We start from the raw sequence: 141,685 nt of genomic DNA, 5'->3' as shown, positions 1-141,685 counted from the left end.
ACCCCAGGAGAGGAGAGGGAGCTCGGGGCTGAAAGATTATTTCACAAGTAACGGCTGAAAACTCCCCGGATTTGGCAAAAGATATAAACCTACAAATTTAAGAAGCTTAGCAAATTCCAAAAGGGGTAAACACAAGGAAATTCACACCCAGACGCACTGCAATCAAACTATTGGAAAAAGTCACAGAAGAAAATCTCGAGCAGCCGGGGGAACAGCCTGCTGCCTGAGGGGACGGTGGTCAGACTCGGAGGAGCCCAGACGGAAGTGGCACCGCTTTCTAAAGTGTCAAAAGGACCGCCCACCCAGAATTCTGCATCCGGGGAAAATATCCCCCAGACGTGAAGGCAAAAGGCAGGCGTCCTCAGATGGAGGGGAAGCAGGACCCTCTCCTGGGAGCAGATCTGCATTCACGATGTGCGGAGGGAAGTTCTTCAGACGGAGGAACGAGACAGCCCAGGAACGAAGGGAGAGCTGAGGAAATGGTAACTAAGGGCGCCCATAATAGAGGCCGATATAATAATATACGAAACAACTGTCCCATGACGGGGTGTGGTGAGGGGACCTAGATAGTCTTCTGAATTCTGGGCACATCACCCGCTCACCAAAATCACACAGTCAGCGCCTTTTACTGCAGGTGCACGGCGCCTGGTCCCAAGCCCCACGCCGGCAGAATGGGGGGCGTCTGTGAACCCACAGGCTGGGTTGCAAAGGCTCGGAAGTCCCTCTGTGACACCTGCCCAGATCCCACCTGACTGGGGGGCCCTGGGGCTGGGTGGGGAACAGGTTCTGCTTCTCAGCTGCTCCCGGGCATCTCCCCCTGAGAGCAGACTAGGGGAGCCCGGAAGGTCCAAGCCGAGGCAGGAGACATCATTTCATTTACTTTTGCCACCTGCGTTTTGGTTTTGCAGATTCTTGGTCAGAGAGCCTCCCCCTCTCTCACGCACAATCTCAGATGGATCGATGAGCAGCATACATGCAGACACAGCACACGCACACACATGCACGCATGACATTCGGGTCCTCAGCTCCTGCTCTTGTGAGATACTGTCCCCAGCACGGCCAGTCCGGTCCTCGGGAGCTCTGGGGAGTTTCCTCTTGCTGAGCCAGCAGCAGCAATACATGGCGTGATTTGCAATCTGTCCCTTTGCTCTTGGGACTGTGAGACGCAAGGGGCGGGGCCGTTCCTGGCCTGCCAAGCAAGCAGCTACCCGAGGCCGCAGTTCCACTTCATCTCTGTCCCATTAAAAGGCAATTGAGAGCGAACCGAGGACAACGGGGGCTGCCTGACACGTCGGGACCCTTGCACGGCGCCTGCTGAAGGGCAGCTGGTGGACCAAAGGCGCCGGTGCTGGAGGGACGGGAGGGAGGAAGGCACTTGCAGGAGACCAGACTTGCCGTGACAAGAGCAACAACACCGCTGCTTCGGGACCCTTGTCGACCGCACGTTCCGTGCCGCGAGCCACAGGTACACAGCTCCACTGGTCCTGTGAGACCATCTGCAGGGAAGGGTCCGGGCGAGGACAGCGAGGCCTCCGTGAAGGCAGGAGGCTGGGAGATGAGTGCGGCTCTCACGGAGCCTCCGGCCGCAGAGTGTACAGGGCTCAGAGAGGCCACCTGTGCGCTCCCTCCTCGACTGTGCACCGGGCCCCGTGCGCTCACGCCCTTCGTCGGCCAGCGTCCGGTCATCGGTCAGCAGCGGGACCAGGACCCAGACGCCACCGTCGGAACCTCTGCTCTGTCCAGTCCCCATGTCGGCCGGGACCCCAGGGCTCCCCGCCTACCCGCCCCCGGGATCTGCTGATGCTGTCCCGGGAATTCACACCCAGAGCGACCTCACAGCAGGGGGGACCAGACATTCGAAGGTGGGGCTCTAGAGGCCAGGGGGCATCTGTGGGTGCAGGTGTGGCAGGTACTGCCAGCCACACTGACATCCGAGATGAGGACGCAGGAAATGTTAGCAGAGTCGCCCGTCTGTGCTGGCTCAGAAAAGCCTCACAGGGCACCCAGAGGCAGAGGAGAGTGTTTTAAAGTCGGTGAAAATGCCCAGGAAAGCGCAGTGCGAGAGAGCACAGGCTCCAGTCTGCACGCCAGCCGGCCGCCCAGGCCCCCCCTCTGTCCCTGGGGAGCTCACCCCACGAGAACCTGGGCTCTGCCCTGGGAGTCGAAGGTGAGGAAGGTGCCCACGGGTCAGCAGGCGTGGTGAGGGGTCCGTGAAAAGTGGGCATAGAGAAGCCACACGGCGAACGGGAACCAGGGTGCGGTAACCACGGGAAGACGAGTTCATTCGTACCCACGCTGCCCCTGTAGCCGGCACCTCCTCTTTGTCTGGGGCCTGCTTATGTCTCCCCCTTCTTTGTCCAATCCAGTGGCTGTGTGTGGCGATTGGCCCTTCCTCGGACCCCAGGCTCGGAAGATGCAGGAGCCGTCTGGTCCCTGAGGAAAGCAGCCCCAAGTGAATGGCCATATTTCATTGTGTGTGATGCGTGCTTTTTTGCCCAATTTTTTTAAAGTTTTTTTAAGACTTTATTTATTTATCTTTAGAGGGGGAGGGAAGGAGAGAGGGAGAGAAACATCAATGTATGGTTGCCTTTCGTTCATCCCCTTCTGGGAATTGGCCTGCAGGGAACCAGCCTGCAACCTAGGCATATGCCCTGACTGGGAATCGAACTTCGATTGTCTGGTTCACAGGCCTGTGCTCAATCCACTGAGCTACACCAGCCAGGTTGCCCAAATTTTTGAGAGAAAAAAAAGGATGTGCATTATACACGGGAAGTACTAGTTCTGTATCTATATAAATGCTTTTAATTCTTTTATTTATGCTCAGGTGTTAAAAGTGTAACTCTAGAAAGCAATAATAATATCCATATGTTCGAAAACAAGTGCTAAAATTCCTTTATAATACCCAAAAAAGCATCTAAATACAAATTAATTAATTAAAAAATTAAAACAAAAGATTATTTTCCCTGGAAATTTGGGCCAAAAGCATGGGTGGACATTATACACAGCAAAACACGGTAGCTCACTATAAGGTGCGTACAGCCGCTGACATCTGGAACCTTCCACATAGTCCTCCCTTACAGGGCAGTGGACACGTGGGTTGGGAGGACAGCCCACCTCTCATTTCACAGGGGACACAGCTGAGGTCCCCAGGAGGAAGCGGCTTGCTCAAGGTCAGTTCACAAGCGAACAAAGATGGAGACACGGGACTGATCTTCCTTGACACCATCCGAAGTCCCCCCAGCTCGTCTGGTCACCTGGGTGACCCCGATGCTGGGACACAGCCCTGCAGCAGCTCCCGGCCCTCCCGACCAAACACCTAGGTGAGCAAGAGAGAGGCAGCTGCCCTCCACTGAGGAAAGGAATTAGGTCTCATGCCTCCGAGTGGCTTTGTTAAGTCAGGTGCCCTTCCCTGAACCAATCATTGCCAAGAGAGGGTGCGGCTCTCGGCCTGACAGGCTGGGATGGTCAGTCAGGGCTGATTCTAGGAGACACGGACAGCTTGGATTTGCACCCGGGCTTCTGGGCACCTTGGGCTACAGGCGGCGGTGGCATCCAGCTGCTGCTCTGAGCTCTGTCCACGCCCTGGTGGCCCCTCTGTCCCTTCACCACTGCCGCACTAACTCCAGGACTGAACAGAAGTGGGAGGAGCAGGCAGGGCGGGGACACTGGCCCAAGGCCACCCGCTGAGGCAGGGGTGCAGTGGGGGAGGGAAGGGGTTGGGACGAGGTAAGTGGCTGCCCAGTGGGTGCTGGGGGCCAGGCTCCACTCCCCGGTTCTTCCTTCCTCTCTTCTGTTCCCATGAGCCTTTGCTTGAGGCTGCCTGGCTGGGAAGTGGAGTCTCTGTGATACAGGTGAGAACAGGTGGGATCTAGAGCAGGCTGGAGGTGGTGTGTGGGTGAGTGGGCCCCCAAAGTAAACTAGGGCCCGGTAAGCAGAGCCAGGATGCCCTGGGCACGGGCACCCCATCACCCAGAGACCAGGAGAGAGTCAGGAGACCCTGGAGTGTTTCCCAGCCCGTGCGGAAAATGCAGTCACAGAAATCAGCTTCGCTCCCGGCACCAGTGCCACTGGGACGGGACACGCCCCCTGGAACAGAGCCACACCTGGGGAGACACGTTTCCAAACTGCCGCTGAGGGGAGAAGAAGCTGGATCTCCACCCACAGCTCACCCGCTGCCTTGGCGTCCCTCCCGTGACTTGGTGGCTGTCCCCACTAGGGTTCTGCGCCTCCTTCTCTTGCCTCTCGGCCGGAGACAGTAGAGAGAATGGCAGCACCGAGGTTGTCGGTTCAGCGACGCGTCTGGCTGATGAAACGGCCCAGCGCTCCACAACCCTCGTGGCCCCGGGCGGTTTACCCTCAGCCTCCGAGTCTGACCCTGGCGCCCCAGGACCCCTGAGCGCCCAGTCACAGTGGCGCCCACACCGGGGCGCACCCCTGGCCCTGTGGCTGCAGCCTCACCTCGCTCCTCCTCTGAGCAGCTACTGGCCGCCACACATACCCTGGTCACCCAAGTGGCCTCCAGGACGACAGAAACGCCAGCCCCACGTCTGCAGCCGGTCACGACCGATACGTTCCACAGCTCGAGACAGGCTTCCTTTTTTTTATTTTGGTTGGAGGTGTCATGGAGGTGCATCATTACTACCCGAAGGCATCCAATTACGTGTATGAGTCGCATGTTCTAATTAAATTTCCCTCCTGTCACATCTGCTTGGCCCAGTGCTATTAATTATTGAATTAAACTCGCCTGGGAAGCTCTCCGTGTAGCTGGCTGGTCCCCCTCCCTCCTCACCACCCCCAATCTCCAGCCACCGTTCCCCCACATCTGGCTCTCGCTGGGCAGGCCGGGCCCACGCGTCCTGGAAGATGGATCCCCTTTCAGAAAAGGCCCCCGCCATCGGGGCGTCCCCCTTGGACCGCGGGAGGGAAAGACTGTGTAACCAAACAAGTGCAGTCCCTGACAGGGTGACCCCACAAAGGGCCGGCACTGCCCCTGAGCCCTCCTGCTCTCTCTTCACCATCAAGGCCCTCAAAGGAGAATGGACATCAAAACCAATGCCGGAGCACTGTCCCCTCCACTGAGCGGAGAGCTGTGCCAGTCGCTGGCCTCCCCTGAGAGGGGGCCTCCCCGAGGGGACATTATCTGTCCTGCCCCGGTCGTTGGTCATGTGGAGCCCTAAGGGAGACACGGTATCGCTCCTTGGAAAGGGAGATGTGGAACTTGGAGGAGGACAGCACTCTGATGAGCTTGGACTTGGCCATCACCGTGCCAGCACCTGCCAGGCCCCAAGCCCCCCAGCAGGCACCAGGGTTCCAGAGTCAGGGGAACATGAGAGCTGAGTTTCAGCGGCCCCATGCTGTCCTCACCTGATGTCCTCGCCTGCCCTCCAGTGCAGGGCAGCTGAGTCCCCGATGGCTTTGCTCACCAGCCACGTGGCTCAAGCCCCAGGCGCCTCGACAGCTCCTCCAGCTCTCATCCCGACAGTGGAGCCCATGGAGGTGCCACGGCCTCAGCCCTGCAGCTCCGCCTCTCCCCTCTGCCACCCCCAGGAAGAGGGCGACTACTAAAAATTACAAGTGCTTGTCCTCCACACTCCGCCTCCCGACTTCATCTCACAACGGCTGCCGACATCCATGACGCCGGAGGGATGATCAAGTTTGCCTAATGGAGCGGCTCTCCCGGGACCTCTGTCCCGGCATCAGTGCTGGGAGACCGGCCCCAGGTTCCGGAGAAAAGGCCCGTGGATGGTGGGACACAAGTCCTTCCCCACGGTCCCTGTGGGTGCAGTCACTTCAGACAAGGCTGGCTTCCCATCAAGCCTGGCCTCTGATTACAGGGCGGGGGGGGGGGGGCACAGACATCCGTCAATCACCCCGTGCCTCCTCTTTCTCTGCGTTAAGACGGAGCTAACTCTGGCCTGACCAGTGGGGCTCAGTGGGCTGGGTGTCGTCCTGCAAACTGAAAGGTCACCGGTTTGATGCCCAGTCAGGGCACATGCCTGGGTGGTGGGCCAGGCCCCCAGCGGGGGACATGCAAGAGACAACAATGTTTTTCTCCCTCCCTTTCCCCTCTGTAAAAATAAATAAGTAAAATCTTTTAAAAAATAAAATAAAATGGAGGTAACTGGGAGATTCTAGAAGAATCTAGATGCTGGATTTCCTACCATGTTATTGTGGAAAAATAAACTTAATAAGATTAGTTAAATAAATTATTTCATCGATTTATCTAATAAAATAACTAAATTTTAGAAAACAGAGCAACCCAGAATTGGTGGGCTCTGGGATATCCTGACACTGAGTCTGGATAAAATATTAAAAATGCAAAAACCAATGACCTGTGTAGGGACGTTTGGTTTAAATGACAGGGAACTTAAACACTACCGGTTGTCGCCGTTTTGGCAAATCGTACTTACACTTTGTCGTTCGCAGACAGGTTGGACCCTGTGCCATGGACTGCAGGTGGCACGGAGACGCGGCAGGGAAACGGCGGGAACGAAGAGGACGCCCAGCGAGCAGGCTTCCCAGACTCTGCTCCCCACAGGGGCCCCGACACCCTGGTGCTCCCCACCTCCCCAACTTGCCTCCGCACCTGCCGGCTGCTCCTGTACGAGCCCCGGCTCCCGTGTCCGGGGTCTCCCTCCGTCCTCACTGCTTCCTGCAGGCTGACGCTCCGCGGGGCCGCGCGCACAGGCGCATCGGAGTCGGGCCCAAGGCGAATGTCTCTGCGCATTCCTCCAGGGAATGAGTAAGTGACCCCACCGAGGCGAGGACAAACCGACCATTCAGTGCACGCGCTGAGGACAGTAGGGGCCCTGGAGCCCTCCTCAACGGCGACAGGGAAGGCACCCCCCCTAAGGTCCCGCCCACAAAGAAGCGTGCGCCCCGCCTTTTCCACGTGCCCAGGCGAGATGCGCAGGTGCGAACGCGTGCAAAAGCGTCAGGCGAGCGGTGAAGGGGTACTTTCCCCGAGTCCCTAGTTCTCAGCCCCATCTCTGGAGTCGCAGGGAGGGGAGAATTGGGGCGAGAGAGAGCAAGGGCTCTTCCTCACGCACGCGGAGGGCCTGGCCAGGCGGGGTCGGAGAGTGCTCAGCCCTGCTCCGCGTCCTGCCTCATCCCCAGTCCTGCTCCATTTCACAGGGGCTCTTCTCGACCTGCAGCGCCCGCTCCCACCCAGGGCCCCGGAGGACAGCCCCCCTCCCCTGCTCTGGAAGCCGCGGCCACTTGCAGACTCCCCGTCACAGCTCACCACAGTCACACTGCCAGGGTGGGAGCGGGGTCCGCCTCCACCTGGTGAGGTCCCGTCCTGGAGGCCTTCATTTTAGTTTATTTGCGTAGCCTCCCACGTTTCCCTGCGTTCTCAAAGACTTCCCCACTTCCCCACGCTAGAGAAGGAAAACGAGCAGGGTACTTTCTCCCAGGACCTGGGCACCAGCACCATTTAATGAGCTCGGCCCACACAGCCAGGCAGAGGTGCATTCAGAAGCTGCTCCTTCTCTTGCACCTGGAGGGGCCAAGGGCAGCCTCCTGCCCTCCAGTGTTTTGGTCCCTCCTCAGTGGCACGGAAGGGAGCTGGTGAGAGGCCAAGGACAGCCCCCTGCCTGAGGCCCAACCGTGGAAGCGGCACCCGTGATCCTCTCGGGGTGGGGGGAGCGTGAATCAACAGTCTCTTCCTTGTGTGCATTGGCCCACTCACACCCCTCCTGCCCTGGGCACCCAGCTCGGAGCCCAGGCCCAGTGGCCAAACACGTCTGTCCTCAACGCCCCCCCCCCCAATTCCCATTGTGCTACAATCCCTCTGAAGTCTCAAGAAAGTCTCTTCTTTATACCAATCAAAGGGGAGAATTCTAACATCTTAAGTCTGGAGAGGTCACCTGTCTTGCCCCCTTTGGCTTCAGATAGGGCCACTTTCAACGGAGCCAGACCGAGGGGCTTTCTCTCCACATTTGCTTCAAAAGACGCTCCCCTCCCCTTCCGTGGTTTAGGGAGAGGCTAATTTTAACACATCAGAGGAAATATTTGAAGGGCTGAGCACACGCACATTCAAATGTGCCGATTACACCTGCGCTCGACGCTCAGCGAACGAGCCGCTTCCACAGGTGGCCGTCTGGGCTGAGCCTTCCCGACCCCAAGGGTCAGCCTTTCTTGTTCTTGATTCTGCGGCTCGGACGCTGCGATTCCACACACGCAGACAGAGCCCTGGAGGCGCAATGGGACAGACAGACAGGCCTGTCTGTAAAGGATCATTCTAGCAAAAGCTCTGGCCACGGTAGCTTCCAGGTCGGAAGCCCCCTCGCCCAAGTGTGAGCGCCCCTTCCAGCAGGACATCCTGGACCTTTGCGCAGGTTCATCTCACAATCTGAATACATTTTTAAAAACACCCAGTAAGGGGAAGGCAGAACTACTGGAGCCCTCAGCCAACGGGAGAGAGGAACATTTGCCGGGTCCTACTCCTGCTTTTATTAAGGGAGCCCTTTGACCCCGAGCTGAGGGGTCAGCCTCCCAGAAGAGCGCTGGCCATTGAGGCGGGCAGGCGGGGTGAAGGGCGCGTGAGCTGTGTTCACTGCCAGGACCTCCTGCCCGGGAGAGCCGTGCTCGGGCAGGAGGGAGGCGGGAGACCGATGCAGAGGCCCCGGGGCCTGTCCTGTGGGCTGGGCGCCCTGGGGAGCCGAGGGCTGCACGCACAGTGGGGCCTCCGCTGCCGGAGACCCTCGGGCCTCTCTCCGGCCACCGAGTCCGCCATCACACGCTGAACGGTCCAGCCCTGGCCTGCACGTCTCTCAACCGGGGGCAGTTTTGACTTCAAGGGGACACTTGGCTTACTGGGGGAGGGGGGGCATTTTGAGGTTGTTACCAGGGAAGAGGTACTACTAACATCCAGAGGGTAGAAGCCAGGGAGGCTGCCCATAAGCACACTATGATGCCCAGGCCCCCCCCCCCCAACAGAGCGATCCAGCCCCACAGTCACTAGGGCTGAGAAGCCCTGCCCTGGAGCCTGGGGGGACACAGCTGCCCGGCTCCCTGCAGGGACCGGCCCGTGGCTGGGACCTTGGCACCAGCTGTGAGTGGACAGAGCATCTAGCAGAGGAGGGGAGGCGGCCAGGCCCCCCGTTCCCACGGCCTGGCCCCGGAGTCCCACGGTGCAGCGCAGGGAGGAACGTGGCTGCCAAGCTGGGAAAAAGATTCGCCCCGGGGCCCCAGGTCGCAGGGAGCGCCCTCTCTCCCTGTCGTGTTCATCGGGAATGTGATGAACATGGATGAATGTGACCCCGGCGGGCAGGGGTGAGACAGGTGTGATCCAGGTCAGCGGGAGCACTCCCCGACATGGAGTTGTTTGATGAGACCAAGCCAGCGCCGGAGCCCTCGGAGCCGCTGGGCCTTGTTCTGGCACAAGAGGCCAGAGAGGTGAAGGCTGGAGCCTGCCGGCCGGAAACAATCAAATGTGTTTCTTCTTCTGAGGTTCAGTCACGGGGGCCACTAGGGTTTGAAACACAGCCTCGGGGCACAGGGGTTGCAGAAGCATTTGTGTGAGGAAAATGGAAGCAATGGAAGAGCGGCTTGGTTAACGCACCCGCCCCCCGGCCTGCCCGCAGCTCCTCGTGGGGGCCCGGGAGGGGCCAAGGCGGCCTGAAGGCCTTCCCTGAAAATCTTCAAGCGTTTCCCTCCCGCTGGGTAAGGCGATGGCGTCTTCCTTGCTGGGGAGGACCCTGGGGCTCCCGGTCAGCACACTCAGCTCTTTGGGGGGCCGCTGACTCCAGCCCTGCCCCCAGGGAGGGTGAGCCCAGCAGAGAGCACCAAGGAGCCCGTGTCAGCAGTCGGGTATTAGCCCCAGTGAACCTCGGCCGCGTGGTAATTACAGGGAGCATTTCAGTGCTTTTATCATGTCTGCGGGCCTTAAATCGGGGGAAGGGAACTGGGACCCAGGGAGGTCGAGTGGCCTAACCTGGGCCAAGCTGCCGAGCCACCAGGGGACCCTGGCAGTCTCAAGTTCAGAGCCACGGAAGCATACACTGCCGGGTGCTCCCGTGACCTCCTTGGAGGAGGACGTCTGTGTGGACTGAATTCCTGCGTTCGCTCGCCAGCTCCCCAGGGAGCCCTGCCCACAGGGCGAGTGTGCTGGGCCCCCAGGGAGCGAAGACCAGACCCCGTCCTCGGCTACGAGGCTCACACCCCGTGTGGCGCCACAGAGGGAAGAGTCCAGCAGTACTTGTCACAGAGGAGGAGAGAACGTGAGACCCCTGGGTCCCAGCCACCAGGAGGCCACGGGCACCCCTGAGCCTGGAGGGGGAGGCCAAGGGTGGAGCTGCGTTTCGGCAGCGGCGAGAGCATCCCCGGGACCGTGTTGGAAACAGGCTGTGAACCCGCAGCTCGAGCCCCCCAGGTGCTCTGACGCGCCTGCAGACTCGCGGTCCCCTGGCTCGGGAACAGTGAAACGCACTGAGAGAGGATGACACTGGGCAGGTCTGGGGAGCAGGGGACGGTGGCCAAACCGTCACCCACCCTCCTGGCGGCTTTTGAGCACAAAGTCCACACCCCAGATCTTCACGTGTATAGAGCCACAGCGGCGATGGTGGTGGTGATGTTGATGGTGGCGATGATGACTAGCAGTTACTGAACATCCACTGTGTGTCATCCGACCCAAAGTACCAGAGGAAGGACGGCTGTGACTGTCCAGCCTCCTCTCCAGGTCGGAGGGGAGGGTTGACGGGAGGAGGGGACAGGGACACACCAGGGGACTTGGGAAGAGCTCTCTGGCCTCAATTGAGAAACTGGGGGACAATGAATAAAGGCAGCAGGGGGTGTGATAAGGCCGAACAGGAAGTGTCATTAATGGAACCGATACCCATGTCACATCACTCAGCTTTACAAGATGATGTCACATTTTTCCTGTATTTGCAGCCGACCTTGCGGTTCAGCAAATAAAGTGCTGCCCGGGCGTTCGAAGCGGTTCTGTCTCCCTGCCCCACCCACCCCCAGCGGGCACCGGTTCTTCAAGGTGGGGAAACTCCCTCCCTCCCTTTCCTACTTTAGATAATATATGTGCATCCAGAAGTGAGAGTGTTGTTTTCTGTGTTGTTTTTCTTCAAATCGTATCAAAATGTTCCTTTTCCACTTTCGTCTTCCTCTCCTCCCCCAGCCCCCCCCCCGACATTTTGGTTTTGAGAACTTTCCAGGCCAACATGCAGAGACCTAATTCAATCACTTCAACCGCCACAGATTAGTGTGTTGCATAAATTACCTTTCCCAGTCCCTCACTGAAGCACATTTAGGTCGTTTCCAATTTGTTAAGCAAACAGCAGTGCGGTGGAAATTGGCTGGCGCGTGCCTCCCTGTGCGGGGAAGAGCAACTCTTCGGGCGTGGAGAGCAGAGGGGGCTGTGGGGTTACCGGGTGCAGACGTTCCGACTTAGCTAGATATTAACAAATGACTTTCCAAAGTGGCTGAAACCACTTGTACTCCCAGGAGCAGAGTGTGGATGGCTACTTGCCAGAGTCTTATTTTCTCAAATCTTCAAGGAACTGGTTGTTCCTACACTGTTTAAATGATTCTAGCACCAAAGAAGACACGCGTCCCTGGATGTGTTTACGAAGTCTTGGATGCCGGGGTGGCCTGAGCTGGAACACGGCGGGGAGAAGGGTCGGAAAGACTTTGTGCAGAAAGTTCGAGGTGTTACAAATCGAAGCAACTGACACCATGACAGCGAGTGACTGGTGTGCTCAGCCCAGGAGCTGTGCGGTTTGGGGAACTTCTCAAAATACTGTTATCGTATTAATAAACCAAAACAAAGAAACATGGAACCACGTCTCCTTACAAGCCCTGAAATATTTTATTAACTTAACATCCACCTCTGATGCAAGAGATGGCAAGGGTGGGTAGCTCCTAACAAAGATTTTTAACAATACGCATTTCAGTCCAAAACTTACCATCACCATTAATTGTAAAAATACTGGGAGAATTTCATTAGAGTCACAGACAATGTTATGAGTGTTCTTCCTCACTAGCGTTCTGTAACTTTGTTCTAGAAGGGCCGAACAAAGCAATTAGATAAGAATGTGGGTCATAATCGTTAAAAAGCAATCCTAATTTATAGATTTATAAGGTTGTACTCTGGAAAAGGACAAAATAACAGGAAAATTATTAAAACAATAAAAGTGCAGTAGTATAATCGGTTATGCTATACATCAATATAATTTACAATCTCATCTGTGAATTACAACAAATTAGAAAATCATGTGTAATAGAACCAAGCCTTAAATCACCTTAGAAATAAATTTAACAATGAATGTGTAAGACACGCATAAAGCAAAAAAAAAAATTTCCAATGAAGATCATTTTTAAAAATTTCACCATGTGGAGACTTATGTCTTTTTATTGGATAAGGAGACTCATTTCAATAAAGATATAATTTTCCTTAACTTGCCTTTAAGTCAAATATGATCCCGATGTGGCATTTATTTTAACTTGAAAAGTAATTCTGAAATTTATCTGGAAAAATTAAAGATGTTTTACAAGCTATTTACCATCTAACAACCTGAAAAATTCTTCCGCGGAATGGTAGTGAGGGACCTGTCCTTCCAGATCTGTGTTCTGGGGCAACAGGTAAGGAAAGCGATGCAGCTTGACAGAGTGGCGGGTGGCGCTCTGGGGCCAGGGACCGTGACAATAGCGACGAACACCCGTCGTAGCCAGAACATGGGCAGCAGGCATGCCCGGGCCAGCTAGGAGGAGGAACGACACATTCCTTCTGGAGGCATTTGCACTATTGCATAAAAATGTAAAATGCTTACACCTTTGGACCCAATTTCCAGGAATTTATCCGAAGGAGACTATTTCAGAAGTGAGGACGCCGTGTGCATGAGGAAACTCCCCGGCTGCTAGGGACTGAATGTTTGTGTACCTCCCCCCCAAATTCATCTGTTGAAACCAACACCCCCATTGTGAGGGGGTCAGGAAGGGGGGCCTTAGGGAGGAAATGGGGTCAGGAGGGTGGAGCCCCATGAGTGGGATTAGTGCCCCCGTGAAAGAGACCCCTCAGAGCACCCTTGTCCTTTCTGCCACGTGAGGACACAGTGAGAAGACAGCCACCTCTGAAACCAGAAGTGGCCCTCACGTGACACTGAAGTCCCCAGGCTCCAGGACAGTCAGAAATACACTCTGGTCCTCAGCACCCCCGGTCTGTGGGGCTTCCGTTAAAGCCACCCGGATGGACGGAGACCCCAGGATTCCACCGACGGCCGATTGGTGAAGAAAAACGGGCTGCGAGCCTTGAATACATGCTCTGTAGCCGTCGACGAGAAACGTTGCCTTTGACACTTTCACTGAGTGGAACAGGTGAGTGTCGGCTGTCATGTGATGATCACGCGTGTGGGGCTGTGCATGGACATCTCCACCTGTGGCTGTGGACACGAGAGGGTGTTTGCCCAGACTCCCTCCTGAAACCGTCTCGGATCGAGAGGCTGGCTCTGCGCCACCCCGAGAAGGCCCTCTCTGGAGGAGACACCCATGGGCCCCGAGTGTTCTCGGTGTGTCCCCAGCATCTGAGAGAGCCTGTGAGTTTCTTTGCTTGCTGTTCGGTGGGTGCTGCCCTGCCCGGGAGCAGGTGGGTGCCGTGGGAGCCCCCGGACCCAGCATGTCCCCTGCCCCCTGCCTCTGTGTGGGAAACACCTGCTGGACCGAGGCTGGTCCAACAAGGGAGGGAAAAAGGGAAGGGCCTGGCCTCTTAAAGCAAGGACGGAGGCCCAGGCTCTCACACGCGCTCGGAACCCTCCTCCACCGCGCCGCCTCCACGGCTACCCGAGACCCTCGATCCCCTCCCCTGCCGCGTGGGGACGAGACAGTGCCAACCTCCTCGAACCGTCTGGGGAGGTCCACAGAATAGCTCACGTCAAGGGCTCTGCTCCAAGGCGGACAGAGGACCCCCTCATCCTGTCACAGCACCTTTGATGATGATGGCGTGTGGCATCTCCCTGAATACACGACTCCACCACGGGCCACCCCCGGAGGGCTGGGCTGGTCCGGTCAGTCCGCTCACCTCGGGGCTACTCATCACACCGAGCCTTCGCCTACACTCTTCTCTGCGTGGAACGGTCCAAAAATTGGACAGCTTAGAAAATGTTTAAAGATCAGAGCCCAGAGTGACTCGGTCATATAGGAGCTGCAAGTCCGTGTGGCTGTGGAACCCATTTCTCCCGGTGTCATCGGTGTGGCCCGGGCTCCCACCACCAGCAGCAGCCACATGTCACAGGCTCCTCCTGTGTTTGGGATTCTCAACCCCCACGCAGGTCATTCGTTCTTCCTTCCCCATGTGCATGTACATGCATGTGGATGCACGCACATGCAGCATACACGATCATGTGCAACACGTGGATAAGCACCCACATGGGCACACACATATCATACATGTAGACATACACACAGAGACCATGTGCACGTGAGCGTGTGTCCGCACGTGGGCACATGGAGACACACATGCACACACAGCACATACACATGCTTGGCGCCACGAGAGCTCTGAAACAGCACCCCCAATTTCATTGCTGACATCGGGGCACAAGGTTGGCAGCAGAACGGCCTTCAGTGGTGAAATCCGCGGTGCCACCGTGTGCTGGAGTCCAAGTGCCAGCCCGGGCCCCGCCGTGTGGCCAGCCCCGCCCATGTGGTGGGGTGACTCTGGGTGTGACAAGGTAACGCAGGACTGCCAGGAAGGCTAAGGGGCTGGAACATGCTCCAAAGCCTCAGAAGAGGGCCTGGTGTGTGAGAGGGCCCAGCACCAGCTGCCGTCCCCACGGTGCTATGTGCACACGTCCGGTTCTGCTCCCTCATGGACAAAGTGCATCGGGCTCTCCCTGTCTTACCCTGTGGAACACACACACACGCTTGCTCGTAGCCAAGGGGAAGTCGTGCCGGGAAAAGCTTTTTTGCTCTGTGCTTAGAAGCCTAGCCATGGCCTACTCTTGGCTCTGCACCCAGAGCAAGTCTCCCGGCCTCAGATGGCACCTGTGGCCCCCCGTGGAGAGCCAGCCACTGGTCCTCTTGCCGGACCCCACCAGGTAACATGGCAGCTGAGAAGCTCCAAACACTCAGAGTGGATCCTCCCCACCTTCTCGATATAAGAAAGTTGGTGTTTTTTTTTTTGACAGAAGCTCATTAGTTGAAAATCCCTCCAGTTGGATTGTGCATGTCTCGCTGGCATTCTCTCTGAGATCAGGAAAAATATAACGTTCCTTCTTGAGGAAGGAAAGTCTAGTCCCCTGAGCACCAACTTCCTCCAGGGAAGACCAGCTCGGCCCTGTGATGAACAGCAGTACTATCTGCAGCTTCTGTGTCAGACATGAGGGGCTCAGGCCTGGGAAGAAGTCACACGGAGGCCTCTCTGAAGGGTGACGTGTAAGGCATGATGATGAATTTCAAGGACAAGCCGGGCCAAGCATGGGAAGGAGGCGGGCGTCACGGCAGCGGTGGAACAGCCCCATAGGAGAGGATAGCTGGGACTCCTGGGGACAGAACTCGGCCAGCGTGGCCAGGACGTGGCTCCTGAGTGGACCGAGTGAGCAGACGAGACAGGCGGGAACAGATCACAGGATTCTGGTGTCATTTCCACCGAGTGTGCGGTGGGAACCTGCTGGAGAATTCTAAATGAGAGAAAGACAGTCTGACTCCGGCTCTGCGCAGAGGGGACAGAAGCGCCATGAAGATGAGAAAGGAACTGTGGCTGTCACCCTGGCAGGAGACGACAGTGGCTCAGGGTGTCTCGGAGAAGGGACCGGGACAGACCTCCACCCCTCTCCTTCCTGCCCGCTGTGTGGACCAAGGCAGATGGCTCTCCTTTCAAGCAGACTTCCTCTGCCGGGCACCTGTGCTTGGCTGTACAAGAAAGATCCTCAGATACGATTCTGCCTCAGACCACCTGTGGGAGCTTTTTAATGAAGCCCCGCCTGTGTCCCACCTATTTGGACAGGCCCGGGAAGGGCTGGGCAGCTCTGGTTCCCGGCTGAGGGTACTCTGAGTGGCAGCCACTTGCACAGACGCCCTCCTCCTTTCCTGGGACGTTGCGTGGAGGGACTGTTGGGCCGCCTGGCCTGCGCTGTCTGAGCTGAGGCCTCACAGTGGTGGCCGTCCCCGGCCCAGTGCTGCTGCATCCCCAGGCCACCTGCCAGTCTGACCCACCAGCTATAAGTTTCGGTGTCCGGTGTCCCACAATGCTCTGGAGTGCCAGGGTTTGCTGGGAGGACTCACAGAACTCGGGGAGTGCTATTGAATGATCACAGCGCCCACGCAGAGGATACAGTGAGGATCGGCCACAGGCGGATGCGAAGCGCAGCCCCAGAGGGTCCTGGCTGCAGAGCCTCCTGGCTCCTCCGGAAGGAATCAGGGCGTGGCCCCTTCTAGCCCTTGCACCTGCGGCTCCAACCAGGAGGCTCACCTGCCCCTGGGCCCTGGGCTTTCAATGCACACACGAGGGCTTGGGTCACTGGCCACAGGCAGAAAGTCAGCCTCTGGCCTTCTTCCCTCCCTGGAGGTCACAGGGCTTCTCATTAGCATAAACACAAGTGTGCTCCTAGGGGCCACCCATAAATAATAAAGATACTCCTACCACCCCGGAAACTCCAAGGATCTGGAAGTGTCCTCTCAGAAACCAGGGACAGAGGCCAGTCAAAGCCCTTCATCACATGGCAGGGACACCTGTCCTGGACTGCCATGGGTCACCAAGGACACTCATGTGAGGTTCCAGAAGCTTTCCTACATGATTCGCCAACAGAATCAGGAGGGAGCAGCCCTGGGTGTCTGAGACCCTCCCCCTGCAGCCTCACCAGTGGCCCAAGGAGCCAGGAGCAGAGCAAAGACCATCGGGGTGTGGTCGTTTGCCACTGGGTGTGTGTCTTGCTGTGGGCATGAAGGGAGCTGAACTGGGAGAGGACTTGGAGAACATTCTGGAAGGAGCCTAGGAAGTCCACCCAAGTTTCCAGGACTGCCGGGGGGGTGTGAGGTGCTCCCTGAGTTCCCACAGGACAGGTGGCCCATGTCCTCGTGCTCCGGGCTGGACCGCAGGCCTCCAGGCAGCGGTTCCCATAGCAACTCCAGGCCCTGGCCCCACCCCAGCTCCTGGCTTCAGGCTTTAGACAGGCCAGCGCAGGAGAGAAGATGGAATTTGGTGTCTCCTAGGCCAGGACCAGGATCCGGGGGTTACACTGCTCCTGTCGAAGGCGCTCTCTCCCAGACCTGTGGGAAGAGGTGGTTCTCCAATCGGCCGCACGCCTCCCCTGCACCAAGCTCCCTGAACCTCTGAGGCCTGGGCTGCACCTTCCTGTGGCCCCCGTTCGAGCCTGCCCCTGACTCTGGGCCTTTTGTAATCACTCCAAGTTCTCTCCCCGGAGCAGCCAGCTCAGGCTGGCCTCGGAGGGGCCCTGATCCAAATAGCCATCAGGGGTCAGCGTTCAAAGCAGCACTTGGGCCCAGAAACACAGATGGGGACTTCTCTCCGTGTGACTCGTGGAGTCCAGAGCCAGCCCCTTCCCGGGCCCTGGCACCGCTCCCCAATGAATCTCCCGCTGATGGGGCTCTCGGACTGCGGGGGGCTGGAGGCAGAGACGGCCAATTGGCCGCATGCACACATGCGCGGTCAGCAAGTTCCGAAGCATCTGCTCAGCAGTTCCTGCTTCTTCCAAGGAAGTCCACTGTCTCCTGCCTTCTCCCAGTCCCAAGATGGACTGCGGGGGTCCAGGCTGTGCTGGCCGCCCGACCCACTGCCGCGGCCGGGCCTCCCTCCCCTCCTGCCTCCAGGCGCTGAGTGAGTGAAATGATCCTGTTCGGGTTTGTCTAGGCTGGCAGTTTGTCCCACCGGCCTGACCCCTGTGAGCACCATCCAGACAAGATTTCTATTAGAGAAAATGGCCGCAGCGCTTTTCACTAGCTCCCCACCCCCGGATGCCGCGGTTTAATTAACGAGATCACCGACCATCTCTCCCCCTGGCAGGCGGAGGTGGAGGAGCCCCGACGAGGCCGGAGAAGGAAGGAGCCAAGCGCCTTCTGTTGGCATGAGTCCTGCCAGCACCTCAGAAGAAATGGGCTTTCAGGCCACGAGCAGATTCCGGCGGAAACCGGTCCGCACCACGAAGGGCCGGCGGGGCGGAGGCGGGGCCCAGCTTGCTGCAGGAGAGGCTGCGGCGAATTTCTGGCCGCAGCAGCAAACGCAGAGGCCGGGCGGCACTTTGGCACGACCCGCTGTGCCTCTGGGTGCCCGGAGTGAGTGCCAGGCTTGAGAAAATCAATCAACTGTGGCTCAGATTAATTACAAGCTCCGCTCGCCCGGCGACAGACACCGCACAAGGCAGAGCTTTGCATGCGGGCTGGGTGAGGCCTGGGTCGTGCCCGGCGTCCTGCTGCAGCCAGGCCACAAAGTGCCCTCCCTCGGCCAGGGGGCTGCCGCCCAACAGCTGTCCGGGGGACCCTACGGGAGGGTCCCATCAGCCAGTCCCCAGGCAGCATTCTTGGGAACACTTGTAGTTTTCCTTTTTAACGACAAAAGGAGGCAGACTCACCCCGTCCTTTCCCTGGGCCTCAGTCTGTTGGCCTTGACCGAGGGTAGGAGAGAGCCCCCATCAGCCGTTCACATCACATGATACCCACTCTCATCAACTCAGGCAGAGGCTGCGGAGAGCAAGTTCTCGGGCCTCGGAAGCTCGGGGCCCGTTATGGGATGAAGAGACCGGTTAGAGACAGGGCCCGAGTCCAATCCAGGCTGGGAGGCAGGTGGGGGAAGACCTGTCGGGACAACCTGACAGTGCGGCCCGGATGGGGGGGAGTGGAGGTCTCCGCAGCATCCACCCAGCCTGGCAGCCCTGCCTGGGCCCACGCTCTGTCTCTTCGGGGACACCATGGGTGTGCACGTGTGTATGTGTGAATGCACACCTGTGTGTGCGTGCACACTCATGCATGCATGCCTCTGCCCATGTGTATAGATTGTATATGTGTGCACATGTGTGAATGCCCACATCTGTGTGCATAGATGAGCTAGAAGCATATGTGTGCATGTGTGTATGTCCGTGTAGCTGCATCTATATGTGTGCATATCTGCATGGGTGTGGTGTGTGCACATGTATGTAGATGTGTGCATGCATCACATCTACACACAGGTGTGTGTGCGGGCAGCTCTGTGCTGTAAGAGCTGCGCAAACAGGGAGGCGGCTCCGTGGCTGCAGCTCCAGGACGGATTCTCCAAGGACCCCCCTGAGGGCATCACTTCCAAGTCCCTGGGTTTTCTGTCTCCTCAGAGGCCACCTCAGGTGACCCTAGGAGGGCAGGACGGCCTGAAGGCCAGGCCCAGGATGAAGCTGCAGCAGCCGCTGCTCAGTGGCAGAAACAGGGGCCACTGGAAGGAAACGAGACCCCCTCATGTGACGGCCTAACATGGGTTTGAGCCTGAGTCTGAGAGTAGCTGCCGCTTGCCACTTTCTCAGACGTAAAGAACAGCGTGTCTGCCGTCCTGCGCCCGGGGAAGAGCGGCAGCTGCAAGAGATGGGACACGCCAGCCTCCTGCACCGGCTCTGCCTGGCCTAGGGGTGCCCAGGGGGCTCCAGGACCCACACCGGGCCTCCCTGGACCTGGGGTGGGTGGGCCTGTCGGGAGAGCCAGTGTGCAGGCCACAGCCGGGCAGCAGCCACAGGAGACGGAGCTTGCTGGGGACGTGATGTCAGTGGGGCGCAGCTAGGAGTCGGCCTGAAGATGCTCTCAGTGCCGTAAGCAACCTCATGCCCCCGGGGCAGGGGCGGGGTGGAGGGGCTGGAAGCAGAGGGTCTGAGAAACTCATAAACCACATCCACAGGGACTTGCGCATCAACGGTCAGGTGGAGCCAAGCGAATTCGCTGCCTTTGGCCATGTGGGCACTTTCCCTTTCTCTGCCAAGTGGGATCCCAACCCCCAGTACTGCTCACGGTGACCAGTGGCCCAGGCCCTCCGTGCGCATGTGTTCTGCTCAGCCACCTGCCCCTTCCCCAGCTCTCTGGTACAGACAGCGCCCCGCGCCCAGATGCCCCTCTCCCCTCCCTGTGCCGGGCAACTCGCTCCTCTGGTCACCTGGGTCCCAGCCTTCCCTGACCACCCACCACCAAGATACCCCTCCAGCCCCTGTGGTCACCCTTCCCATGGCCTCTCTGGTTTCCTTTCCTGCACCTGGCACCGCCCCCTTGACCTCAGTGGTGGTCAAGGGGTTTTCCTTCTCTCCCACCAGTACGAGAGCTCCCCAGTGGCTGTAGACCTAGTGTGCGCTGTTCATGCTGCTTCCCTGCATGTGGAAGAGGCCTGTGCAGAGGTCAAAGCCCCCAGAAGACTCACTGAATCATTAGATGATTAACCACGCCCACCAGAACTGGCCCTGTGAAGAGGGGTATCATCGAGAACGCCCTATTTAGTGGCAGGGACACACTGTCCCCAGTCCCAATCCCTGGGCCTTGGTGCACCGGCCAGAAACCGTCCCCAGCAGCCACAGAGCTGAGAGGAGCTGCAGTCCCTCTTTGAGGGGCCAACATGTAGGAACAAGTGGGCACCGGTACCCGCTGGGTGCAGGCGGGAGCCCCTGGGCCCTCCGAGCCAGGCACAGAGCCAGTGCTGAGTTTGTTTAGCATCTTGCCTGGAAGGAAGGATGTGGCTGTTACACTGCAGGTCTCCGGATACAGCCAGGAACACCTGGGATTTTCAAAACACGCTGCTGCCCAAGGTGGAGCCCTGGCTCCCATTCCTGGCCTACTTCTGCCACCTGCTGGCCATTTGTTAAAATGCATCGGAGAAGAGGGGTTTGTTTTCCAGTCTGGCACACGCTTTTGTTTCTCCTTCTGAGAAGGATTCATTGCCATCTTTATTTACCTCTTGGCAAGTGCTGTCGGGCTGGCCCAATCCTTGAGCGCAGGGCTAACTCTCATCCCCAAGGAGGCGGAGGAAACTCCTGGGCCCTGCATCTCCTGACTTGTCTGCATTTTACATTTAGTAACTCTATTAACACTGAATAGGCAACATGTGAGGAAGGGACAATTATCATCACTGGTTACAGATGAAGATGTTAAGGCACAGAGAGGTTAAGCAAGTTGTGCAAAGTTGCACAGCACAGGCAGTGGAGCAGAAATTTGAACCCACCTGAGGGCACGTTGTACCAACAACCATGCAAAATAACCCAGGGGCCCCCTCAGGTCTGCTTGGAGTGAATGCACACCCCTACTCCAAGGGGCCCCACCGGAGCAGAGAGCCATGTGGGGACAGTGGGCTCGATGCAAAGCTTTTAGCACTGCGGCAGCTCAGGGCAAGTGCTTAGTAACTGTTACGACATTGTATCTACAAAAAGGCTCTGAGAAGCCCTGCAGGAAAACACCCTTCTGCAGCCCTGCTGTCTCAGAGCCGTCACTCCACAGAGTCCATTCGCCCTTGTTAGTCCAACCCTCTCCCTAAGAAGGTAAGAGCCTCAGGCCCCACTGGGGGCAGAATCAGGGCGGGGACCCAGGCCTCCGGGCCCCCAACTCCCTGCTCCGGCTTCCACCACATCTCTCCACCCGAAACGCGGCTCTCACCCCCCATTAACAGAAGCCCTAGGACCCGTTCCCGGCTGGCCCCCGGCACTGAGCATTTCACATTCGAATTCTACGGTGCTAATTTGTCAGTTTTACAGACCAGAGGCAATTAAGAGTCCAAGACCGGGAAGCCTGTTTTTAATAATTCCGTCATTATTCTCAATTTTCAACACCACCACACATGTAAAACCCATTTCCAGTTTCTTTAAAGGTGCCAAGTGGCTCTACAACTGTGTGGGGAACGTTCGCCACCAGCCCAGCTGCAAAGCAGGCTTGTGCTTTCCAGGCCCTGGGCCTCAAGAGCAGCGGGGTCGGCCAGACCCGCTGGACGGTGCCCCTTCCTGGAGTGTTTCACGCCCGGCATAGGTGACTTGGGCCACGGAGCACTTCCGGGCACGGGGGTGCTGGGTTTCGCCATCCACGAGGGTTTCGCAAGGCCCAGGGCCCGGCTGCGGTCCCGCAGAAAGTGAGCAGGAAACTAGGCTTCCTTGCTGGGCCAACACCCCGGAAACTGATGGGGAAACGCGGTGACCAGCCTCAGTGATGGCAAGTGGCGTGGAGAGCAGGGAAGTGACTCCGCATCGTGTGGTGTCTGCGTGGACAGCCCCCGAGGAAGGCGAGGCCAAGGGGACTGTCGGGGGAGCCTGTCCTTCTTGGGGCAGAGCAGTTCTGGGGCCAGCAACCAGAGCTTTCATAAGGGGTCAGAATCTGGGAGAGAAAGACACCAAGGAGGTAGGAAGCCAAAGATCCACGTGAATGAATGAATGGATTGGTTGATTAAAAGAATGAATGAATGGACAAGGAAGAATGAATGAATGAGCTAACAGTAAATAAATTAACAAATGAAAGTGAAGGAATGAACCAGTGAACAAATGAACAGTGAGTAAATGAACGGACCAATGAAAGTGAACGAACAGTGAATGAATGAACCAATGAACAGTGAACGGATGGATGGATACTTTGACAAAGAAGGAGTAAGTGGGCTGGACCTGCGGGACCCGAGGCTGCCTGTTGCAGGGTTGTCTGTGCCTCACCAGCTTTCCTGTCACTCACCCAGGTATTGTAGACTCAGCGTGTGCGGAAAACAGGGGCTCATTTGTGCCGGCAGTGTGTGTTTGCACTTAGGATCCGTGAGTTTCCTCACGAAGAAATGGAGTGGAGAGCAGGCGGCGCCTCTGTTTGGCAACAAAACAAAGCGGAGAGGGGAGGAGGGTTCCGTCCTGTCCCCCTGCTACACAGGCTGTGGTCGGAGGTCCTTCGGAGCAGCAGGGAGCCTCCCGGCCATGGCCGCCTTTGCCCACGTGAGTCTGCGTGGACATGTTCGTGGGGCCTCGCACGAGTTTGTGTGACCCTCAGGACGAGCCTGGCGGGTGGGGCGCTATTACCGCCCTGTCACCCAGGAGACCCAGGGAGGAGAGGAACCTTGGTCAAGGTCAGCGGCAGTGCCTGGATTTAAACTTGGCAGCCTCCGCCCACAGCCCACACCCTCCTCGATCACCAGCTAGTCCTCAAAGCCAACATGCTGCCCTGACCAGTGTGGTTTCAGCGGTCGGACATCATCCTGCAAAGTGAAAGGTCACGGGTTCAATTCCCAGTCAGGGCACGTGCCCAGGTTGTGGGTTCGGTCCCAGATGGGGTGCCTACGAGAGGCAACAGGTCCATGTCTCTCTCATACCCATGTGTCTCTCCCAGTCTTTCTCCCTCCCTTCCCCCTCTCTAAAAATAAATATATAACGTTTTTAAAACAAACAACAAAAAAACCAGTGTGATGACTTCTGAAGAAATTCCAGCACTTTTCAGTCATATTTCCTGAGCCTGCTATTTCCAGGAATGGAAGTGCCTTTAACTCGGCACAGCCGATCGTTGGGGAAGATGGAGTAAGATGAGGGGAGTGAGGCTGCCCTAAGGGGTTGCGGGCGCCAGGGGTTAGCCCACCCGGCTGTGGGGGTGCCAGTGAGCGCAGGCCCCCAGAAGAGCAGGGGCAGGAGGAGGGCAGTTTGGGGCTATGGTGGGCCTGGGGTCAACGGGAGGTGCGCAGGGGTGCAGGCTGCGGGGGCTCCAGTCTCAGGGATCCTGTGCCTCCGGACTGGCACCTTCACCGTGCTTCTCCATCACTTCCTCCCCCTCAGCTGGGCCGGGGGGGCCAGGAGCGGGGCTAGAGTTCGGGTTTCCCTTCCCAGGTCCACACGGTGCGGGTGACCCAGCTGCTCAGCCCCCGCGTAACTAGTGTCCCTGAAGGACCCACCTCGTCCAGATGGGAGCACCCTGGGGTATTTCAGAAGGGCGCCTTTCTCTTCCCTCTGCCGGAAGCCGAGGGGGCTTTTGGGGTTGGGTTTTTTCGGTCCTCACTGGGGAAACCGGATCCAGCTCCTGCAGGTGACGCTCGCCAACAGACTGGGGGGCAGGGCCGGGTTTCTCTGAGCGGCACTGGCTCCCTCCGAGGTCACCACTGCAGTCAGGGTCTGTCGTGAGTCTCCGTGTGTCTGTGGGGCGCTCCCATGCGGGGTCACAGCGTGCCCTGTGACCCTCCTGCTCTCGCAGATCTGAGACAGAGTCACGTCCGCCGGGTCCTTCCATGCCCGACCGACACCCAGAATTCTGCAGTTACATTTCCTAGGTTTCCGCCCATTCGGAGCCAGTGTCGCAAGTTCACTGTTTGGAAGAGAGCTGGGAGGTCGACTTTTTAGACACATTTATTTTAAGGAAATAAACTGATTTTTTCAATGAAGTCGTTAAGAGGACCGGCGGGGGAGGCCAGAGGCAGTGGCTATAATGGGGCATAGAAAGGGCGTGGGGGCTCAGGGCCATGGTCATAGTTCTCAGGAGCCCCGGGCAGCGGCCCTGCATGAGCAAAGGGGGGGTTCACCTGACGTCCAGGCATCACCCGCCACCCGCCACCGCGGTTCCGGAGAGACCAGCTCCAACAGCCCCACAGCAGTGGGACCGCCACACCAGACCGTGCTGCTCTGCCTGGTGACTAACCGCCCGCTCTCCAGAAGCTTCCAAACAACCCCCACCGAGGGTTGTAATCAAACCCACCCCTCCCCTGGGGTCTCCCTGCAGCCTCAGGGAGTGCCCCTCACGTTCAGGTGATGCCCCTCGGGATTGGGACCGCGGGGAATTAATGGCTGAAATCACGCCATCCCTCCGAAGAACGCTATTTCAGCCCTGTCCGTGGCCACAGACTCCCCACTGGCAGACAAGCCCACCCATTGCTCCGAGACCCCAGGAGGTGAGTGACGTCCTTGGCCTGAGACGGTTCAGCGGGACCCTGGGATGGCCGACGCAGGACAGCAGGTGGCGCTCGCTCCCGGCCCCACCCCCAGGGCGTAAGTCTCACCTGGCCCGCTCAGCACCAGCCAGGTGGGCTCTGCTGAGCCTTAGCCAGGTCGGCTGCAAGCAGGAGCTGCAGCCGCCGTTCGAAACGCACCTGGACGGGGCTCAGCAAGATTGGTGCTCAGGACACGGGGAAACAAGATGGTTTGAATGAAGCAAAAACAGGCCAGGCAGAAGCCGCCGTGCAAAGCAGGCCTGGGACTGGGCAAGGGACACACGTCCCCTGACCCAGAGGTGCTCCCACGGGGGCTGTGCACCTGAGAGTCTCCCCAAAGTACGGTGTCCAGGAGCCCCCCACTGGAGGGCCAGAGGTGCGAACTGCGGAGGGGGCACTTCTATCCCGAGAGAGAAATTGTTTCACACTGGGACGGGGCCGGCTCATGTTTGCCGACTGCGCAGAATTATGCGGTTCTCTTTGCCAACTGTCCCCCTTCCGGGCAACATCCTGCACTTTGCTTCTGGGGACAAATAGGCCCAACAAAACGTTTTCTTAAAACAGCCCTCCTGCCAGGAGAGGAGCCTTTGGAAGAGAGCTGCCCGGGGCGGCCCCATGTCTGCGGTTGGTCGCTGGCCCGCCCCTGGGCCCCCGCCATCCCGCCTCCCATGGCGCATCGCTCGCCTTTCGCGTCGGAGCAGCTCCGGTGACCGTGGACTGGCCGCCTTCTGGGACGCTGCCCACGAAGCTGCTAATCCCCTGATCCTGGTCACAGATCCCGTCATCTCCCAGATTGTCCTCCTTGGCAGACACTCAAAATGGACTCAATTTAAAAGCCACGTTCCCTTTGGTGCCCAACACGCTGTGGGCATGCCGGCCGCTCCGGAAACCAGTGGGTGAGGTGACTTGTTTTCCTCTCTCTCCTGCCACACAAGAGGGACTTTAAAATCTGTCCCCAAGCGTGAGATAGAATTCTATGCGTTATGCTTTTGACCCAGCGAGGTGCGGCCGGGGGGCTGGGCGAGCTGCGGGTCCCTGTCCTCACACGGGTCAGAGCCTGGAAACGAACCCCCATCGCAGAGGACGAGGCTCCCAGACAACGCCACGTTAACACGATACACAGCAAGTCTGGCCGCCTTGACCGGGAGGGGCCCACGTTCCCCAGAGTGGGTGACAGTCCCTCTCTGCGTGGCCGCAGACACGGCCTCTCAGGGGCACGAAGCCAGGCCCTGCGTGGATCCTCTGCCCCTGACAGAGAGCCAGCCTGCCCAGGCCGTGCAAGGGGCCTGTGTCCACTCATCACCCACCTGTCCCTGGAACGCTCTGATGAAGTGTCAGCCTGGTGCCAGGTGCGGAGGCCTCCGGAAAGGATGAGGGGAGTAAGACACACCCCCCAGGGCTGGCCTACGGTGGGAGGGGAAGGCAGACGGCCAGGGGGAGGTTTACCTCCCTGGTGCCACACAACGGGGCGTGGGAGGAGCTCTGGGCGGTCGAGAGAGAATCCTGGCCCAGACTTGGCTGCTGCCCGGGGCCGCCCCGAGAAGGAGGGAACCCGGACATCTCAGTGTGACTGGGATGTGGGATTCCAGGCAGAGCGTGGAGGGCCCGCCCGGAGCCCCGTCATCCCGCCGAGAACATGCAGGTCTGGACCTCACTGCTGCCCCCCTAGGCAGGGGGCACAGACCGCCCCCACACTGCAGATGAGGGGTGAGCGCTGGAAATCTCCCGACACGTGCAACCCGGAGGGATGTCATCCACCCGGAGACACCACTGCGATAAAATAGTCTTTACGGTTCCTGGGAGTTTGCCCTGATCCTGCCAAGCCCACGCTTGATTTAAACTCCTTCCATCTGGAATTATCAGTTACGGGCGGTTTTTCAAAGTAAAGATGGATGGTGGCGACAGACTCCGCTGCCGGCTCTCAGAGAGACGTGGTGTCTCCCTGCCATCCGGCAAAAGTCCTTTAATCGTGGTTGATTGAAGATTAGCCGCCTTGAATTATGAGCTAATGGCATCTCTGCAAAGGAATGATTTATGGAGCCCGCAGCCCTGCAAACGAATGCAGATCCTGAACCGATGCGTGTTTCGTCCTGCGCCGAAACGCACATCATTTTGACTATCTGTCTTCGTGGTGGAAAATGAACCCAAAGCAGAGGCTAACGGGTCTCAGATCTCCATGCATTTGAGAAGTTAAGACAGAAGCTGGGACGTGGGACAGCGTCCCCTTCAGGTTTCCCTATGCTCTGCAGAGGCCCACGCAGCCATCTTGGGGCAGCCTCCCTGTTCTGGGTCCCCAAGGGGAGAGACATGTGCTGTCAGCTGCTGTCAGCCATAGTTGGTCACCCCCCCTCCACAAAGGTCCTGTTCAGAATCAACAGTGGGACCAACACCACTCACTGCTCCCAGGTCCCAACTGCTGCCTTCTCGGTTCATTTGTTTGAGAGCAAATTGTTCTGGTTCCAAAGGAAAAGAAGGTGCTCCTTTTGTGACAAGCCCCACTGGTGACACACCCTCCCGTCTTTCCTCGAAGGGGGCCTGGTTCAGCCTCTGATGCTCTGAAGGGCAAGGTCAGGGGAAGCAGGGATGCTGTGGGCGCAGTCAGCCCGCTTCCTGGCCACCCGGGCCCATGGGAGGCCCCACGCTCCCTCCTGCCCTGCTGGGTGTCCCCCTCCCCTGGGTGCTGCCTCCCTGCCAGTCACTGGTCATCCTCACGATCACCTCTGGCATCGCTCACTGGGAGCGTTCTCCTGGTCCTTGGCAGAGAAAGTGAGGGGACCTGTCTCCACTCCAGGCTGTGGTTCTCGGCCGTGCTGAGCATCAGAACCCCCAGGAGGGCTTGCGGGGACAGCATCGCACAGTTCCTGGTTCTGCAGACCTGCAGCGGGGCCCGAGAATGCGCACCTTAGCCAGATCCCGGTAGGGCAGCTGCTGCTGCTGCTGACCAGGGCACCCCACTTTGAGAACCACTGCCGGAGTTGATGAGTCAGAAGCCCATGATCTGGGACGAAGGGCACCGGGAGCCCTGGACGACACCCCACAGGGAACACAGGTGCAGCTTCTATTTCAGCCACAGGATCCCGGCCAAACCCTACCCTGAAAATAACTGGTCCCAGGGCCGTGACCTGGCCTTTGAACCACGGCCCAGAGAGTGGGTGCTGCGGATCGCTCAGTCCACAGGAGCCCTGGCCCAGGCAGGTCCACAGGGGCGTCACTCCCCCGACCAGCCCCGTGAGCACCAGCAGCCTGCTCTGCCCCGGAGCTTCCAGCTCCTGTGAGCGAGACGGGGTGACCATGGTCCTGTTCGGTGCTCCCGCTGGGCAGATGAAATACCATGGTGCCGGGCACTCTGCGTGCTCAGGAAGAGAATGCCAGAGCTGCCACCAATAACAATAGGACAGGGCTGCTGGACCCAGGCAGAGGCAGGACTTAGGCAGGGAAACCAGTTACACGCAGGCCTGCCTGTCTGCGTGATTTCTTGGGGCTCAGGGCCCTCCTCATTGTCTCTTTGACATTAATCGGCCCCCCACAGCCAGGCTGGACAGAAGAAAGGGTTGGGTAAAATGTCAGCCCCGGTCCCTGCCCCAAGGGAAGTGATTTGTCATCTGCTCACACCTGTCCCTCCGCAGGAGCAGGGACAGGAAGCGTGTGAGTTCTACTGAGTGAGGACAGGGCTACAGCCGGGGGGGCGTGTCGGACACTCCTGGGGTCCGAGCCCGGCCCTCCCACCCGTGGTGTGCAGATGCTCCCCAGCCCAGGGCAGGCCTGCGGTCAGGGCAGAGACAGAGAAGACGTCTCAGGCAAAGAGGCCGAAAGTGGCACTTCATTGGCGCCTGCGCGCCCATGTCCCAGCCAAAGCACAGATCTCCCCGTGTCCGGGCCAGCTGACCTTTGCAGCTGGGCAGCCGGCCTGGTGCCCACATTCCCACCAACAGGCCCCAGGCTGCCTCTGGAAGCCAGTTTCCCACATGGTAGCCTCCGGCCCACAATCAAGGTATTTTTAGCTGCTCTCTGAGGCAGCCACAGCTCCGAGGTGACCATGGCTTTGAGGCTCCGAGCAAGGACCTCACAGGGGCGGCCCACAGCCGATTGAGAATCTGCGTGGATTCCCTCATGACCGTTCCTCCAGAGCACAAATCTCCTTCCTGCCCAGTCCAGCTTCCCGAACTGACGTCAGCATCCATGGAGGCTCCAGGAAGCTGTATTTTTAAGGCTTATTCTGTACACCAGTGGTTTCAGCCAGGGCGACTGCCCCCAGGGCCTCTGAGCCATGTGGGTCGTTGCAACAAGGAGCAGGGTGCTCCCGGCCAAAGCGGGTGGAGGCCAGGGATGCTGCAGGCCATCCCACAGGACACAGAAGGGACCCCACAGTGGAGAAGGAGTCGCCCAGGAGGGTGTGGTGCCAAGGGGCAGGGAGCCCAGGGGGACCCGATCTGCAATACCACGCCAAGGAGCTTGCAGCCTGCATTTTAGAACCCGGTGCTCTCAGGCGGCCGGAGGGCGAGGTGGAAGGTGTGCGGGGTGACGCCTCTTCCTGAAACGCCAGCTACAACCCAGGCCCGCCTCTCCCGAGCGCATGTCCTGCCAACTGCTGGCTCTGGGCTGTCACTCTGCCTCTATTCACACTCTGAAGCCACTGCTCGTGAGGCCTGAGAATAGAACAGAGATAAACCGGTGCTTGCCCTTGGCCCAAGTGCAGCTGGAGCGGGGGAACCCAGCAAAATGAGCCCCCAGTGCTCACCGAGACAGGCAGCGGGAAGTCTCCTAGGGACCTCATGGGAGCAGAGCCCGCAACCGGGCACAGGACCTCGAGGGGACACGGGGCCCGAGGGAGGGAACCTGAGAAAGAACCTTCTCAAAAGTCCCACAGGGTAACCCCCATCCCATCCCACCCATCCTGGGGTTTGTTACTTGTCTCCCCACGGGTGGCAGAGTTCTCGACATGCTCCTGGGGCTCCTGTTCACTCAGAAACACTCTAGCCCGGCTCTGCCGCAGGGTTGGACCACCTCACACTAAATAGGAGTTCCCCGTCTCAGTACACCCCTCATGCGAGGGGAGCAGAGTGAGAACAGCCCACCTGCTATAAAAACTCCACTCACATAGACACATCCTCTGGGGTCCAGAGCAAGCCGACGGGACCCGTGAAGACACCATTGGCACTGTGGCCGTCCTTCGTCATCTCTTCGCCACACCGGACAGACGTGGGTCGTGCAGTTTCACGCTGCTCCTTTTCCCAGCTGGGGTTTCCAGGGACGGCTTTGGTGTTGGACAACCCCAGGCTTTCTCTGAGTAGACGGTGGTGTCTTTGGCAGGACAGTTTTCTCCAAAACGTAAAGACTTCTGATCTGGTTGTGTTCAGTCATTCTGTCTGAACCCTGAGGAGCCTGGCCTTGCCCGGGTGGCCTCCAGGCTCGGCTGAGCATCTGAGCAACGGGCTTGGGCAGAAAGGAGGCACCTTACCGCAGCTTTGGCCACAAGGCCCGCGCATCACTAGCCAGGCCACTGGTTTTATTTTCTGCCTTATGTTCTGCTTTGCACAAAACCATCTCAAGGACTGACAGTAGAGAGACACCATAGCTGCTTTTCTTGACCCCACAAGGCTCCTAATTACTGAGCTCTCAGCCACCTGGACTGCTGGCCACAGGCAGAGGGCGTCCATTAGCACAGCTGCCCCACCTTCACTCGGCACCTGTGCTGGCCTGTGGTGGCCCGAGTCCTTGTCTCTCTCCCAGGGCTTTGCTAAACGCAGTGAGAAGCAGTAATGCCTGTCTATGTTATAAACTTCTTCTACCTCAACCCCATTCAGAACACGAGCTGCTTTTCAACAAAAACAACCAGGGGAACCTTGTCATCCAAGGCCTTGTTTCTGCGTGAAAGGGGTCACTGGACCTCTGACCCACAGTATTTGACCACACCCACTAAGGCCCTGCCGTGTTTCAAGTTCTACTACTTGAAGCTTGTTTCTCTTGGTCCCATATTTTATATCAGCGAAGATTCGATTTGGCCACAGTGACAGAAAATCCAAACTAGCAGTCTTTAATGAGACATAGTTACCGTATTGTGCCAAGTGTAATACACACCCATGTTTCTGTGTGTATTATACACGGGATTATCATGCCCGCGGTGTGAACTCATTATACCCATGTATAATGGGCATCTTTACTTTTCCCTCAAAAATTCGGGCAAAAACATGTGCATTAAACAGAGCGAAATACAGTAATTCTCTCCATTTGGAGACTAGAGGAAGGTGGTGCAGAGACGGTTCAGTGGGCACCCCTGGGGTCGGAGTCCTGTACCCTTTCTGTCCTGTTCACACACCAGTGTCCAGAATGGCTGCAGCAGCACCTGCCCTGGCGTCCTCATCCCAGCCAGCAGATCTGGAAGAGGTGGGACAGACTGACGAGTCTCCACCTTCCATGAGCATTTTCTGGAAGTTGCCTTCCATCGGTGAGAACTTCATCACATGGCCCTACCTGGCTGCAAGGGAGGATGGGAAATATCACTCACACGCTGGATGGCTGGCAACTCAGGATTCTACTATCGAGGAAGGAGAGGTAACAGATGTTGAGACAATTCACAGTCTATTGGTGCCAGATGGCAGCGCCAGAGTCCTCGTGCTGGAGAAGTTAAAGGACTGTGTCCTTCCTGTGGTCACAGCCCCAGAATTCAGCCTTTGACATGCGCATTTCAGAGGCTTCCAAAAGACTATTTCGGCTGCACTGCCCGTCTCAGGGGTTCAGCCCACGAGGAACGGCCCTGGAGGCTGACCCTTCCACCAGACCCTCCTGCCGGCCCGTGTCCGACGGAAGCCTGTGAAGCAGGCAGGTGGGCTTGGGAGTGGCCCCGGGTGGGGACCAGCCACATCCGTGCCATTCAGGGCCATTATCAGTTGAGAGGGGCATAGTGCCGACTGGTGTCGGAAGGCGAGGCTGACATCTCCTAGGCCAGGTGAGCTTCCGACTCCTGCCGACAGGGCCATCTCACCCCTACCCCTGACACCACTGTCCCCGAGACAGGTGACATCCAGACACATATCGGCTGCAAAATCCACAAAGGCCACGACAAAATCCACATGAACGAATGTCCGATTCGGTGTCTACAAAATGCCGCCTTTCGGCCTCCCTGTTAATCATCACATCGGGCATTCGCGGCCTTTCAGGAGCATTTGGTTGCTTTGGGAAGCGGGTAGTTGCAGAGTCTCATCATTGCAGGAATTCACAAATGCGCACCACGGCCAGGTTTACAGCCAGCGGTGAAGGGTGAGAGCAGCCCACGCCACCGCACGTTTACCTGGAACCCTCCCAGGGCTGTGCGGCGGAGGCCCATGCAGAACGCAGGGCTGTGGGCCCAGCATCCCCGGTGGCGTACAGTGTGAAGTTTCCAGAAAGAACTCTCGAAACGAGGGGTGGTGCCCATTTTCCCCACAAAGAGCTAGGAAGTAAATGCATTGGCTTTTGGGGACAGAGGGTCTCTGCGGTGACAGCACATAGCCGCCCCAGATGAAGCATAAACACCACGTGAACAAGGCCGGGTGCCGATAAAACTTTATTCACAAAACAGGCAGGGGGTGGGGGAGGGGGTACAGATCTGCCCCACGCATAGTTTTTTTTGTCCTGCCCCAGATCCAGGAAGGTGTAAAGGCCACCTATTGGGTCCCTGCCGTCACAGCAGACTCAAAACCCACACCTCTGAAAACATTACTGTTTTCGTGAATCACCCAGAAAATGTCCTAGACTCTGCTCGGGATCATTCCACGTGGCAGGCACAGCTGCTCGGCCGTTGGCGGGTCACCTCTGGAGCCGGTTCTTCTCTCTCGGGGCCCGGAGCCCTGGGCAATGGGTGACGGAGCCGCACGCACACCCTCCAGGGCTGTGAGGGTTTTTGCTGCTTCCCTGTCAAGAAAAGGGGGGCCCTCAGCCCCACGTCAGCCAGAGCCCCGTTTAACGTGACACTTCACTGATGATTAGCCCGGGGTGCCTGAGGGTCCTCACTAAATATTAGGCTCGTGAATCATGCAAAGGATTTAGATTCAGCTTCGCCTCTGAGAGCTGCCACAGAGGAACGAAAGGCCCCAATAGCATCGTCCCATTGTGCTGAGCGCCTGCTCTCTGCTGCTCAGACTGGAAAACTGACCGTGTACAGGGCGCAGGCCTCCAAATTAAAATGGTTAATATTTTTTAAAGAAACCATTCCTTTCCCCACACTTCCACTAGCAGTAAGTGCACAAGTGAAAAAGCCCATTACAGCTTGTGCTTTTGTTTAAAGATACGATCTGATTGGAATTTATACATAAAAGGCTACTAAATTCTTTTACTTTCATAATACCACACAAGATAAATTATGTCTGTTCATTTTTAAAGTATGTGTTCCTTATAAATTTTCAGCAAAATCATTTTTCTCATAGCATATTTATGTCTCCAAAAAGTAGAAAGGATCACTATTTTTTCTTTTCTTTTTTTTCTTTATCCTCTCCCAAGGATTTTTTTTTCTCGTGGCTTTTAGAGAGAGAGGAAGGGAGAGAGAGACAGAGATGGAGAGAGAGAGAGAGAAACATCGATTGTTTGCCTCCCATATGTACCTGGGAATTGAACCCACAGCCTGGATACACGCCCTCACTGGGAATTGAACCCACAACGCTTCAGTTACCGGGTGTTGCTCCGACCACCTGGCCACACCAGCCAGGGCTCACTATTCTTTTCAATCACTAAAAACATAGATCACAAACCTAGAAAACATTTTCCAATTTACCTCTTTTTAAAAACTGAAACAGAATCATAATTACAGAAACATAAATAACCACTAAAACACCTACTTTCACCCCCGACCCCCCACCCAAATTTCCTGTCATTGCGGAATTGCGGATTAATCTATGGGTTACATTTCATTCACCCTCTGAGCTGGACTGCTTGTGGGAGCGAGGAATTAGAGAATTCAAGTTTCTCTGGAAAACCTGTCTGACCAATCTAATTAAAACAACAACAACAACATAATCTGCTGTTTTGTTTTGGTTCAAGAAGTCTGGTGGAAGAATATCAAAACATGGAATCTACACTCATAGCTTATGCTGCTCCTAGGACTGGGAGGAGCAGGAGGGAGGGGGAGGGGAGGGGAGGGGACTGGTCCCCACCCACTGTAACAGGCACCACTCAGGAAGAAATACGCTGTCGGACGCAGCCCACCTCTTCAGGCCTCAGAGATGAGCCAGTCCAGCGGCCCCGGGGGCAGAGTCTGCTCCGAGACGGCGAGGGAGCTCAGGGTCTCTGCCCGCTCGCACTCCCCCTCCTCCGCGTAGATGTGGGGCACGGACCCGGATCCTTCCGCCAGCACGCCCAGGCCCAGGAGCCGCTGCGGGGAAGCCAGGGAAAGAGGAGGTGAGGGCCAGGTTTTGCCACTTGTGGGGCGTTTTCTGCATGTGCCGTTGAGGGACACTCCGGTGCAGCAGGACGACGGGCCGTCCCTCTGTGCCCGGCTGTCACAGAAGGTTCTGCAGACCCAGAAAAGGCAGCCAGATGAGGGGACGGACTGCACCTCCACACTCTCCAGCAGACTTCTGGGAGGGATGTACGGTCAAGGTGGTGGTCTCTGCCTTGATGCAGGTGGCACAGGCCCTGGGTAGTGTCCCACCCCCTACTGATCTATTGTGGGGGTGAGTCCCCCACCATCTGTGCCCTGACACCGGCTGTCCCCTTCCTGAGTGACCGTCCCCGCCTGCCAACCTGCACAGCGCCAACGCCAGCTCGGACTTCAGGGCAAGAGGCATCCCTCTGCAAAAAACTTTTCTGTTTTCTTTCTGGTCTGAGTGACCGAATACATGTTTATTGCATGGATGGGTGGACAGACGGACAAACAGATGGACAGGTGGACGAGGTTAAAGGGCGTTCGCCTCTTTACCTCCAGACATCTCTGAGAGGGAGCCAGTTTTCCCTGCCTTGGTGGGAGTGGGTTTAGCAGGATCGCCTAGCCTGTCTGGAGCTCACGGTGGTCTCTGAGCGGTGAGCCCACCCAGGTCAGGAAGCGGGTCAGGATCCAATCTCTCCGAGTGGGAGGAGGCAGGAGGGTGTGGGCGGCTGTGCCTCCCTGCCGTTCTGGCAGTCAGCTGTCCCCAGCTTCCTCTGGCCTATAGGAGCCGCACCCCTCGGCTCTCTGTTTAACTGGGACACCACGCCCCAGCCCCATGTTTACTGGTGTGGTGCCCACAGGTGGACATGGGCACCCTCACCTGCCCACCAGGCACCCCGGTCTCAGGCCTCCAGCTCCAGAGCTGTGAGGAGTGAGCCTGCTGGGCGAGTAAGCCTCCTGCCTGTGGTCTGCTGTCCCTTTAGCCCCCGCTGACAGGGGCGGCCTCAGCAGTGGGGAGACCTTCCTACCCGATGCAGCGTCTCTGCCATCCCTCCCGTCCGCCTCTGCAGGGGCTGCATGGGCACCGCGGGGGCTGCGGAAACCTGCAAAGCAAAGGGGCAAGCGCCCCCTTGAAGCTCTCCCATCCATGGCCTCTTTCGGCTGGAACTTGGGGGGCCACCTTCCAGGTGGAGGGTGGTCAGAGCGCTCCCTGAGGGAGAGTCAGATGAAGGACAGTTGGGTCCTGCGTCCCCTGTTCGTGGTGAGAGGGAGGAGGAGACTGCAAACGCAGAACCAGAAACTCTTGCACTCGCAGCTCTTTCTCTCGACTGTACTGACACCAGTGCAGGCCCGTGGGCAAGCGTGCTGGTCACTCTGTGAGGCTGGAGCATGGGAACGAGCTTTCCAAGCCCCGCTCACAGGCCTGGGCTCAACGTTTGTGCATGAGGCACAGCCACCACCGGACCCAAGACCGGCTGTGTGCTTTGCAGGCCCAGTGCGAAATGGGAGCGTGGGCTCCATTGTCCCAATGTCACATCACACGGAGAGGACTTGGAAGGTGACTGAAGTTTAAACACGTAAGAACAAATACTCAACTTCTTATAAATAAATTCCAGGGTTCGGGGGTCCCCTGAGCCCGACAGATGCTTTGGCAGCGCTGGCCGAGGGCTCGACTGGTTGGAGCCTTGTCCCACACACCGAAATTTGTGGGTTTGATCCCACATCAGGACGCCCGTGGGGGCAACCGATCGATGTTTCTCTCCCTCCCTCCCTCTAGAATCAATAGACATGTCCTTGGGTGAGGATTCAAGGAAAAGATGCCTCAGCAGTAATGGGGGTGTCTCCAGAGCTATGAGTGAGGGACAAAGGGAAAGGACACCTCGGGACCAGATGAGGACAGAGACCCCTTGTCCTGCGGGGGCTCTCGTCCCTCTGATAGCTGGTCCTCGACCAGCCTGTTGGCCAGCTGGTTGTCACCATAGTGTCCCTCTTCAAATGACAGGAACAAACCAGTGAAGGGCCAGGGGCGGGGCCCAGCTAGTGGGCCAGCTCGGCCCAGGCCTCCTGCCTTCTCGGCCGCGCCCCAGGAAGGCCCAGAGCAGGCCGGCCTGGACACGTGGGCTGTGCTCCGGCAGCACGGCCCCTGGCTGTCACTCCCCACCCCACCCCCACCCCCCAGTGCTGCGACCGGCAGGGAGGAGAGAGCGGGGCGGGATCCAAGGCGCCTCGGCAGACCGCCAGCTCCTCCAAGCACCAGTGAGTTCGCAGAGAACCTCGCTCGTTGCACAAAGCCAACGTCCATGGGAGGATCTTTCCCCAGAGGCCCCTCACGTGGTGTGACAAAGTCTAAGACAATGGGAGGTAGAAACCTGAATCCTCTGTGAACAAAACGTGTTGCCTTCTGACCTCTCCATGGCTCTCACTGGTTAGCCCGGCCACCCTCACTTCCTGGGACACACAGAGAGCAGAGGCCCTGCGCCTTCTGTGCAGGGTGGAGCCAGTGTCAGAGATGTGGCAGGTTTGCAAAGCCCGCAGGAACTGGCTGGTCACCTTGTGTCGGGGCCTGGGGGGTGCTTTCGTGGGCCTCACCTCCCAGCCCATCCGTGAAGCCAATTTTACTATCCCCGATTCACAGCAGAGAATGTAGGGCCACATGACATGCTCAATATGACAAAGATGATGAGATGCAAAGCCGAGGTTGTGTCCCTTCCAGGCCAGTGAGTTTGGCTCAGCCTCCCCTGATGAGGATGGGGTAGCAGCTCTGTCTTATTCTGCCCCAGGCGGGGCCGAGAAGCCGGTGCGAACTCGTTAATTAGTGAGCTCAGCACAGGGTCTGCTTATAGAAGCTGGGCCCGCTAAAACCCAGTCTCCCCTAAACAAGTTTTCTCGCCCTCGGCACTGCTGACCCTGGGGCCACTCTCTGCTGTGAGGGGTCCCCAGCACAAGATGACTTCCACAGCATCCCTGGGCCCCGCCCACTAGGTACTCAAAGCCTCCCCCCCCCCTCACTCCGGCCAGGTTGCGACTATCAAAATCACCTGCCAACATCGGCACACATGCCCTGCAAGCACCATCGGCCCCGGGGGAGAACTCCTGGGACAACTCTGCCCCTTTCCTGCCGCCCCAGTGGGAGTGGGCAAGGGGGTGTGAGAGGCGGGCAGGGAGCAGGGAAGCGTGTACCCACCTACCTGTGTCACTGTCGACGGCGGTGCACTGTGCCCCGCAGCCGGGGCTGCCAGGGCTCTGCTCTCCTCATTGTACCTGATCAGGGTCTGCTGGCCTTCCCCATAAGGGACCGAGTATCCGTGCCTCTTGGCTCCAGCCCCAAAACCACGCCGCAGCAAGAAAAACAGAGCAACTGTGATGAGACCGGAGCAGGGAGTGAGTTGCACGCTCCTCTGCATCAGGGGCTTTAGCAGGGTCGTGTCTGTGACCTTGTAACTCAGCTGTGAGCGGCAGGGCCAGCTTGGGCCCTAAGCATCTTTGCAGCTACAGGGCTTAGCGAAGCCCTTGGTGCAGGGGCTGGGTCACGGTGTGTTGACTTGATGTCAGGATGACTGGCACTGTTGGGTCTCTTTATTCGCCCTCCCCAAGCCCAGGAGGCCAGATGGGCATCTGCGTATGCCCCCCCCACCCCGACATTGTTACAGGCCTCAGGGTCGCCCCCTGGCAGAGCCTGCGGTGGTGGCTTCCGTGGCGGTAGATTGGTGCTTATTGAACGGAAGCTTCTTCTGCCACACGGACAGTGTGTGTGACCAGGTCTGGAACTCCATGAGTCTCCAGGTCCTTCCTTCTCTGGGCGCCCCGCTGCTCTCTGCCACCATGCCCCCCACCCCCAGGGCTCCATTCCCCCAGCTCACAGCCGGGGCCCCCCTGCAGCCCGCTGACCTGCCAGAGCCAGCAACACCACACAGAGAGGGGTCAGGACACCCAGGAGGAGCCCCGGCCCTGCGTGCGATGCCTCCGCCACACACGTGGACCCGCCAGGGCAGGGACAGACCCGCACGTGGACGGTCTGCTTCTGGGACAGTCCCTGCCGGTCTCCGATGAAAAGCGGCACTAAGTAGTCCCCAGGGGGGAGGCTTTCCAGCATCAAGAGTTCAGCCGACCGACCTGCAGAGAGACAGGGGTCTCGAATGCACCGGCGCTCTCGGTTCGGCTGCTCAGAGGACAGGTACCAGTGCCATCCACCTGCCGAGGCTCGGTCCGACAGTCAGCCAACTGCAGAGTGAGAGGGACCGTTGCCAAGAGTACCTTCGCTTCTGACAACAGCTGCGAGTTCAGGGGCTCCCAGGCCAGCCGGCCAATGGAAGAGTCCGTGGGGCAGAGTCCAGAGATGACCAACCACAGAGCTTCTGGTCCCTCGTCCCCCATGGAGCCGGGACAGCACCGCCTCCCGCCATCGATGAGGTGGGGTACACAGGGGCGCTGCTGACCACGCAAGCCCACCGGAGCCTGGCCCCCAGTCTTCACGGCGACTCGGTCTCAGAAGCCTGGCTGCCCACCCACAGGGCCCACAGCCCGGCCTGAACCCACCGATCCTGTTGATTGGCACAAGACATGCCTCCACACACACTTTTCTCGGACATTCCAAGAGCTTGGTGATCTGCTGCCAAAAGCCAAGGCCAAGGCCAGACCTCTTTTGGGGTGAGGTTCAGTGCCTCGCCACGCACCCAGGGTCTGGGAACTGTGCCCGTGAACCCAGCCACAAAAACAAGCTGCATCCCACAGAGCCCTGAGTAAGAGCACAGAGGCGAAGGCGGCCGGCAGATGCCCGTGGCTCCTGCTGGGAACAGCGGCACAGTCTCCTTCGAGACGCCCACATTCCTGAACCCTCAGCCCACAGAGTCAGGAGAGGCCATGCCCAGACCCCAGCCGGGCGCAGGTGTGGGCTCACGGCCCCGCAGTAAGCGGATCTCCTCCCCACCCCCGCCCACAGCGACCGGCAGGGCAGGTGAGCCAAGCCGGGCAGTGATTTGGGGATTCCTGCCGAGTGCTAGATGACCCTCAAACTCCTGGGAGGCACCCTTCAAGCCCCCAGGGGTGAGCGTGCCTGACAGTGAAGGAGCCCCGAGCAAGGCCAAACTGAGGTGGGACTGGCAGTGTCCTGGGGCGCCCTTGGAGTTGACCCGGCTCTGCTGGAACACAGGCTGGCCCGGCTCTGTCCCAGCTCCATAAGCTGCCAAACTCCTTTTGCCTGTGTCGGGGTCAGTGTCCGGTTGTTTCTGCCCTTTAGCCCCAGCCAGTAGAGATACTCACCCTGGCTTTCCCCCAGTTTCCACGCGCCTCCCGCATTTCCCGAGGTCGCGTCCAGCTCAAACGTGAAGGGGTCCGCGTAGGGCTCCAGGTCCCCATCCTCCGCCTCGATGAGGAGGGGCGCGGTCCGGGAGGACGTGCAGACCTCCAGGTACTGAGAGCTCGGGCGGAGGGTCGGGGCGTTGTCGTTGATGTCGGACAGGAAGAGCAGCAGGGTCCCCGTGCCTGTCTGCGGCGGGCGGCCTTGGGGGTTTCCGGGAAGAACTGTTTACTGACCGAAGGGCCTACTCCGTGCGCACCGGCCCCTGGAAGAGGAGCTCCGAGCCCCGGAGCAGGAGGACCACCCACGGAGCCACGGGGACCACTGCCCTTTCAAAGGCTTTCCTATGGGTGCCCGGGCTGCTCGCCTGCCCTTCCCAACTCCGGGGGTCTCCTCAGCCTACGTTAACAGAACACCCCTTCAGATCGTCTGCAGAGCCAGGTAGGAGGCAGACCCGACAGGTGCGTGGAAGTGTTGACGGGGCCGGGTGTTAAGCAGGGGGCGGGAGGGGAGGAAAGTGGGTGAGGTGTGTGGTGTGTGGATGGAAATGCCTGTCTCCTGGCGGTGTCCACCTCGGTGACCCGGTTGTGACGTGTGGTGTGGGTTTGCAAGGTGTTACCATTGCGGACGCTGGCAGTGGGGACTCAGGGTCCTATTGTGTTATTTCCTTAAGTCCCTGGGAGACAGAGCCTCTTCCCCCCTTCTCACCTGGACTGATGAGAAACACAGGTTCGCTATCTTCCTAACCGACCCTCTGCTGATTAGTTACCACAATCAGCTCCGCATCCGTAAGCCCCAGGTTTGAATGCGCAGATTGCCTTAAATAGAACTAGTGAAGTTACTTGAAGGTTTCTGTGTGTTTTACTTGGCCTCTCGGCCCCGGATTCGCCAATTCGAAAGTCACCGTCAAGCACCGCCGTGTGCGTGCACAGTGACGGCAGGCTTGTGTGTCTGCCATCTGTGCTCTGTCGGTTCTCTGGGGAGCTAGAAAACCCTTCCCCTGCGTCTCGGGCGGACACTCACCGTCATCAATGGCATGCACCATGACGGTGTAGAGGCTGTCATTCACATAGGGGGACTCTCGGTCAATCTGCCCCCTGGTGACCACCGCTCCCGAGTGCTCATCCACGGCCACCCAGCCGGCAGGATCGTGAGCCAGGTGGTACCTGACCGAAGGAGACACACGCAGGCTATTTGGTTTTTGACTCCGGCACGATGCAGACATTCACTGAGACCCACTTAGGAGCCAGCGTGCTCGGGGGACAGGGCTGTGGCAGTGACGAAGGCAGGGACTCTGCTTGGTGTTCCCACAGCGAGGCGCCCAGACCAGCAGCATCACTGTCATGGGGGCTTGTTTGAAATGCAGATCTGCCCCTCACGCCACAGCGTGAGCGACCCTGCTGCCGGGTCCCTTTCTCGGTGCGCAGCTGCGTGGGCCTGTGCTGGGCGGGGCGCGAGGCCCGCCGTGCACACCTTGGAGAGCACGTGGTGCGGAATTTCCACAGTCACGGGCATGATGGTGATGCCATGCCCGGCACACGATCGTCTAGTAATTCACTTTCTAAAACATTTGGGAAAACCATCATCCACAGCGAATTGGAGATTAAAAGAAACAAAATCCGATCTTTCCCAAAGTGTGAGCTGAGCCGTGGTCCCCAACCTTTTCGGCACCAGAGATCGGTTTCATGGAGGACGATTTTCCCACAGATGGGGGTAGGGTGGGAGGGCAGGAGGTGGAGCGCAGGCAGCAATGCCAGTGAAGCCTGGTCCTTAACAGGACACCTTCGCGTCCACAGCCACCTCTCTCCTCTCCGCCCTGCCTCACCTGACCCCGCTGCTGTCTGGGTCCGTAGCCTTAAAACTCCCCAGCTGGGTTCCTGGCTTGGCGCCCTCAACCTCGCTGACCACGACGCTCCCAGGGTGGAAGGCTGGTGGGTCGTTGGTGTCCAGCACCTGCACGCTCACTGTGGCGCTCGCTGCCACCGGCCCCAGCCTCCAAGGCTCACGGCCCTCGCAGGAGAAGAGCGGCTCCTTGTTCTCCACCAGGACGAGGAGGCTCCGGGAGGGGTGGGCTTCGTAATCCAGAGCCTGCGAGGCCCAGCAGAGAGGAGTTTGTTAGCACCCGCTGCTTCTCGGCCAGAGCACCAAGGCTGCGCCCGTGGCTTTGCACTTCACTTACTATTTACCTCGTCTTTGATAATGATCAAGGGACAGTTGTCAAGCTCTTCCTGCAGTCCCCTCACCACCCCCCCATCCTGGAGGGGGAGAGCCACCACCCGTCAGAGGGTGATGAAAAATGCAGCAGGGACCCGACCTGATGCAACATTCATGTGACGGCCCTGCTGTCACACAAGTCTGGGGACCCGGAGGAGGTGACACATTAATGCTGTCAGCTCTCTGGGGCGCAAGGAGGTCAGCGACTTAAAAGGCCTGAAAGCCGGGAGATGTTCGGGCAGTTCAGCCCTGGGCACGCGGGGCTGAACTGCAGGGTCTCACGGGACGTGTTACTCCGACGGCAAACACTCGGGCCCGCCCCAGACCTGTTCGCTCAGGCCTGCCTTTGAACCTGATCCCGGGCAGCTTTGCCTGCCCTGCCCCGGCCGCGCGCTCTGGCTGAGAGCAAGGTGACTGAAGGCGCTGGAGGCAGCCCGCCCGTCTGGACCCTGCTCTGGCTGTGTGGCTTCAGGAAAACGCCCCAGCCTCTCTGGGCGCTGGCATCCCAGTCAGTAGTGATAATGACACTTCATTCACGGCAGGGCCAGCTGCCCATTGGGCACAGCAGGTCGAGTGCCCGGGACCCACGACACTCTCAGGCGCTTGCACAGATGGTCTCATTTTTGTGAGACTCAGAAGGGAACCAAGGAACTATCAGGGTTGGAGAAAATGTTGTACATAATTTTTATCACATCAGAAAAAAAATAAACATTTCAGGGCCTGTGCAAATCTATGAAATTTTGTCTAAAAATATTAAATGTCAAAATACTTAAAGCCTAATAAAAAATTTTTAATATCAATATTAATTTGGTAGGAGGAGCCAGGAAGGTGAAAAGGCCACTGGACGCTGCAGAGGGCGTGGCCCGGCCCCACCCTCTCTGGGCACCACTGGTCATGGGGTCAGCTCCTGCCTCGGTTGGTCCTCTGCCTCCCAGCTGGTGTGCATCCCGTAGGGCTTTACCTTGATCACATTTAGGACCCCTTCGTTGGTTTCAGGGTCAGTCACAATGTCAAAGTGCCCCTCTTCATTGCCACTGGATATGTTGAATTCCGCTCTCCAGGCCGACGTGAATGGCGAGTCACCGTCTTGCACCCGGAGACGTAACACATCCCGGCTGACTTGGCCTTCAGGGACCTGAATCTCGTACTGCGGGAGGCGGTCATCATTTCCAGGTGGTGGAGACAAAGAAACGCAAATGAAAAAGAAAGCAGGGGAGGAAAAGTCAGCTCGTGCTCTGTGGCCTGGATGTTTCTTGTGCTGTTGAACTTGACCCCGAGGGACTTGAAACTGCCTGACACAGCAGAACAGGCACCAGCGGCCAACACCTCGCTCCTCCTCCCTGTGACTTGGCGCCTGCAGGAGCGACTTAAAAGGTGCTCTTCCATCCAGCACCATGCCCCCGTTTTCTAAGAATTTTAAAACCAATCACACACCCCGGTCTGTGCTGCCTGAAAACGCTAGCTCCCTCCTGAAATAGAACTCCTGTGGTCACTTGGATCCGTCTCCCAACAGGCAGATCTCGCCAGCAGATTGCTGCTCCACGTCGGTGGGGACGAGATAATTTCCCTAGAGGAACACACCCATGTGCCGGGCTTTCCGTTCTCCAGCCCCACTGCGGAGCGCGCCGCCTCTCACCAAGCGGGAGAGGAGTGTGGCAAGGAGGCTCCCCCATGGTCACTGTTGCTTTCAGTTACTCTGTGCGGTCTGGTGAGGGGCTTTCACTGGAAACACTTCAGCGTTTAGTTCATAGAGCTGGCAAAATTTTTTAAATGGCATTTTTCTAGAGTAATGATTCGTCGTGTTTATTGATGTGCCAGGTTTTATTTTAGGTGCAACGAACGAGATAAAAACCCACGCCCCCGGAAGTGGATGATTGCGTGTGTGTGCTGTGCGTGATGTGGGTGGGGGTGGGGGAAGAGGCCAGAAGAAAGTAGAAATATAATGGATATTTCCCTTTAAAAAATTATAGGGAAGAGTGAAAAATGAGGAGAAAAAGGGAAACAGACCCCGAGTGGGTTTGGTGCCCCCCCCCGGCTGCCTCGCCGATCCCCGGCAGTGCAGTCCCTCCACGCTGGTCTGGGCCTCTGTGTGCCCCCTCCTCCTGCCCGGGTGTCTTGTAGCCTATGACATCGTATGTGGGACACCGATAATAAACCAGGTGACTGGCCAGACCCCACCCACTCGTCTTCCCTGTTCTAGAGCCCTGACTTCTCGCCTGGGGCAGTTCTGTCCCCCGAGGGGCACATGACAATATCTATAGACACTCTGGGTCGTCACGGCTGGGGCAGGGGTACTGCTGGCATTTAGGGGGTAGCAGTCAGGGTCGCTGCTAAACATCCTACAATACCCTGGGCAGCCTCCGCCCCACCAGCAAAACTTCCCCGTCCCCAAATGTCGGGGGTGCAGAAGTTGAGGAACCCTGGTGAGCGTGGCACCTATGACCTCCCCTCAGGCCCCCGTGTCTGTGCTCGGGGAAGGGGGGTCACGGGCCGTTCCAATAATTAGGGATGAGATTCTGCGCATGCGAGTTCTGAGCTCAGTGCCTGGCACGAAGCAGAAAAAAGGTGCAAGCTCATTATTTGGTTGTTATCCGATGATTCTGTAGCCCTATGGCCACGTTCTGATTCTCGTCTGTGTTATTTTGGAGAGTTAGAAGGACATGGGCGGTATGGGGGATCCCCCAGTAGGTGCCTTACATCCTCCTGGGTGAACGTGGGCCTGTGGTTGTTGCCATCCTGAACGCTGATGTGAACCGTAGCCGTGGACGACAGGGGTGGGTCCCCGCAGTCCCTCGCTCTGACGAGCAGTGTAAACCGAGGCGTGGTCTGTACAGGGAGGGAAAAGTAAGTCAGGCCCTCCACGTGCCGGAGAGGGAACCGCAGAGAAAGAGTCCGTTTCAACAAAAGCAAGTCTGACCACAGAGGGTTTCCCACCACAAATCTAAGTCCTGTGTCCAGGCCCAGAGGTGGAGAACACATTTCATTGTTTAGAAATAACACAATCCCCATAACCTCATAATCTAAGCATCCCAAGAGTCGTATTTCTCCGCTGTTCCGGTCGATCTTGAAGCCACTTTCTTTAGGGACCGGTGTTTGAGAAACGAGGAAGTAAAGGACTTGAGAATTTGGAGTGTTTTCTTGGTCCAAATCAACTGCTGACAACTGGGAAACAGGTTGACCTGGAAAGAAAGTTTTGGTTGTTACTGCTGACCAAAGGCGGGCTGTCAAGCCAGCAGGCTAGCGCTGCTTTGCTGACCGGAGGCGGGGCACACGCCAGGGCGGCTCACACATGTAAACGTAAGATCGAACTAGACAGGGCGGACGGCACAGAGGGGAGCAGTTACGGAGCACTCCCTCCACACTCCACAGTTCGTCCTGCAAACTCAGAATGGCACCCCAAGCAAGTCAGGAGGCCGAGACTGTGAATGCAGAAGACTTAAAGGTGAGAGCTGAGAGACAGATTTTCAAACGCGTAGCAAAAAAAAAATCACCAAATTACAACTGGAGACAGAACTTAAATGGGAAAGCTAAACCAGCAGAACATATTTGAAATATAAATAGTGGACTTGCACATTCTTCATATAGAACGAATCAAAAAAAGAGGAGATTACATGGAGTGAGGAGGCTAAAGTCAAGAAGGAAAATGACAAGCACACGAATGGAAAGGGAGGAACAAGTGACAGCAAAAAAACCTCGAGGTGGCCAGGAACCTGTGCAGACGGTCAGGCACGGCCATCCCAGGTGACCCGCCCAGGACTGCATGTAAGCGAGGCCACGGGACACTTAGCCCGTGGGTGCAGTGTGAATGGCAGCCGGCGGCTCTGAGCCTCCCCTAACTCACTCGTGCCGGAAAGGGGTGCAGCGTTCATCCAAATGCGCTCCCCGAAGTGTATTTCACAAAAGTTAAAAAGGGACAACAAAACACTGATGTTCAGCAGTTAGGGGGTCAAACACCTTGAAGCGCACCCACCAAATGACATATTTCACTCTCCGATGCTGTAGAATATTGTTAGTTTGCAAACAGAAAACTTTTCAAATTCATGGATATACATATATCAAAAAGCATGCCCATATATTTGTAAATATTTATGCTATGATGATTTTTAAAAATTATGTACACAAATATTCACCTGAAATTATATAGAAACCTGTGACTATACACATACAAATATACAGTGTGTACACACACTCATAAAACACAAAGAAAAACATTGATAGAATAGGAACTATAACAGCAATGGTACTTATCGCTAATTGGTGGGGTTAAAGATGCTTTCTAGTTCAGTCTTTATTGCTTGGAATTTTCCAAGTTTTCCAAAGACCATTTTGCAAACTAAATGATGGCTTTTGTGTTAAAATAGAAGCACATTCTAGGAAGAGTGGTTTGGCTTTAAAGACTCACAGAATCCGTAGGTCAAAAGCTAGGCTTCACCTTGTCACGTCCTCCAGGTGGGAAGTTCACACCCAGCCCGGCCCTGTCTCCTCACTGCACCAAGTGCGCTGGTTCAGCCTGGTGTCTACCCATCAGCCCTTCCTGTGGACTGAGCTCCACACCATTGTATCGCCAACTCAGAAGGAGACCTCGAGCATTTTGCTCGAACCCAGGGCTTGGGACCTTCAGGGTGCAAACAGTCCCCATCCCCCTGAGGCCAGCTGAGACCAGGTGCCCCCCATGGCCGGGGCCGGAGCACCTCTAGGCAACAGAGAGGACGACGGGCGCCTGCGGCCCGCCACACCCACCTGCTGCATGGTCCTCCCTCACGCTGACGTTAAACTCCTCGGCGGGGAAGCGGGGGGCGTGATCGTTCACATCACGGATCCTGACATTGAAGATCAAGGAGCTGTCCATGATCTTCCCTGTCGAGCGGTCGGCGACATCAAAGTGAATCTGCGGGGCAGAGAGCTCCGTTAGCCTCTCGGGCCCCAGACATGGGGGCGCCAAGCAGCAGCCACCTACGCAGCTGTGGGCTGCTTCTGCCCCCACCACAAGACTGCAGGCTCCTGGGGGCAGACACTGATGGCCAGTTCAGCAGGTGACCGAGGACTGGACACAGAGCTGGCCTGCCCGGTGCTCGGCACACGCTGGCGGAGCAAATCAAGGCACTGGCATGAGAAAAGACATCACCAGCGAGTATGAGGTTCGAGTCTCAGTTTCTCGGAGCAAAGGTGGGCAAGCGGCTCGGGAGCCCCCGTCCCCGTGTCCTGTCTGCTGTGTGAAATAGCTGTTAGTGAGTCCTGCTCCACGTGTGCAGAATGCTTAGGGGCACAGACACGTGTGTGACCCTTTATTTTCTGCACCAGGGGCTTGGGCCCGAGGACACAAGCAGGAGCCTCTCCGTGTCCGCCCGTGTGGCACTGTGATAGTGTCTGCTCTGCCTGGTCGCTGGGAGACGTCGGAGTCTCCGAAACCCACCCCATAGTGAGGGTGACTGAGCAGTCGCCAAGGAAGAAAGGAGCAGCAAAGAAGTGCCATTAGTGTTGACAAAGGGAGAGGCGTGAGTGCGGGGACGGCTCTGGTGATTGAGGGATCGTGTCCCTCAGCTGGGAGGTCAGGAAGCCACAGGGATGAAGGAAAGTGGGCCACTTTCACCATTGTCCTTCAGCCCAAATGGGGCTCTGAGAGATGCAGGAAATGCATGAACACACACACACACACACGCACGCAAGAGCTACTCCATGAGAAAACAAGCAAAGAGAAAGGCGGCCAGAATCACACAAAAGCCCCCGACTGCATTTTCTGCCAATCACACTGAGATGGCCGACTGCCTGCCAAGAGAGGAGGGACAGTCCCTTCTCCTCTGGAACTGCCGAGGGTGTCACCAAACTGAGCATCCTGAGAGAGCGACCATGGGTCACGGGACCCCTGCTGGAAGGCACGCTGAGCGCAGTGCACGGGTGCAGTCAAAAAACGTGGAGGTGCCCCCGGGGAGCCCGCCGCCATTCAGCCAGCGCCACATTGCTGCTGTGAGGGCCTGTTTTCTGCAAACCGTCACGTGTCGCTGGAGAGGCACACAGAATTAGCAGGCCCCAAAATAGATAAGCGAAGGCAACCGTCCTAAGTCCAGCTCCAACACCATTCAGAGCATCTGCTCACGGCCCACTTGGTTTCCGTCTATGGGGAAGTTTCCGCAAGGACGCAGCACCGGCGACTGGCCCTGGGAGGCCAGCACGTTGGTGGCGGCCAGGGGAGGTGCCCTTGTCTGAGTTGTTGCCTTTCCAGGGAAAGAAACAGCTGAGGGACTCAGGGACCACATTGGAGCCGCCCAAAACGCCCTGCTCCTCGGGGAGCGGCATCTGTCGTGCTGCAGACACGGGTCTCGTCGGCGGGGCAGCTGGGAGGCTGTCTGTGCAGACGTTCTTGCTCCGCCACAAGGTCGGACTGTTTTGATCGGGGCCTTTTTGCCATAAAACTGTAACAGATATTGAGCCCATGGACATGCATATTACACCTGCTGGGAGCACTCGTGTGGGGGCTGCCCCCATCACGTCAGACCTGAGAGGAAAGGCGGAGGTGAGGCCCAGACCTTGAATGGCTTCCCAGGGACCTCTGTGTGGGTTACAGCTTTGTAAGACCCTTGGTCCCTTTTGCACCTGAGAAGTAAGGGAAGTAAGGGAAGCAGTGGCAACTCCGGCTTTTCGTTGGTGGGGAGGCAAGTGCCGCGGCCACGTCACTCTCACCGTTCAACCCGCCAGCCGCGCTCCGTGGGGTTTCCCTGGGGGGATTCTAAACGTGCGTCCACGCCCAAACCTGCACACTGCTGTTTAGCTTCGTCTGTAACCACCGTTGGAAGCAACTGAGACGTCCCCCAGTCAGTGACTGACAAACAAACCACGCACGCCCACCATATTCCCCGGCGGGGCAGCGATCAGTGACAAAAAGACGTGGTGGAAATGGAGTGCATGTGACTAATGAAAGAAGCTGAGCAGGACCGGCTACGAACTGCAGGACTCCTACTACGTAACATTTGGGAAAAGGGAAAAGCGTGGAGACGGCGGGGTTGGCAGTTGCCAGGGGCTCTGGACGGGAGGTGGGGGCTGGCGCACGGGGCCAGGACGGCGCTGCCGAGACTGTGAGGGTGTGTCCACGTCCCTGTGCTCTGCGCAAACCCACAGGACGTGCACCACCACGTGGGAGCCCTAACATGAGCCGTGGGTGCCAGTTAGCACCCCGGTGTGGTGCTGGCTCGTGGACTGACCAATGCGCCGCTGCGGTGCACGGTGCCGGGGGACGGTGAGTGGCCACGGTGGCAGCAGGAATCCCTGCGTTCCGCTCTGTTTTCCTGTAAACCCAAAATGGCGCTAAGAATTTTTTTTTTAAAGCCCCTACTTGTAAAATAAAAACGTGAGCAACCATACAGATTTTTTAAAGTAAATCTGATCTGGCTTGCTGCTGAGTCTCAGGGCCCAGGACAAGTGGGAATTTCTCTGCCACAGGCTTTTGAATGGCTGCGGGGGAGAGCGAGCAGCCAGGCAGAGGGCCCGCGTTACAGGAAGAGGGAGGGCAGGGGGAAGGTCGCACGGCCGGGCTCTTAGGTAGGCGACCCTCTGTGGGGGGGACTGCCGGTTTCTTGGGGCTCATCTCGTCCTCGGGGGGCTGACGGTTTGCTCCCCCTGGCACAGGCCTGCCCTGCAGTTCCTCACTCATCAGGTGTTGGGCAACCCAGCAGGTCTGTCTGCACCTCTCTCCACCGGTTTCAAGTGTCACTCATCAAAGGACAACTCGCCCACTTTATAAACACTCTGTAGCTCCGTCGCCACAGCCGCCAGAGACCCTGATGTGTGGGGGTGCTGGCCCACAGAAGGCAGGGGTGTAGCAGTTCACGCAGATGGTGGCAAGAGCCCCATAAGGAAGATTACAAAGTGAACCTGGTCCCGTGAACACCTCTAAGCTTGCCGCGGCGTGGTACACCGCACGCCAGCCTCCAGAAACCTGGTGACTGCTCAAATCCTGTCCACCGAGAACCTGACTCCCTTTAAGAGCTTCATGGTAGAGGACTTCCGCCACAATGGAGGCTTAGGTGGAAGCACTGTACCTCCTCCCACAACCAAGTTTAAAAACGACAAAGTTTTAGCAACAAAAACACAGCCAAAACCACAGAAAATTGAATTTCCCGGAAGTCTGACAACAACGAAACCTTCAGCCAAACCGGTAAGAGGGGCAGAGCCAGCAGCAGAGCGGGGTCGGGCAGGAAAGATCCACCAGACCGACCCGTGCGAGCAACCCAGGCACACTGGCAGCCGTAGGTGGATCCCAGGTGTGGAGAAGCGGGTGGACTCATTAAAGGTTGACCACGGTCACACATTTGCACGCAGATAAACTGGTGAAGGATGGAGCAGTGAGACAGACTGTGCAGGCCCCAGTGGCAGGAAGTGGCAGAGGGGACCGCCATTGTCTCCCTCTGACCCTGCCCCCACCTACAGTGTCACAAACCAACAACCTGGGTGGCCTCTCTCTGACCCACCCCCACATACAGTGTCGCAAACCAGCGACCTGGGTGGCCCCGCCCTACTGAACAACTAAGGCTCCGCTCCTCATCCGTAACAGGCACAAACAGATCAAAACATGGCTCAAGAAGAACTTAGAGCCCCAGAGCCGATAAATCTAAGCGATGAAGAAATAGCCAAATTTTCAGATGCACAGTTCAAAACACTGGTCATCAGGATGCTCACAGAACTGGTTGATTTTAGTCACAAATTAGAGGAACATATGAAGGCTAAACTAATTGAAATGAATGGAAATGCACAGGAAACCAATAGTGATGAAGAGGAAACTGGGACTCAAATCAATGGAGTGGACCAGAAAGAGGAAAAAAATGACCAAACAGAAAAGGATGAAGAAACAACAATTCGAAAAAATGAGGAGAGGCTCAGGAACCTTCAGGACATCTTTAAATGCCCCAACATCCGAATTATAGGGGTACCAGAAGGGGAAGAGGAACAGTCACGAGTGGAAATCTTATTTGAACAAATAATAAAAAGAGAACTTCCCCATTCTGGCAAAGGAAATAGATTTCCAGGAAATCCAGGAATCTCAGAGAGTCCCAGAGAAGGTGGACCCAAAAAGGAACACACCAAGGCACATCATCATTATATTAGCCAAGATTCAAATGAAGGAGAGAATCCTAGAAGCAGCAAGAGCTAAGGGGACAGTCACCTACAAAGGAGTTCCCATCAGACTGTCAGTGGATTTCTCAAAAGAGACCTTACAGGCAAGAAGGAGCTGGAAAGAAGTATTCCAAGTCATGAAATCCAAAGACCTACAACCAAGATTGCTCTATCCAGCAAAGTTTTCATTTAGAATAGAAGGGCAGATAAAGTGCTTCTCAGATAAGATCAAATTCAAGGAGTTCATCATCACCAAGCCCTTATTATATGAAATGTTAAAGGGACTTACCTAAGAAAAAGAAGATAAAAAAGATGAACAGTGAAAGGACAGCAAACTCACAGTTATCAACAACCACACCTAAAACAAAAGCAAACTAAGAGGACAGCTAGATCAGGAGCAGAACCATAGAAATAAAGATCACATGGAGGGTTAGCAACAGGGGAGTGGGAGGAGGAGAAGGGGGGAGAAGGTACAGAGAATAAGTAGCATAGATGGTAGGTAGAAAACAGATCGGGGGGAGGGCAAGAATAGTAGGGGAGATATAGAATCTAAAGAACTTGAAACACGTGGTCATGAACTAAAGCGGGGGAATGGTGGGGAGGGGGTGTGCAGGGTGGAGGGGAATGAAGGGGAAAATAGAACAACTGTAATGGCAGAATCAATAAATATATTTTTAAAAAAAGAGCTTCACAGTAGCGAACTTAGGTACCATAAAGGCTGGTGTCCTCTCCCGGTCAACAGGGCGGTGGACGTATATCCTTCCGTTCTCGTGGTCTTCTATAGAAAACAAGCCAACCTCCGGATACTCGTCCACCCCGGGGCCACTAATCAAATACACCAGAGACCTGTCGTCGGACACGTTGTTGAACAGCTGGAAGGAGACAAAGTGAGCAGAAAAAAGACAATGAGCCGATCTCCCCAGCTCTTGGGGGTTCACGCTTTTAATCACTGAGCTTGAAAGCTTCCTGGAGGTGGTGTTTTTTTTTAAAGCAGGCATATATACTATTTTTATACACACTGCGAACATAGGAGCTACTCTTAATTTTTTCCTGGGGGTCACAGAACGTCAGAGCCATCGGGGATACACTCCCTCAGTATGTCACTCAGAGGCCCTGCGAGGTCGGGAAGGCAGTGGGAGAACCGCCTGGGCCGAGTGGACGGTCTCCGGCAGCCCCACCGTTACCCATGTCCCCTTCAGCACCTGGGCTGGTCCTGTACCACAGAGTGAGGGAGGCAGTTGGGCATGGTGGGGACTGTGGCATTCCGGGGACCTCAGGCCCACCTCATCGCTGCCATGTAAGAACGGGCTCCAGGTGGTCAGACCTCCCAATTCCCAAAAAGCCTCTGAAAGGCAGGACTTGTAATACAATCTCCCCATTTTTTTTTAATGGTGCTAAAATAACGTCACATGAAATGTCCCATCTTAAGCAATGTTAAGTGCACCGCTCCGGGGTAGCAAGTCCACGCAGGTTGCTCTGCAGCATTGGCCACCGTCATCTCCAGGCCTGTCATCTTGCAAAAGTGAGACTGTCCCCATTAAACACTAAACCTTCCGCCTGTGACACCCTCCCTGCCAGCCCCTGGCACCCACAGTTTTACTGTAATCTCCTTTTGCCCCCACACCCAGCTTCCGATAACCACACTCTCCTTATTTTTAAATAATGATTTTTAAAGACTCTGTGTAGGACAAATAAATCAGGCCTGAGGCTGGAATGAACGGACCCTCTTTTTTTTGAGGCACTCTCCAGGAGGAGTCTTGCCCTTGGGACAAGCTCCGTCCAAGTCCCCCCTCCCCAGCAGGCCAGCCGGCACTTGCCCCACTCACAGCCTTTCGTGGCCCCGCCTTCCCCCCAGAAGGGGCTGCGTTTAATGAGAGCACAGTGTTCGTGGCCTTACCTCCCCAACAAGCTTGGGAAAGGGTCCCGAGTCTTCCTCCTCCAGTTCCAAGGTGGTGACAACCCATCTTCTCTTGAATCGCCGTAGAGGCCGGTGGCCGTCTCCCTGGAAGTGACCGTGACACTGGTTCTGAGGAGGGTGGTGAGGCCAGCCGGTGCTGGGCTGGCCTGGGACCTGCATCCTTTCTGGCATCCCCACAGCTGCTACCCATGCTTGGAACTGCGTCGTGCCCGCTCCTAACCCACCGTGGAGCCCTCTCTAAACAGCAAGGCACGTGCCCCCCCAAAGTTCAGCGTGATTCACGAGACCACTGCAGGTGCTCTGGGGACGTGGCACCAGAGGTCGCTGCCTACACTGCGCTCACGCTTGTCTCTCTGTGCACAGGCAGGGAGCTGCTGGGTGAATGAGAAAGGCACCCCTCGCTTTCTGGAGCCCCTGAGGAGGAAGTCCCCCCTCGGTGCGGACAGGTCCCTAGCGCCTCTCTGTCTGCCCATCTCCCCGTGACAGGGAAGAGACAGAGAGAGATGCAGACTCAGGCATTGGGGTCAGAGATTTGTCAGGGAGTACAGATAATTCAACAACGTGGCTTTGTCTGTATTACATAGATAGTTTATTGTTACTGTCTGTTTATGATGTGAGCCTGGCTTACTGCTACATTCATCTGTATCCAGAAAAATGTACTTAAAAAAAAAAAAAAAAAGACTGAACTACAGAGTAGATCACAAGAGCAAGAGGAAGGAAATGGTCCCGGGGTGGCCTGAGTGCGGGGTGGGCACTCTACTGTAGCTCTGAGGACACACGCTCCCGCCAGGAATTCTCCTCCCTCTCAGTGTTTACTGTCACAAAGCAGCAAAGGCCCGGACGCACCTCTGGCTGGCCCCTGATGGCCGCAGCGTGCTTGGGCTGCAGTAAGACACCGGAGCCCCGTGCGCGGTGCAGTCTGCAGCGCTCTGACAGCCCTCGGGCCCTGAACCCCACAGCTGGTGACTGGTCTGTGTCCACTGGCCAGGCACCGCCCGGGCCCTCCAGACGCAGCACCACAGACCCACCTCTGTGCCAGGGGGGCCTCACGGGCTTGGTCTCTAGAGAAACCGACATCTGAACCTCACCTCCGTTTGCTCCTCCCGACGATCATTTTCTTGTTGGGAGCTGTTGATGAGGTTGACCTTAAAAATTGAAATGGCATTAATTAGTGGGGAATAAACATCAAAATCAGAGAGAAACACAAATCGCGCAGAATTGGGGGAGGGGAAATACTTCTGCGTTGTTTCATGAATACCATTTCTTGTTCTTGACATCTCGATTCTTAATTACCGCTTCTGCGTGTAAACACAGGAGCACTGACCCGAGACTTCTGATCTAGTGTGACCAGTGGTGGGGCCGCTGAAAGCCACACGATGACACCGTGGGAGGTCGCCCTGTCTGCCGAGGACACGTCCACAAAAGCACTTCTGTGCACATGTCAGAAATGGCACCAAATCTTGATGGGTGGTGGGATTCAAGTGGGCTTTTTCTTCTGTTATTCTTTTCTTTTTCCCTTACTTTTAGACTTTATCTGACACTACTCAGTGAAGTAACAGCAGTCGGTCTACAGCCAAACTGCGCTGAGGGCGCCTGGTCTCACCTGGTCTCGGCAGCTAAGCAGGGTCGGCCCGGTGGGTGCTGGGAGAGAATCGTACAGAACGCACCTCACATTCACATGGCGACTTACACGGAGGATTGTTTATTGTTTCTGTCTCAGCAACCTCCACCCCCCACAGAAAACCACACGTGTATAGGAAAGCTGTTCAAAATGAAAGGGACGGCTCCACCATGTCTGTCAAAACCAACACCAAACACGTGTGTGCACACATGTGGACGTGCTATGCCTGTGGGTGGGTGTGAGTGTGTTACACCTAGAGTTCTAGGTCATTCATTTTAACTGCTGTGCAGCATTTCTCTGTGTGGGTAGAGGATAATTTCTGTATCCATTCTCCTGATGGTGGACGCTTAGGTCATTTCCAGTTGTTACTTATTACCAAAAAAAAATACTGTGACAGGAACTATCTCTGGAGCAGCGGTTTCCAAAGTGTCATTCGCTGGCTCCCTGACCTTATCCGAGAGTCCACGAGGCCACTCCTGCTCACGCACCACTGGGGTGTTTGCACAGGTGGTGCGGCACGGCAGTGTGGGACTGCGGGGGGCTCGGCCCTGAGAAGGCAAAGACCCCTGTGGCCCCCCGCTGCCACGTACCCCTCACTCCCGGGCATGGGCAGGAACGAGGCAGAAAGACAGAGCCAAGTTCCAGTGCCATTTAAGAATAAAGGCGCTGGGACATCCGGTCGAGTTGGAGACGTCGGTAAACATGGCTGGCCTCCTCGCACGACCGCAGCAAAACCACAGCTAACCTACAGAACGAGTATCGCTCCGAGCCGTCAGAAAATCAAGCCATGTGGAAGTCTGACAACTAAGAATTAAAGACACCACCTTCGTCCAGATGGGTAGGAGGGGTGGAGACGCATGTGGTGGATACAAAATGGAGGGACATCTCGGGAGCGAGGGATCCCAGGCCCACCTGGCCCGCCCAGCCCAGGGTTTCAGTGCCAGGAAGCTAAGTCCCCACAACTCCTGGCTGTAAAAACCAGGGGCAGGTTGGGTTGGCAGAAGAAACGGCGGGGTTCTCAGGTGTCTCCTCTTGGAGGGCCTCACACCACACACAGACTCACTCGGCCTCGCTCCCTCTGGGCTCCAGCACCAGGGCAGCACCTGGAATGGCACCTGTGACCTACGGGAAGGAACTGAACTGTGAGGCATCAGGGCGAGAGCTGGGGACAGCTTTCTCCCAGACAGAACTGCAGACAGTGGCCACCATGCCTTTCCTGAGTGCCCCCCCAAGAGAGCCACGGGCGCCAGATCTGAATCTCCATCAACCTGGTTCACACAGTAAGGCCCCCGCCCCCCGCTGGCGATTGCCTAAGGATCCACCCCATCCAACTCACCGGCCCACCCAGGCTGGTCACAGTGGCTTTTCCGTGTGAGGGGCCGGGCTAGGCACAGGCTTCAGACCTTCCTAAATCTGCTCCAACAAGCACCAGCTGAGCCCAGCTGCAAACCTCTCGCTGAGGGGCCCCAGGCCCGGCACCAACAGCAACCATCTGCAGATTGCTTTACGTCTTATGGCAAAGGGCACCGGACAGAACACAGGTGGGGGCTGACCTTGGCCTGCACCACCCAGGAAAGCCCAGCGCCTCTGCCCCCAGCAGACAGTCACGGACCACATTAGAGCACCACCCAACCACCTCCACGAGCCACAGAGGGAGGTGGTTGCTGGCCAGAGGTCACAGCCGGTCCAGCCAGCAGTCTGGCCTGGGTAAAGCCCTGTCATTGACCTACTGACAGCCATCAAGACTGAACTGCATGAGGAGGAAGTACTCGGCCCACATGGAGGGCACCCTGGAGTACCCAACTTGGGTGACAGGGGAGGCTGTGCCACTGGACCTTAGAGGACACCTACTACATTAGCCCACACAACCAAGTCACGGAGCCAAAGCAGCTCTACCTAATACACAGAAACAAACACAGGGAGGCTGCTAAAATGAGGAAACAAAGAGACGTGGCCCAAATGAAAGAACAGATCAACTCCAGAAAAAGAACTAAAAAAAAATGGAGATAAGCAATCTATCAGATGCAGAGTTGAAAACACTGGTGATCAGGATACTCAGGAACTCAGTGGGTACTTCAACGGCATAAAAAAGATCCAATCGGAAAGGAAGGATTCACTAATTGAAATAAAGAACAATCTACAGGGAATCAACAGCAGAGTGGAAGAAGCTGACAGTCAAATCAATGATCTGAAACATAAGGAAGCAAAAAACAACCAATCAGAACAACAAGAAGAAGAAAGAATCTGAACAATCAATGGAAATGTAAGGAACCTCTGGGACAAGTTCAAGAGGTCCAACGTTGGTTGCCAGGGTCCAGCCTCAGCAGGGTCCGGGGGTCCCAATGGTGGGTAAGGTGTCGGCGATGGGTAACAGACGACATCACTGCCTCAAAGGACAGTGAAGCTCTGTTCCGTTTATTGCAAGTACAAGCAGGTTTTTCTATTTTCATTTTAGGTAGTGATTAACATTTGCAGTATAGTATGATCAGTTAAGCAGAAAAAATTAATACAAAGGTAACCAGGAAAAGTATGAAAGTTCCCATAGATTCAGTTATAATAAACAAAGATTATTTTGACCAGGAGAGCCATAAATCAGACAGTTTGAAATAGATCTATGTACAGAGTTTGAATGTCTTAATTGTATATTAAAGTTCTCAGAATTTATCATGGGGCAAAAGGATACGCTAGATTGAGTAGAGGTAATAGGAGATTTATTATAAGTCCCTTGTGATGTCTAACTTAGCTATCTATCCTTTTCTGTCCAAAATGTTTCTCTGTGTACTATAAACTCTGACTCTTTAGTAACTGTTTTTACATGTTTAGTTTGTAATAACTAGCCAGCTTTTGTTATTTCTTTGCCTGTCTAATTGATATATATTCCTCCTCAAGGTAAAGGAGGGGCTGTTATTCCAACAACTTTTAGACATACAGGAGCTATTTCATTAGAGGGGATTTTGTTCTCTAGCTAAGAATTTATTTTGTACAACTTCGTTGGAATTATACGAATCAATGAACCTGAAATATAAGTGTCTAACAATCCCACCACCTTTTGATCACCAAAACAAATATGTAACTTGTTTTTCTTATTTCTGGTACACTATGGCGGTCCTGATCGCTTTAAGTTGCTCAGACCAGGGTAATTTGTACAACTTGACATGTTTTCCCTTACAGTTAACAATTATATCACCCTGGCTGTCGTACTCCCCTGTACAAGGGAGAGTTGGAATCTGTGGGGATTTTTCCATCCTTTCAGGCAGTTCCGTGGGGAATATTAATGTTTTCCCCTGAACTGTGCCCTCCTCTTTGGTGATTTTCACAGGAATGAGTAAGTACGGTACAATGTTTATATTCAGTAGCAAGAGTAAAATAATTAAAATAAAATAGCCCGTTGTTAACCCATTTTGGATGCCACGTTCTCCTCCGGGGAGATAAATTCCTTGAACTTAAATCCTCCATGCCCGGACCTTGTCAGACGGCGTGGCTGGAAGAGGATGTGGCAGTTTGTTTCATAAAGGAGCCAGAAGGAGAAGAGAAAGAGCAAGAAATTGGAAACCTATTTGAAGAAATAATGAAAGAAAACTTCCCTCATTTGGTGAAGGAAACAGACATACAAGTCCAGGAAGCACAGAGTCCCAAACAAGATGGACATAAAGAGGACCACACCAAGACACAATCATAATTAAAATGCCAAAGGTTAAAGATAAAGAGAGACTCTTAAAGGCACCAAGAGAAAAGCAGATAATTACCTACAAAGGAGTTCTCATAAGACTGTCAAATGATTTCTCAAAAGAAACTTTGCAGGCTAGAAGGGATTGGCAAGAAGTATTCAAAGTCAAGAAAAGCAGGGACCTACAGCCAAGATCACTCTACCCAGCAACGCCATCATTGAGAATCGAAGGGCATTTAAAGTGCTTCCCTGAAGCACTTTAGACAGACTAAAGGAGTTCATCATCACCAAGCCATTATTGCATGAAATGTTAAAGGGAGCTATTTAAGAAAAAGAAGATCAAAACTATGAACATTAAAATGGCAATAAATGCATAATTATCAACAATCGAATCTAAAAAACAAACTAATTGAACGAGCAGAACAGACACAGAATCACAGACATGGAGAATATTATGATGGTGGCCAGTGGGGTCAGAGGGCCTGGGGGAATCAGGGAAAAGGTGCCAGGATTAAAAAGGGCAAATTGGCAGGCACAGAATAGATAATATATGGGGATGTTAAAAGCTAGTATAGAAAATAGAGTTGCCAAAGAACTTACATGCACAATCCATGGACGTGAAGGGGGGGTGGTTTGCTGCATGGAGAGAGGGGTGCTGGGTGGAGGGGGGCAAAGGGAGAAAAATGAGGGCAACTGTAACAACGTAATTAATAAAGAACGAGGCCATTGGTGAAGCCCCTTAACTGTTGAAATCACCAGAGAAACGATGGAGCAGTGAAAGGTTGTGATTCCACTCCCCTGGAGAGGACAAATTGTCAGTGCTCTGAGGGTCACATGGGGGAGTATGCGTGAGAAGGTAGGACCTGGCGCAGGACGGTGAGCTGAATAGGCCACTAGTTTTTTTGCGGTTTTGTTTGTTTCTTTGTTTTGTTTGTTTCTCATTTATTTATTTTTAGAGGGGGGAGGGAGGAAGGAACAGTGGGAGAGAAACATCAATGTGAAAGAGAAGCCAGATGTTCAAGAGATTTGCAAAAACACAGCAGTGCCATTCCTGCTGTTAAAATGCAGTTATTCTTCCTGGAATCTGTTATTTCTATTGACACGTGGTTTATCGCTGTTGTCTTCCATGAACCGAGAAACATGTTTCCCCCAGGCTCCAGTGTCAGCCCACGGAAGCCAACGCTCTCTGGGGTTGAGGCGATGGTCACGCGCGTGACGCAAACACGAGGAAGAGTCACAGCTTCGTCATTTGCTCCGCGTCAGAGTGACACCAAGGGTGTGGGGATTTCGGAGGAAAACTGAGGCAGCTGGACAGCTCCCTGCAGAGCGGGGCCGGGTGTCAGACTGGAGGTCAGAGGAGCAGGAAGGGGAAGGTGACAGAGACCTAGAGCTCAGTCAGCAGAAACACTCGCACCCTTACGGCAGAGTGTGGGAGAGACAGTTCTCCCAACGCCAGGCAACTGGTGCCAGACAGCCATCGCCTTCGGAAGTAGAGACCCGCTGGAGGGTGAGTGCCGCAGACGGGGCTTCTCCCCCATTTTGTTGACTGTGACACCCCCAGCCCTTATGACAGCACCTGGCCCAGAGCCAGCATGCCCTATGCTGTCACAGAGCGGGGACTGAGTAAACGTAGCCAGTCCTCCCGCTGTGACCAGCCAAACAGAAAAGAAGAAACACCCGGGCGCTGGGCCATCAGGGGCCAAGCCCTTGCTTGTTTACTCTTGCCAGCTCGGGGTGGGTAGGGGCGGGCAGCTCCCTTTTCAGGTGAAGAAGAGGAGGGTAAACAAGGTTCAGTGCAAACCCCGCGCCCGGGCCACGCCCCAGCATCAGCTCAGTGTGGAGCCCAGCAGGCGGCTCGTGGGGGGTTGGTTACAGCTGCCTAGAAGAGTTCCGCCTAAACCAAGGTGAGGACCAGGGTCAACTAATTAACTTCTGGTCAGCCAGAAGTGGCGGAGCCTGGGCGGGGCCGGGGAGACCTCCCACCTGAGAGCCCCCGCACAGAGAACTGGCAGAAACTGGGGGACTGCAGAGTGGCAGTGGGAGGGACCTAATGGCCTACAGTGTGACCACGCCTGACACGCTGAGAGTCTGATGAGCGAAAGCGGGGAACTGTTCAGAAACGGTGGGCCCAGCGGAGGCACCTGTGCTGAGCCCCAGGTCACCAGACTGAGACTTAATACTCCACTTCTGGCAGTCTTGGCCTGTCCCAGGGGTGGGCTCTTAACCCAGTCAACCGGGAACCGCTCCCCGGGCAGCACTGGTGAGGTCGGCTGCTTGGCAGCCCCCAGCCGTGCCCTGGCCACAGTCAGCTTTGGCAGCGCGACGTCCCCATCCGGCCCCCTCTGCTGTCACACAGAGCCCCACCGGCCGGATGGGATGCTGCCCGGTTCACGAATCACTCGATAGACCAGGAAGGTCTTTAAACTGTGCCCATTTGCATTTTCTTCCTGGACCATCGACATAGTCGAGGTTCCCTCGACCTTGTGCCAGGTGTGAACAGGAGAATCATCCCCGGCACACTTGCACGTGGATACAAGTCTAGATAAAACCGTGGTGTGCACAGCTCTGAAGGGAGTCCCCTTAGCCTGGCCCACCTCTCCCCCAAGGGACTGTGCCCCGAGCCCCTCCGTAGACCTGGGTGCCCCACCGCCCACAACGTGCTAGAGCTCTGCAGCCCTGCTCCGGCCTGCCCAGGCCAGGTCACACTCGGTCCTGTCCCCTGTCCCCACAGAGGTCGCTGGAGTGCGTCATGGGTCCCAGCCCCACTCACCTGTGGCAGCAGCAGCAGCAGCAGCAGCAGCAGCAGCCGCCGCCGCACGAGGAGTGGCAGGGGGGCGGGTGCCCTGGAGCCCATGATGGAGGAAATGCTAAGACGTGAGAGCCTGAGCCTGCCAGCGGTGGTGGGTCTCCCTGGGCTGCGGTCTCCCCTGGAGCCAGGCACGTCCTTCCCAGCTGGACTGTCTCCCCTGCCACTCTGTGGTCCCTCTGACCCAGTCACTCTCCTTTCAGGCTCCCCTGCCTCTCCCTGGCCCGTCTTGGGTTTATCTGGGCGGGGCCGCAGGAGCACTAACAGTTCCTAGGAAGGGAGCGGAGGGGAGGGAACGGCCACCGCCACCACCCACAAAGGCCTGTGCACGCAGACATCACCTGGGCTTGACCCCGGGGATTAGGGCAGAACCGAAACCTGCATCTCCGGGAAAATGGGGCTTTTGTTTCTTTGTTTCAAGTCTCCAAGTCGCTGCCCCACTTTCTGTTGCAGGAGCGTTGAGGATGATTTCCTTAATCCCTCTCCTTTGTAACAAAAGGACTGGAAAAGAGCTCCAAGAAAAGTAACTTTATAGAGGAAAAGAAGATGGAGAGAAGGGAGGAAGGAAGGAAAAGGAAAGAATTACTTTTCCTTTTCGGAAGGAAGGGAAGCAAGGAAGGAAGGAAGGGAGGGAGGGAGGGAGGGAGGGAGGGAGGGGTTACTTTTCCTTCCCAAAGCACCTAATCAACTTCATCTGAACCATGTCTCAGTATTCTGGGGTTTACAGACATTTCCTACCAAACTCTCTTCTAAGCTGAGATGAATCTGCCTTTTGGAGGTTGGAATTAAAGAAAGAGGGGGGGAGATGAGAAAGGGACTCCCTGTGGGAGGGTCTCTGGGCCTCCTGGGGACTTGCCTGCCTGGGACTCCAGGAAGAAAAGGACAAGGTGGGGATTCTACTCCATCAGCACTTAGATTGCCTCTGTCAAGTTTAAAGCAAAATCTGACCCCCCATTCGTGCTGTTACCTGAGCATGTAGCTGTGTGTTACCCCATTTCCGAGTGTAAAGTGGTGAGCAGTTCTGGCCCTGGCCGGGGAGCTCAGCTGGTGAGAGTGTTGTCCGTATGTGCCAAGGTCGTGTGGAGTTGACCTCTGGTCAGGGCACACGCAAGAATCAATCCGTGCGTCAATAAGTGTCTCTCTCTCTCTCTCAAATCAATAAATAAAACAAATTAAAATAGTAAACAGTTCTTTAGCAGGTGAAACAGGAGATAAACTTTCTTAATGGACTCCCTTAGCTCTATGAGGTGCTGCAGAGCATCATGGTTCGAATAGCTTATTACCTGAGTCTGAATTAATAGCTTATTATTGAGAAGGATAACCAATGCAATTTTAAGGTCTGTAAATATTTCCTGTGCATAGTGGCAATAAAAATGACTGCATTTACAACTCAGTGCTAGTTTTTAAAGTGGGTATTTTTATTCCGTGGCAGTCTCTGGGGAACCTGGACTGAGAATCACTCAGGCTTTATAGATCAGGTGCGCTAAGCCATGTTGAATGTTTGTGAGGGGGGGATGCAGGTCACACACCCCTCTTGTGAGAACGCCGATGAGGATGACAATATGGAGGAGTGAGGAAGGCTGGGTGTCGACCTCAGGGACCTCGGGGTCGGGGAGGGGACCTGGGGAAAGCTTGTGAAGGGTTCCTGTGTCCATTCCCTGCAAGTGCAAAGAAACCAGTGTATTAAAAACAACCAGATTTCCAACGTCCACAAGTGTTTAAAAGGAGCCGAGCAGGAAGCCAGTTTCCCACAGGGCAACCGTTCTCAGCGAGGCTCTGACTCCCTCTGCGGGGGACGCCTGCGTCTCAGGGGAGACTGAACTGGGGTACCCCACGTTTCCCGTATTCCAGGGACGCCGGTGTGGTGTCCCTGTCCCTTAGAGGTGCAGTAACACATTGCAACCACAGGGTGGCAGCTGCCAGCTCCGAGTAAGCAGATAGGAGATGTTGATGGCTGGGGAGATCAAAGTCATGATGCTGGAGGGGAGGTAAGTGTGGGCTGCAGTTTGTTCCCCGGACTCAGCCTTCTCACCTCGGGGGTCCTCCAGTGCTCAGTGTTTTCTTCACAAGGATGAGCGTGTTGGGGGGCAGGGTGCGGAAGGAGGCGCCGGCTGTACTGGATCCGACCAAATGGCCGGGGCATGAGGAACAGGCTTTCTGTCACTGGAACGAGCCTGGGGACCCAACCTTGGGACTTTTCAGCCGTGCCTCGTTGCCTGGGGATAAATAAATCCCTCTGGGGAACCCTCTGAAGGTCTTAGAAAAGACTGTCCCCGCGTTCAGACCCGCCGACATCCACCACCAGCCAGGCCACCGCACACCTGTGATTTACACTAGAACCTCAGCGTGCGTGTGAGGGCCAGGTGAGCATGGGCAGCCCCCACTCAGTAGCGCCCCTGTGCAGCCCAGGTCATCGGAGGCCAGAGACTACTCAGGTGAGTGGTTCTGCAGGTGCAGAGCCAGCCCAGTGCCTCCCAGCCCCGGGGAGAAAACAGACACAGTGAGCAGAAGGCTCTGTCAGCGGCCGGGGCACGAGACCGAGACAGCCCCGCGGGTGGAATGCGGTCGGAGTGGTCAGTTCAAACTTGCAGACGCTGAAGTGCCAGAAAAGCAGGTTTCTCAGAACGGAACCGCCCAGGGTCTGGCTGGAATGCAGACTTCGATTCTGTGGGGGAGGCAAACTTTTCTTTTTACCCTCATGGGGAGGAAAGATGATTTTCCCACTGTCCTCTGGGTTCTTGGCTCAGAGGCCCTCCCTGCGGTCGATAAAAAATCAACAGGAGAAAAGCAAAGGGAAGCTTAATAACATGCGCACGTCAGCAGCCTACACGGGAGAGACCCCGGGAAACCGCGGAACCCCGGAAATGGACCAAGCCCGCCTTGAATTCTGTCTCCAGCCCAGACAAAAGGAGATGGATCGGGAGGGGCGCCCAGGCGCTGAATTATTTCTGCGGTCCCAGAGGTGCGGTTGCTAGGCAGATTTCAGCCCTTACCCGAGGGCTGCGGTTCCTAGGAGCTCCTCCTGCAGGTGGAATCCCCTCCTCCTCCTGGTGCGGCGTGGGCTCCCTCCCAAGTGGAGATCGTCCCTGTGGTTGGCCAGCCTCTCACCGATGGCTGGCTCTGCTCTGTTCGCGGAGTTTCTCTGCTGGTTCCCATGCCTCAGCAACAATCAGCCTAAAGTAATCCTTAGGCCAGAGAGGCCTTCTGTGGGGCAGTGAGTTCGCTCCCCTTCATCTCTGAGGGCTCTTTGGGGGCCTGAGACAGACGGACAGGAGGGAAGCAGCCCAGCGGACCCAAGGCAAGTCTCCCAGGCCCCGAGCACCGGTGGCACACGCTGGCCTTTGTGACTAGGTGGGGCCGTGGTGGACAGGAAAGCGTGTGGCGGGTGAGGTGGGAGAGGGGAATTTTTGTAACAACTGAAATCTGTGTCGGCTTCTCTGGGCCTCAGCCTCTCGGCCCTGATGACAAGAATGTGACTCTCTTTCTGGTGCAGGGACACCTTTCACATAGGGCGTTCATCTTTCTCTGCTGGAAGGGACGCTGCCCAACCTTCGCATCGCTGAGTAAGGCCGAGGCCTTCAAAGTGTGCTCACAGCTGAACTTTGTTTAACATGCCCCCAGATAAGGAACTGCCACTGTGTCTCAGGCTCAGAAGAAAGTGAGCCCCTGCAGGGAACGAGCTGAGAAGAGGAGCCAAGGGTCCCCCTCACCCCGATGTCCAGAACAGGGGCCACTCAACACCACCTTCCCCGAACCAGGGCCGGAGGGCAGGGTATGAAAAGACAGCTCGGGTTTCCGGCCGAGGCGCCGCAGTGACTCACAGCACGTCACTTCAGGTGTCCGACATCCCGCCCTGCTCCCCTGACCACCCAACACCGTCTGGGGGTGAAAGGAGGGAGGGGACTGAGCCACACACAGCGCGCCCAGGTGCCGCGGGTGTTGCTCCGTGATTAGAAAGGAGTTGACTACGGAGTCTCCTCCTCGGCCCTTGTCTGATGGAACCAGGGACACAGACAGACCCTGAGAGAGAACAGCGTGAAAAGCAAAGTGAAACCAGAAACGCGCACCTTCCCACCACCCGAGGCTGATCTGGAGAAGGAACACTGCAGATGCACACGGACTTCGATGCACTGGTTTTATTGCGGACAAAACCAAGCGCTCGCACAGGAGTGGCCCCCACAGCAAACACGCTGCGTGTTTCCAGGCTGTTCGAAATGGTGCTCCGCACATGTACGTGAATAAGTAATCAATAATGCCCATCTGTCACCTTGAAACACACGACTGCCAAGAGTTTTGTTTTCATGTAACTGAGCAAGGACGCGAGCATAAAGGAAGGTGGGAGGCCATGCATAGCGTACTGTGGAAGGGGGGATTCTGACATCTTTTTGGAAACTAACCTCCCAGGCCTGAGGGCCCCCGTGAACCATCTTCCCTTTAGCTGTTAAGCTTCCATAGGGCCAGCGACAGCCTCTGTCTGTCTTTCCGTCTGAGGCCCCTGATGTCACCCCTGCTGAGTCAGTTATAACCCTGCAGCCAGATTCCAGAAACAGTCCAAGCCTCAACAACTGCAGATAATACTGGTATAGATTTGTAGTTCACTTTTCGTACATTTTTAAAAATTTCCCCACTAACCGATTCTAAGCCTGATGTTCTTCCATTCTCTAAAATTTTTTGGTCATTATTTTTTTACACTTCGGGCTGTTTTCCTTGGTTTAAATGCACTTTATATGTAAACAACTCCCCAGAAATGAGCGGGACTTCTCAGAAACACAGTGGCCTCTGTCGCCAGATTGGCAAGAGACTCAGTGGCTTAGACGTGAGCTGAATGAGCTCACGGCTTCCCTTTCCAACATCATCCACCTGGAAGTCACAACGCCGAGTCACAACACCGAGTCACACTTCTCAAGTCACAATGCCGAGACTGCGTGTGTCCCCTGGTGGACCTGCGCCAGTCACCGGCAGCTCCAATCCCGACCCAGTAACATGGGTAAAAGTAAACCACCAGCCTGAGGAAACACACAGATGAGTGGAGTCACTTTTCCAGGCTTTTAAAACTGCCACTCGACCTCATGACTGGTCCCCAAATGAAGCAACACCCTTCGATTCAACAGCAAGGGACAAATGCAGCATTCATGGTGTTACCTCTGAATTTCTTAAGCATCGTGGCCTTCAGCCCAGACACACACGAGGCCAGCAAAGCCAGCCACGTGGGCCTCACCCTGCAGGGGCCCCAGGAGTGCCCACACGGATACTCCGGGGGCAGGTGTGAACCCTTCCGTGTTAACATCAGGAGTGTGTGCTCGGCTTGCAGGGATTTATCAGCCCTGAAACTCCTGAAGAGCTGTGTGGAAATCCGGCAGAGGGAGGATCGGGGGCTCGCTGCCAGCAGGGAGGAAGGACTAACCCACCCATGCTCACAAGGAGCAGGTGGCCCTGGACATGCAGGGTGCCACTGGGGACGCACACAGAGGGAAGTAAGGGTGGCTCTGTGTTTGTAGAACACAGTTCACATCCCGGGAACAAAAGGATGCTATCCTGGGGGCGACGGAGGTGACGCCCACAGACGTCCAGCCTTTGTCCCCAGGGAGAGGTGTAGGACCTCAGGCCAGAGCACGATTTCCCCAGCCAGGCGGGCTGGGCGTACAGGACGTGAGGCAGGAGCTGCACGTTCCTGAAAGTGGAGTCTGGGAGGGGAAGGGCTGCCAAACACATTTTATACATTGTTTCGTGCGGCCAGAAGTAACGTTTCAACACGGGATGTTCTAATTATGTGTATCTATCTCCTCCTTACACTGTCATTCACGATGTGCCCCGCATGACGCTGACTGCTGGGTGACACAGCTGCAGGCCATGATGTATGTTCAAGTGAAAAGTGCCACATTTTTCATTTGCCCCCAAAGTTGCAAAAAAGGGAAACACGTTGTATAAAACAATAGAAAATAGGATAATCATTTGAAGGGGTACGATCAGCTACAATATTAAAACACACCGTACAGCGAGAAGTAGTCCAATGAAGGCTTCAAAGCTGTCCGAGAATGTCAGCAGAAGGTCGAGGCACAGCCCCAGGGCCAGCTGCATGTTACTTAACTGCAGTGATGGTGACGGGAGGAGGCCTCAGGAAGCCGCAGGGCCGGCTAGGAGACAGGCAGGAACGCATCCCCGCTGCCCAGCCTGCCCCGGCGAGGCTCCGAACCGCTGCTCGTGCCGACCGGAAAGATCACTGTTTTGACCACGGACGGCGGGAGGCGGGTCCCAGAGCAGTGACGCAGTAACTGGCTCCATTCAGAGCGGTTCCATGTGTTTCTCCAGAGTGGACCCTTCGTTCACAAACTCCGCACAGTGGTTCTCCTGGGCACCTCTGCAGGAGGGCTGGGGCGCCGCGGACTCCCAGCTGCCCCAGCAGACAGCAGTGCCACCTCACCCCACCGAGGTCCCCACCCAACAGGCCGCACACCTTTGTGCTCCGCTGAGAGGACACGGGGAGTCGCCAGCTCTACGATGAAGTTGCCTCTTTTTTTTCTTTTTAAACCCACATCAGGGAAAGTGTATGAAAACATTAGATTCTGCGGTCTCTGTACAGTAGGTAGCTTCGTGATGAAAGACCCTGCTCAGAATGCACACCCCCAACTTGAAGAGGAGCCGAGCTCCTGGGACTGAGTCGGACGCAAGGGGCCTGCACGTGAAAACTGCTGGTGCTGCTTCCTACATGCGGACAGGGACAGCGGGGGGCAGCTGAGCGTCCCCAGTGCTGCTCTCCGCACGCCTGCTGGTTCAGCAGAGGCGACTCTTCCCCCAGAGAGTCGTCGCTTTGTTCCTTCACATGGCACAGGCCTTGGCTAATTTTCATCCAAAGGGCTGTCCTTTGCTTGAGACTGTGAAAGGGGACTCCCTGCAAGACAGGTGTTTGTGACAATAACCCGGGTGGGGGCAGGGTGGACTACAGGACCAGTGGACTCCTCGTGTGGCAGTTTTCGTAACATTTCCTAAAATTCACAGTATTGCTGCGTTTGGAAGAGTTCTGGTACTTCGGCACCTGCCGGTCTCCACAGCCCACCATCTCGGACGTTATTTGAATTTATGTGTGTTTTGCTTCCCTCCATTTGTTTTGAGTTTTTTCTCCCCAGACAGGGAGGCGTGACCGCAGCTGTTTGCAGTTCCTTTTTTCTTAAGATGTGCGTGCGCCTGGGGTTTGGAGGCCTTGTGGGCCTCCGTGGAGTCCGGAGTCCCTGCGGGCTGTTTGGGGATTCGGATGTTGCCGCTGCTCTCCATGGCGAGGCTGCTGTCACCGCCTGCCAGGTGCCAGTGCGGCGGCCGGGGGCTCTTAGTGCATTTCTTCTTCTTCTCCTCGGTCCTCATGTCGAGGGTTTGCTTCTGAGAACCCAGCCTGCTACCACCCAGCACCTCAAGGGGCTTGGGGGGAGTCTCAAAGGGGTAACAGGCCGGAGTGCCCTGGGTGCGGGGAAGACCTTTCTTTCTCGAGGGGACTGACTTGGGGGCCCCGTCCTGGGGGGGCCTGGACATAGCCCCAGCCAGGAGCTTGCCTCGCCCTGGGCTCTGCAGGGGCCCCCCAGGGGCAGCAGGCAGCCGGGCTTTCCCGCCCTTGGCCCTCTCACCCTGGACAGTCTGGATCTGCAGCCATTCAAGCTGAAGCAGCCGGTCCACGTACCTGCCCAGCAGCCCGCCTGCGCGTGGCACGGCGCCGGGCCTGCGCTCTCCATGCACAAGCATGGCCATGCCCCGCAGGTCCCAGGAGCTGCACCGTGGCGGGAGGAAGTCGGGGTAACGGTGCTGGACCCTCGCGTGGCCCTGACCCGGGTGAAGGTCCAGGTCAAAGCAGGCTGGGTCAATTTCTTCTGCTCGCAGACGGAGATCTGGAGGCGTGCACGGGGAAGGAGCAACGGGGACCCGCTCCGAGTCGGAGAGGTCACTGGCACTGTCCTCATCCGCATCTCCTCTCGGGATTCCCATCGACCGCACGGCGAGAAACAGCTTGCTCCCCGTGGCCTCCAGGGGGCTCCTTTCGACTTTGCCTTCTGGGGAAATGCGACCTCCAGGTTCCTCTGCGGCCGGCCAGGAGATACTCGTGAGGCTGCTCTCGGGTCCAGAGGGCAGGCGGGGGGCTTGGGGCTCACTACTCTGTCTTTTTCCTGAAGAGTTCTTCGCACGTGGCACTTTAGTCCAAGACAGGCCAGCATCCATACTGCTGCAAGAAATAAAACTGCAATTCTTAGCACCTATGCCCAAGGCTGGTCTACCTCCCAGGGACAAGACCCTCCAGAGCCCTAGCGTCAGAAAGGGCCTTGCGTCCTGCCAGAGCCAGCGGTTCCTGCAAGTTTCAGAGCCAAGTCCACTCAGCACTCCAGCTCAGAAATGCCAGTTGGACTAGCACAGGTGCCGGAAGTGCAGGCAGGGGTTCTACTTTGTATCAAATGCCAGCATCAGAGGAGGAGGCGAACCTTTCCTCAAGTGCGCATGCGAGCATCCCAGGCTACTCCGTGTGTGCTCTAGAAACACCGTTTGGGAAGGCTCTGTCAGAGACCCCAACCCGTTCTGCCGATGCCAAGCGGCATTGGATGACATTTGCGAGTCAGATCCACACTGTCTTCCACAGGCCTGTTTTCAAAGAAGTGTGAACAAGATGCAAAAGGCAAGTTTGAGAGAATGAACTAAGGGGGGTGATTTGGGGCCAACTAAAACCCTAATATGACAAAGTGTGGCATGTACTACCTGTACCTTCCACCAAAAGCGTATGGCTGTTTTCAAATAGGAAACACTCAGGGGCACTGTCCCGTTAAAGGGACAGTCGCGCGGTGTCCTGTGACACAGTATGAACGAAACTCAGAGCCGGCGCTGGCCCGGTGATCGGGGAGGTGAAGGGAACCACCGAGCGCTGTGTGCGCTCCTTCTGTTGCCTGGTTCTCTCCGAGGTAACTCGGTCGGAGGCAGCTCATATCCGAACTGCAAATCTTTCCTTTTCAATGGACTTACCTAGGACACGGCATGTTACTAAGAATAAGAGCACTTCTCCACACCCGGGGATGAACAAGTCCGATGGGGTAAAAAACACTGCTGAACGAGCTTTTGGAAAACCTCAGAGGTCCGTCTGTCCACACGGCGCATTTGAAAGTGTGTCACCTCTCCACCCGTGAACAGGGAGGACTTGGAACCGTGGCCCGTCGCGTGCCGGCCGCCCCAGAGACGCTGTAGACACGGCGGGGGAGCTGCCGGCACCTCGCTCCCCCAGCTACCATGTGAGCGTGTGCGTGACCTCTGGCTGACCGAGGGCGTCCGCAGATGTTGTCATCAGTTTCCTTTTTCGAGAAAGGGAACTGACAGGGAAGGACGATTAAGGGGCTTGCCCGAAGCGGACGATCTTGCTGACGGCACCACGGTGATGACCCCTGGAACTTTCACCCCCCAGTAACGTGTAAACCACGGCTCACCCATTTCTGCCACATAAAACAATACAAGTACATGCTTCTCACCCACAGACACACGCAGTCAATCCGTGACTGAGATAACACGGCTTTCTGAGACAAAAGCAGCTCTACGAAAACCGCTCACCTGCTTTTCCGATGGGATTCGTTCACCCCACTCCCTTTCTTGAGAAAGTCACATGGCTGGTCATCCTCTAGGGTTGGAGGGATTGTCTGAAAAACAGATGAGCAGTAATAAATACCACGAACACACACACATACACACGAAGCAAACACACAGAAAACAGGACAAATCTAAGGGAGGGCCTCCCGCAAAGGTTGCATCATCACCTTCTGTGCAGCGATTGAAATATTTTTGCTCAACCCGTTGGAAGGTGCCGACAGCTGCGGAAGTAACTTCTTTATTCCTCTTATGTCTGGGAAGGGCTTCTCAGCACCGGAACTGCAAGCAACAGAACGAACAGTAAGTATTTTCTCAATTCATTTGCCATTACGGTTGACCAGCACTGTTATATTAGTTCCAGCGGTGCAACAAAGCGATTGGACATTCATGTAACTTAGTGGTCACCGCTAGTAAGCCCCTGTGACACCATTCACAGTTACTGCACTGTGCTGACTGCCTTCCCTGGGCTGCACTTTGTATCTCTGGGACTAATTTTATAACTGGTAGTTCGTACTTATTAACCCCTTCCCCCTTTTCACCGATCCCCTCGCCCTTCTCCCCTTCCATCTGGCAACCATCAATTTGTGCTCTGAGAGTATCTAAGAGTTTGTTTCTAAAAATATGGAGCACTTTGTTTCTAAAAATACGGAATGCGTCACAAATTCGGAATCTGCCTGTGATCCTTGCCCAGGGCCCAGGCTGACCTTCTCTGTGTCGGCCCCATCCGGGTAGAAGCACAGTCGGTGAGTATTGAATGCACGTGGTCCTGTATCCAGACCTGGGCTGGTTCTCATGGCCTGTTTTTGAGCATTTGCACTGCGTTAAAATATTGGTTGGGGGAGGTCCCTCCCGTTCACAGGTGTGTTCTGTCTGCTCTGTTGTCACAGGGCACGTCGGACACGAAATCACACTACTGCACATGCTCAGACTGGATTCTCGCACACACAGTCTTCTTGGAGGTGGCGCACTGAGGAAGTCCGCCAGGCTCGGGTCAGGTGTTGCTCTGAAGCGCCCGTACCCAGCCCTGCACTCACTCACAGACGAGGACAGAGGTGCCTAGACAACGGCAGGACTGTGGCCCTGTCCCGGCTCTTCTGGAGCTCAGACGCAGCCGGGGACTCTCCTCATCAATTCCCACGGTCACATCAACCCATGAAGAGGTTATACATAGATCAGTGCACCTCGTATCTTATCTGTTTGCCAAGTTCTGCTGACTCGGACCTCTTACTGTGAGTGGCCTAAAAGCGCCCGGATTTGAAAGTGAAGTCTGACTTTGGGGACCACCCCTGCCTCTCCATAACAGGAGAGAGAGGTGAGATTTAGAAGATTTTTATTTTCTTCCTATGTTACTTCTTATAATAATAGTATGCCTTTTTAGTCCGTTTACATGTGATGGTGATAGAAATTCCATCTGGGCTCTGGCAATCAATGATTTATGCAGTAATCTACAGGCCTGGTTGATGTTTAGGTATACAGAACGTTCTTTACCAACCCTCTTTCATCACTTTGGATTTCTTTCTGCTCTGAACAGTATAATGGAACCCTCTAGAACTCACGGCTCCAAACTGCTCCCTAGGCTCTTGCGTTTTCTGCACAAAGTTACGGATACACGCCAGCAAGGCCCTGAGGATGCAGAAAACAAGCGCGAGTTTGGTTCCCTAGTGGTTCAGGCTTGCCTTGGAGGAAAGCTGAAAGTCTGAGATTCTGGCTACAAAAATGTCTCCAGAACCCCAAAGGCAGATTAAGGGTAGCGGCATAATCCACACTGGGTATTAACTCTTGTCCCCACGTCTTTCTGTCTTCCTGTCTTCCTCTCAGGCTGGGCATCTAGAGAGGGACCGCCCCTCCCGGCTTCCTCGCCCCCAGGACTGGGCTGGCAGTCCGAGGCAGCAAAGCATTGTGGGTGATGTGCAGACAGGACGCTTCTCTATGCAGCGAGGCTCCCTGGGTCCAGCCGAGGGTCCTGGGTGCCTTCTCCCAAACAGCTAGCCAGCCTAGAGGCTTGAAATGAACCCGGGGACTAGCCCCTGGAAAGGCCAGTTTTTGCACCCCCAACCCTTCCTGCCCGCAGTAACCCAGGGACCCGCAGCATGCATTTTCCTTATCTTCCGTTTGTGCAGACACCGAACTGCGATCGATAAGCGCGCGGGCCAGGCAGATGCAGACAGAAATCGATCAGACCTCTTTCTCGATCCCCGAGGACACGTGACGAGGCCGCCAGCCCTCCTTCCCGGCACCGGGGCGGGAGGCAGTTCCGCTGCGCCTGCTGCGGGTGCGCGGCGCGCGCTGGGGAGGGCTCCCCCGCGGCGCTCCGGCCCTCGCGAGCCCGCGCTGCAGCGGCGTCACGAGGGGCGGGGCGGAGGCTCGTCGGGAAGTTGCATCCGAACAAGTTGCAGCCATGTAAGTAACGCCGCGACCAGGAAGGTGGGAGGGGCTGCCTCGCGAACGCAGCTTCCCCAATAAGAAGCTCTTGGGAGGCAAAAGGAGGTGTCACCCTGCGCTCTCTGGGGGGCCCCAAAAGGCTTGTCCTGGAGGCAGCACTCATCTCTTGGGAAACAGGCTCTGGTTTCCCTGCAACAGACGGAGGATCTGGTAGAGAACTAGAGGGGCGAAGTGACAGAGGGGCCAAGAGCGCAGCAGGCCCCAGGGTTTCCTCCAGGCTGCAGTTCCAGCGGACGGCCGGGGACCTCTGAGCACCGCCAGGGACACCCCCAAGGTAGCAGAGGCGGGGTCGGAGGCTGCCCCTCGGATTCATACCCCATCACCTGAGGGCCGGCGGGGCCATGTCCACAGGCTCGGGCTCCGCAGACCTGCCCCGCTCCCTGGGGTCTCGGAAGATCGCCCTGCGGAGCCTCAGCTGCCTCTCGGACCTGGACAGCAGTGCAGCCCCGGAGCGGCGGCCTTGCCGGCCCCCCGGGATCCCCGGGCGCGCGCCTCCGCCGCCGTCCGTACCGTCAGGCTGCGACCCCAGCCTGCGACCCATCATCCTGCGGCGGGCGCACTCGCTTCCCAGCTCTCCCGAGCGCCGCCAGAAGGCTGCGGGCGCCCCCGGCACTGCGTGCCGTCCGGGCTGCAGTCGGAAGAACCGTGTGCGCTTCGCTGATGCACTGGGCCTGGAGCTGGCGCAAGTCAAGGTGTTCAATGCAGGCGACGACCCATCCGTGCCACTGCACGTGCTGTCGCGGCTCGCCATCAACTCAGATCTCTGCTGCAGCAGCCAGGACCTGGAGTTCACCCTGCAGTGCCTGGTGCCCGACTTCCCGCCGCCCATCGAAGCCGCAGACTTCGGCGAGCGCCTGGGGCGCCAGCTGGTGTGCCTGGAGCGCGTCACCTGCTCTGACCTAGGCGTCAGCGGCACTGTGCGCGTACGCAATGTGGCCTTCGAGAAGCAGGTGGCGATCCGCTACACCTTTTCTGAGTGGCGCAGCACGCACGAGGCGGTTGCCAGGTGGCGCGGGCCCGCAGGCTCCGAGGGCACCGAGGATGTCTTCGCCTTTGGCTTCCCAGTGCCGCCCTTCCTGCTGGCGCTAGGCTCCCGCGTGCATTTTGCTTTGCGCTACCGCGTGGCTGGTGCCGAGTACTGGGACAACAACAACGGCCGTGACTACAGCCTCACCTGCCGCAACCACGAGCTGCACATGCCCCGTGGGGAGTGCGAGGAGAGCTGGATCCACTTCATCTGAGCAGCGGGCCTTGGCCGGCGCCTCTGCACCCGAGGCTCCTCTGCACCCCAGCTGCACCTGAGGCGCACCTGCGGTGACTTCCTAGCTGGGCTCAAGGAAGAGGCCGTGGCTCTAACCTATACCCTGTCCCCAAACCTAAGTCTGACCTCATGTCCTGCTGCAAGGTCCCCTGGCAGTGGCCAAGCTGTCATCTACCTGAAACGTCCAAGTCACTTGGTGTAAAAAGTAGCCTCAGGTGGCCAGAAGGCAGAGTGTGTAACACTCTGGGGGGCCGTGCTGGGCAGTAGCTGCATGAGAGTGACGGGCCCTGGGGCTGGGTTTTGGGGAAAGGCCTGCGTTGTCCTGCCAGCAAGGCCTGACGCTTTTGCTCTCGAAGTGCCTGGTCTCTGGGGACATGGCTGTTATTTATTATCATTGTGACACTGGGACTCTGACTACTAATGGATGCCTTCTCGGGAATATTCTGGATTTAATAAGTTAAAAAAAAAGGGTCTTGTGTATTTGTGCCCTAGTGAGATCCGCATCACAGTCCCTGGAGGCGTTCCTGCCCTGGGACAAGGAAAACTTGAGACCACGGGTGCTGCCAATGCCTGGGGACCGCTCACGGTGGGGCACTATTAATAGGCAGGAAATTTATGCCTCATCAGTCATCACACAACCATTCCGAGGCGTTCAGCCCGCCCTGGTCAGGCCGTGCGCCCCTGCATCACAGCCGAGATAGAGGGAGAAGCGTAAACCTTCAGACCAGCAAGACGGCCCCTTCTCTGCAGTGTCTCTTCTCACTCCGTGTATTTCTCTTGCACAGGCTTGATGACAGTGTATCCGCATGGCATCAGGCCATTCTCTTTCGGTTTGAAACTGCCTAAACGTGATGAGAAACTCTGCCTTACGTTATTCAAATTTTCAGGGGACCCTATAGAATTTCAGGCATCCGTGTCCTTTTCAATTACCTTTTTATGATTAAGATGACTTCTTGTGTCTCCTTAAGTGTCAGGGGGTCCCAGCCGGCACCTTTCAGCAGTTAGGGTACCAAGTAGATGTGACTGTTTTCAGTAATGGCCAGAGAGCACTAAGGAAAGAGAAATCACAAATATTTATTCTTTTTAATTGTTTTAAATTGCATTTATACATGCCCGTTTTTTTCAACTACCTGCCAACTTTATTTGTGACTTCAGATCAGGGAGTTTCTAACACTGTCTGGATTGGTCTCCTGGTTTTAAAGTGCTAAATGCTTTTCTTTTGTTAAAAAAAAAAATCTCCAACTGAGAAGTCAAGGCCGTGTCATCTGCAGAGAGCTACAATGACTTAGAACTCTCAGCAAGGGGCTGTGATTTCTCTTGGTGCTGAGTGGTAGTTTTCTGACAGGTGATGGCGCCGAAGTGGGAAAACCCAGCCCCAGGGACGAGGCCTCCAACTGGTGAAGTTCAGTGATGATACCGCTGAAGCCCGTGTAAAGTTTTGTGACAGCTGTCACCAATGAATTAACTCTAAATTTTTCAATGCTTGTTGACATTTCTTAAATCAGCATGTGAGGGATGTGTTTTGCCTTTTGACCAAGTTGTTTTTTACAGTGGCAACTTTTGTGTCTTTAGAATTCCAAGGAGGAAGCTATCTGATCTGGAGGGAGTTCTTAAACCTTTTGATTTAAGAACATGGAATTTTGATTTCTAGTATTGTGATTAAGTTGAGCAGCCTTTGGCTGTTAGCTCAGGGCACTACATTGATATGCAAGGGAGAGAGAAGCCTGGTTGCATTTCCTGTTGTTTAACAAGCTGTCCAATTGGGTCAGCAAGCCCGTGAGAGCCCTGGACGCTATGCCCTTGGCCCCAACCCAGGGTGCAAGACAACTATCCCGAGTATTCACATTCAGAGGTTAGAGCTGCCAAATGTCCTGCTGTATAAAGGCACACAGAGAATCTTACAATCCATGTGAAAGTCACTTACCAGAATGGTTCTGCTCATGGGGCATAAATATTGTATCACCAGTATTAAGAGAACCTCAGTGTGCCTTTAAAAATATCAACTTTTTAAAATTTAAAAGCTTAAATATACTTGCCTAGTATCATCAAGTTCAGCTTAACAAGAACTTTCACACCCTAAAACACAGTTATATTGGTTAGATGTTAACATTTTGAAGTGGAATGTGAAAATTGTTGGGTTGTCTCCCCAGACACATTTTAATGTCTTGTCATTTAAGATGATTTCATCCAGGTCTAAAATTAAATTATATATGCACAAATTGGTAGCTGGAATGAGTTTTTCTTGTCTCCTTATTACAGCAACAAGGTGTTAGAAACCTCGTGTTTAAATCATTTCACGGTTAAGTCTTATTCTTCCTACAACAGTAAAATTTAGTACCTTGCCGAATATGAACATATTCACATATACATGTATATGGTATGCTGGTACCTCAGTTTCAGTAGCACAGGTGTATATGTCTTTAAGAAAGTGAAATACAGTCATTCATGCTACATCACGTATGAAGAAAGCTCTAGCAGGGGTGTCCAACCTGTGGCCTGCAGTCCACATGCAGCTCAGGATGGCTGTGAATGAGGCCCAACACAACAGTGTAAATTGTTTTTTTGTGTGTGTGATTACCTGTCTCAATGTATTTAATGTGTGGCCCAAGACAACTCTTCTTCCAATGTGGCCCAGAGACACCAAAAGGTTGGACACCCCTGCTAGAGGAAAGTTGGGGGTGGGACAGTATTGTATTTCCTTTACATTGCTTCTGAATCACATGTATGGAGTAATTAGTGTCTGCCTTCCCCCCAACTATGACTCAAGTATAAAGCCTTGCACGCACATAGGGAAAAGAATCAAACATTTATTGTGTCCTCTCTTACTTGGTTGCCCACGGTGCTGGATGCTGTATTTGATTTCACTTAATTCTTAAAATTACATTACCTGGTAGATAATCTCCCCATTTTTCTTAGTTGAAGAGAGTGGAGCTCAGAGGGGTTTAATTCATTCACTTAAAACCCCTCAGCTGGTAAACAGCAAAGTCAGCATTCACACCTGCACCAGAGACCAACTTTGATGATGATTGATAACGTTTCTTTTTCGCTAACACGATAACCTAAAAATCTATTTTAAAACAACTCAAATTTTATTCCTCCTTGTGATAGTTCAGTGATGTTTATGTAAACAATTCCCATGCTTTCTGAACACATGAAACAATAAAAGGACTAACCTATCTACTACGAAGTGGCAGGCAAGGTGAGGAATCACTACTTTTAATTTTTGAAGTATCTGCGGCATCCATTTCTAAATTGATTGTATATTTTACACAACAGGCATCATTGCTTTTATCATTTAAACTGATAGTTCAGATGGAAACATTGTAAAAAGCCTGGAATATACCGACGGTGCCACTCGGTAAGTACCACGCCCACACGGTCTCGGTCTAACTTCCTCCAGGGGTCTTGGGTTCCGGCTGTTGAAGGAGGCGGCACCTGTTTCTAGGAAACCCAGGCAGCAAAGCCGCGGGGCACGACCGCAGTGGGGAGCGGCAGCCTGGCCGGACCGCGTCAGCCGGGGCGTGGCAGTTGGTTGGAGGGGGCGTGGTCGGCGGAGGGGGCAGCTTGACTGACAGGGGTGTGTCTTAGCCGGAAGCCGGGGGCGGGGCGGGGCGCGGCCGTTAGGCGTTGCGATCAGCGGGGACTTGCCTGGGCATGTCGCTGCTGCCCTCTGCTGGCCGGCAGCGTGGGACTCTGTAAAGGGAGTGCAGTCCTTGCATCCTCGCAGGTTCCGCTGCTGCCTCCGCGTCGCTCCGCCCTGTCCAGGCCTCCCAGGCGGTTGCGGGGAGCCCGGAGGTCTCCTGGGGCCCGCAGGTCCTTCTGTCTGGCGTCCTGCCGGGGCGCTCGGGCGTGTTCGCACCACGGGAGGAAGTGAAGGGACGCTGGCGCCTCCAACGGCACGTCCGTGAGCAGCGGCCTTCACGGCGAAGCAGGCAGGAGTCAGGGGTAGGGGCTGGGGTCCCGGACTCCGAAGTCCACTTTCTTGAGGGTCCGAGCCACGCCCACCGCGGCACCCCTGGCTCGAGCCTCGTGCGGCCCGGAGCACGGGACGGCACGGGGGGCGGGGCTTGGCCGGCGGCCGCGCCGATTGGACGCGGCGCTGGCCGGACCTAGTGCCGATTGGACGAGCGCTTCCCACCTCTCGCCGGCCGGCTCAAAAAACGCCGCGGTCGCTGAGGCCCTGAGGCGCGACGCCCGGCGAGCGTTGGCTCGGAGGCTTAACGCGGAGGCCTCCCGAGGGCTGGCAGGTTGGGCCCGGAGGGAGGCGGACTGGCCGGCGGGTTCGACGGTGAGGGAGGCGCCGTTGTGGAAACGGCCCGCCGGCGCGGCGTCGGGGCTGAGGGAGTGGGCCTCGGCCTGGAGTCCAGAGGACCGGGCTCTCCCCGCGCGAGACGTGGGGGCGTGGGGCTGTGGGGAACGGAGGAGGGCGGTCCGCGCAGCGCTGGCTCGGGCCCAAATGCTGGGCGGCGCGGCGGCGGACAGGCGGTGCGTGGTTAGGGGCGACAGAGGACGCGAGCCCTCTCCGGGTCCGGGCCGTGTAGCCCGGAACCGCCACGCCGGTTAAACCGTGCGGGCCGGCTCCGCAGGTGTGGTCGTTCCGGTGTCAGGGTGGAGGGCCAAGGCGGGTCCAGGGCCCCCCCGCGTTACCCACTGGTCAGCTTGGGAAACGGTGGGACTGTGTGGAGGCGGGGCGGGACTCGGCGCCGCCCACTTGAGAAAAGACGCAGGTCCCTCCCGCCCCCTCCACCTCGGCCCCGCCTCCTTCACCTCGGCCCCGCCTCCTCCACCTCGGCCCCGCCCCTCCCAGACCCCGCCCCGACTCTGCCTCGCCCGGCTCCGCCCCCTTGCTCCCCACGACGGCCCCGCCCCCTGCCTCGCTGTCTTTTTGTACCTGAGCGTGTCTGCTTGGGTTCCTCTTTTCCACTGTTTGATTCCCCCTGTATCTAGAAAATGATACAAATAAGATGGACCTGTATGCTGAATTTCAGGGGTGGGCATTGCAAGTGTTTTATTAAATAAATGTGTTAACATTTCCGTCGTCACAGAAAATGGTGTTTCTCGCCTCCCTTCCCCCCTTGGTTAGCCTCTTGTTTACGGAAATGTTAGACGTCTATTAGGATGTTAGCGAGGACCTCGTATCGATCTATCGCTACTTGCATTCCTTCGGCTCCTGAGGGAAAATGTGCCTCCGTATTTGTCAAGTCGTTTAGGTTTTTTTAAAAGCCCTAGCCTCTTTTCTGCGTGCGTATACACTTTCATCTTCTCGTGGGTCCTTTGTTTTGCCTGTAAGCAGACCCGAGCTCAAAACCTGCTTGGTTGACAGCCCTACTCTCTTGAAAAATTATTGTGCTGGGTCGTCCCGTTGTTCTGGTGCTGTGACACAGTACGTCGTAAGGATGCCTGTGTACTCGTGATAGTGGAAAGATGAACGTGTTACTCGTTTGCTCCTAGAGTTAGCCTTCTCTCGGGGTCGCACAGGTGTGACGCTTTGAATGGACAGTACAGTGCTACGTTTTTGCCTCTGTTGAATTCAGCCCTAGCGGGTGGGGAGGGAGGAGTGACTGGATTGTTTGGTGTCCCCACTTTGAAGGATCTGCTTGTGTAGACACCAAACTTCCCTTTTCTTCTGCTGACTTCCTGCATAAAAGTAGACTTAGAAACTAAACCGACTCTTTAGTATTACGTGCCTCTTGGCCATAACTAGTTCTTCTATGCTATGTATTTCTTGTCTCGGAGTACTTTGTAAACTACACTTAACTTCAAGTTCCTTCAGCTGTGAGGGCCTGCACCAGCAGTTGCTGGTTCTAGGGAAAGAGTACTATCTAGTTAATATATTTTGAAAATGTCATTAAGTAGGGTTTTTAAAATTTGTTTTTATTTATTGATTTCAGAGGGGGTGGAAAGGAGAGACATCTATTTGTTGTTCCACTTATTTATGCAGTGGGTTTAAATTTTTAATATTTTAAAATTGTGAAATAAAGTGTTTTAGTCTTCAATGTCATAAATATACCATCATTGCTTCAAAATAGAAAATATATGTAAAGCTATTTTTATGACTGTTGGAGAAATATCAAAGATAAATGAATGTATTTATGTATATTTGATGACAGACTGGTGAATTTGGATAAGTAATAAAATAATGACTTACATAGTTCAGAAATTAGTATACCATAATTTTTTATTTTAGTAAAATCAGTGAATATGTCATCAAGACTTTTACTTATTTGATGTTCTATTGACCGTAATTTAAGGATTAAAATGATATGTGATCATTCAAAATATACTAATTTGAATATATTTTTTATCAAAAACATGAAATAAGCACAAAAGTATTTTTCTTAAAAATTCCCTGAAATATTAAAATTTTAATATTGAGGTAAAATAAAAATTATTGAACATTAATATAAATTATTTCAGTAACACTAAAATTATTTGTTTTTGAATAAGTAAATCTTACTAAATATTTTTAAAAGATTTTATTTATTTATTTTTGAAGAGGGGAAGGGAGGGAGAAAGAGAGGGAGAGAAACATCTACATGTGGTTGCCTCTCACAGGGCAGGTCCCCCTACTTGGGTCCTGGCCTGAAACCCAGGCATGTGCCCTGACTGGGAATTGAACCAGGTACAATTTGGTTCTCAGGTGGATACTTAGTGCACTGAGCCACACCAGCCAGGACTTGTTAAATATTTTTATGAAAGTAAACTTAGTCACTATTCTAGTGTTTGCTTGCCATCTACCTGCCATTTTTTTTAAAGAGTCCATATCATGTTCATGCACTTTTGTCTAGATTTACATAGATACAAATTAAAGAATAATAGAAATTGCTTAGCAGTACAAATATTCTTCAGTCACTCTGTGCAACTGTTGCAAATGCTGAACACAAAGTTGCTAGTGCTTCCTGGGCCACAAGTTGTAATAGGAAGAGAAAAAATTGGACCTTTGACATTATTAAGAAGCAATTTTTTCTGATGCAAGAATCAGTTGTGAACTCTGCCAGAGGAAGGATTTGACAGTCGATTACTGTCTTTTTCTCTTTCCTGAGAGCACTTAGATTGCTCAATTGTAGCTTCATTCTGAAGCAAAGACTAAAATGTCAGGGTCAGCACAACCTCCAACCTGCTCAGCATTGTTTTAGACTCCCCTCCACCCCTGGAATTCTTTAAACTTGTTTTTATTTGGGGAGATTTCTATCATACTCAAAATACACAGAACAGCGTAACTAACTGCAGTTCCCTGCTCTCAGAGGCACAGGCATGGAAATGTTTCCCTGGGGCTGGGTGGCTTGAGTGGCTTGAGTTGTAATGGTGAAGGCCTCATGGTCCTAGGACGATGTGCTGGGCTCCACCCAGTGCTGGGGTCTGAGTGACTAGAGAGTCCTTTGTGCTTCTTAATGAGATTGCGTGTGTGTGAGTGTGTGTAAGAGAGACAGTGATATCCCAAAACTTCCTGTTATTTCTCGTGATTTGTGCAATTTATGTGTTAAATCTTCCCATACTGTAAAGTTTGAGAGATATCCTCCTGTAGTTTCTTCTAATAGTTCTTAAATATTATCATTTTACATTAGGTAGTTAATTCATCTAGAGTTTATTTTTGTGGATGGTGGAAGTTAAAGGTCTAATTTTACTTTTTCCATATGGCGAGTTAATTTCCCCACACCATTTATTAACTGGTTTTTTTTCCCCCTCAGATTTGCAAAACCTTACTCATATGTGAACTTTCAATATATGCTTGGGTGGTATGCACTTGAAATCTGTTTTGTTTTATTGATTTGTGTGCCTGTTTTCTATTCTTAATACCTTTTTTTTTGTAATGGTGACTTTGTGATGTTTTAGTATCAAATGAGATGATTCTTCCCTTTATTTTTGAATAGCATTTTTGCTGGCTATAAAATTATAGTTTTCACTTTTTTCTTTTAGTGCTTTGTAATTTCTTGTCTTGCACTTCATAACTTCTTTCCTTGTAGTGTCCTCGCCCTGACTTTGGTATCACGGTAGTGATGTGTCTTAAAATGAGTTTGGAAGTATTTCTTTTATTTATTTATTTTTTTTGGAAGAGTTGGAGAAAGATTGGTGTAGTTCTTTGAATGTATGGCAGAATTCACCAGTGAAGACATCTGGTCACAAGCTTTTTATTTGCTGATAGGTTTTTTTTTTTTTTACTTATTTATTTTTAGAGAGAGGGGATGGGAAGGAGTTAAAGAGAGAAACATCAATGTGTGGTTGCCTCTCATGCGTCCCCTGCTGGGAACTGGCCTGCATCCCAGGCATGTGCCCCAACTGGGAATCCAACCGGAGACCCTTTGCTTCACAGGCCCACATTCAATCCACTGAGCTACACCAGCCAGGGCTTTCTCTTTCATTCTTATTCAGGAATGTCCTCACAATGTGTCTAGATATACTTTTTTTCTTCTTTATCTTCCTGAAATTTATTGGACTCTTTTAATTTGTGAACATTTATATTTACTTTGGGAAAGTTCTTGGCTATTTAACTGTTGTCACCCCACTACTTCTTTTTCTAAGATTTTATTTTTTTATTTATAGAGAACACAGAGGGAAGGAGAAAGAGAGGGAGAGAAAGATTGATTGGTTGCCTCTCGCACAGCTCCAACTGGGGACCTGGCCCACAACCCAGGCACGTGCCCTGATTGGGAATTGAACCAGTGACCTTTCGGTTTGCAGGCCTGCACTCAGTCCACTGAGCCACACCAGCCAGGGCACTTTATATATTTTTAAAAAATAAGCAGCAGTGCTTATTTATCATACAGCATTAAGATTTGTAAACTGTAAATATGTAGAACAGACTGTAAGATGCAAAAAATGGATGTTTTCTTTTTTTATAGGTATTTGTTTTGACCTGCCATTTTAAAATAAGTCAAAATGCCAATAAGACCGGATCTCCAGGTATGTAGTTCTGGACCAAAAGCAAGTATTTTAGTTACTAAAATCACTTTGTGTTCATTTACAGGCATTAAGTGCTATATTTTTGGGAAAGACAAGCTTTCTTTTTTTCATGAAGTGGACAGAGAATAATTTAAATTAAAATGGTATCCTTTCATTTTTTTCCAATAGATTTGTTTTTAAATCTATATTAAAAGTATGTAAAGTGTAGATGTGAATTACACATATCTATATCTATATATCTTTTACATTGAAAAGAATAGTGTGCTGGTTCATGTGTAAAACTTATGCCTGGGTATTATCATATCAAGGTTTAAAATTGTAAGATACTTCAGTTAGGTAAAGAGTAAGTTTTAGCTATTTAACTTCTGTGCAGTTCCCACCCAAGCCTGGTGATCTGATCATAGTATGAAAATTCCTTATTAATGATGTTTACATTAAAAGTAGGGATGGCAGATTTTATAAAGGTTATGTAGTCATGCATCGCATAACGATGCTTTCTGAGAGGTGCATCATTGGCACTTCCGTTGTGCACACATCATAGTGCACTTACACAAGCCTAGATGATAGAGCCTGCTACACCCTAGGCTATGTGGCGCCGAGCCTGGTGCTCCTAGGCCACAACCTGTATAGCACATTACTGTACTGAGTACTTAAGGTGGTTATAAATCAGTGGTAAGTATTAGCACATCTAAATATAGAGAAGGTACTGTAAAAATAGGGCACAAAGGTTGGGAAATGGTACAGCTCTACAAGACACTGTGAATGCAGCTTGCAGGATCTGAAGTTGCTCTGAGTGAGCCAGTGGGTGTGTGGGGTATTATAGTACCACTAATGTAGACTTGACAGACACTGTACACTCAGGCTAGACTAAACCCATAAATAACACGCGATTAAGTCAGACGCGAGAGGAAACAGTGCAGTCAGGAGTTGTAGTAAATAGGAGATGTGAGATGTGTGTAGCTGCCGCAGGCCTGAAGGGGCACTGTTTTATGGTAGACATCTATAAGAAGAAAGAGTGTGCTCTAAAATAGGAAGCATAGGAAAGTAGATATATAAGCCAGTAACACAGTCATTTATTACCACTGTCAAGTACCATGTACGGTACATGACAGTGTGTGCCGTAACTTTATGACTGACAGTGCAGTACGTTTGTTTATATGCACTGCCTGTTATATGAGGTTACAATGGCTATCATGTCACGAGGCAACAGGAGCATTTCAGCTCTGTTATCTCATAGGACTACCATCATATACGTGTGTGTGGTCATTGTTGGCCCAAGCCTCGTAATGAGGCACATGACTATAAACCTGTAATATAATACATTACATATATATATATATATATATATATATATATATATATATATATATAAATGCTTAAGTCATACTGGTTGGTATAGTTTCTAAACAGTGCTTTTATCTGTCTTTATGCAACTTTTTTCTTTTTTATTATTTAAACTTCATTAAGAAGTTGATAGATATGTTAAGGCTTTATCCATGGTATTATGGATTGTTTACTACAAAGTTTGTTTTACTTCTTTCATTAACAGGTTTTTGTTAAATTCAATGTAATGATGACTTTCCAATTTAAGACATGAAGTGGAAATTAGTAAAATATATTTTTTCCTATATAGAGTCTTGTCAAAGAAACTTAATTAATTACATTACTCCAAATTTAAGAGTGGGAAGTTTTAAAAATATATATTATACAAGCTCTTCTGGGAATTTTTATGTGAAAACAATTCTCAAATTACTAGATTGCTTAAGGTGACTAATTTTGGGTTTGATTCAATATATGTGCCATTATCTGTATTTCTCCAGCAGTTGGAAAAATGCATTGATGATGCTTTAAGAAAAAATGATTTCAGACCTTTGAAAACACTTTTACAAATAGATATTTGTGAAGATGTGAAGATTAAATGCAGCAAACAGTTTTTCCACAAATTGGATGACCTTATATGCAGGGTAAATATTAATTTTTGTTGAATGATTGTTAAAATCACTATACAGCAGTCTTTTGTTTTGAGGAGAAAGTATTTTATTCATGAGGAAGACATGAATAAAAAGGCTTTGGCAAGCTTGCTTATAATGATATAAATAAAGGCTTGTTTTACCACTTCCTTTTCTTAATTTTTTATTTGATGAGGTCCAAATAGCATATTGGACCATTTTCTATATACAATATACAAATAGCTTTGTTCACAGAGTTACTGTTTGGGAAAAATAGGTCACCTGTTTGGAGTTTAAATAACTTGATCTGTTCTTAAGAGAAAGAACTTATGGACGTGACAGCAGTGCGGTGCCTGTGGTGGAGGAGGGGGTGGGGGTACCTGGTAATGGAAACACCAACATAAAAATAAGTGAATTTGACCTATTTTTAATAAACTGTCAGCATATTCTTCATGTTTTATGGACAATGCTTGGTACTTACAAATATTTTTTAATTGTCCAAAACCTTGGACTTGATTTATCATATGTAAGGCAGTTTCATAGGTGAGAAATGTGATTATTGAAAATCAGTATTTGAGATTTGCTTTATTGAATCTGTTAGATACATGGAACTTTCTAGAACTGGAAGGTTAACTTTGCATCATAGTCTAAAGTTTCTTGAATTTATACAGCTCTGCATTTTTGTATTGAATTTGTCATTCACTGGCTTTACGCATTTTTTAAAGCCCATTTTTGTCCATTATCCTTGGAGATTATGAGAATGGCTAACTTTTAGGATGTGTGAAGATTATGAAGCTTCTAGCACAATGCCAGTTCCATATTATTTTGTGTTAACAGATGTTTAAATGTATGCTTTTCATTTTAGGAACTTAATAGAAAGGATATCCAAACTGTTTCAGTCATTTTCATTTCTTTTGGAAGATGTGGCAGAAATATCAGTATATTAGGGCAAGCCGGACTTCCAACTTTGATACAACAAGGACTAATCCAAAAGATAAGTATAGAATATGTAACATTCATGTGAGAGAAATATGATTACAAGTGTACACTCTAATAAGATAAATGGTACCAAATGTTGAAAAATAAATATGGGTTCATGTAAAACTTTGAGATAAAATAACTATCTGCATAACCTGTGACATATATTACAAAGATAAAGATCACAAAGAAACTGCACACAGGCTCCCCAATAATCATGTGGACTTAGGTTCACAAGATCCTCAGGGCCCTTACTTACTTTATTTTCTCTTTATCTTATCTTAGTCACTATCTGACTTTATCAATTTTTTATATTCATTGTCTGTCTGCCATGCTAGAATGTAGGATATTGAGTTTTATTTGTTTTCTTCATTGCAATATACCCAGTGCCAAGAACAGTGTCTGAGATGTCATTTACACTCAACTATCTGAATTAATCGAACATAAAAATACCAAAATTTTTCCCATAGTAACAATGCTAAAGTAATCTAATATGTGATAATTTATTTTCACCTATTATTTGAGTGTGCTTGAACTAGGTATTTGAAGAAGGAAGTAAAGGTCTTCTACACCTATAATTAGGATTAACTTCATTCCTATTTAAACAATGGGAAAATATAGTAAGTTACCAAAACCCAAATGATAATGATATTTGAAAGCATAAATTTATTTTGATATAATACTGGAATTTTTTTTTGGTACTTCTTCACTCCCAGGATTACTATTTATACTGATAGATAAGTACATTCTCAAAACTGAATTCAAAGTGACTGTATATACATTTTTCTTTACATGGTTGCCTGGTTTGAAAAATCCAAGGAGATACTTCTGAGTCAAGGAAATTCAAAAGATGAAACTCTTACAAATATGATAGAAGACTTACTTGACCTTTTGATGGTAAAATCACATTGATTAACTAATGTTATGAAGCACATGTTTATTTAAAAACCATTTGTGTTCTATATGCCTTGAGCCTAAAAGTCACTGAAAGATTGGTTTGTGACTTGGTTGGACTAACCTGTTCAGATTATATAAAATATTTATCCTGAGTAATGTAATTAAATAATTAGTTAATATATAGAAGTTAAATAATTATGTGGTGAGTTCAAATTTAATGTTATTTTAATAATATTTATAATGGTTTATAAATAAGATAGCAAATTATACATTAAATATTATCCACTTACTTTTCAGGTCATATATGACGTCAATGATGAAGGTATAATAAACATTTTATTTCTGTGGAACAATAATTTGCAGTTAGAGTTTTAGTATAATTTTGCATTATCATAGTGTTTTCCTAATATTAGAAATTCATTATCTAATTCAGGTATCAATAAACTTTTCCTGTAAAGAGCCAGATAATAAATAGTTTAAGTTTTGTGGGCCAAGAAAAATAGAGGATAACAAGAAAGAAAACAAATTTCCACAAATTTTTTATCAATGTAATTAAAAACATAATAATTGAGTACAGTATTTTGTAATATGGTATACTAATAAGGAAAATAGCACTCTTTTGAGGCGATGACCTTTCACTTATTCCAGTTCAAAGTTAGTTTTTGCTTTTGTCAAAATATATTACAGATGTTCATTTGTTGATGCTTATTTGTGATGAAATTTTATCTATATTGCATTAGAAAATGTCTTTTCATGCAGATAATGACAAATACTGATACCAGTTTGAAAGCATGATTTTTAATTGAACATGGTCATGGCTTGGAAAGCATTTATAAAGTTATATTAGTTTGTCTTATTAATATTTGCCCCTTAGAATATCATTGTATTGCAGATTAATCACTGTCGATTGAAGCTCCTCAATTACACAATTAAATAGAGTTTGCCACAAGGGAATTTTTTCTTGCACTTACATCAGTGTCCAGAAATGCTGCTGGACCCATAGATGACACTTGAAGAAAATACAGCCCCTGTAAATTCGTGTAGGAATGGAGATGTCACTTCTCGTTCTAACTCTTAACAACCTAGGAAGGACAGAAAGCAGCTTGGCATTACTTGCGATTTAGATAACTTTAGTTTCATTGAAACAACTTTACTGAAGTGTGAATTTGTCATACAGTGTAATTTTGCCTTGTAATTTTGGGATGAATTCGTTGAAAAAAAATTACACCTCTGCAGTGCAAGCTATTTACCAAAGTCGTTCAATGGTTGTAACTAATGAGGACTAAGTTTATGAAAATGAATAAAATTCACCTTGACACTGCTGGCTCAATGAAACATGATAAATTCAAATAAACTCACAGAGTACTTGCTAATGAATACATAGACATACAGAAACAGGTAGTGAGTTGAATTTAGTTCATGGGCCACAGTTTGCCAACCCTGGAGGCTAATGCAACAAAATTTTCAATAGTACACTGAGAATGTAGAAAATGTTACAACTCTTCCTTTCACTAATGGCTAGTCAGTGTTTGGGGGTTAGCAATCAGTCCCAGTTATTTTATTTCTGTGTTGCTTGAGAAGGAATTATTTAGGATTAGTAATTAAGGCTGGTGAATTATTTATAAATAAATAAACAGCTGCTTTTTGCTTCCTTAAAAGTCAAAAAGTTTTAAAGATCAATTGCTTTCTACTGCAAAAATAATTAATGCTACTTTTTCAATGATATCTGTGCAATTAGCATAACAATCTATTCTGAAATCTTACATTTTTAGGGGAAAAAACAGTCTTAAACCACCAGTGATTATAAAGTGATCAAACAGGGTTTGGGGTTTTTTTTTTTTAAGCAAATTATCATATCTTTTCCCCTAGTCAAGTGATTTTTTTCTAATGCAGTCATTTTGGAAGGTTCTGTTACAGTATTGCCATTATTTAAAGTTACTTTTTAAATTTGTATTATGGCATAGCATGTAGAAAATTCCTTTGAATATGTTTAGTATTGATAAAGCCTAGTCTTTTGAGAATAGGGTTGACTCTTAGAAATAGCTCAAGATATTTGGATCATCATGAGTTGGAGAGAGAGTGATGGCTATTATGGAGCTTTTGAGTATGACTACTAATGAGGCCCATTTTCCAAAAACCTCAATATAGAAGTTTCCACTTCTGAATTCTATGTATTTCATGCACAAAAGTGCCCTATGTGCCTGAAAGGAGAAGCTGGGTTTGGATTCCTCTGCCAGAATTGAGATCAGTCACATGTGTTGAGTAGTTTTTTTATTCAAAGCCACATAGCTGGTTAGTGCAGAACCAGGACTGAATTTTATGTATCCTGATGTCCAGGTGAGTCATATGGACCTTCTAAACTGAACCAGTACTTCCTTTATATTAACTCGTAAAAGTGAAGCTTGTCATTTAAAGGGACTTAAAATACACATTTATCAATAATTTTAACACTTTTATTCAGGTAAAAAGCAAGTAATGGAAAGTTTCATACCTCGAATTTGTGCCCTGGTTATAGACTCAAGAGTGAATATTTGTATTCAGCAGGAGGTAAAGTCATTTGTTATATTTCCTTTTGAAACCTAAAAATGAGAAAGTGAAGAAAATTTGCTAGCAACTTATCAAATTGAATAATATTTGTATCTTGGCACTAAATTATTTATCATGCAATGTATATGTACTCTTAACAATTCATTGTCTCACATGATGAATATATTACCTAATGTTTATTGAAAACTTGTAACTGTATGGATTTATGTATACATATAGTTCATATGAAAATATACCATTTAGACATTAGGAGTTCTTAAGTATTTAAATGCTAAAATAACCTGTAACAGTGTGTACATGTGTGCAATTTTGTATCACCATAAGAATAAATATTAATATTTTTACCTTCCCAGTTCTTAAAGTTATAATAAACATGTCATATTGTGAAGAATATAACTGTTTTAAGTATAGAAATCACAGTATATTCTTTTTTTGATATGCTGTTTCATGTTTCTTATATTAACTATTTTATCCTTCATAGTCTTTTCTCTACCCTTTTCCGTTCCATGTATAAAGTGCTGATTAAGAAAAAATAGGCTTCTAAGTTTATGTACCTAGAATATTTTTCTAAATATTTAAGAATTATCTTTTTTTTCTTTTCTAGACTCTAAAAAAAATGAATGCTATGCTTGACAAAATGCCTCAAGATGCCAGGAAAATACTCTTTACCCAAGAAATATTAATTCTCATGTAATTATTTGTACTGTATTGCTTTAATTAGTGGTTAAAGGATGTTTTATAAGGCAATAGGGCAACTGAGTTACATTAATAATTAAAACTGAAAGAACTGTTTTAGCTTTGTAATATAATTTATGGATATATTTTCTGAAAATGTGTGATACTATCCAATTGTAAATTTTAGTGATGCCCTCCCCCAACAGATGGGTTTTCTCTTTAATTGATACTAGTCTAGTATATAATCTGTTATTTTGATTCATAGGAACAGTATGGGAAAAAGGATTTTAGATGCTGGAGGTAAGTTTTTAAAAAATGTTTATATTTGAAATTATTACAAATTTATTAATAGACAGCATCTTTTTAGTCAAAACATAATATTAACATTGTAATGCAATGAAATTATGTGAGGGAATTATTAGCTATATAGTCAAGCAATTTTAATAACTTGAATAAGTAAATTATAAATATTTGTGGGATTGAAATAACAGTTAAGCACAATAGGAGTTGTTAAATATAATTTGCACTTAAATAGTAGAATTATGATTATTAACTTAATCTTCCAGTGGATTCGAATTATTTTTGCCAGGAAATTCCTCAAATGGTATTTTATGAAGTTGGGAGGTTAAATATTCTTGAGATTGATAGATTTATTTTTAAATCATGTGTTTAGTAAAAGAACTCAAAATTTTCCCCCTAAGTTTTGTATGAGAAAATTTTGACGCGGTGATTAACATATATTGTAGAATAAATCACTGGCCTAAAGTACTTTGGAATAACTTTAAACATATTTCACAAAAGGAAAACAAAGATTCTGTGATTGCAGACTATTATATGAGTTATTTTACAATTCACAACTCTGATAACAATGAAATGGCAGTCTTTGAATATTTAGGAATTTCTTTTTAAACATCCTTTAAAAAATTATTTACTTCTTGTTTTTAAGATTTTATGTATTTAGTTTTAGAGAGGAGGGAAGGGAGGGAGAAAGAGAGGGAGAGAACATCAATGTGTGGTTTCCTCTCAGGTGCCCCCTATTGGGGACCTGGCCTGCAACCCAGGCATGTGCCCTGACTAGGAATTGAACCAGTTGCCCTTTGGTTCGCAGGTCAGCACTCAACCCACTTAGCTACACCAGACAGGGCTAAAAAATTATTTACTTCGGATGGTAAATTTATTTTGTTATTTGGGTTGTATTCATTTCTATTATGATGAGCTAGTTGTAATTCATATGAAGAAAATAGCAAAAGATGAGTAAATTACACTAATATTTTATCTTGCTTGTTCTAATACCTGATAAAATATATCGAATTTTATAAATTCTTAATTTTTATAATTTCAAATAACACATTACCCTTTTTTTCAAGATTATGACTTACAAGTAGGTATCGTAGAGGCTTTATGTAGAATAACAACAGAGAAACAAAGGCAAGAACTGGCATGTCAGTGGTTTTCAATGGATTTTATTGCAAATGCATTTAAAGGAATTAAGGATTCTGAATTTGAAACGGTAAGTGGTATAAAAATTTAAAAATTAACCATTGTTTTTGAAAATTACCATGGTTTATTCAAAGTCTCTCTTTTTTTAAAAAAATTAGGACTGCAGGATTTTTCTCAACCTTGTAAATGGCATGCTTGGAGACAAAAGAAGGTAAATTAACACAGATCATTTAATCTCAGGAATGAGAATGTAAGGATAGGTGATGTGAATTTTTATCACTCTGATAGTGACAGAACAACAGAATATTTGCAGTGTCAGGCACCTTATAGATGCTCAGGACACATTGGGTGACTAAGTTCATGTGTACTTTACTTACTAAGGAAATGAACAACAGGGTGAGGGTACGTGCAAGGGGTCATACTATTTGGATTTGAATCAGTTTCTCTCTTCCCAACATGAGGCAGATTATTTAACCTTACTCGCTTCTGTTTTCTTAGCTGCGATATAGGGATACTAGTAATACCTATTCAGTGTTTGTTGTGAAGATTGAGATAATTATATGGTAGCACTTATAATTGTAGCTGACCGAGGAAATAGTCACTAAATTCAGCCGTTTTCATTAGGAGTGTTACTCAGTTCTTGTCTTATCCCATCTAGTCCTGTGGGAACTTTCATTGTGTTGAGAGTAAAAACTAAAATAGGAATCTCTGCCCAGAGTCAACAGCATGGAATGTAATATGGTACAATCACTTTAGTCAAAATGGCGGGTTATGCTTTCTCTATAGAAACAGATTTTTATTACACTTTTAAAAAGCAATAAAGGAGATATGATTTTATTTTAATTGTTATGACCACTTCCTGATTTTCTTTTGATCCTAGGCATGATTTGTATGGCTGGTCAAGCTTATGCTATTGTAAAGGCTTATTAATTTATTTCTTTACCTCAAACTTTCTATTTCAGGGTCTTCACATTTCCTTGTTTATCAGCATTTCTTGATAAATATGAGGTAAGCTTTAAATTTAACATGTTTTAGTTATTGAATGAATTTTGAGGTAAGGGTCAAGTGAACTACAGATTACAAATTGGCAAGAGCATTAAAAAGTTATATTACATCACATATATAGCTGGTCTAGTATCCTATATCTAAGACACATTTTATGATATATTTGTAGTTCAGAATAAATAAAATGCAAAGATTTTATTTCAAATTTTATTGTTTCCTTAACCAAGCCTATTATTTACTTATCATTGATGGATATATTCAAACTAATACTTTCAACCTTTATTTGCACTTGGAATATTTGTGATTGCCTGAAGCTAGCTAATTTCTGTCTGTAATACTAAACAAAAATTTTTTTATTCTTTCTAAATTGATTTAAATGTAATACTTGTCTCCTCTATCTTCTCTCACTTTCCAGCTATCCTCTTTTCAAAAAGAAAAAGAAAAATTTAACCGTGAATATTACATGATTATAATTCTCTGTTGTCATTTCTGAGAGCATTGGATATATTACTTTTATACCTTTATTTTATTAGCTGCAAATACCATCAGATGAAAAACTTGAGGAATTCTGGATAGATTTTAATCTTGGGAGCCAGTCTCTATCATTCTACATTGCTGGAGATGACGATGTAAGTTTTATTACCTCTGTACTATTTTATATGTTATGTATATATGTATATAAATGTCTTAATTCAGTTTAAAAATGTAGAATTCACTTTATATTTTTGTAGCTATTTTAATGTTTCAGTATTATCCCAGCAGTTTTGATTAGCATGGTAACATATCAGCTAATTAGACCTGAAAACTATTTCTGATGCTTTACTGCAACAGAAAAATTAATGCTAAATTTTAATACTAGTTGTTTAACATAAGCTTTTCAGAAATAAGCTACATGTTACTTTCAGATAAAATTTAACATTCACATGAATAAAGTGAATTGAATTTAGAAAAAATAAGTTACTTAAATAAAGAGGCACTCAGAAATAATATTAACAGATACTGACAAATGGTCTTATTCATACAATCTTCTGTTTGAAAACGGTGAGGAGCCCACTCTCATGGGAATATTTGGAAGTGAGTTTTAGACCTTGCCCTCCTATGCTATATTGTAGCTCTATTCGAACCCTCCAACCAGGTGCTGTATTTTCTACTGACCCGTTTCTAACCTGAGGAAAATTCACGAAACTTTGTTTCCAAATAGCTACTATTTAATATTTGGTATTTTGGGATATTTCTACCTCCAATTGTATAATGACTGTGCCAATATTTGAGTACGAGTTGATCTGCATTTACTAATCCAGTTGTGACACCTGACAGTATTATGAAGCTTTAGTCCTTCTAGTTGATCTCGTATAAAATTCTGCTTTTTGTTCCAGTTCAACTCTCACAGATGAACATTAATCAGATGCTTCTTAGGATTGCCACATCCCTTTTTTTCTTTGCATTTTCTAGTACCTTCTTAGACTGCTTCATTAAAAGCGTTCCACATACTAGCACTGCTTCTCAGGGGCACTGGCAGTTTTCACTAGTTTATTTAGTCCTGCGGGACTTACAGGAATATTTTTAACTGGATTTTATTCAGGAACTGGACTTCCATTTTGGGAGAAGAGGATAGAATTGAATTGATATAGTTCCTTCCTTCACTCGGCTTGGTCTAATGGATGATTCAGACAAGAAAATAAGCAATTATAGAATTAAACACAATGGGGCTAGCATAAAATGCATTTACAAGTATTTAATGTCTATTGTGTTCCAGACACTGATGTAGAGATGCTGGGAGATTCTTCTTCCCCATAATATGTATATGTTTAGACTCCTCTCTCCTCTGGCTTCTGTAGCAATGTTAACATTATCACGGTAGTCTCTCACCAGAAGCCATTCCACATAAAGTGGCTGCTTAAAACCCTTCTTTCGTTTCTGTCATGCCCATCTTAGGGCTTTCTACTCACTGGTTCTTCTGCGTAGAAACTGCCTCCAGTTCTTCGTGTCCCAGTTCCTTCCCACACAGATTTTGGCCTGGAGATGGCCTCCTTGGAGCGGTGTTCCGTGTTCTCTGGGAGCTCAGTCTGAAGTAACTGCCCAGCCACGTCGTAACACATTGTCCTGTTTTATTTTCTTTATGGTAATTTATGTTAAAATCACTACATTTATTATTTGTGGTCCATTTTTACCCTGTTGAATGTAACATTCATGAAATCAGGGACCCATCTTTCTCATTTACAGCTATCCATATTTATTATAAGAATGAGTATTTAGAATATTCAAAGAACTGAAAGATGTGTAGTGTGCAAAGAGTGCAAAGGAGAGTGGAGAGAAATCAGGCAGTGTGAATCTAAAGAAGGGTTATAAGACAGAGGTAAGGACCACATTCATGCAAAAGAGTCTCCTGGTGGGGACAACGGATTAAAAAGGGACAAACCTGGAAGCAGTGAGGAGACTCACTGTAAGTCAGGCGAGAAGTCATGTGGCGTGGCTCTGGAAGGTTGCAGTGGGGGTGGGTGGGAACGGGTGGGTTCCGGGAAGACTTGAGAGGAAGTCAAAGTGAGCAGACTTGGCCATCTGTTTGTAGTAAAAAGGAGGAGGAGTCATCAAACTGGGTAACTGGATGGTCCTGTCAGAGGAGGGTAAGTTTTGCAGGGGAAAAACGATGAGTTTAGATTTGAGGGGTTTGACTTGGAGATATGTGTGGGATATTCAGCAGGGGATGTCTGGCAGGCAGTTGGATACACCAGTCAGAGGTTCGGGTAAGAGAACTGAGCCACAGGGGAGATTTAGAAGCTATATATAGACAGGTGATAAAATCATGGGACTTAATGAATGCCTAGATGACAGAACCGTGAAGACACAAATTTATGCGGGGTAGGTAGAAGAGACTCTAGTCTGAATGAAGGGTACTTGAAGAATCAGCCAAAAGAGACCAAATTAAAAGGGTCTCGTGCTATGGAAGGCAAGGGAACGGTATTTTCAGGAGAGTGAATGACCAACACTGTCAAAAAAGTGTTGTCAACGAGAGTGGTTTCACTGGGGAGACAAGGGTGCAGGCTTTCCTGGAAAGCTAAGCCACGTGGAGAAAAACAACATCCCATTAAGGGAAAGAGCACAACAGTGGCAAATGTTCAATGTAGACTCAAGGGAGGGATTTGTGTGAGGTTCTTTATTTTAAGGATAAGAGCTTTTTAAAATTGATGACAGGGTGATGCAGAGGCTGAATAAAAATTGATACCAAGAGGAAGTAGGTGCAATAATGCAGGGAGAGTAAGGGGTGAAGATGAGAGAAGATAAGCACAGTGTATTGGCAACTGTTGAAGCTAGATAAACACACATTTTGGGTTTGTTATATTATGGTCTCCTCTTTTTAAAAGTCTGTTTGAAACTTCCCACGATATAAAAAAAATGTAAAGGAAGTCCGTGAACCAGGTGCCTCCATGTGCAGGAAGTCATCATGAAGTCAGATGGTAACAACCAGTAGTAGGTCCTGCCACATGCTGTACTGGCCTCGGGGGAGCCAGTGTTTCAGGGAGAAACAGCCGCTGGGAGCGGTGGGGAGAGAAGGCTCCAAGCCTCTCCTCCTGCCTGGAGCATCTGGGGCCTGGGACAGTCTGTGCCTTCTGCAGAGGCTGTCAGGGTGGGGTCGCTACTGGAGCCCAGACTGGCTTCACTTCTGTAGAGTGAGAACAAGTTGTCCTTTAACAACTGAAAAACTGGATCTGTTTTTCTCGCAAGATTACTGAAAAGTTTTAGGATCCCATCTTTTAGGAATGGTATCTCACGTTTACTATGACTGTTTTTGTGGATTCAGCATTTTATTCAGTTATCCAAATTTTCAATGAAAACACTTAGAGGAGAAAAAACATTTTACATTATTACTAATGTACATTCAATGTTTGAATCTGAGGACAATAGCTGGAAATTAAAGAATATGTATTTCAGCCCTGGCTGGTGTCAATATCAAAGGATAAATACCAAAGAATAAATATCAAAGGATCATGGTTCGATTCCCAGTCAGGGCACATACCTGGGTTGCAGGCCAGTTCCCGGCAGGGGACGCATGAGAGGCAACCACACATTTATGTTTCTCTCCCTCTTTCCTTCCCTTCCCCTCTAAAGATAAATAAATAAAATCTTTAAAAAAATATGTATTTCACAAAACATTTCAATGACAAAGATAGGATTTGGTAACTTTTATTTTAAAAAGATGTCTTCAAATATTAATGGACAATCACCTTTTTTGGTCAAGAATAGGGAACCATAAAATTACTTCCATGTAATAGTGACCAAATAGATTCAATGTGACATGTGTAATGTACTATGCAGTCAATTGTTGGAGCAAGAATTGTGCTGTATCAACTGGTTACTTAGTAATAAATAACCATTGTTTGTATAACTGAAAATGGTGTTTAAAGAAACTTTAAAGAAAGAATAAATTATTTGTTTATGGTCAAAACCTGTCTTTAAATTTTAAGGACCATCAGTGGGAAGCGGTCACTGTGCCCGAGGATAAAGTACAAACGTACAGCATTGAAGGTATGGATCCTTTCTAGAAGTCTCTTCTGATGCCTCTGATGTGGAACAGAAATTACATGCTTTCTGAGAAAAGAAATAAGCTCATGAAAGCAAAGTCAACATTTTCCTTACATTCACCATCTTAAATTTGTTACACTTCCTCCTTCCACAATCTCCCATCTTCCTCCTATACGTATTTCTTTCCCTGTCTGGGCTGAAACCCATGACCAGTCGCTTTCTTGTTACTGTGTTCCAGGCTCTTGCCCTTCCATCCTAGTTGTGTGATTAGATCCAAATATCTCAGTTGTCCACTCACACAGCTGGGATTGCACATCACGGCTGGACAGAACAATACAGCTGGGCTGACTGGTACCTCTACAAGTTCAAGTATCAAGACACGCTGGTCCCTTCAGTGGGTCTGTAGTGGTGTGTCATGATAGTTCTTTGCGTTTCCCTGGTGACTGGTTCATGTTGGACACTTTTGCATGTGCTTAGCAGCCATTTGTGTATCTTCCTTTGCAAAGTATCTGCTTAAATATTTTGTCCGTTTTTTTACTGGACTGCTTATTGCATTAAATGAGTTCTGACACACACTGGGTACCACTTCTGTGACAGATACATGTTCCATGAGTCTTTTTCTCCCAGCCTGCCTCTTGCTCATGTATTTTCTTAATAGTCGTTATGAAATGACCCTCTTTTGCCCATGGTAGTATTCTTTGCTCTGTAATCTACTTTATGTAACATTAATACATACACGCATATCTTTCCAGCTTTGCATTGGTTAGCTATAGCATGGCATATATTGTCTTTTAAACTTATTTTTGTGTTTGTATATATAAGGATCATCTATACATATATAGTGGGTTTCCTGTGGGCGGCATATACTGGATCTTGTTTTTTAAATGTAATTTGTAACCTTTAAAGGTAATTATTCATATGCTTTAAATTTACCATCTGGTTCTTGTTGTTTCTATCTGCCATGTTTCATTTCCTTTTCTCTTTTTCCCTCATATTAATTGATTTCAGAATAATTTTATTGCATCTCTTTTGTTGGCTTTATACTCTTTTTTTAGCAACTGATGTAGACTTTACTTGATACATCTTTAACTTGATAGTGCATATGTTTAATATTATACCCCTTTATGAATAATACAAGAACCTTGTCCTTCCAAAATAGTACAGAATATTTCCTCACCCAGTTTCTCTTTTATTGTAAAAAATGCATAACATAAAACTTACCATCTTAACCATTTTTGAGTGTATAGTCCAATAACGTTAACTATATTCACACTGTTCTCCAGAACTTTTGTCATCTTCCAAACCTGAAACTGTATCCATTAAATAACTCCCTTTCACCCCTCCACCCAGCCCCGGTAACCTCCATTCCACCTTCTGTTTGTACGAGTTTGTCTTAAGTGGAATGAATCTTCATTGCTAAAGCCTGATGACTTAATGTTGAAACACATGACTCTTTTGCTTCAAAAAAGCCCACTGGCACTGTTTAGTTGGAAAGTGTTGCCACCATCTTCAAGCAATCAATAATTCTTAGTCAATCAAAGGACAGTACTCTGAAAGTTTCATGACCATATAGTTGCAAATGCAAGCAAGACATTTCCTGCTTGGGTTAGCCTCTCGAGAATCCGAGTATGCTAGCCCGTCGGGGCATTTGCCCCTTAGGTTAGGTCACTGAGTGACCAGCAAAGCCTTTCCTGGTGCAGAGACGAGTTTTCCCATTTGGCGTGGCCTTTCTCCCTAGAGATGTTTTCCTCCTTCCCAAAATTATTCAGGGGCAAGTACAGAGTCCTCTCAGTCAACAAGAGGGCACCACTTGAGGTGCCGTGAGCCTGTGATACAGGCTCCTTCCCTGAGTGCCAGGTAGTCTTTCGATGACTTCTTGGAGTAAGGGAGGTGAATGCCTCTAATAAACTGGCATTAACAGTCTTCTTCCGTCTGGATTGATAAATTCATTGAAGGTGAGCATTGTATTCTCACATCACAGTTTCCCAGCACTCATGTTTGTATCACTTGTTGTTTGTTTACTGTCAAGATATTTGTAGTAACTATGGATTTAATAGAACTGTTTGAACAGGCACAAATGCACAGAAATATGGATATTTAAGGAATTAGCTATTTTTGTTTCCTTCTTTTAAATTAAGAAAATAGTTTTCTCAGATGTGTTTAAGGAATATTTATTAAGAACCTGTTGGTGTCCAGAATATATTCAGGCTTTAGTTCATTAGTTATTGTATTAGCCTGTAAGTTATAGATCAGGGAACCAAGGCTCTGAAAAATAAAATTCACCTAAAACTTTCTAAAAATAAATTTACTTTGTTTACATAGATATTATTAGAATTAATTTAAATACTGTTAAATCCTAAAAGTTAACTTTATTAAGTTATTGTTATTAATATGCTGTATGTTTTTCTTACTTATAGTATACCTATAGAGTGGTACCATAGAAATGAATAGGAAATAATCCGTGTTTGTGTGTGTGTGTATATATGTGTACAGAGAGAAAATCAAAGAAGCTGCTGACTGTAATTCTGAAAAATATCTTGAAAATTAGTACAAGAGAAGGAAAAAAATTGCTTTTGTATTTTGATGCATCATTAGAAATCACTAATGTGACACAAAAAATGTTTGGTGCACATAAACATCAGGTAAGTATTTAATGTTTTTAATAAAGATTCATTTTCATATTCTGGAAACTTTTGGTTACTTGGGCTTCTAAGTTTTATTGAGGTTTTCCCCCTAGAATTCTTAAAATGACATGTAGCTTTTTAGTTCTTTAAATCTGCACTGTCCCTAGCCATCAGGCTGTTAGCCATACCCTTTGGTGTACCCGTTAGGGAAAACCTCAGATGATGGAATGAGTGGCAGATGCTGAAAACATTTCATGAATCCCTGCTAGGTGTTTAAAAAGTGAAATGAGATGAAGCCCCCTTTTCAAGAGGAGACATAGTTGGGAGAATTACAGGCTATCCTTCCGAAGATGTAAATAAGTGGCATAGGGAAACTGAAGCATAGAATTTGAGAGAAGAGAGAATGCCCGTTAGGAATCAGATTTGGAAGAGAAGGTGCAGAGATGTGGTTTGGCTGGCCTTTGAAGTCGATGGATAAAGTAGGTTAGACCCTTCCCACAACTGTGGAAGACATATGAGCTGGATACTGTTTAACTGGGAACCGAAGGTGACAATTCCTGTTATGTTTGGGGAAGATACTCACTTAACAGGTCTGGATAGGGTATATCTTTGTTCAGGCTGCTAACACAGAAAGACCACAGACTGGGTAGCTTACACAATGACATTTGTATCTCATAGCTCTGGAGACTGGGAAGTCCAAGATCAAGTCCAAATCCAGCAGATTTGGTTTCTGGTAGGGTCCCTTTCCCTCGTTCATAGCAGACATCTTGTCACGGGGTTCTCCTGTGGTGGGTCGGGGTGGGGAAAGAGTTCTCTTAGATTGGCCTTATTGGGCACTCATCCTGCTCAGGAGGCTGTGCACTGGGGACCCAGTCACCTCCCGCAGGCCCCACCTCCTGCACCAGCACTGTGGGGGTTAGGTTTCAACATGAATTGCGGTGAGGGGGCATGTGTTCAGTCTGCAACGGTGCCAAAGATTGTGGTGAAGTAGCAGAGACGATGGGGTGAGGGGTCCTGACCGGAATGGCATGCTAAGAAGTTCAAGTGTTCTGAGAAAGGCATTTATACGTATGAAATAATGACTTGAGATGATTTGGCAATTTTGAAAGGAAACAGGTAGGAAATAAGTGCATTAAAATGGAAAGAACTACAAGAAAATGACATCACTTTGAATTAATTTAATTTTAGGAATTGATCAGAAAACAGAGTATTTCAGTTGCCAAAACATCTGTGCATGTACTTTTTGATGCAAGTGGATCACAGGTATGTGTCTAACTTCCTTGATTTTAATCATTGGTCTAAGTTTAACACAAATAATAACACAAATAAAGGTAATGCTGGAGGTTAAATATCTCAAAAATAAATCATTTCAACATGGATAGTGCGTCAATGAGATGTATGTGATTCTTAAACATGTTATTAATGATTATTTTAGTAGCAAGGTAGATATTTGGTTCTTAATCAACAGCAGTGTTTTTAAGTTTTGAAGTATATGTCCTACTGATGCAGAAGCTTGTGCTAGGTCTGTTAACATTTGAAAAAGTGGACACTTTTAGTTGGGTTACTTTGGAGGACTAAAAATTGTAACAGTATGTGGAAGATGGAAAGAATTGACCATAGGAAGTGTGAGATGAATGGGCGCTTTATTAAGACATCCAGTGGTTTTTGAGGGCATCCTATGGTTTGCAGTTTTAAGTATTTTTTTTCCACATTCTCCTACAGATTCTAGTACCGGAAAGTCAAGTCTCCCCAGTTGCAGAAGAACTCGTTAGTTCAAAAGAAAAACCTAACTCCCAAAAGGAATTTGCTAAACCTCAAAAACATATCCAAAACAGTACTCCAGGGGATAGAAGAAATAGTCAGCCTGAGGTAAATGCAGTGTCTAAACAGTCATCCATTTAGAAAATACATCAAATTGTTGCTATGTGTGATTATAGGGAAAAAGCCTCTATAACACTTCAGAGTACTTTTCCTGCCTTTTACAAATAAAACCAAAAGACGGTGTTTTAGCAGACTGTACGTGTGTGTAAGGGTTAGTGCAGGGTACACTCTACACCTGGGAATTCCAAATGAGAGATGTTTAGGAAGCTAATGACCACTCTTCCATGGCACTTGCTGTTCTGTTCCCCCCTCACCCCATGCCCCGCTCCTGCTTCACTGGAGGTCCCCTCTAGGCCATGTCCCAGAGCCACACTCCTCAGCCTTCTTTGTCATATGGCTGTGACACTGGGCATTGCTAACAGCCCTCGATGCCTTAATGCCCTCCCCTCGTCAGTGTCTTCCTTCTCCACCTCCTGTTACTGTATCAGAAATACTCGCTCCTCACTGCTGAAGGGAGATTTCCTGGAAAAGCTGCACACCCAACCTCTCTCTGCCTTCTTCCCTAGCAAGCTTCCTTCCTCTGCATAATTTAAGCTTTTCAAGTTCTACAGCAGCTTCTCTGTTTACTGTTCTGTTTCCTTCAAGCCCTTTCCTGAAGTCTGACAGCCAACTTGATCTTTCGCCTCAAATTTGCGTCTGCCCCGCACTTCCATAATGCACCATGACGGCATCCTTGATTCCAGCCCTTCCCCCTGACACCGACTGAGGTGCTGGGACTGGTTTCCACTGTAGGCCCCACCCCTTTCCCCTGCTCCTCATTCCCTTTCCACTACTCGGTTTAGTGAATCTAGACCAGCACAGGAACCTCTGAACTGGTCTTCACCACACTGTTTCCATTAATTTGTCTTAATATTAGCTTTTCTGTTGTTGCTCAGAAAACTTTGTGATCTGTGTCTATCTTACTCAGTCCAAACTTTGACTGTTCTGGGACTACACTTTTATTCTGTTGAAGCATCCTTTAAGTAGGTCGGTGGCTTTACTGTGTCTTTTTTCACCCGCTGACACTCCTGTCTCATCTTGTCTCCTCCTCTACCTGTCTACTTCTGCGGCTCCCAGCAGTCATTCCAGGGTGGGCAGAAGTGTAGGTCTTCAGGGGAACACTAGCCTTTATGACACTGAGCTTCCGGATTCCTGCAGCTCCTTTTTACTCCAGGGGCAGTTTAGTCTTCACAGGGTATTAACACAGTTTTGTACATGTGAGAAAGTTTTAGACAATGCTTAATGTTATGAAAGCATTCACAACCAAGTGTACATAAATATGTATCCCAACATAATCTACATGAAATAGTATAGGAGACTGAGGGCCACTGGTTAACTAGACAAACCCAGTATCAATTTTAAAAGGCTTTTTACATGTCCAGATGTTCTATAAGTATTCTTCTACTTTTTTTTTTTTTAATCTTCACCCAAGGGAAGAGAGGGAGAGAGAAGGAGGGAGAGAGACAAACATTGATTGGTTGCTTCTCGGCCATGCTCCCTGAAGGGGGACTGAACCCACACGCAACCTAGGCATGTGTCCTGATCTGGAATCAAACCCTCGACCTTTTGGTTTATGCAATAATGCTGCAACCAACTGAGCCATACCAGCCAGGGCTATAAAAACTGTTTAAAACAATCATTGTTTAAAACAATCATCCTTACTTATTTTGGCTACTTGCTCAATATCAAACATTAGAATAAAATCCTTAGTGAAGATTCAGCCAAAAACAAAAAAAATCTGGATATCATGCTCTCTATGAAATGCCACATATCTTCTGTATATAGTCAAGGTAAAATGTTATGATATTTAAATATATTATGATAAAATTGTAGGATATTTAATTTCAAAAGATAGCGTGTATTTACTGCGGTTGTTTCTCATGCTTTAAGATAATTACTCCTAGCAGAAGAAAAATGTCTGAAGCCTCAATGATTGTTACTGGTGCAGAAAGGTACACCGTGAGAAGTCCATTACTTTTAATCAACACACGTGAGTTTATGGTCTTAAAAGATTTCTAACAACTGTTATTGTATTTTAAAGTAGGCGTTTTTAAGTTCAGGGATATTCTGGACATAATTTACCTAGAGGATAAGTTGGAGATATAAAAATTGAAAACTATGAACCACAAATGTCTTCTAATTGTCAAGAAATTTCAAATGTCTAAGAAAGGTTTAATGGGTATTGACATAATAAACTTTATTCAAAATATAAATATCCAGCACTAATAATTTATTATAATTTAAGTGGGAGCAGCTTAACATAGTGGATAAAACATTGAATCAGTTCGGCTACTTGGGCTTGTTTTGCCACTCCCGAGTGTGGACTTGGTACAGATTACCCTAGAACCAGTTTCCTTTCTATGAAATGGAACTAAAGTTTGTCTACCTCATCAAGTTGTCTAGAGGTTTAGGTAGAAATCACTCACATTACATTTGGACAGCACCTGGTACATAGGAAGAGCTAAGTAGAAATAATCTGATACTGTAGACTAGTTGCTACAAACACTGTTTTATTTAATCTCTTTGACAATTGAGTAGCTACCTCTGTTCCCCAAATCCAGTTACCTACTGGGCAGTTATCTAATGTCCAACAGGCTCCCCAGAAACTTAGCAGGTCCAAGATAAAGTCATCTTTCCATGCCCTACCCCGCCAACTCCCTGCCAATTTTTTCTCCATTTCTTACCTTGGTGAACAGTATCTACATTCACTTACTCATCTGAACCAGTAAACGAGCTCATCCTAGAACCTCCCTCATTTGCCTTCCTCATCTACAGAGGATCTCAGTAATATCGACATGTGACTTTAAAACCCCACAAATGTGCCAGTCCTTTGTCCTCCTTTTCAGCAACACCACGAAGAGGAAGAATTAAACCACCACTGCAAATGATGAGTTCTGCAGAAAAACCTGGTGTTTCTAAAATGTTGGAAAATGAAGTGGACAATGCTGTACCACATCAGCCTAAATCACGTGAAGGAAGCAACAGAGGAGATGATACAGACAAAGTAAGTTGACTCTGAAAACATTTAAAAAATACATTTTTATCACATTATTAAAAAAATACATATTAAACTAACTTCTTTTACAGGCAGTGAGCGTCTCCCTTTAAGGCACTGCTTATTTTAAAGATACCACTAGTTGTTCTTGAACGTAAAGTCATTGTCAGGTACAACTCACTTACTGTGCTGAAAATAAAATTTAGGGATATCCATTCAATGTAACTTTGACTCACACATCTGGTAGAAGAATGGGCTTATAATCTTTTTTCTTCTTTGTTTTTAGTCCTCACCCAAGGACATTTTTTCATTGCTTTTGAGGGCGGGTAGGAGAGAAACATCAACTGGTTGCTTTTTCATATGTGCCCCAACTGGGGATTAAACCTGAAACCTGGAAAATGTACCCTGACAGGGGATCGAACCTGTGACCTTTTGGTCTATGGGATGACCCTCCAACCAACTGAGCCACACTGGCCAGAGAGTCATTCTTTGGTTATATAAATTAATGTCTGTTACAGGGATGGTTCTGGTATAGAAATATGGAGTTTGTCATTAAGTATTTCCAAGTCTAGCGTGGGAATTAGACAAATTGATTAAGATCACTGTAACATTGGGTAAATTTTATCAGATGTACCTATGAGGTGCAGTAGGAACCTAGTGGAGGGACTGGTGCCTACACCCAGAGCTGGAAGGGGGGGTGGTGAAGGTCAGGAGAGTCTTTTTAAGGAGATAGAGGAGGAGTTGATTTTTGGAAGGTAAATGAAGGTCGTGCAAATGGATATTATGGATGAGGGCATTATTCCAGGTAACGGAAGGGACAGAGCAGGGAATGGTAAGAGGAAGCTGCTTCCTGGAGAAACAGAATTACTCAATCAAAGATACAGATAAATTCATAGAGAACACCTGGTAGTTTGTTCCTCTGCAGTGTGAGGAAGGAGAATTTCTCTTGGGGACATGTTGACATAGAGGGTTCAGGGACAAGCCAAGAATGAGTACAAGTGTTAGGCAATGTGGAGGGCCCAGTTTAAATCAGACACTGAATTTTATCACAGCCTTGGTTCAGAAACACGTAATATTCTGTCAAAGCTTAGTGGCCTCAGTGTAAAGTAACACAGAATAGATGGTGATTTGAAAAATATAAATGGTTATGTGGCGGAAAGATAAAGGGCACCAGAGTCAAAGATGTTAGAAAAACAGTTAAAGTGGCGGTTCCAATCCTCTAGTTAAGTGTTTCTTTCCAGGGGCACTTCAGTTTCGGGGTGTGGCACTGACCGCTGCAGGGCAGTAAGCGTCCTGGGCTTGTGCTTGGCTCCTTATCAGGGGAGCGCTTCTGTCCCTGTGACACCCACACCGCCCCGCGCATCTTCCTGCTGCTCCTCTCCCAGGGTGAAGGGCCACTGGCTCGATTAAGTAGGAAAGAAAGCCAGGGTGAGGCAAACTCTCTTAGTCTAGAAGGCTTATGTTTCTGACAGTGACAGCAGCTTTTTATCTGATCTGGGTAAGTATCTGTGGTTATGGAAAGAGGGAAGCTTGCTATATATATATATATATATATATATATATATATATATATATGTATATGTATATGTATATGTATATGTATATGTATATGTATATGTATATGTATATGTATAGGTAAGAAGTTATCTGTGCTTTGGGCAAAACTTTACAAGACATTTAATGTTTTATAAAGTTTTCAATCCTTTATGTATATTAGTGAAAAGACAAAATAAATACATGCTGTCAGATCAAAACAATAGGAGATGTGCCTTGGAGGGTCTCAGAAACTGTCAGTTAGAGGAAGATAGAATTACTTTACCAATTATGGGAGAGCTCAGAAAATTTGTAGGATCTTCTGCCTCCTTCCTTCTCTGCAGTGGAAGTTATTTTCTCGTAGTTTAGAAAAGGTAATATTGGAAAACAGGCATAACCTTGATGAAGTACAGTTGACACTTGAACAACACGACTCTGAACTGCACAGGTTCACTTGTACATGGATTTTGTTTCATAAATACTGTAAATGTATTTCCTCTTAAGATTTTCTTAACATTTTATTTTTCTCCAGCTTTACTGTAATAATACAATATGTAATGTCTTTACCATACAATATATGTATTAACCGACTGCTTATGTTCTCAATAAGGCTTCCACTCAGCAGTGGGCTATTAGTTAAGTTTTGGGGAAGTCACAAGTTATACACAAATTGGACAGAGTGACAGTTTGGTCCTCCTATAGGGTCAACTATAAATAGAAATACTATCCAGTTCTTAACAGTGAGGCAGAATGATTTTAAAAGTTCTACTCTAACACTGACTTTTACAAGTTGTTTTCATGTAAGACCTACTTCACGTCCACATTCACATGTCTCCTGTGTCTACAGTGCATCAAAGCCGCCACCGGTGTAGAGAAGACAGAAAACAAGGACACTGAATTCCCAAATCAAAATTTTAGTGAGTACTTTTTGGCTTAATCTCAGTGACTCTTATAAAAAATACGTACTTCTCTCTATACTTTCCTTTTGCCTCACTGGCTTTCACTGATTTGTAAAAGAAAGATTTCTAATAGATGTATTCAACTTTATGCATAAAACTTAAAGGTTACAAGGAAATATAAAACAGTCTGTTTCCAAGATGCTTGGGTCTGGGGGGCAGGCGGAATGCAATCAATTAACTTCTCCGTCCCAATATGTAAACCTTGATCAAAATCTATGCCAATTTTACCAACTGCACAAAAAGTGAGAGTTCCATAAATTTGTTTCATTTAGGTGAACCCCTGTACGTCATTCCTGATTCACAGGCAGTAGGAAAAATAGATGAACTTAGGTAAGTATGAGAAAACCCATCCAATCTTTCTGCATATACTGTGACTTTCAGATAAATGTAATGAATTTAAAGAAAAGGCCTTTATCGTCTTAAAATATCCTGTTGCTTCCATCATTAATAATCTCTCAAGTATTAAGATAGCACATGGGGGAATATGTTTTACCCTGACCAACCAACATAACTCCTTTCAAATTAAAACTTAAAATGAATGAGATTGAAAAAATAGCCCTGGCTGGTGTAGCTCAGTGGATTGAGTGTGGGCCTGTGAAGCAAAGGATTGCAGTTCAATTCCCAGTCAGGGCACATGCCTGGGTTGCAGGCCAGTTTCCAGTGGGGGACACATGAGAGGCAACCACACATTGATGTTTCTCTCCCTCTCTCCTTCCCATTCCCTCTCTCTGAAAATAAATAAAATATTAAAAAAAAAGAAAAATAATAAAGTATAAATGTAAAGAAATGTAAACTAGTTTGGGAATATATAAATACTGTAGTGATAATGGAGCTTTTTAATCTTTAATCTGATTAATTCTGTGGTAAACTTTAACTTTCATAATGCATTATGACAACATTTTCATACTTGACTGTTAAAAAATTGCTATCAATTAACATTGATGAAACTTTTAAAAATCAAGGTCTTATGTCAGTCATAGCTAATGTTTTGTGCTGTGTTAAGCAAATGAATTTACTTTCCAGGTTTCCTGGTGTTTCCTACAACAGTCATGGGAATAAAACACCCTCTAAGTGGGTGTGTTGGACACCTGTCACCAATATTAAGTTATGCAATAAGCAAAGAGCAAGCCTTCCTTCCCAAGGAGACACATTTAATCAAGGTGAGGGGTGACAGTCGGCCCTCAGACAACACGGGTTGGAACTGCACGGGTCCACCTACATGCAGATGTTTTTCAATACACTTTGTAAATGTTTTTTCTGTTCCTCATGATTTTCTTGACATTTGACCCCCAAACAACATGGGGTTCTCTAGTAAGCAAGAGAAAAGAATACATTATATAATATACATGGCATACACAATATGTGTTAATCAACTGTTTATATTTTTGGTTAGGCTTCTTTTCTGGTCAGCAGTAGGCAGACTGCTGGTTAGTTGTTAAATTCTGGGGAGTCAAAAGTTCTATGTGGATTTTTGACTCTCAGGGGGTTGGCATCCCTAACCCCATGTCATTTTGGGGGGTCAACTGTAGATTTTTCTGTATGTAAAATAGTTCAGGGAAATATTCATTTCTTGAAATGCTTGACAATCTCTTTGGTTTTAACAAATTCTATACATTATCAGTTTATTAACTTATTAAGGATTAGTTTCTTTTTCCCACTAGATATTGCTATCAACAAAAAAGTTAAAAAACAAAAATCATCCTCTTCATTATCTGATGATAATTCTGAAGAGACAGGAAAGATGAAATATAAGAAAGAAAGAGTGCAGCATAACAAAATAGATACAGCAGAAGACATTTGCAGAAGAAACAATCAACAACTCAATCAACATTCAGAGCAGAAAAATACTGAAAATACTGAGCAGAGTGATTGGCATATTGAATCTGAAACTACTTTCAAGTCAGTTCTCCTAAATAAGACAGTTGAAGAATCTCTCATCTACAGGAAGAAATACATATTGTCAGAAGATGTGAATACTGCTATTTGTGATAAAAGCCCTTCTCCTAGTAAAAATGCAAAGAGTCATAGAAAATCAAGGAAAAGATTAATGTCTGAACTTAATGCCTGGGATTTGAAACAAAGAAAAATGGTGAGCTTTCAGTATGTTTTATTTCTGCATACCCATAATATGCCCGGTTTATAGCATAAGAAAGTGAAAGAAGCTTGATTGATGGCTGCAGATTGAACATTTGCGATGCCCTTAACACAGACGCAGAGCCAGTGCCCCTGCACTCAGGCGCCGCACTGCAGGCCTGGCTCTGACAAAACACGCGGCCGCTGGTGCGCAGGAGGCGCAAGCATAAGGCCCAGCGTGAATGAGCCCTGGAGGTCACTTTTCATTCTCTAGTTAGGTTACATTTTCTGTTATACATTTTTCAAGTTTACAGGCAAAATTAATTTTAGGAATACATATTTCTATTTTCAGTTACAGCTGACATTTCATGTTATATTAGTTTCTGCCTTGTCTCTTCTCGTTGGGTCTCTCGCACTCTGGCCCTCAGATTCTTTTAAACACGCACATAGAACTGTCTGTGCCTGTGCCTTTCACATGGTGCTCACCTTTCTTTTTAATAAAGGGTCATTTCCGTGTGATTTTTCCATTTTAAACTATTAGTGTCAAGACTGTTTCACTCAACATTTGTTTTCCTGCATGGCCTAGCACAGCTCTGCACATAGTCGCACCGGAAGTACTCCTTGCATTATCACAGGAAAGTTGGACAAGGTTTTCCAAGAAAGAATGTGAGTGGGGTGGAGGGAGACCATCTCCCGCTATCACTGCGCTCGTCCCTGTCGGAGCCTGCGCTTCTGTCTGCTCAGTCAGCCATCTGTAGGGCTGCGTCTGCTGCGGACCACACCCTAGTCTGAAAGGCTGCTCCTCTGTACCCGTAGCGGTTATCTTTTTTTTTTTTTTTTTTTGATGGGGTGGGGTGTCATTTCTATCAAGGTGCAGATTAAGCAAACTTTTAAATGATGATACAGTTCTAAAACACTGCCAATAATGTGATTTTTTTTTTTTTTTTTTGCTATTCTTTAAGGACCCAGGTAAACAGGCTGTCATTTTCATGGATCTTCCAGAGTATTAGTGTCTGGTAGCCAGATTTCTAATTTCTAAATTTCTGAGTGTAAAATGTTCACATATTTAACATCTCAGTTGACAAATGAAATATTTAATAGTTTACAATTACTGTATATAATTAGATATTACTTCATTTGTCTTGACCAGACTATTCTTCATTTTGCTTTTACTCTGCAACTCAGTTTTTAAGCCTAATTTGGCTGCTGTCTTTTTTTTTTTTATCCTCACCTGAGAATAATTTTTTTTAATTGCCCTTAGAGAAAGAGGAAGGGGGAGGGATAGAGAAATATTGGTTGCCTTCTTGTACATGCCTTGACTAGGGACCAAACCCACACAACCTGAATATATGCTCTGACCAGGAATCAAACCCACCACCATGTCGGTTTGTGGGACACCGCTCCAACCAGTTGACCCACACCGGCCAGGGTGGCTACATTCTTCTTTAACCAAATCCTCTTGGGTTACTTTTTTCTTGGTTCTTGGTATGCTATTCTTTCTTCTTTCTAGTCTTAGCTGCTATTTAATTCCTTTAGCCCCAGGGAAGTAAGGTTTTTTGGTTGGTTGGTTGACATTTTTTGTCTGAATACTGATCGGTTTTTTCAGTTTTAACTTTAAAACTGTTTTCTTTGAAATTTAGAATCACTTCACAGAATTTCCCTGAGCTAGTCATTCCTTTTTCCTGGCAGCACAAAAATTTAATAAACTAAACTGTGTTCTGCTTTTTAAAAATCAACTTCCTGCCCTGGCCAGGTGGCTCAATTGGTTGGAGCATCACCGCACACACCAAGGACTGAGGATTCAGTCCCTAGTTGGTCAGAGTGCCCTCGGGAGGCAACCTACCGATGCTGCTCTCTCACATCCCTCTCTCCTCCTCTCCCTATCTCTCCCCCTTCTTTCCTCTAAAATCAAGAAACAGATCTTTGGGTGAGGATTAAAAAATTTTTTAAATCAACTTTGTGTTTTTAGAAGGTCTCTTTAGTCTCTCATGGTGTTACTTCTTGTATCAGGCATGACTTCCTGCCACTCCCATGCATGGATTCCTCTCCTCTGAGGTCTGTCTCCATCCTGTCTTTCTGTTCATTGAATAAACCCAGAGAAATAGAACCTCTGTAGTTCAATGGTAAGGATTTCCCAAATTGGCTCCAATTATACCAGAAGTTCTTAAATCATACACTTTTAGGAGAGGTTCATTTTCACTACATTTTAATCAAGCCAAACCTTGTTTTCATTATGGTAATCTTCAGAAGGCTAATAAGTAAAACTTCATTATATATAAAAATATATTAACTTAAAAAGGTTAAAAGAGTAAATTTTATGTTGCTATATTTATGTTTATGCTGTATTTTATTATAATTTTAAAAACCAGTATGCCTGATTGCCAGAAAAGTGAAAATAGCATCAGGAGAATTTACATCTTTAAGAAATATTAGTAGAGTTTTCTAAAATTATGCATATAATAATTATTTGTAATTGTTCCAGTTTTTAAAATATTAATACAGTTTCCTTAGAGAAGTTTTAGGTATACAGGTGATCAGTTTCTCCTATCATTAACATCTTACATTAATGTGGTACACTTGTTACAAATGATGAGCCAATATTGACATATTATGGTTAACTAAAGTCCATATTAATGTAAACGAAAGTTTAGAGTTCACTCAGTATTGTTTGATCTGTATTTTCACAGATGTAGAGCAACATGTCTACACCCTTACAGTATCATACACAATAGTTTCACTATTATAAAATTCCTTTTTCCATCCCTGCCTCCTTTTCTTCCTTGCCCCAAACTCCTGACAGTCACTCTTCTTACTAGCTCCACTGTTCAGCCTTTCCCAGAGTGCTGCACAGCTGAGATCATACAGTATGGAGCTTTTCAGACTGGCTTCTTTCACTTAGCAGTATGCATTGAACGTTCCTCCACACCTTTTTGGGCCTGGTGGCTCCTCTTTTTGTTGCTGGGGAATGTTCCATGGATGTGCCAAGATTTGTTTATCCATTCACCTTTTGAAGGACATCACAGGTGCTTCCACATTTTGACAATTACTATATGCATTTGTGTGTAGGTTTTTTGTGGCATAAACTTCAGCTCATTTGGGAGAATACCAAGGACCATGATTGCTGAATCTTATGATAAAAGTGTTTTGTTTTATAAGAAACTGTTTTCCAAAAGTGGAAAAAGTAGCTGTGCCATTTTGTATTCCAGTAGCGATGAGTGAGAATTCCTATTCATCTAAATCTTTGCCAGTACTGCCCTGGCTGGTGTGGTTCAGTGGGTTGAGCACCAACCTGCAAACTGAAGGGCAACTGGTTTGATTCCTAGTCAGGGCACGTGCCTGGGTTGTGGGCCAGGTCCCCAGTTGGGGGCGTGTGAGAGGCAACTAATCGATGTTTCTCTTGAACGCTGATGTTTCTCTCTTCCTTCCCCTCTCTCTAAAAATAAATAAAATCTTTATAAAAAGTATAAATCCTTTTAAAATAAAAAAGTATAACAGCCAGTGCTGTGCACTGTCAGTGTTTTGGATTTTAGCTTTGTTAGTTACAGGTGCTTAGGCATCTCGTGGTTGTTTTAATGTGCAGCTCTCTAGTGACACACACTGTTGGGCGTCTTTCCCTGTGCTCCCCAACTCTGTCTTTGGTTGGGTTTCTCATTCAGATCCTTTGCCAGTTTTTAAGATTAAGTTCTTTTTCTTATCATTGAGTTTTAACATTTTTTTGTATAATTTAGGTACAAGTCATTTATTACACGTGTATTTTGCAGTTATTTTTTTCCCAGTTTGTGGCTTGTGCTTTCATTCTCTAAAACAGTCTCTTTCACAGATCTGAAGTTTTTAATTTTAACAAAGTACTACTTATCAGTTTCGTTTTTCATGGATCATGCCTTCAGTGTTGTATCTAAAAAAAAATCGATGCCAAACCCAAGGTCACCTAGACTTTCCCCTATGTAATCTTCTAGGAGTTTTATAGTTTGCATTTTATTTAGGTCTGAACCATTTTTTAGTTAATTTTGTGAAGGATACAAGGTCTGTGTCTGGATTTTTGTGTTTTAGCACATGGATGTCAGTTGTTTCAACACCGTTTGTTTAAAAAGACTGTCCTTTCTCCACTGAATTGCCTTTGTTCCTTCGTCACAGATCAGCTGACTATATTTATGTGGACCTGTATCTGGGCTCCCCATTTTGTTCGCTATTCTGTTGTTCATTCTTTCGCCGGTAGGACACCACACTGATGATGCCATCTTTTTCGGAAGTCTAAAGGTGGGGTGGACTTGCAAAGTGTCAGTTCTCCACCTTCGCTCTTCTCCTTCGATGTTGGGCTAGCTGTTCTGAGTCTCTGCTGCTCCATGTAAACTTCAGAATCACATTGTTGGTAACCAAAAAATAACTCTCTAGGATTTTGACTGAGGTTACCTTGAATCTATAAATCAAATTGGAAAGAACTCACATCTTGACAGTATTGAGCTTCTCCATTTATTTAGTTTTTTCTTTTAATTTTTCATGAATCATGTGGTGTTCCTGATACAGATCCTATGTATTTTTTTATGTTTATATCTCATCCCATCTGGGGGGTGGTAATGTAAATGGAATATAATTTCAAATGTTAATTGATTGTTACTGATATATAAGAAAGTGACTGGCTTTTATCCTTTCACCATGCTATAATTGCTTTTTAGTTCCAGGAATATTTTTGTTAATTCTTTAAAATTTTCTACATTGACAGTGATGTCATTTGTGAACAAAGCCAGTTTTGTTTCTTCCTTCCCAATCTGTGTACCACTGATCCTTTGCCCGTCTTACTGTATTAGCTAGAACTTCCAGTGTGATGATATTGAATAGGGGTGGTGAGAGCAGACTTTTCCCTGTTGCTGATCTTCGTGGGAAAGCATCTAGTTTCTCTCCATAAGTATGATGTCAGGTATGTTTTCTGTCTGTACAGGATGTTGTCCTGTGTTCCTAGTTTTCTGAGAGTTGTATCATAAATAGACATAGGGTTTAGGCAAATTTTTTGTTCTTCTATTGGCATAATCATGATTTCCTTCTTTATCCTATTAATATGATGGATTGCATTCATTCATTTTCTAAAGTTGAATCTTGCTTACCTGAAATAAATTCCACTTGGTTATAGTAGGCAATTCTTTTTATACATTGTTGGGTTCAATTTGCTGATATTTTGTTGAGGATTTTTGCATCTATGTTCATGAGGTGATAGTGGTTTCATAGAATGATTTAGGAAGTATTCTTTATGCTTCTGTCCCCTGGAAGACTAGAAAATTGGCATAATTCTTCTGAAATGTTTGATGGGACTCCCCCATAAACTAACCTGGGCCTGGTGCTTTTGGTATTGGAAGGTATTCATTATTGTTTCAATTTCTCTGTGAGTTTTTGTAGAATTTCAAGGAATTGGTTCATTTAATCTAGGTTATCAAATTGTGGGCATAGAGTTGTTCGTGTTATTTCTCTATTATCTTTTTAATGTCAGTGTAATTGGTAGTGATAGCCTCTTTTACTTTTATATTAGTAATTTCTGTATTTTATAGCTTTCTTTTTTCTTAGTTAACCCGACTAGTGCCCTGTCAATTTTATAAATCTTTTCAAAGAACCAAGTTGTAGTTTCCTTTAGTTTTTTTTATATGATTTTTGTTTTTCATGGATAGAAACTTAAAAAGAAATATCTACAGAGCACTGTGCACAGTTCTTTCTATAGGTTAAATAAGACTTATTCTGACTTATTTTATTGCCTAACAAAGCCCAAACTTATTAAATAATTTCTGACCCCCTTTATTTCCCTTTGTGATTATACAGAGAACCAGAATTTTTAAAATAATTTTTTCAGTCCTTATTTTCATTTGAACATTAACTTGTAGAGTATTTAAGTAAATTATAAATTGTTTCAGAGAGAAAAATCAAAAGGGAAAGAACTTACTATTGCAGCAGATTCCTTGATAAGCCAAATTAATAAGCGATACAAACAGAAGGATGCTGTACAGTCTACAAGAAAATTAAAGGAGTCTTTGATTAACAGGTAGGTTCTAAATTTTAGACATGAATATTTTTCTGACACATACAAACTAGTTTTATACTGTTTTAAGGTTTTCAACATATTAAAATAATGTAACTTTCCAGTAGAAAATACATATTTACTTTTATAAATAGTAGCTGCTTAAATTAGAACTAAATTTGACATTATTTTAGTATCTGATTACATTTTATAAAGTATCAAAAACATCATATTTATACAGCATACCATTTCAGAAATAAATCTTTAAGATACAGACTTAAAACAGGGATTTTTATTGAGCCTACTGATTAGTAAAATGAAGAATATTTAAATATATTGTTTGATGAAATGAAATTTAAATGAGCTGAAATGAATAACTTTCATATAGTAAATATGTAGTCCTTGTTTATAATCTTTCTGAAGGCTAGTTCTTTTCTTTTTACAAGATGTCTTTTTATAGGATGCCTGTTGGTTAATTCACATTTAAATTTATTCCAGTCTTATTATAGGGCATGAAAAAAATTATTTTCATGGCAGAACCATCCCATTTAAATTGCTTAGCATCTCCTGCTACATGAGTGAATTAAGTATTATTGTTGCTATTTACCATGAGTGAAGTTGAAAAAATACGAGACCAGTGCTGTCCCATTTCAGTTATTTATAGCATTTTGAATGTAGACTCATGACCTTATATAAAATGCCTTTTATGAAAAACACTCTACTGATATTTAATTGCTTTTATCATTTTGACAAAACTTTTTTTGTAGTGGTTTTTCAAACAAGTCTGATCTACAGCTCAGTAAGGTAGGTTTCATTTACTTACGCCAAATGTACACATAGTTAAACTTCAGGACAGCTGACTATAAACATTAAAATGGAACAGTGGTAGGATGGAATTAGATTAACATTTTCGGCACACTGAAAAGCAGACTACATTAATGATGTGTTTAGTGGCAAGTACTCGAAGAAGTCCTCTAACCTGCTTTTCAAAGCAAAAGCTCCATTGCATGTGTGTGATACTTTTACATTTTTGTTTATGATTCAGTATAGCTCCATTTTTTTCTAGCTACTTCTCTGTCTCCTGACAATTAGATACTTCTTACATCCCTATTTTTGTTAAAAATCATTATTTATCCAGGCTTAAAATATCAATGATCTTTTATTTATTTCTCATAATTACTTTCTCCACTTAATTTTAAATTTTGATGTTTACCTTTTGTAAGTTCCTCTTGAATCTTCCCTCTCCTGCCTATTTTAGTGTCCTATTTTTCTATTTTGAGTTCTAAATTTCTAATCCCTGGATTACTCCAATAGCCTTTATGTAAGTCATATTGCCTCTAGTATTTCTTTGTGCCAGTTCATTCATGCCAGCTGTTTTATTTCTAAATCGCACAGATTCAAGCTTGTCATTCATTCTCTTGTTCAAAACCTTTCTTTGATCCCTGTTGCTTATTGAATTGAGTGTGGAGAATTAGTCTGGCTCCCTAGTCCCTTTAAAAGTCAGTCTTGTTTCCTAATAGTTTCCTGGGCATGTTTTGAGTAGCTAAAATATAACTTGAGATTCCTTGAAGTGTTCATTTTCTTTTTCTTCCACCTTTGGAAAGAATTTGGAACTGACTGGGCAGGCTCTCACCTTCCTTTCTGACTGTGAAAACTTTATTCCTCCTTGCAAGAATTACTTGAGTCTACCTTCTTTACAAAAATTTTCCAAGGTATTCTAATTCAGAACCCAAATGACCAAGGATTTCGAGTCTGCACAATAATTTCTTTTACCTTTTTGATATTTTCCTCACTATTGCAGTTTTTTATTTTGTAACACTTCAGTCTTTTACAAGAGTGTAACTGTTTAGTCATCTTTGTGTCTTGTATAACACCTTTGCTCATCCTTGTATCTTTAGTATCTTTGCTCATTTTTATATCTTCTGAAATACCTAGCAGCACACACTCCCATGCAGAAGATGAACATGTGTATCTGAACACTGGTAGAAATTATACTAAAAAGGTAAGTCAGATAAAGTGATCAGAGAATTAATACATTGAGAGAGAATTTTTTTGGAATAACGCAAATCTATATAAAACAGCCAGAAGAAATACTAAAAATTGAAGATGAATATGGTGGGTGGCTTGATTAGTTGGAGTGCAGTCCTGGGCACCAAAAGGTTACAGGTTTGGCTCCCAGTCAGGGCACATACCGAGGCTGCAGTTTCCATCCTTGGCTGGGCACGTGTGGAGGCAACTGATTGATGTTTCTCTTCTTCCCTCCTCTCTCTCCACTCCCACCGTTATTCTCTAAAATCAATAAAAACATGTCTTTGGTGAAAATTAAAAACAATTATTTCATTAACATTTTATTTAACAACTGCTCTACCCTATTTTTTGATGAGATATATTTTGAACAGCAGGCTACAGGAGTACCCATTATTTTTCCCTAATAGTCCTTATTGATTGATGTAATTTTGAGTCTTTTACATGAGATTTTACATAAACTCTAGCCTCTCCAAAATTCTTTCTATTTAAGAAGTTAAAGCAAATGAGTACAAGAAACAAGTGCTTTGTGAGTATGATTCTACAATCACCAAGATTCAGCATGTAGAATGCCAGTGAGATCATTTTACCTATGTACAAGAAGTTATTTCATTTATACTTTCATTACCTTTTAGTTAATACTCAAGTCTTCAATATTTTTAACTGTGGATGTTTAATACTTTAATTTACATTAAGGAAACTGTTACAAGTGTAAAATTTATGTTAGTGGAAAAACAACTAGAAAATAATATGAAAATTTAATTGCATATGTCATTTATTTGCTTAGTGTAGGAATGTATAAGTTTGAATGGTTTTATTTCAACTTTTGTATTTAGGAAAAGGTTCAGAAAAAAAGTTATAGACAACTGAAGACTACTTTTGTTAATGTTACTTCTGAATACCCATTGTAAGTAATTTTTCATAAAATTTATAATTTTCTTCATATTTAACGAAAATAAAGTTATTATATAATGTAGTTAATGTTTCTTCTCATTTTTACAGGAATGATGTTTACAATTTTAATTTGAGTGGAACTGATGAGCCTATTATAAAACTTGGAGTAAGCTAAAAATCTGTTATTTTTATTTATTATTTATTTTGTATTTATTATGCAGTTACTAGAGTATATCTCTTTTATTTCCATCCTTTAGGTATGCTTTAAAATATTAAAAAATACGTATTGTTTATTTTTATTAAGTATATTGGAGAAACATTGGTTAATAATACTACAGGAACTTCAGGTGCACAACTGCGTAATGCAATGTTCCTGTGCTCCGCTGTGTGCTCACCCCTGGGTCTAATCTCTTTCCATACAGTTTTAAGTACTTTTACACTTCTGTGGTGCTGACATAGGTGTATTTCATTTCCTTTGAAGTCCTCTGGACTAAAGTAGAGAAAATGAATAATTGGGACATAGAGGAACTCAGACTACTTCATCAAGAAAATCACTTTTTGCCCTAGCTGGTGTAGCTCAGTGGATTGAGCGCGGGCCTGCAAATCAAAGGATCGTGGATCGTTTCCCAGTCAGGGCACATGTCTGGGTTGCAGGCCAGTTCCTGGCAGGGGATGCATGAGAGGCAACCACACATTTATGTTTCTCTCCCTCCCTTCCCCTCTAAAGATAAATAAATTAAATTTTAAAAAAAAGAAAATCACTTTTCTTAGATATAATAATGTAAACTTTTTACAATTGTTTTAAGTTTTTAAAACAATTACTCATTTTTAGTATATTGTATAGTACTGGCTTTCTTAAATATGAAACCATTTTAGTAAGCTTAATTTTATTGTTACATCTTATAGGTATATGGTGTGATAGTGACTAGACTTTATTTCTTTTAGTTTTTGTTTACCTTATTTTGACACTAGGAAAAAATTTAATGCTTATTCACAATATAGATCCAGGAATTTCAAGCTACAACTAGAGAAGCCCGTGTGGATAATTCAATAAAATTGTAAGTGCTTTATCATAATTAGCTGGATCAGATTAAAATACACTTATCTCAATTGTTCTTTTTCTTAAATTCTTCCTCCCAGTTTATCTGAGAGTTTTTAATATATTGAAAGAGTGAATTAAACAGCCATTGTCATGATTACTCCCATTATGACCCTATTCTTTCAGCATCTATAGCTGACCCTTGAACCGCATGGTTATTAGGGGTACCAACACCGTGCAGTTAAAAATTTATGTAGAACTTTTGACTCCCCCAGAACTTAGTTACTAACAGCCTGTTGACCCAGAAGCCTGATTACATAGACAGCTGATAAACACATATTTGTATGTCATATGTGTTAAACATCACATTCTTCCAATAAAATACATTTGCAGTATTTATTGAAAATCATCTGTGTATAAGTGAACCTGTGCAGTTCAAACCTATGTAGTTCAACAGTGAACTGTACTTCTAGAATTAATAACGTGGACTCTGTGCACTTTTAATATTAGTTATATATCTTATATGATAAAGCCAAAAGAATTCAGTAGTATTTTTATCTAACCTTATAACTTTATAATTAACTGAGGTCAGCATTATATAGTGAATTAGTAGAGTAAGGCTGAAAACCCAGGTCTAACTGCTTAGTGCATGCTACCTTAAGAAAACAAGTACTTAAAGTTAATAAAAATTAATGAATGTATTTTTTGTTTAAGGGTTGGTTTAAGGAATCACGAAGAACTTGAACCAACTCTCAAAACAAGAGATAAAAGAGTAAGTTATAATATCCTGATATGTCTATTAAAACTAGTACTTCTTTCAGTAATTTTCAATACCAAAGTTTATCACAGAACTTCAAAACAGAAATAATTGGGCCACTTGTTTCCCTCAGAAATTACATGTTCTCATTACAACCATTCTTCACGGCCTGGGAGCTGCTGTGATCATCCGGTCAGTGATGCCTGTCACAACTTCACCTTCTTTGATGGCGACAGGCTACATTTCTGCAGGAGCAAGCTATTCTGATTTAACCTTTATTTATAACCACACTGACAACAGAATACAAACCTTGCTCTCTGATCTAGATTTCCAAGTGACTTTCTTGAATAGGTCCTTAATGCCAGGTGGATTAGTCTGCTAAAAACATGCACTGTTAGTTTTTCTGGATTTTTAGTGGACTTTTTTTTTTTTGGCTGATTTTACTTTGCATGACATGTAAGACACATTTCTTCATTTTTTACAAGGATCTTTTTTTTTTTTTATAAATAGATTGTAACAAGTCACAAAAAGAAAAACCTCTTTAGTGATACTGACACAGAGTACAGATGTGATGATACCAAGACCGATATCAGCTGGTTGGCGGAACCCAAATCAAAGCCGCAGCTAGCGGTGTACGGCAGAAGTAGGAGCGTGAAGAGGAGACAGAAGAGTGGGAGACCAAGTAAGAAATCACACTGCAGAGAAATGTTGCCAACAGTTCTACTATTTCAACCATGGGAAATGCTTTGGTGGTTGATAAGGCTGTTTTTGTATGTGGACAGTATTTTTAATTACATACCCTTATGAAGAGAAAAAAAGAGTGAAGACAGATACACACACACTGTCCTGGTTGTGCTTTTTACTATTTTAGGTAATACGGTTATCTTTATATCGCTTCTTTACAATGGGGCCTCAGGGACATAAAATCTACTTATCATAATCTTCAGTTCAGGGCATACTCTCATCATTTGTCCATGTTTGGCCTAGTGTTCTGCTTTACTGCAACGGGTATATTAAGTACTCATGAACCCAACACCTTATCAAAGTTTGGACAATATCCCCATTCCCTGCCTAGCCAACACATACTTTTTAGGAATTCATATAGATGCAATAAAAATATATTGAAAGGAAAATAATTTTGTTGCAGAAACATTTTTGCCTAAATCTTTCACAAAATGTTTCCCTAGCAAATGGATTCTTCTTTCTCTAAGCAAGTCTCTTGAAGTAGCAGTACTAGAGTTTGAGGTATGGTTTTGGGCTAGAAATAATGACCATTTTCATTGCTTAACATTAATTTCAATGTTTAATAAAGATTTTATATATTCCATCTTTAATGGAAGACAATACAACCGAGCTGTTAAATTTATACTTATTTTAAGGGAATCAGCTTTTTATTTAAGGTTCTCTTTTTCAGTTATAGTTGGCACACAATATTGTATTAGTACACTCCAGTGATGGGACATTACCTTAGTGATCATCCTTGTAAATCTAGTATCCGCCTGACCCCACACAGTTATTAGAATATCATCGCCTGTATTCCCTGCCTTATACCTTTCATCATCGTGACTGTTCCGTAACAACCACTCTGTCCTTCTTACTTCCAGCCCCTCTCACCTGTCAACTGTCAACATGTTCTTTTGGTCTGTGATTTTGTTTCTGTTCTGCCTCTTTGGTTTTGTTTTTTTTTTTTAGATTCACTTGTTAGATATATATTTATTGCCATTTTATTCATATTTTTCATCTTTTTTCCCCTAGAAGATGACCCATTCTCATTTCATGTAATACAGGTAGTGATGAAACCTTTAGCTTGTCTGGGAAGTTCTTTATATGCCCTTCAATTCTAAATGATAGCTTTGCTGGGTAGAGTGGTCACTTTGAATCTTTCTTGCCACTCCCTTCTGGCCTACAAAGTTTCTGTTGAGAAATCAGCTAACAGTCTTAAGGGAGCTCTTATAGGTTGCTGCTTTTCTCTTGCTGCTTTTAAGATCGTCTTTAACCTTTTGCATTGTACTCATCATTTGTCTTAGAGTGGGCCTCTTTGTGTTCATCTTGTGTGGGGACTCTCTATGCTTCCTCAACGTGTTGGTTTACTTCACCAGATTAGGGAAGTTTTCTGTCATTATTTCTTCAAATAGGTTTTCAATTTCTTGGTCTCCTCTTCTTTCAGCACCCCATGATGCGAATGTGGTACACTCGAAGTTGTCCCAGAGGGCTCCTTACACTATCTTCATTTCTGGGGATTTTTTCTGGGAATCAGCTTTTATTTCAGGATAAAAATAACTAGTAGTGACCTGTGGAGTGGGGGAGGAGTGATGGCTTAAAAAGAAATTAAAATAGAAACATGGAAATGAGCTTTGGCATGTGTTTAGAAATGAGGCTGCATCTTGAGAACAGATGAGAGGCAAGCCATATATATGCATGAGGAAGAGAAACAGCAGAATTAGCACATGTAAGAGAGGCTGAAATACGAAACAGCAGAGTGTGCTCAGGGAACGCAGGGCTGCAGGAACCAGAACATGAGTGGAACTTGTGGGGCAGTGTTCAATGATGCATTGAACTAGACCTAGTCACAGTGAGCGGGCTATGAAGCACTGGAGAGGCAGAAGGCCCACATGCTCAGGGAACTTACAGTCTAGTGGGAGGATGTGCAAATACAGACATTTTAACAAAGTAGAAGCAGTTAGAGATCCTGGAGTGACATGACAAGTTAGAATGCTGCAGTCAGTGGATACTTTTCAAGCTGAATCTCTGAGCTAATGGCCTGATGATAGTGGAGTCTGAGCAGACTCACCACTAGGACTCACCACCAGGACTGGGCTTCTTCCTTCTGGAACTTTGCTGCCTCCTCTGCTCGGGTAACCCCACTTCTTAGGCTTCAGAAATGTTTAGGAAGTTGAGATTGTGCTTGAAGGACAAAAAAGGGATTAAGGACTAGAGCTGCTCTCAAGCATGTGGATAAATCTTAGAAACACAGTGACTGAAAAATAAAGCAAGTTACAGAGTATTACTTATGATGTAATTCTGTTTTACAGAGTTCATTGTATTGTTTAGGGATGCATATATGTGAATTGAAACTGTCTTTGAGATCAAGTGAATGAGAAACAGATTTCTGGATAATGGTTACCTTTCAGCAGAGGAGGTGTAGAGGGTCACATAAAAAATACACATAAGTAGATTCAACACTAGTCACATTCTAGTTCTTAAATCAAATGGTAGAATCAATGGTAATAACTTTATAACTTACATTATATATTCCCTTGTGTGTTTGAAAAGTTTTACAACATAAAATAAAGGGAAAGGAAAATTGGTAATTTGTATCAAATGTTATAAAGTTATCAATGTCAATTTAGCCTCAAATATCTTGAAATTTAAAGTTTGAATGAGTTTAAAGATGTCTTATTTTTTTATAATTTTAACATATGCAGAAACATTCTAATACATTTTAATGCCAATTTTTATCTACTTGAAAAAAATTAACCTTTTTCTCTTAAATTGCAGGTCCATTTTTGGAAAGGGAACAACCAAGATCTAAAATGGTAAAACTGGGAAGGTTGTGTGAGATTCACTTAAATATTTTTTCTCCTTGTCATGAAAAAATTTGTCATCTCATAGTTTTATCCTTGTTATCAGTTACTTGTTCCCCTTGACCATCTCCATCTTTGTGCCCCTCCTGGTACCTTCTGCCTGTCTGAATGGTAGCCTGTTCTAGGTCTGTGTTATCCTATGTTGACAGGTGTTTTCGATGCCTCTGTTTCTTCTTCTCTTTCCTCTTTTTATAATGGCAGGGATGAAAGGTGGCAGAGAGGTATTTGGAATGGAAATATAAAATCCAGTCCTTTTAAAAAATGTGTAACTGGAAGTTTGTGCTTCTAAATCCCCTCGCCTTTGGCAACCATCAGTTTGTTCTCCGTATGAGTTGCTGGCTGTTCTGTTTTGTTTTTGAGATTCCACATATAATAGAAATTATGGTATTTGTTGTTCTCTGTCCAACTTATTTCGCTTAACAATCTCCAGGTTTATCCATGTTGCAAATGCAAGATTTAATTTTTTATGGCTAAGTAATATTCTAGTGTATACCAGTCATTCTTTAAAAACTGTCTCTCCAGTCACTTTTAAAATATTAATCACAAATTCTTTTATTTCTAGAAAGAGTTCATGTAGGTATTATCACAGTTTCAGTTTTACATTAAATTAACTTGTACTTGTAACTCAAATATTGATATAACATTCAGGAAATTTTTTTCCCGAAGAAACCCAAGAAAAATGTCACCGGAAAGGCAGATGAGATCATTCCAGATGGGAGAAGCAGACGTCCACGAAGGGCGGCAAACACCAGAATAAACTATAAAGATCTCTCTAATTCAGAATCGGAATGTGAACAAGAAGTTTCACAGTCATTGAGAGAGAAAGTGCTAGTAAAGGTGAATAGAAACAATTCATAGTAATTTCTAAATGCCTCTTAAAATATTGAATATAGAATATGTTTTTATAAAAATGTTAAATTTATCTGTTCACTTTTTAAGATATAACCCTCTATAAGAAAACTTACATAATTCTAAAAATTGATCCTTGGGCAATATAATGTTAAAATTTGTAATAAGTTGGCATTCCTGTTACAAAACTGATGTTTGACTCTAGGAGAATTATAACTTCAAGAAAATATCCTTTTTGCCCTGGCTGGTATGGTTCAGTGGATTGAATGCTGGCCTGCAAACCGAAAGGTCGTTGGTTTCCAGTCAGGGCACATGCCTGGGTTGCAGGCCAGGTCCCCAACTGGGGCGTGCAAGGGGCAACTGATCAATATATCTCTCACACATCAATGTTTCCCTCCCTCTCTCCCACCCTCCCTCCCCCACTAAAAGTAAATAAAACCTTTAATTGAAAAATAATATCCTTGAATTACAGAAGTACTGGACCTTTCCAAAGTTATGCTCCAAGGAAGTGCAGACAGTTAGGAAACCATGGCTCGCTCTCTCTTGACTGCAAGTGGAAGTACGGGGCTGAGTTCTCACACACACGCTCTAAGCACAGAGACAGAATGGTCCTTAAATCCCATGGTGACACAGACATCCCTACCCACCCATGCTTGAGAGCTTTTCTAAACAAAGTTTTAAAAAATAGTGTTAATAATGTGCCAGGTACTATGTTAAGTGCAGACTCCTCAACTTACAATGGTTCAAATTAAAATTTGACTTTTTGATGGTGCGAATGCAATACACATTCAATAGAGGCCATTCTTCGAGTTTTGAATTTTGGTATTTTCCCAGGCTAGCAAAATGTGGTATGAGACCTTTCTCATGAGCCTCAGCCCCCAGGCACACACATGGTCACCAGGGCCGGCAACCCACAGTGCAGTGCGCTGTGTGGCCAGCATCTTTTGGATCTTTTGTTTGGAGCACAGTTAAGGTAGACTAGACTGGTTAAGCTCAGTAGGATAGGTGCAGTAAACACATTTCTGACTGAACCGTATTTTTGACATACATTGGGCTTATTGGGACCCACTTTACTGTAATCGAGGGGCATCTGTACCTTACAGGTTTGACTTTTGAAAAGCTCGTAAGCACTACAGGTGACTGTACTGTTACTGATAACTTATTTTACCAGTGAGAAAATTGAGGCTCGGAGATGAAGGAACGTGCCAAGGTCAGCACAGGTAGGAAATAGTAGAACGAAGGTTTGAACCCAGAGAGTCTGGCACTAAAGATAGGTCTCTGGATACTATGTCGTTCTGACTTTGAGTCATTAACCCTCCATACCCCAAATTGGAACCTTCTTATCTCTTACCTGGAAGACACTAAGGACATTGTAGCTTGTCTCCATATTTTCTATCACTTCTTACTTTAATTTACTATACATGTAGTCAGGGAGGTCTTCCCAGACCACCCTTGTCTCTTCAAAGAAAAACCCTGAATATCTCCTACCCTTGCAAGCTCAGTCTCCCTCCCCAGCACACCCCCAGAGCTGGGGCATTGGAATAACATGTGACTTCCACACGAGCCCTGCGCTGCGCTGCTCTGCCAGCTGTCCTCCGTCCTCTCGGTGTGCGTCTCTCGCCGCTTTTCCTTTCCGGACGCTGAGCCCCAGACGCCAGGCCCTCCCTCTGCTTCCCCTAAACAGAGTGTCACCTCCTCTGAACCAGCAGCGTTGCTTTGTATCTTGTATGACATTCATTGTAGTGTATGGATTACATTTCTTGTGAGTTTCCAGTGTATTAGTCTATCGTGACTCATGGTGCCTGCTATGCTCAGATGTAGTAACAGAAGACACTTAGTAAATACTTCAGTGTAATTTAAATTGTCTTAGGTGCCCAAGTGTAAACCACTGCTATTCTAGTATAATCTGAAAGTTATCAATACATTTAGGAGGAGAATACCTCTTCCAGAAGGGAAACCATGACACTGCCAAAGAAAGAGCAGGACGCTGTCTCTGCCGAGATGCAGAAGGACGCGGCTAAAGGAAGGGCGGACACGGCTCTGCCAGAAGGCACGGGCGGAGGTGACAGCCTGGACTCGCCTCCTGTATCTTCATCTGGGAGTTCTCCGTCTATAGAAGTGATGAGATGTCAGTACCTTTTTTTCTTCAGTTGAATATTTAATAATTTGTATTATAACTCTATGAAAATATAATTTGAAGACTAATTTGGAGGGTGAATTAAGATTGTAGGTAGTCAAAATTTTATTTTTAAATGAATGCTCGGAACTTGGTCTTTGCTAAGTAGACTTGGGAACAGTGCTGCTATGACACTGAACTTTGCACTCGTTCTGTCGGTTCCTCTCGAGGATGTTCTAGGGCACAGGCGGCAAACGCCAGGCCTGAGGGCCAAACCTGGCCCTCCACCTGGTTTTATCCAGCCGGGCACCTTGTTTCTACCTGGTCGCAGCACCGAGCCCTCGCTTCACTGTTAAGGAGGAGTTACATGTACACAGTCCTAAGTTACATTCGGCCCATTGAAGGCACCTATGAGGCTGAGGTGGCCCCCGGGGAAAATGAGTCTGACACCGCTGTTTTAGAGCATTTCTAAGTATCCATAATTTCAGTTAATATTCAAGACTTACATGAGTTAATGCACATACTTCCTCTAAAGTGGCTATTCTTTTCTAGAATATTTTCATTGTGCTTGGTACCATGGTCATCTCAGATAAGCCCGTACACACTCAAAGACAGGTGCATATGCCTTGATTTGGTATGAAAACTGAGAATTCATTTACATTAAGATTTATCACAGTCATGAATTTCCTCATCTGTATGTGACACGATTAGAGCAAGTGCCTTCCTGAGCCCTTCCAGCCCTCGGCTGTGTGACTCTGCTCTGTGATGGCACTGGCTGTGACAGGAGTCCTCGGGCTGCTCGACACCGCGTAGCTCACATGGCAGATGATGTTGTTGACTATATTACATTTTAAATGCAGTCGTTTAATATTTTTAAAGTCTTGTACAATATTTTAAGCATCATTTTGTCTTGTTTAGTAGTAAAAGCTTATCCTTTTTAAATACAGTCAGACCTAAGGATTTGGTAGAGCACACCGTTTCTGAAGCAGCCGTCAGTAACACCAGCGTCTCTGTGTCGTTTGTGTTTTGTGAGGAATACAGGTGTAGAGGAAGTGAAGGACCAGGATTTCACTGAGGATCCAGGCTGCGCAGCAAAATCCCTACCACCTGAGTCCTTAAACAGCAGATATGGTGTTGGAGAGCCAATCAAGTTACTGAGAAACAGTGAAAAAAATTTACTGTGTGCAAGAGAAAGTTGCTCACCCATCCCACAATCCCTCTCTTCGGTAAGACTGTATTTTTCCTTTATCAGATGTATTTGAGATGGGCAAATCATTTTCTGTAATCAGGGCCACCAGCAGACTAAGTGGGCAAAGAGCCGCAGTCTGAGGGAGGGGACTGGAGCGGACGCAGAGTTTTACAAAACAGGAAAAGAGCCAATTCGACTGGAAGGAAGAAACCTGTATGTTGAAATAGTAAAACATAAGGTTAGATGGAAAAAAAGATGTCTTCTCAAAGATACAGCTTGAAAGAAGAGTTTAGACTTTAATTGTCTACAGTTCCCCATTTTCTGACTCAAAGAAATCAGAACCCTAACAAGGAAGAACTGAAAAGCAGGGCAGTCACACAAAAGCCAGTGGAAAAGTATTACTGAGATTTAAGACTGAGATTTACCTAAGAAGTTAGGTTACTACACAGTAGTGTCAAAGGTGAAAAGAAAAAGGAACAAAACAATCTGAAAAAACAGTTGACAGCGTTTGCAACATACTGACTTTAGGGCTTGAGAAAGATGGTCAAAGGTGAGTCCCAGAGTACTTACAGTATTTTTAAAATTTTTTTGATATGTATTTTAGGAAACTCACTCAGCATCTCCATTATCCATGTCCAGTGAAGGAGGAGAGAAGATATGGGGTGAGCGGCCCAGCGGCTCTGCTCATGGATCAGGTTTGTGCCCACAGCTTTGCTTTGTTTTTCAGTTAATCCCTGGAATGTACTGGCATTTCATCTAAAGGAATTATGTGTTTTAAGTCACACTAAATTGTTCAAGTTAGTTAATGTCAAAATGAAAATGAGGAACTAGACAGAATTTAATGCATAGTTGTCTAAAATGATAGAAATAATGAACTGAAATAAATGTTTTAGTAAAAGCAAGAACATATGAGGTATTTTAATCAAGACTACAGCATTACTATCTAACTGTTCCTAAGGCCCAACACACCATCACTGTCGAAAACGAATGTACATAGAAGACAATCTGAGTAATCCTGAGGAAATAAGGTTGGAAGAGGATCAGGAAGGGAGAGCACACTCGCTTCCCCCAAAACTGACTAAAACTGAAGATTCAGATCACAAAAGTAGGTATAACAAATGCATGTGTCAAAGTGCAATTATTTGGGAAGGCAGTTTCTCAGATCTCGAATAGCTCCATCCACCAGACAAACCCCTTTGTGGAGACACTTGGGTTAGACCCAGAGACGGTGATGCCTTGTCACAAAGTTGATCGGGTGTGAATGATGCAGTTGGGCTCTTTTCACTCATAAATACCCCTCATCTTCCTGTCACTGGTGACCTCGTGCAGGTTATGGTGTAATTAAACACTTGGGTTAATAACATGAAAGTAGCTACAAACAGTTAAAAATAATCTTAAAATGTCCCATTTTAATGTCACCATTACTGCTTTAATACCCAAAAGGTTTTTTATAAATCAGCTATTTTTAAATTAAAAAGTTACGTCTGTGCCTTTGATTGCATAACCCTTACATCACACATAGAACAGGAAATAAGATTTTGTTCTCGGCCTCATGACAAGTAAAGGTAAGTTCATTAAAATGAGAATTTTAATTCTGGATGGCTGTCTCCATTTTTTAGTGTCTAAAAGCACATCTTCAGTGTCAACAAACGACTCTTCTTTTCCTGGGAAAGACTGGGGAGCCGGAACTTCAGACATAGGCACGACGTGTGAGCAGTTTAATACAGGATTTAAGAAGACATGTAATGTGAGTTATTTAGACTATAACACATAATGTGGTAATATACCATACTTTCTACTAGAATATCCATTTGTTTGATCTTTTGGCAACAAAACACCCATTCGTGAATTCAGCTCTCTTGAATTCCTTTCACAAGTGAGTTTCTCTTCCACAGTCTGTGCATTATCACTCTCCTTTCTTTTCCTACAGGTCCTTTCTCTTTGTCCTATTTTCCTGTTTAGTTAGTTTAATATTTTGACTCTTCTGTGATTTTTTTCTCTTTTTGATCTCACCAAGGATATCACTAGTGTGGGAACTAAAAGGCAAGTGGCCCAAGCCAGAGAAGCCCTGTCTCCCTGAGTCTGACCAGCCCTGCACTCAGGTGTCCTTAGTTCCTGAGGCTCCAGTGTGGTCGTTTGGTTTGGCCTGGCCACAGTTGGCCTAGTCTGAGCAGAGAAGCCCGATTCCTATACAGGGTGGGGCAAAAATGGGTTCGAGTTGTGTGGGAGAGAAACAGTTCATTCTTGTGTTATTTTCCATGTGAACAACTGTGAACCCACTGTTGCTGCATCCTGTATTGTGATGTATCTGCTAGATGTGAATGAATTATGTTTCTGTGACAAACGATAATCATTCTGACTTGACTTTGAGGTTTGCTCCTGAAGGGAACTGTAATCACCAGCATTTTAAAAAGTACTGTAGGTTGTAGGTCTTTGGATTTCATGACTTGGAATACCTCTTTCCAGCCCCTTCTTGCCTGTAAGGTCTCTTTTGAGAAATCTGCTGACAGTCTGATGGGGACTCCTTTGTAGGTGACTGTCCCCTTAGCTCTTACTGCTTCTAGGATTCTCTCCTTCATTTTAATTTTGGCACAGTGAAAGGACAGCAAACTCACAGTTATTAACAACCACACCTAAAACAAAAGCAAACTAAGAGGACAGCTAGATCAGAAGTGGAAACATAAAAATGAAGATCTCAAGGAGGGTTAGCAACAGGGGAGTGGGAGGAGGAGAAGGGGGGAGAAGGTACAGAAAATAAGTAGCATAGACAGTAGATAGAAAATAGATGGGGGGGGCAAGAATAGCATGGGAAATATAGAATCTAAAGAACTTGAGACACATGGACATAACTAAAGGGGGGGTAATGGTGAGGACGGGGGGGTAGGGTGGAGGGGAATGAAGGGGGGAATAGAACAACTGTAACAGCATAATCAATTAAAAAAATTTAAAAAAAAAAGTACTGTAGGGGGTGGTGTCCTGATGAAAAGAGTTACCAATGGGGCCCTCAGGCAAAGCCCTTCTGCCAGAAGCAGACGCTGCTCTGAGCTCGCTAACACTTCGGTTTCAATCACTGAGTTCTTGATTTTTCACTTTTCTAAGTTTGTAGTCCTGTACATTTCATGGAAAAGGCTTTGTTCTAAATATAATCTTGTTTAGAACGCTGTTTGTAAAAATGAGTATTTTTCAGATCCACCAAAAACTGATGGATTATTTCACTAAGCAGTCTTGGAAAACAGCTCGGCAGCATCTGAAAACGATGAACCACCGCATTCAGGAGTACAGGTGTGTGATCAAATCTCTTCTGAACACTGGGTGTGCCAAGTGCTGTGTTTTTAAAAGTAAACTCGTTTTGTTTAATAGGATCCAAAAGCTTGATAAATTCCAGCTCAGCATCATAGAAGAGTTGAAGAATTTTGAAAAAGATTCACAGACTTTAAAAGATTTGGAGAAGGAATTTGTGGTTTGTGCTTTTGAAAATTTAAAAACCATTTTAAACCCTTTTTAAAGAGCTATACACAGGAAAACCTCTACAGACCTTCTGCTTTTAGAGCCTCCATAAAGATTTGAGACAGTTTGGTGCCCACGCTCCAGTGACAGGCTCGGGCACAGGCAGGTGCCTGTGGCAGTGGGAGAGCGCACAGGACACTTCGCTGTCCGTGGTTTTTATCTGGACAAGTGTGTGTGTGACGCCCGGAGTAGTCTTAGCATGTAGCCACCTTGTTAAACTAGAAATGAGAGGAATAGAGTGAACTCTACTGTTAAGTTTGCAATTTTAATCATGTCAAAGTATAACTAGTTTTGTACTAAAACTTAGGACTTTTGGGAAAAGACAGTTCAGAAGCTCATTGCCTATCAACAAAATGAACAGGAGAGGTTAGTATGACATCTTTCATGACTGGAATTTATAGACTGCAAGTTAACAACTTTGTAGTATTTAATATTTTTCACTTACATGAACTAGAGCAATTTACTCTGAATTCCTAGTAAATACAAAGGTAACATCTCATCGCTTCACCCCCAGGCTCCACCTTCTGAAGGCCTTGCTGGACGCCGACGTCTTCTCCACCACCGACCAGGAGGAGAGGGTGTGCGCGGCCGAGGTGCGCGTCCTGCTCTCGCGGCACTGCTCTCGGCGTCGGGGCGTCTGTGTTTCGCTGTGAACGCTCTATACTGGATTTCATGGGGCAATATATGTATTTATTTTACAGATGTGTTCCATGAAAGAAAACATGAAAATCCTACAAGACCGGCTTCTTAAGGAAATGGTAAACTGATCGTCCAGTTTGGGTTTTTCAGATGGAATCACCTGTCATGCTTTATTTCTTTTTTTAGATTTTATTTATTTATCTTTAGAGGGGAAAGAGAGAGGGAGAGAACTGTCAATGTATGGTTGCCTCTCATGTGTCCTCTGCTGGGAACTGGCCTGCAACCCAGGCATGTGCCCGGACTGGGGATCGAACCGCGTCCTTTGGTTCGCAGGCCTGTGCTCAATCCACTGAACTATACCAGTCAGGGCTGCTTTATTTCTTTCAATGGGAAATTCTTTCCCAGGTTTTCTTTCTTTGTGGATTGACAGGAGGAAATTTTAGCTCAGTAATTTGTTATTTAAATTAGAGCAATGGAAGCATGTTTATGGTAAAATAATAGGGGTGATTTAAATAGTCCCTCCTAAAGAAATAAACTATCAATTTGCCAGTTGAACAGTTCTCTAGAAGAATGATTTCTCTGTACCATGGCTAAGCACTGCCTTTTCAAGGAGAATTATAGTATGCTCAGACAGCAAGACTCTGTTTACATGGATCTGGGGATGAAATTACTCAGTCTTCCGAAGGTCGAGCAGACCAGTGGTCGGTTCTGGGAGGAAAAGTGCAGCTGTGTGGGGTGCACCGCCCGAGGCAGTGGGAGTGTGTCTCCGGTGGTTCCCAGAGGGGTGGGCGTTCCCACATGTATGTGGGCACTAACCTCTGTGTACAGGATAGTCAATGTACTTGATTTAAAAGACGCTCCACGCGATGAGATAGGTGAAGATCAGGACGTTTAGCTTGAAGCAGACTAACTAGATTGGTCCTTGTTGAAACTGTTTCCGAGATGACACTTAGTTTAGTGTTTTCCTTTACATATTAAATCCACGTTTCACAGACTTGACATTGAGAAGACTGAAGGTCTCCTCTCAGCCGGTCACCTGGAAGGTCAGTGAGGGTCAGAGCCCTGTCCGCACCCAGGACCGGATCCTGCGGGGTAGACAGATGGAGCACTACCACACAACAGCTTTGTAGAGGGGGTGCTTTCAAATCGATCCCTGATCATGGCTTGATTTTTCCCCCTATTTTACTTGGTTGGACACCGATCATTTAAAATGTAAGTTAACTTTCTTTTTCTTGCCCACAGCAAGAAGAGGAGCTTCTTAATGTACGCAGAGGACTGTTGTCATTATTCATGGCTCGTGAAACAAACGTGAATATGGAGATCTAGCTGTTACCCAGGTTTACCCGGTTCCTCTTTGGGTTCTTCTTCGTATGTAAGTGAGGAACTACTGAACAGCCCTACAAAGAAAAAGTACCCATCACCCAGGCAAGAGTGCCTTTGACCTCTGAGTTCAAGGAAACGTCTCATGGACGAGAAAAAGCATTGGCTCCAAGTCCCTGAAACGCGTCTGTGCAAACCACAGAAATGGAATTGCCTTGTGTTAGTAGTAGTATTTGAAGTAGACATTACCGAGTTAACTATATTTAACTATACTTATAAAACTAGTTGTTTAATAAACTAAAATTTATCATATAAAAAGTATTTTACATGAATACAGTTTTGACTGAACTATGAAGTATTATTAAAACTTGCTCACTAGTTCAGAATATCTATAAGTAATAAAAAATTAAGTCACACTCGGAAGTCTTTGATTTGAAATATGTAAGTATGAACGGCACCCTGAGGGGGAGTTGGTTGATTTGGGTGCGGCCTCCAGGTACTCAGCAGCCTGAGACAGTGACTGTTCTACGTTTCCATTCTGAGGAGGCACCTTAACCCAGAGCAGGCTGTTCTGGCAAGTACTTATTAAGCTCCTATTCATTGTAGTAATTTGCGAGATTACTTTATAAAAATGAATACACGGTTTGCTTTAATTGCATAGGAAAGTTGAAATACGTGCTCTATCATTTGGATAAATAATATTATTTCCTAAATTGTTATTTTCCTACTTTATGAACATCAGGTCAAACAAAATACCCTTCACCAATCAGATAACCAAAGCACAGCATCAAGTGGTTTTAACCCCATGTGCCTGCTCCCTGGCACCGGGACTCGGCGCCAGAGTGGTCGCTTCTCAGTCAGCTACACTCCATCACTGCCATCCACTGAGACGGACCTATGGGGTGGCAGGGTCGGCTTCAAGGGGCCCACGACTCGATGCCGTAGCACGCGACACTACTCAGGAGTTGTGCCTCCGTGTTCCTGGGCGAGACTTTTGGAGCCCTCTCTGGGCATGTTTACCTCGTCCTTGGCCAGACTTACATGGCCCCTAACTCAGATGTCACGCCTACCCCTTTCCGGGCCACGTGTGTAGGCCAGCCCAAGTTCCCCGCTTTCCAACCTGCTCTGAGGAGCAGGCCCCGGGCAGCGCAGTGCCGCGCCCTCCCCGTTCCTTCCTCTTTCCCATCCCAGACTCCTCCACGGGAAGCTCCTCTCACCCTCTCTCCTCCCGCCAGCCTTCCCCAGGAACTCACACCCTCCTTCCACCACCTGAACACCCCTGGGAAGACTCACGGTCAAGCTCTGCGTTTACACCACGTGTTTCAGACGGCTTCTCGGCAGTGCCCAGCACCGCTGGCTGACTGCATTTCCAGAGTGTGAGTGCATGCCAACGCCCCCTCTCAGTGCTGCCCCTCGGCTGGGCTGCCGGCCTCTTCTCCCTGAAGTCGGCCAGGGTAGTAGCACAGTGCTGCACCAACGCCAGCACTGTGGGATTTCTCTCGCCCCGCCCAGGCCTGTCTTGGGTTAGAGCCCTACCATGTGCGCACCGAGGTGTGGTCTCTGCCCTCTCCCTAGTGGTGTGGATGCCTCATTTTTACAAGCCCTCTGACTGCTGCCCTCCCTGTGTAATAATTCTCTGCACACCGTCTGGACACGTGGAATTCCCTCCAGTTGCTGCCTCAGCTTACAAACCTTCTAACTTCCTGTTTGCTCCTCACCTCCCCGTCCTGCTTGTGCCCCCGCTTCTGCACTGCAGCTGCTCTGATCAACATCTCCAGTGGTCTTCCTAAACCGCCTGCCTTTCACACAGCTTCGAGGTGCCACGTCCCCCTGGGCTGGCAGGCACTTGCCACCCCGTATCTGTTTCCTAGCTGCTGTTTCACCTCTTACTCTGGAGCTCTGTCCCAGTCTTTCCCTTTCTCCTCGTCATTCCATCTGGTCCCACAGGACAATCAGTCTTGCGTACCGATGACTCTCAGCTGTGTACAAGTTCTGATGTTTACTTTGGACATCACCGTGTCAAATGCACTGCTTTCTGACAGTGCTGCCAAGCACCTCTGTTCTCTGAACAACTCAGATTTCTCTGCCTCCATTCCCTTCCCATCACCAAGGAAAAGTAAACCTTGCCCTTCCATTTCAGTAAATGTCGCTTCTATTCACCAGTGACTCATGATGAAAACCTAGAATCCGTTCCTGATTTCTCTTCTTCCTTTGGCCAGTTAGTTGATCAACAAGTCCTGCAGACTTTACTACCAAAATATGCCCCATGCACTCTTTCTGCCACTTCCACTGTCACTGCCTTCAACAGTGCCAATGTCGTTCCCATACGGACAAACGCAGCAGGCCCGGCCTTCATGGCTACCTCTCCCTACGTCGCCCCTCACCCACCGGCCGCCAGCGCGCTCGCTAGCACACAGCACTGCTTCCTTCAGCTGCCTGGGGAGGATCCGCTCTGGTAACCAGGGGACAAAGGAGACATCACAGGGGAGATTAGAAAATGCTGCAGAACAGACGGAAATGCAACGAACATGCAGGAACTCAGGTGATGGAGCCAAAGCACCGTTCGCAGGGAAATTTAAATGACACTCAAAGTGAAGAAAGCTCTCTCCAATCAGTAACCTAACTTTATACTTTAAAAGATGAAACTATAATATTAAATACTACTCATGAGCCGCAACTAAGATATCAGGAAGAGGGGAATAATAAATATTTGACTGTTGATTAGGAAAAACAAAACGAAAACAGAGAAAATCAATGAAACCAAAAGGTGATTCTTTGAGAAGATAAAGAAAATTGATAAACCGTCAGACCGACTAAGAAATGCTTCCAGATGAACAGAGGAAGGAATGCTTTTAACTGATTTTATGAAGCCAGAAATACCTTGGTCTTACATTGGTCCCTCAGCCAGATACAACATCACAAGAAAAAATAATAGACCAGTATTACTCCCTTATGAATATAGATGTAAAAATCCTCAAAAAACTCTAGCATACTGACTTCAGCAGCACAGTAAAAGTTTAATGAAGGAGGTGTGAGGTTTGCACAGCAGGACCTTGAGTAACATTGTGTTAAGTGGTTCATTTTACTGATGAGGTGCCTTCGGAACTTCGCTCTGGTTACATCAATTAGCCCGCGGTAAAATTGGTCTCATTGCTCCAAGTCATTCCACTGGAAGTCACAAAACCTTATCAATGACCTTGGGGATTTACTACACACTTAAAACAATAAAACATGATGGAAAGAAATGAAGGCAAGCCTAAGTAAGTGGAAAGATATGCCATGGTCATAATCACAGACTTACTATTGTTAAAACAGCAGTATTCCATGAAGCAAGCCACAGATTGAATGCAGTCCCAATCAAAGCCCTCGCTGGCCTTTTTTGCAAAATGAAAAGGCCATTCCTAAAAGTCACATGGAAGTGGAAGGGACTCTTCATAACAAAACAATCTTGAAAAAAGAAAAAGTTGGAGGATTTACACTTTCCAATTTAATACCGCAAAGCTAAATGAGAACAGTGTGGAATCTACAGCACAGACACTGGCCAATGGGGCAGAACTGAGAGTCCAGAAAAGTCCATTCACCTTCGGCTATTGAGTCTCATCAAAGGTGCCAAGGCCATTTGGTGGGGAACCAATAGTTTCTCCAACAAATGGTTTGGGGACAGCTGGAAAGCCACATGCAAAATAATAGGTTTGCGCCCTTACCTTACACCGTATATAAAAATGAACTCCTAAAGGATCAGAACTTAGAAATAAGAGCTAAATTATAAAACTCTTAGGAAAACACATAGAAGTAAATCTTTACGACCTTGGATTTGGCCATGGAGCCATAAATGTAACAATGAAACTACCAACAGAGGAAAAATGGTGAATCAGACTGGGTCAAAAATTCTAAAAATGCATACGTCAAAAAATAAATTCATAAAAGTGAAAAAACAAGAATGTGAGAAAAGCACTGCAAATCTTGATTCTGATTAGGGTCTAGTGTCCAAAATAGATAAAGAATTCATACAACTCAACAACAAAATAACAAACAACCCAGTTTAAAAATGGGCAAAGGACTTGCGGGAATCAAAGACATACAGGGGGGCGGCAAGCACACAGCATCCTGGACATGGCTCCTCACCAGCAAAATGCAAACCGACCCTCCGCACCCACCAGGACGGCTAGAATCAAAGAAGAGAAACCTAGTTTTGGACCTGCGGGAACGGAAACCCTCGTGCACTTCTCGGGGACGTAAATCATGCAGCCGCTGCAGAAAACTGCCACGCCCTCAGAACTGAACACAGGATTACCAAGTGACTCAGCAAAGCGCATATGAATGTTGGAATTTGAAGCAGATTTTGATGTTAAAATTGTTAAAGCTTATTTATAAACAAAATTTAGTTGTTTCAGTTCTGCATAATTCACTTTTAACATTTTCTGCTCTTACACATCTTAGCGGAGCTGGCACACTGTCTTAGGGGCCATACAGTAAATGTTTAAATCTTCTAGGCCAAAAGGTCAATTTGAGGCTGTCATGTAGTTGTTTGTATAAACACGGCAAATGTAACAATTTAAAAATGTGAGAACCCTTCTTACCTTGCAATCCATTCAAATCAAAACAAAACAAACAAGTGGACCAGATTTGGTTTGTGAGCTATCGTTTGCAAGACCCTAAGTTTAGAAGAAAACATTTGAAAAATCAGATCTCTGGTCTTTATTATAAAATTTGTTCCTCAATTTATCTTACTATTTAACCGAAACTGCAGTTTAAATTGGCTTTGCATTAGCAGAGGCTGAAGACTGTTAATGAGTAAAACTTCTGGATCTTCTCTTTTCAAACATTTAAAAATGAATGACCACTGCAGCCACGACTCCTTCTCTTACCTGGACACGGCTTCCTCGAGGCTGGTGCAGTTTGCTGTGCCCCACTGACAGCATCGTGCTCGACGAACACGTGGGGGAAAGACCTGGGAGAGAGAAAATTGTGCAGCGTTAGTGCAGCCAGGCCAGGACGCACGTACCGACTGTGAAGACACCCAAGTGCCACACCCCCGACCCTGTGGGTGCCCAGCAGAGCCTCTGTTGGGTGAAGACCCCGGTTCCCACCACACATGTAACCCCAGGTTAAGCTGGCAGTCCATGTCCACGAATTCCACTGACTCTCAGCTCAGGGCCTGGAGCAGACGCAGCTCCCCGGTTGCCGGCAGCCACTCTTCAGCCACCCTGTCACCTCCATCTCTGACGGGTGACCCAGCCATGGTCACTGTTCACGAATCCATACTCACTTCCAAGTTCCTTAACCTATCGAATTCAGAGACAAAGTATGGAAGGAATCATAAATGCTACGAATAAGCAACTGAAGTAGAATTTTGAGTGAAACAACATACTGGGAAATAAGAGCAATAAACTAACGTACCTAGAAATGTAAAAAATGGAGCAAAATGTCACGTGGTTCCTGAGAGAGGCCTCACGCCACAGGAGTCGTCGCCGCCACTGCAACCACGAAGTTCCCTGGGGCAGTGGGGGGGGGGGTTGCGGTGGGGGGGGCAGTGGGGGGTTGGGGAATGCATGGGGTGGTGTGCACTCATCTCTTAGGGCACACGCCTGGACTGCAGGAGGAACATTTAGTAGACACATCTTTGAAAAGGGCCAATAAATTGCATTTAGAAAATAATGATGTATAAATTATGTTTTCGCCTTTGCTAATTATTAGCATGTATGTCATATCCGGAATTCTCTACCACTGCTTACCGTCAAGAAACTGAGATTTTTCAGAATCTCCCTGTCCATGCAAAAGATGTATGGTTGCTACTAAAGACAAATTCCTGCCCTGGCCGGGGAAGTGGGGGCGGGGGGCCCAGCAGTTGGCTGAAGCGACGCACCCGGGCTGTGGGTTTGGTCTCCCATCTGGGTGCACACGGAAGGTAGCTGGTCAACGTCTCTCTCACACTGATGTTTCTCTTTCCCCCTTCCCCTCTCTCTAAAAGCAGTAAAAAAATGTCCTCAGGTGAGGACAAAAAATGAGAAACAAATGACTTTTTATTGCTCTGGACACAAAACGCCGTTGCTCGCACAGCAACTGTGGGACGGAGAGCTGGCGGCTTTGCCAGCACTCACTCTAGAGAACGTTTTCTGAACCTGAAGGGGCAGCACGTCCCCACCAGCGCCACCGCACTCGGAGGAAAACACGCGGTTTGGGTTAGTGTACTTTTCTACGTTAGTTTGACTTTAAAGACGTTCGGTTGCTTGCGAGCACCTCCTGAAATGCCTCTTCCACATGAGAAAATCCAAAAACAGTGCACACAGATATTGGGAACATGCGGGACTACTCATTTTAACACTGCAATGAGAATTCCACATTTCTGGACTTGAATTTGTTGAAGAACCAGGTATGTAGCTAAAACTCCACCTCCAATATAGACCTGAATAACTTTAAATGTGTAATTATCACACGCGTCCACAAGATGGACCTCTTGCTGTTAGATGCTTTTCCTTATCCATTTCACGTGTCCAAAAATTATGTAATTTCAAAGTACCTTTAAAATTTTCAAATGCACTTTACAAAAAGCTGTGATCTCCTGTTTCCCCGTCACATTGGCTTCAACTAACAGCTGCTCCTGGGAGTCATTTGTCTTTCACAAAACTGCCCGTATTTTCTTAAACTTTTAAAAATGCTTAAAGACAGAATTTCTTTGATGACTTAATGTTGTTACATGAACATTTGTATTTTACTTCATGGAAGCGAACAAAGGAGTTGTGAACTTGATGCCTAAAAGCCTCTTGTCAGTGACCACCAGTTGTAGCAAACAGTCCTCATGCAGACGCCGTACGCGTTCCTAAGTAGAAGGCAGTTGTTCTTCGCAGTCTTCCGACTCTAAGTATAAAAACTCTCTCTTCAAACGTATGCAACACAGGTACGTAATACGCCTGCAACTGCCTGCACAGCAGTGGGATTTACTTACTGCTTTCTAATCGGGTTCCCCCGGCTGACTAGGGCGAGGGAGTTTTGAGACGCCGGCCAAATACTCAGTTCAAGGTCGGGCGGACTTCCTGGGTGCAGAAGGCGTGTACTGGGTTGTGAGTTTTAGTTTGTCTCTCATCCTCCATAACACCTGGGAAGGACGTGAAATATGGAAATACGACTTACAATACTCATCTATGAATAAAAATGCAATGGTAGAAGTTACACACGATCGCTAAGATTTTCCACTGATGTGGTTCTGTAGTATCCTAAAACTTGGGAGTCTGGACCAGACCAAACCTGTGCCGTATCTTCACTTTTTATTTTGCTTGCCTGGTAGTTGTGGGACTCGACCTGGGCAGAAAGCCTGAATGCGTCCTCCCACCAGCTCATCTCTGACCGTGGGCGCAGCCTCACGCTTTCCTGGGCCTGGCTGACCCCGCTCGCTCCCGGGGCCAGGCCGGTTTCTAGCACAGAGGCACCTGCTTCCTTCGTTCTGTAGTCAGCACGCGAACATCTCCGTGCGAGGGAGATTGACCTCGTCATCTCGCATCCTTGGTCTAGTTAACATTTTAAATGGAATCAAATATAAAGTAGAGAGCTGCTGCAATATAGCTTAAAAGAAAAGAGAAACTTAAGTGTTTTGGAGGTTGACTGGCCACAGCTGGTTATGAACAAAACAGAGTACATACACAGATATACATTAAATATCCGGTATGTACATACACACAGATGTTTAGGAAGTCAAGGACCTGCCTTCTAGTTAGAAAGGGCTGAATATCTCATTTCATAGACAAAAAGCAGACTCAGAGAAGACAAGCCATCCAGTGAAGTTCACACGATAAGTGAGCACTCCAGCAGCTCCCATTTATCAGACCCTTGGGATGTGCTGGGTGCTATGCAACCCACAATCCACCTCCTTTGTCACCTTTAGAAAAGTTGCTCAGCACCACTGACCATCAGAGATGCAAATTTAACCCACAGCGAGCGAGCGACCACCTCGCACCTGTCAGAACAGCCGTTGTCAATAAACCAGCACGCGCTGGCGGGGGTGCGGAGGAAAGGGAACCCTCGTGCACTGTCGGGGGGAATGCAGCAGACTGGGGCAGTCGCGGTGGGCCTCAAAAACATTAAAAGTGGAACTACCCTGTGACCCAGGGACTCCGCTGCTGGGAATGTAGCCACGGCAACCCGAAACACTGGTTGGCAGGAACGTAAGCACCCTTCGTCCCTTGCACAGCTGTCTACAATTGCCAAGACCTGGAAACAGCCCAAGCGCCCACTGGCAAATGAGTGGCTAAAAAGCTGCGGTACCTTTACACAGTGGAATACTAGTCGGCCATAAAGGAGGAGATCATGTCATGTTTTCTGACATGGATGGACCTGGAAATTATCATGCAGGTGAAATAAGCCAGTCCGAGAAAGACAAGTACCACCTGATCTCATTTACATCTCATTTACATGTGGACTAGAACGGACAAAAGACACTAAACAAAACAAAACAAAACAGAGGCATGGACGCAGGGAACAGACTGATGTCTGTCCAGGGCCGGATGTGGGGGGGGCCGGGCACACAAGGTGAAGGGCAGAGCAGTATGAACTAGTAGCTGCAGAACAGCCTCGGAGGTACGGTTGGCGGCGTGGGGAACAGTCTGTAATGTCAGGTAATGGGGTTTGGGGCCAGCGGGTGCCTGGGGCGGCAGGGGACCTCCGCGTGGAGTGCGGTTTCCCCAGCCACCATGTGGTGCATCTGACACCAGTGCTGTATGTGCTGTGGTC

The 141,685-nt window shown here is 48.3% G+C and overlaps 4 protein-coding genes across 10 annotated transcripts; 2 read left to right on the top strand and 2 right to left on the bottom strand.

Moving 5' to 3' along the window:
* Positions 1-32,427: 32,427 nt before the first annotated feature.
* On the bottom strand, positions 32,428-60,962 carry CDH26 (cadherin 26). Its single transcript, XM_053671264.1, has 15 exons — positions 60,749-60,962; positions 53,779-53,835; positions 52,670-52,774; positions 51,483-51,644; positions 46,408-46,555; positions 44,680-44,846; positions 44,365-44,493; positions 42,629-42,814; positions 41,279-41,541; positions 40,477-40,619; positions 39,417-39,656; positions 38,046-38,270; positions 37,346-37,515; positions 33,998-34,163; positions 32,428-32,710 (listed from the first exon to the last, which is right to left on the bottom strand). Exons 1-14 carry the CDS (start codon positions 60,830-60,832, stop codon positions 34,002-34,004), a joined length of 2,241 nt encoding a protein of 746 aa, XP_053527239.1. The 5' UTR covers positions 60,833-60,962; the 3' UTR covers positions 32,428-32,710; positions 33,998-34,001.
* Positions 60,963-64,905: 3,943 nt separating this feature from the next.
* On the bottom strand, positions 64,906-72,647 carry FAM217B (family with sequence similarity 217 member B). 4 transcript variants are annotated; one of them, XM_037153524.2, is made up of 5 exons: positions 72,566-72,647; positions 71,089-71,181; positions 70,552-70,663; positions 70,349-70,434; positions 64,906-68,987 (listed from the first exon to the last, which is right to left on the bottom strand). In XM_037153524.2, the coding sequence occupies exons 2-5, from the start codon at positions 71,106-71,108 to the stop codon at positions 67,850-67,852; spliced, it is 1,356 nt and encodes a 451-aa protein (XP_037009419.2). In that variant the 5' UTR covers positions 71,109-71,181; positions 72,566-72,647; the 3' UTR covers positions 64,906-67,849. The 4 variants fall into 4 exon arrangements, with proteins under 4 accessions (XP_037009419.2, XP_037009422.2, XP_037009420.2 ...); XM_037153527.2 differs by lacking the exon at positions 71,089-71,181 and having other exon boundaries at positions 72,566-72,642; XM_037153525.2 differs by lacking the exon at positions 72,566-72,647 and having other exon boundaries at positions 64,906-68,984; positions 71,089-71,278.
* Positions 72,648-72,840: 193 nt separating this feature from the next.
* On the top strand, positions 72,841-76,300 carry PPP1R3D (protein phosphatase 1 regulatory subunit 3D). The gene has a single exon (XM_037153528.2). It carries the CDS (start codon positions 73,168-73,170, stop codon positions 74,065-74,067), a length of 900 nt encoding a protein of 299 aa, XP_037009423.2. The 5' UTR covers positions 72,841-73,167; the 3' UTR covers positions 74,068-76,300.
* A 1,513-nt stretch (positions 76,301-77,813) lies between these two features.
* On the top strand, positions 77,814-133,298 carry SYCP2 (synaptonemal complex protein 2). Of its 4 annotated transcripts, XM_037153570.2 has the most exons (43): positions 77,814-78,032; positions 82,928-82,988; positions 84,809-84,952; positions 85,803-85,931; positions 86,708-86,812; positions 87,110-87,134; positions 89,274-89,359; positions 89,964-90,049; positions 90,300-90,334; positions 91,402-91,544; positions 91,633-91,685; positions 92,437-92,482; positions 93,013-93,108; positions 96,943-97,003; positions 99,494-99,642; positions 100,813-100,887; positions 101,347-101,493; positions 103,375-103,474; positions 104,331-104,488; positions 106,860-106,929; positions 107,244-107,301; positions 107,995-108,131; positions 108,633-109,060; positions 114,939-115,066; positions 115,810-115,846; positions 117,904-117,974; positions 118,070-118,127; positions 118,964-119,019; positions 119,715-119,772; positions 120,268-120,439; positions 123,256-123,293; positions 124,008-124,178; positions 126,120-126,318; positions 127,348-127,532; positions 128,100-128,190; positions 128,454-128,600; positions 129,115-129,242; positions 130,683-130,777; positions 130,856-130,955; positions 131,310-131,368; positions 131,517-131,595; positions 131,704-131,760; positions 132,884-133,298. In XM_037153570.2, the coding sequence occupies exons 2-43, from the start codon at positions 82,965-82,967 to the stop codon at positions 132,965-132,967; spliced, it is 4,368 nt and encodes a 1,455-aa protein (XP_037009465.2). In that variant the 5' UTR covers positions 77,814-78,032; positions 82,928-82,964; the 3' UTR covers positions 132,968-133,298. The 4 variants fall into 4 exon arrangements, with proteins under 4 accessions (XP_037009465.2, XP_053527387.1, XP_053527389.1 ...); XM_053671412.1 differs by lacking the exons at positions 77,814-78,032; positions 82,928-82,988; positions 84,809-84,952; positions 85,803-85,931; positions 131,310-131,368 and having other exon boundaries at positions 86,714-86,812; positions 132,884-132,969; XM_053671414.1 differs by lacking the exons at positions 77,814-78,032; positions 82,928-82,988; positions 84,809-84,952; ... (1 more) ...; positions 114,939-115,066; positions 115,810-115,846 and having other exon boundaries at positions 86,714-86,812.
* Positions 133,299-141,685: the final 8,387 nt, after the last annotated feature.

The sequence above is a fragment of the Artibeus jamaicensis genome, unplaced genomic scaffold, assembly GCF_021234435.1.
Source record: "Artibeus jamaicensis isolate MK-2021 breed Jamaican fruit bat unplaced genomic scaffold, CSHL_Jam_final contig_685, whole genome shotgun sequence".
Classification (NCBI taxonomy): Eukaryota; Metazoa; Chordata; class Mammalia; order Chiroptera; family Phyllostomidae; genus Artibeus; species Artibeus jamaicensis.
This window is presented reverse-complemented; position numbering and strand designations above follow the sequence as displayed.

Coding starts and splice junctions, on each gene's coding strand:
- SYCP2 (XM_037153570.2), top strand. CDS start 82,965: ATGCCAATAAGACCGGATCTCCAG. Junction 119,020..119,714: donor GTGGATAATTCAATAAAATT/GTAAGTGCTTTA, acceptor TTTTTGTTTAAG/GGTTGGTTTAAGGAATCACG. Junction 130,956..131,309: donor ATTTGGAGAAGGAATTTGTG/GTTTGTGCTTTT, acceptor ACTAAAACTTAG/GACTTTTGGGAAAAGACAGT.
- FAM217B (XM_037153524.2), bottom strand. CDS start 71,108: ATGGGGCCGACACAGAGAAG. Junction 70,664..71,088: donor ATGGGGCCGACACAGAGAAG/GTCAGCCTGGGC, acceptor TGTTGCTTGCAG/TTCCGGTGCTGAGAAGCCCT. Junction 68,988..70,348: donor GAATCCCATCGGAAAAGCAG/GTGAGCGGTTTT, acceptor TATTTCTTGCAG/CAGTATGGATGCTGGCCTGT.
- CDH26 (XM_053671264.1), bottom strand. CDS start 60,832: ATGGGCTCCAGGGCACCCGCCCCCCTGCCACTCCTCGTGCGGCGGCGG. Junction 53,836..60,748: donor TGCTGCTGCTGCTGCCACAG/GTGAGTGGGGCT, acceptor TCAATTTTTAAG/GTCAACCTCATCAACAGCTC. Junction 52,775..53,778: donor GTCGGGAGGAGCAAACGGAG/GTGAGGTTCAGA, acceptor GGTCACTTCCAG/GGAGACGGCCACCGGCCTCT.
- PPP1R3D (XM_037153528.2), top strand. CDS start 73,168: ATGTCCACAGGCTCGGGCTCCGCAGACCTGCCCCGCTCCCTGGGGTCT.